This window comes from Tetrao urogallus (assembly GCF_951394365.1).
Source record: "Tetrao urogallus genome assembly, chromosome: 9".
NCBI classification, from domain to species: Eukaryota; Metazoa; Chordata; class Aves; order Galliformes; family Phasianidae; genus Tetrao; species Tetrao urogallus.
Genome location: NC_136822.1, coordinates 8,691,681 through 8,810,507, shown reverse-complemented (window position 1 = coordinate 8,810,507; position 118,827 = coordinate 8,691,681). Strand labels below are relative to the sequence as shown.

Genomic DNA, 118,827 nt, shown 5'->3' with positions numbered 1-118,827 from the left:
TTCCGTAGCGCCCCGGAGGGGAGCGCAGGTGGCAGCGGGGCAGGAGCGCGGGCGGAGGGTGAAGCGCGAAGGGGAGCGGCGGCACCGCGGGACTCAGCGCCGCGCCCGGGCGCTGCCACCGGCTGCTGCTGCTGCCCTGCGGGAGCGTTCGCCCTCCGACGGCGCTGCCGCCTCCCTCCGTGAGGAAATGCTGTTGATGGGGCGGCTAACGAGAGAAAGCGCCTTCCGCTGCATAGACGTGAGCTGGTGAGAAGTGCTTTTTCCCGGGCTTTCTCGCACAGTAATGAAAGGTTTTCTCGATTGAAATGTGATTTGTAGAGTGGTGGCAAGATGGAAACTATTATATTTTTTATTTCGACAAAAATGCTGCGTGTACGATGTGGCATCTTACCTGAGTGTTGTTCAGAGATAGCGAACCAGAGAAGAGCTGGCAAGGCCACAGCCATCATACTTAGTTGTAGTGTTCTTGAATACTGTACAGGGCATCCTGCATCAGAGGCCTCAAAAAGCACTACAAGTGATACATAAAGGCCTCACTATAAAACAATAGGTACATAAAGTCGATTAGGACTACTGGTGTGATAGAAATCCAGAGTCTTCAAGGAGCACAAAGCAGCCGCTGAGTTCTGTAGAACAGCTGCTTGTGTGGACATGAGGACAGCAGAACCAGATCTCCATTCAGAGAAGGTACTGTCGGCCTCTATGAAGTCTGCCATGAAAGCCGATTATTGGAGCTGCTTCTCCCAAGAGTTTGAGACTAGCAGCAGAAATGTGTTTCTGGGAGTACAGAGCAGAATGTCAGAGACCTTGTGCATCACAGCAGATGCAGTCACCTTCATTCTCAAATCCCAAGCATCAGTAAGAGCAAGTTGGCAGGGATAGAGAAACTGGGGGGAAAAATAAAATGTTTTGCAAGCCAGATAGGTGGTAACCACACTGAGAAAATCATATCTCAGGGAAGGAATTAGTAAATTTTCCTATTTCATGTGTGAGATTACTATACCTGTCAACTGTGCTGTGCTTTTCATGCAGGAATACTGTATGAAAATAGGTAAAAAAAGAAAGGAAAAAAAAAAAAGTCATAAGTATAACAATGTGGCCTGGAGTTGTTCATAAGCCAAAGGCACCTCCACTTTACAAATACCTGAATATATCACTTTACATTTAACCTGGTATTAGTCAGAGAAGTAGCATAGAGTTGTCTGGGACAGAAAGGTCAGGGGGAAGCAAATGAGAGGACAGTGGAAGAGAGCTGTCAGTACTCAGGAATAGCACAAGTTCATGCACAGGATGAGGAGTGTAAGTCTCATTAAAGAGGAGAGGGAGGCTCTTGAATACGAGGCAAAAAAATATTGGAAGGAACAGAAGTAGAAGAAAACAGAAAAAACAATATGAAAAGAAATACATAAATATATGCAGAGGATCTAGTGAATGAAATTTCGCTATAATACAAAGCTATTGAGTCAGTTTTTAAATGGTGAAAATCCAAGTGGAAACTTCCGAAAAATAAGTCCACTTTCAAGCAAAAATGGGAAAATGCTCACAAGGGAGCTGAGGTGATATCTCATCAGAGTCCATAACTATAAAATTGTCTTCCTTCTCGGTTGTTTTCTGGAGACTAAAAATCACAGTTACATTACAGTGCAAGCTTTCTCTACCTTCCCCTTCCCCAGGTTTTTGAGAATTACGTGAGTTGGGTTTTGCTGACACTTGCATATCACTTTGGTGTTCCAGGTAGAAAACTGGAGCACAGAAAGAGAGTAGGACTTTAGCAGATGAATGGAGAGCTGCTCAGTACATGTAGAGTGTAATCTGCAGCATGGACTGGTTGCCTTAGGCTGTTCATTCATTAGCGCATGGTTGTTTACAAAGTCTCTTCTTCATACTATGGGATGTGGGTATACTGTGCATACACATAGGAGTCAATATTATCCACAGATCAGTTCTAGTTAGAAAGCTGTTACACTGAATTATAGAAAGTAAGAAAGTAATGTTTCAGTATCTGCACACTCACTACTTTTACAAAGAACATACACTATTGAGCAGCTAAAAGAGAGCAGCCTCTTGGCCGCAGGTTCAAATCCTTGCTCCCTTCTCAGTAACTGATTGCCTTTCCTTACTCAGGAGACTTCTCCAAAGCAAGTGAATCCCTGTCTGCTTAGGCAGTGTTCAATAACCTCAAAAATAACCTCCCCAGATTTAGAAGACAGCTCTGAAAAAAGACTGAAAATCGGTAGCACCATAGGAAAAGCCCAGCCTGTCACATATAGATGCCTACACAAATGCCTACTCCAGCCCAATTTGCAGAAGATACTGCTAAATCTGGTCATGAAAGTGCAGACACAATATATATATACTTTTGAAGTTCATTAGGCCCTTACTGTGGAAACGTGTCACATCTTATTTCTAAAGTTTTTAGAAGAATCAGTGAGTATGACTGTTTTTTATAAAATAATTATGCAAGATGCTTTTTGTTCATTACTGTGGAAGAAGACTTATTTTTTTTTTCTGGAATGAAATCTTGTACCCTTCTCTTGTTGATCTGTGTATAGATCTCTCAAAATAAATGGATAGCTGATAAAAAGGTTGCTTGTAAAGGGGCAGTATAATGTAGTGACAATATAGAGCTGTGCATTATGGTGTATTTAAATAGGTAACACATTTTGGTTTTCCAGTAATTTTTCATGTAAAATTGGACCTCAGATATATATATCTATATATCTGAAACAGGTTCAGAGGAGAAAACAACAACAGGATGGAGTGGTATCTATAGACCATCTGCACACAGAAGAAAACAGAAGAGCTGCTGGTTGGTTTATAAAACAGAAAAAAAGTGCTGCATGTCCATCAATCAATGTAAATGGCGTTAACAAAGGATTCATTTGAACGAATTAAGTGGCTTATCAGAACTGCCTGGTAAGTTTTACAGATCACTAAAATCTTTAACTAGAGTCGCTAAGATACATTCTTAGCTGTCAGTTGAACAGTAATCACCAATTAAATGATCTGTAGACTGTCATAAATTCAATAAGCATATCAAGTAATTTACTATATTAGATTTTCATCTGTCTGTAAATTGAGACCATTTAAATTTCAGGTTCTACGCTGTTTAAACAGTAGAAAACAGGAAATCTAATTCTAAATCTGTTTTAAGAGGAAAGATGTTCCTATAACCAAGTAATTAACTTATTTGTAGAAGTGAAAGTAATGTCAAACTCATACCTGAATGCCTGCCCCAGAATCATTTCACATCGTTTACTCATCCCCATATGTAAATACTCAGTCCCATGCATCCAAAAGGATAAAATTACATAGGATGTGTTGACCATTTCTTGATGATGCAGATCCTTTAAAAATACACTTTTACTAAATAATCACCCCAACCATGTGTATATACTTCCTATTTTTAGAGGTAACGTTTTTGTGAAGGTTGGATATTTCAAGTTTAGTTGTAAACTAGCTTTCCTCTTCTCTTAAATCAGGTGGCTGCTGATTGTTTTTTCAGCACAAGAAATTGATGGGGTAAGTGACAATTTGTACTTTAAACAGTTGGCAAGTAAGCTGGTATAGTTAACAGAATACTATGTACACCAAAATGACCTACAGCTCTGTGGGAAAATGGTGATGTTTCTTTCAGTATTTCTGCAATTCTCACCTTTCGATTTCTCAGCTTAACCATTTTATGATTTTCTCCTTTTATTCTCCTACATTCTAACTTTGGCATCTTTAAATGCTTTTTAAAAGCTGTAATGTGCTGATTCTGTATCCTTTCGCATCAAGTCACTTTAGTGGCCTATGTTGTCAGAATAATAGAATAGTTTGGGTTGGAATGGATCTTAAAGACCATCCAGTTCCAACCCCATGCCATTCACTGCGTTCCCACAGCCCCATCCAACCTGGCCTTGAATGCCTCCAGGAATGGGGCATCCACAGCTTTTCTGAGCAGATGGTTCCAGTACCTTACCACTCTCTGAGTAAACAATTTCTGCCTGAGATCTTGCCTAAATTTTCCCTCTTCTTAAGAGCTGCTCTCCCCTCTTGCTTATGAGCGCTCTTCAAGTATTGGAAGCCTACAACAAGGTTTCCCCAGAGCCTTCTCGTCTCCAAGCTAAACAAACTCACCTCCCTCAGCATCTTCCTAAGAGAGGTGCTCCAGACCTGTGATAATCTTCACAGCCCTGTAGCATGTATCGTGCTTATTCTATATGTTACAACTGACCTCTGTCCATCTGTACTTTCCATCTCTTTGAAGTAAAAACTTTACATATAATACAGTGTTAATATCTACCATATTATCCTCTCAGTACTGTTCCCCGTATTTACCTCATCTTTGTAACACCCTCAGTGGAACTTTTTTGAGTCCCTCCTCTTTGTTTCCTGCAAATAAATATTAAAAACTTTTCTTGTGTTGTTTTTTTTTTTTTCTAGTCACCCTATTTTGGTTTAAATGTTAAGATAGAATTATTTTTTAAAAAATAGAACAAAGGGAAGCAGCTTATATGTTATTAGAAACTTGCATTCTGTTGACATTCCAGTGGAGTCAAGTTGTTAACAACTAGGTTAAAGACTAGCATGAAGGAGATTGGTAATTTTATGGGAAGTTGTTTGTGAAAGAGAAACAGCCTGTGAGAGAAGCTCTCATACTGACTTGTTCTGAGGCTTGGGAGTACCAGATATTCTAAAAATATTGTAGAAAGAAAGGAACAGAATTTTTCCTTGTTATCTAATATTTATCAGTGTTTTCTCCTTGAAAAATAGAAGTATAAACCTATTGTGTTCTGTTGATCATTAAAACGAGTAACAAAATGCTTTTGACCTTGATAAAAGAGAAATCCAAACTAAGCAAATATTTTTCACATTATCACTGTTTACTTGCTTACCTAAGCTGTTTTTAAATCTTGTAAGTCCTTGCCATCCTATTCAAAGCCACGCTCACCACTTATATACTTAATTTTGTTGAATAATGTGACTTAATAAACATTCTAACCACTTGAGTAAGTTTGTAAGTGCATGTGGTATGTATAATTGGCATATATTTAATATTATACATTGGGAAATGTAAAAGAATGATAAAAATCTTCAGTTATGACCATAAATCTAATGACATTAAATTTTGTGTTACTTTAATTTCTCCTAAAATACTCTTTTTTCTTCATTTCAATTTGATGAAAAGGAATTCTCTTCCTTTGGTGCCAAGAAGACAACAACAGAAGGTTTTGATACGAGAACTAAGTAAACTAATGATATATAATGCATAATAATACTGTGTACATAGTACTTTTTTTCATTTCATAGGCAAAGATTAAATAAAGTTGTTTCATGGATTGCATTCAGCCTGTTTTGCCTTCTATTGTGTAATTTTAGTTGAATAGTCTCCTATTGGGATAGTTTATAAATTTACAATTGTTACAAATCAAAATTATGACAGTTGAAATATTTCTAATGCAGCCTATTTGTATTTAGCTTCAATATTTAATACTGCTCAACATAGATGGTAGGTAATATCTTTCACCTTGTACAGCAGTAGCATTAAACTTTTGCTTGTTGTTTCTACTTTGCCAGCACGTTTGTGCTGAGAGGTGCAAGAACTTCAGGAGGATTTTATATGTAATACTGACTTATGTATTCTTTTAATCAAACATTGGGTAATGTTCCTATGATACTTACAGACAAATGTAAATTGTGGATTACCTCTGAAGATGGTGAGGCATCACCATTTGTCAGTCTTTTGAGAAGAAAAATTTCAAAGACCTGCTGCTTCTTTCATGTCACTAACATGAAGTGTTAGAAATGATGAGATGTGGATCACGTGCTTCTGGTATTAACATCCCTCTGAGACTTTCACCTTGCCCAGTGACTTCTGAATATAAAAGAAGCTTGTTGTATAAGAAAACTTTTTAGGCTCTAGTAGTGTTTTGCATTGCCAGACCTTACCTCAAACATCAATTGTGTAACTGCTGTGTGTTCATCATTGTCTTTCAGCCAGACATCTAGCCACATCCTGGATGCAGGAGTGCATGTCTTGAGTCCTGTGGTCCCAGAGTTACCCTCTGCCAGAACAGAGGATGTATGAAAGTCTAACAGAGGCCCGACTATACCTGTACATCTATTTTTCATTCCAAATGAAGCCAAAGAATTCAGGATGCAGCACAGACCAATGCTTTGTCCCTAATTATAGCATGTGTGGGAATTATACTTGCTTAAGTGAAGCAGTAGGTTCACCAGCTTAAGTGTGGGCATCATTCCTCTAAAATAACAAATCTTCTGCAAAATCAAAAGCATCCTTGCTTTTCTGCATTAAGTTGAAGGGCTACAATTTATTCTGATGTTTACTGTCAAGATTCTTCTACAGAAGGAAATTGTCCAGTGGGTATAACAGCAGCAGCCAAATTTGTTGTCTTAAAATTGTCTAATTGGACAATATGTGTACAAACCAAAAGCTTTATCACTTTTTAAATAAGTATAAATAGTAGATTCTTATTTTTAGTAACATTTTAACAGAGAATCCACAAATTTTGTTCTGTTTTTTAGAGCTGCGCAGGCTTACTTAAACAGCAATTTCTTCCTAGTATTTTACCCTTTTAGAAAAACCCAGGCATTAAAAAAAAATGTTTAAAATAAAGTGCTATGTCATATAATAAAATGATTACTGTCAGTTGTATGTTAATAAATTCATTACCTTTTAATTTTCAGGGAGGATATGCATACATTGACCCATGTGGGGGACAGGATTGTTCAGTTTGTCGGTGCTTTCCAGAAAAAGGATCAAGAGTAAGTGATAAATAGAACTAATGAGAACTGCTGTTGCAAATACTGTTCATTTTGTGCATGTTGCTATTCTGCAATCATTATGGCTGGTGATCATAAACAAGTCTGAATACAGTAAACTAGCATAATTTTATCACTGGTATGAAATACAACTGTCATTGGAAGAAGAATCTGAACAGCTTTGATTGCAACCAAGCTTGTAATAGTTTTGTTGCCTTTTTATTTTGGTAAGGATTCTTTGAGATGCACCTGGTAGATAGACAAAGGCCATTCTTTAGATGTGTTAAGTTTAGAAATCTGTGCTTGTTTTCTCCTAAGAACTTGGTTAAAAGAAAATTCCTCTGCCATTTGCTGCTTTTATGGGAAATTGTTTCTTATTTTGGTTAGGTGATTCTGAAAAAAGCTTGCAGGGTTTTTATTTTACTAACTTAATGCACTGTGTATAAAAAAAAATCTGAATTGTCTTTGCTTTATAAATAATCAGCATATAAATAAATAAAAATGAAGTCTAGATATTTTCGTATTGTACACTAAAATTAGTAACTTGTACATCCTCTCTTTTGATACTTAGTAGATGATTTCCAATTTTTAAAGGTCATCTCTTACAAGTGTGTGAATATTGTTATTTGTTAACTGAAATGTGGTCCAGTGATAACTAGTTTATCTTAGTTATTTTTTCTTAAAATATATAGCTAGTAAAAATAATTAAAATGTTAAACAAGGAAAAGAGTTATTTAGATACATTCTCTGATTAGTGAACAACTGAAAAATTGACAGTGAATGAAATAATTTTCTTTCAAAGCACAAGTTAAAGTTTTGATCTTAAAAAACTTGAATAATGGAGCTGTGTGCCCTGTTTGTGTACAGCCTGAGAGGCCACAAAAGTAAGGCACACCTTTCCCTTTCCCTTACTGTGCTTCTGCAGTCAGCTGCACGGTTTGCTGTGTCATGATTGCTGCCCTGGTGTCCTTGGATCCTATCCTAATCCTCCAGGATTATGTCTATACAAGAGTACCCCATACTGTAGAATTTTCATAATAGGGGCCTAGGATGTGTCTATCTCTGTAACACTGTTAACAAAGGGACATCCCAGGGAGAGTATTTTGACTAGCAGCATTGCAGTGTCTCACAGTGCTACTGAATAGACTGATTTAGATACCAAAAACCTGATCTGAAGTATCACTTAAAAGCAATTAAACTTTGATACTAGGGGAAAAGGAAAAGATGATGAAATTTCCCCCAATTCTAATTCTCTCAGTAGCTTAGAGGTTCTGAATTACGTACCTGAATTACATTGACTATGATCGGTCAATACCACAGTCACTAGGGTTTTGTGTTTCTCCATAGGTAAAAAGAACCATGACTCATGTATTTGCAGTTAGTTTTCTAAATGCTTACAAGGTCTAGATCAAAGTGCCTAACAGAAGTGCAATGGAAATATAAACAGTATGAAATTAATTCAACATCATTATTCAAATTTAAATCAGAATTGTACCATTCTCTAAAACAGCTCTGAAATACACGCACTGACAAGTACAGTCCCTCCAATGTAACGTGAATTTATATGCCATACAGTGGTTTCTAGTCATAGGTAAGTAAGAAGTCGAAGTATGGCTGATAAAGCCATTATATGAAAAATAACTTAAATAAACATCACTTCAAGATAGATTGTTGCAAATGTTTTCTAATGCACAGTGATTAACTTTTTTATATAGGATTACTTACTCTTTTTCTCCTACAATCCTGTTGATTTCTAAACTCTGCTGTGTTCTGTCTTTACACTTTGACACACAAACTTTGCTTTTCTAGCCTTTGTAGATGTTAGTCATTACAAAATTAAAAAACTTATTTATCTTCTTGTTAGCTTCCTAGAATGCAAAACATCATGCTTTATCTTCTTCTCAGTCTGAGTTCTGCTCTCAGTCTGGTTGATCGAGCATTTGAGTCTAACCTCAGTCTTGGCCTTAAATTGCAAGAAGTGAATGATCATTGAAAGCCTTTGGCATTGTATAGTATGCAACTCTAAAATTTCAGAAATGTTCTGTTTATTAAATAATCTGTCTATAAAGAAGTAGAGGTAAAATCAACAGTGTGCATTTGGTTTCTTAGTGCTGTATTTTTTTTTCTTTTTTTATTTATTTAGAACAGGCTAGATGTCAAAAATAAGGGTGAGCTAGCCTCCTCAGCAAACATTTGCTGAAAATACAAAAATATTAAAGGAAATTCATGGATTTGCTGGGCAAAAGGCAATGGAACAATAATCCCATCCAGACCAGCTGGAAAGCCAACTTCACAGCAACTTCCAAATTTAACAGATCTTCATTCAGCTGTGCTAAAGGAACTGCAATATGGGGGGCTTTTGCAAACACTGAAAGAGAATGGCAGCATCTAAGTGAGCTACATATACAGTATGTGTACTGAACTACATTGGCATGTGTAGCACCTACACCACCTTCAGTTCAGTTTTGTTGCTTTTGTTATTTAATTCTTTTGCATCAAGGAGTCAGATGTACGAGATTCTTTTCATGACGTTATGTTAAACATTGCAGTCTAAGAATCGTATGGGAGCAAGGGCAAATTGTCTCATTATTGTAACATATGTAATTATCACATATATTAGGATCACACAAGGTCAGACCTATTATGATTAATCATCTTATCCAAACTCTTTCAAGAAAAAAAAAATCCTTCTTTAGACTAGCTGGAACATGAATACTCATTTGTTATTCTTTGTTTTTGTTGTTGGATGACTACTTCCAGGTAGAGGTAGAGTTTCAAGGGCCAGGGTTCATTAACCAGGTTTACAAGCCAGGCTTATAATTTAGTATACAAGGTTTTATCCCTCTAAAAAGTGTGCTGTTGTAGAAACTATGAAGTCAAGTGCGTTATTTATAATACCTCTGGCTGAAGCCATCAAAAAGATGATGACAGCACCATCATGCAGATTTTTTGCTAGACAGACATCATAGAGCCAACTTAGAAGTGATAGACTGATGTCTGAATAGGAGTCTAAACAGCTTCTTTCATGCATTGCTAGCGGTCATTCTCTATGTCCTTCTCCACATACTGATGAAAAGAGTATTTTTAAAGAAGCTAGAATATCTTTGTTCATAAAAAGCTGTTGTCTAGTTTCATGTTTAAGGTGTGCCCATCTGTTAAGGGTTTCACTTTGTCAGCAAACTGTGGAAAAAAAATATCGTGGCAAGTTTCATTTGGGGGATTATTGTTGACACTATGAAGGGTATTTGATGACATTGCCATTATGCAGATTTTAGAATGTTACTTTTCTTTTTAGCCTTGCAGTGAAAGCATTATCCATTGGAAGTTCAGCTACTAAAATGAACAAATACATTGTTTCCATGTTTGGAGTAGACTGATAGTCCATCAAGAGATTTCTACTAAAACTGAAGTAGAATATGTGTTTTAGAGCTGATATAAATCAGCTTTGTTTGTTTATAATCACCAGTGAAAAGTGACACATTTACATTTTGTGAACATAAAACCATTTAAATTTATGACCTAACAGTAGCTCTCAGCTCTCTCCTAACATAGCTAACAATTAGGACAATAAGAGAACAGACCCCTAAAATTAAACTCCTGAATGTATTTAGGTGTCTGAAATGAGGAATGGCTATCAGGATTGTGTTATTCTCTGAAGCTTCCAAAGGAAAGTAGGAGCTAAAATGTTGCCCTATGGTCTTTGGCACCGTACACAATAAGCTTTCTTTCTATTCATTTTTTTTATGCAAAAGTATGATTAGTTAAATGTTTAAAAAAAAAAAAAAAAAAGTGCAGCCAAATGTGAACACAATAGGAACTGAGACATTGCTATTATGCCTATTTAAAAAGCTTCTAAATGTCAAAATAGAAACTCTTCTATGTTGTAAGAGAACAAGATAATTGAGGTTTCAGCTAGAGAAACGGACCATAGGAATAAGAGAAACAAACTGCCATGACTATACATGAGCAAAAAGAAATCTTTAAGGAAGCAGCAGACATCAATGTATTTTATTTGTGGCAAATGGCAACTTCATTGGTATTTTTAAAATTTTTTTTTTTTTAATTCCATAAAATTCTTGATTTTCATTTGCTCCTGATACGTCCAAGTGAAACTCTTCCTTCATTTGCCCCACTTTAGCATGGGAAGTTCGGTCCTTCATAATTCTTGCAGTATTGAATCAGAGGCCTAAAAAATGCTGGCTACTCTAAAAAAAATTTGATACTTAAAAAAAAAAAATTTTTGCAGTTAGCACTGACCAATTGTAAACCTGTCCTGTGCCAACCCGAGTTTGATCCCATTCAATTCCTTTGGCTTTGTTTATAGAGTTAAGTAGATTTAGAAAGCAAGCATTTATTCATGACCCAACCTGATCAAGCTTCCATGAGGTCATGTGAAATGCCTGGAGCCAAGAGAATAACAAATATAATTCAGCAAGACCAACGTTTGTTCTTCTGTAGATGAAGCAAGAGGCCTATATTCATAGTAGTTTAAGAGACAACTTAGTAGGCAGGTATCTAAGAAGGTCTGACATTTTCTTCTATATGATGTATAGGAAATGAGTACTTCTGAGGGATACTAAATCAATTTGTTGCCAAAGTCAAAAAGTCAGCTCATGAGTATTTCAGGACTGTGGGATACTGATGGTGAAATCTAATTCTATGGTAGGTCTGTCCGCTGATGTTGCTATTCTTGTCACATCTCCCTGATGGATCTTGTGGGTTATCATGTTTCCTTTGTAGATTCTGCGGGTTAACCAAGTCCAATTTACAGCAGCATAAACATATGTAAGATTTGCTAACTGGGAAACAGGAAATTCTGAGTTTTTTGTGCCTAAGAGGTGTTTTTTAAACTACATTTTTTTACATAGTGGTGTGATGTATACGTAGCAAATTAATGGCAGTCTGTCATTCACATGGAGAGTCTAGCAATTATATTTGAACTTTCAAGCTGCACACAGATAAAGCAAATATATAAAATCCATTGATTTGATCTCAAAATATATGTGCTTAGTTGAATCCATAATCAGAGATACAGCAAGCATGCTAGCATTTGAGGAAACCCAGATCTGTCCCACTTTTTTGCCTAATACTTGTTGATTGTTTTTTCTCAGTATATTAGCTGCAATATAGTTTTAAAATAGAAGATTCCTGAGATAGTAGAGAATGGACTCTACTCACCAGAATGCGGAACAGAAAAGGATCACTTTGTTCTCCTCACAGTGAGGGCTGTTTGTGACTGTTCTTTGTACAAAAAATACATCCACAGCATCTGTAAAATAGCATTATTCATATTAGGTATGTTTCTATTTTTTTTCCAAAAATTTTAAACTTCATAAATTATCTTTTCTTTTGTTCTTGAGGACTTTCTTTCCTCATTTGTTTTGGTTCTCCTGACCCACCATACTATAAATAGTGTTTTTTATCAGTTTCAGATTGTTGACCTTTTCCTCACTGATGAAGAAAATTTGAGGTATTACAAAACTCTACAAAATTTTTTTTTCATAGATTTGAATCAACCAAATATTGCCAATCAGTGAACCACTTATAAAAAAAAAAATGAATCATAGAATGGCTTGGGTTGAAAGGGACCCTAAAACTCATTTATTTCCAACCTCAGTTTCCAAGGCCAGAGATACCTTTCAGTATATCAGCATGTTCAGTGCTCCATCCAACTTGATCTTGAACATCAGAGCAAAAGTTAATTTTATTTTATTAGATAATTTGATGTTAATGATTTGTAGTCTAAAATACTCTATTTGTAACTCTCTGTTTTCAACTGTTAACAATCTTAGTATTTCAGCACCAAATTTTCTCATTTAGTATTTCTTTTATGCGATAGTGACACCCGCTGGCTTATTGGATGCCTCTTCTTTTTATGGTTGTTCAGAGTTTAAAAAAAAAAAAAAAGATAAAGTACATGGTGATTTTTTTTTTCAGCTTTTCACTGTGATCTGTTGTGTTTCAACAAAAAATCACTGTGAAGATTATCACGGTCACAGGGGTTGGAATGGAGCACTGCAGTTAATCTAGTCCAACTCCCCTGCTAAAGCAGGTTCCCTAGAGTAGGTTGCACACAAAATCACAGGACTGTAGAAGTTGGAAGGGACCTCTGGAAATCCATCCCCAAGTACTACATTCCCATAGCATACTGGATAATCACAAAATATTATAAAAGAGCACAGAATATCTTAAAAGATTGCAGCATGAGCAAGATGCTGATTCAAGTCAATCACTACAAGTTACTACCGAATTTAATTGGCTCAAAATATGACTATAAAAAAAAGCTACATAATACTTAAAAGTCACTGTCCCACCTGTTGTTTCTGAACAAACTCACAATTAATTACATTCCATATATTTTTCAGTCAAACAAAGATTTTTCTTGAAATATTGTCTTATCTTGATCATGTTAGCAGTTAGAAAGTGGAATTGGAAGTCTTAACTTACAGTAGAAATGGTTTTGGCCCCTGTGCTACACAATTAGTCTGAGGGAGTGGAAACCTCCCAGAATACTCCTAAACTCCTACAAGGCCTGAAAGCTATGGCTTGAGTTCCAAAAAGGGAGAAAGCATGGGTGGAGCTTAAGAGTAGTTGCAGATGCTTCCACCTCACCAAGCAAATTACAAAAGAAAACATCTGTCTGCAAATGGCTGTGTGCACTCCTCCACTCTAGACTATTCTGTTTTCCTCCCTTTCTCCATCCTATCCCTGATGAAACGATAAGGACTGGTTACATGCCAGAGTCAAGTGAAGAATGAAAAGAGTACTACATTATGTGTCTACAGTCTGATTCTGTGCAGTTGCTGAGAATTTTTGGTTTTGTGTATGTGAGCAGAAAGTAAATGCATTTCACGAATCCCCAATACTTCCACACTGCATATCACATAGGTACTGTTCTAATTAAAGCTAATAACTGGTGGTCTTTTGACTTCATTGATAATGAGAAATGAGGCATAGAATTTACTCTGATAACATGAACAAGTTGTTTGTTTGTGTCCTTTGTGTATTCCAATTAAGACTACTCTAAACTGTCAAATTTTCAAGCAATTAATGCTCAGGGCGCTCTGAAAGTCAGGTGTTCTTCAATGTCTCAGGCAAGCAAAAGCAGTCATTCCAAAGAATCTTGACCATTGTCTTTCCTAAATTATAATAAGTGCTTTGCTGCACAATTCTGAATTATTTGCAGTCTTAGTTGCAGGAAACATACTTGATCCAAGAAAAATGGTCTTGTTTTGTCAGAAGTCAGTTTCTTACTGCAGATCAAGCTCAGGATATGCTAAAATGACAGACCATAGTTTTGACATGGGTGGTTCTTTACCTAGACAATTAGCAAGGCCGTGAAAACCTAAATGAATTTATTGACATCAGATGGCAGAGGAGGCATAATATTCAGTCCATTTTAACTGAGCTAATTTGTCATTTCTACATGAACATGACATGACTACCTTCATCCTCTTTATTTGTACAGCTGTCCTGAGACTGCAGTGCTGTGGTAGTCACATTGGATGGGCACAAATAATAGATGGGATAATAGATGTTATGACATGGTATCAGTTTGGTCTTAACAAAGCTCCCAGTCATTATCAGTCTTTGAGCTGAAAGAAAGAGAGACAATCCACCAGCTTCACATGGCATTCTAAAGTTGTATCAGCTGTCAAACCTATTGTGAATTCTGGATTCAGTGACTCTGTTTTATGACTTCACTACCTCCTGCTGAAGACACAAACCGTAGAGTCAATTAAATGAACAGAGTAGCAACTAAAGACATTTTTATCAGCACGAAGGGCCGCATGTCTATAATTTGAAAAAAATTTCTCTGTCAACTATTGGATGCAGAGTGTACACATTAATTAAAATATTAAAGTCACTGCAGAAATTTGTCAAGAAGATGCTTTGTTAACATCAAGGCATTTGAGCATTACTGAGAAATATCTTGCCTTCCCCCCCCGCTGGTGAAAGTTATATTTTGCATGGCAACTGCTAGTTCCATGTACTAAGAAAATAGTACTGCTTCCAGGAGTGGGTAGTTCAAATATTTGCATTTTATTATTTTATTAGCCTAATTTGTTTCACTTTTCTAATATTCAAAATGAATCTTTAATCAAAATGGTTGTTCAGTCTTTTTAAAATCAAGCTATTAGAGTCTGTAGTAGCTTCTTTAAAAGTACATCAATTAATAAAATCATTTTTTCAACAGAGGAGGTACAAAGCTCTGCCAGTAGATAAGCTGCAATTGTTCATACCAGCAAATACTCAAATAACACCCGGAATTCTAACTATCCATTCATTGTTAAAAAGGATGCAGAATCAGCACATTTTCCTACTAGTAGCCATGAATTTCTGTAGTATTTTACACTTTAAATTATACTATCAAGAAAACTATAAGTGTTGCTGAAGACAGAATGCTGATTTTGCCCTGGAAATTTTGCTAGTGACTTCACTGGAAGCAACATTAAGGTTTAAGTGAGGGTGCCAGTACAGGCCAATGGAAAATGAATTGTGCAAGGATTCTTTTCCAAGTAGTCCTCTGCTCTTCTAATAGGACCTTCAGCTTTAAAGAAAAGAAAAAGAAAAAAAAAAAAAAGATTTAAGGCTCTGCTTGCAATTTTTGAGAAAATATTCTGTTTAGACAGATTCAGTCTGTTGAAATATTTACACTCGGTAGAATGGAATTTAGTTCTATCTTTTCAACGTAATTTGATACTTGGAGCTAATTAATATGTCTACAGTAATTTTTGATTTCTGTTCATTTTCTTGAATCCATTCATAGAAAGTAATGTATGGCCTGTCATTTCTGTGAATGGACATTGTACTGAAATATCCTTTACTGCCCTCCTGTGGTGTTTTAAGACACACTTTCTCTGACAGGCACATGGCTCCATATTGCTCTCTTTTTTAATAATGTGGTGTAATGTGGGCTTTGTAGGGTCAAGTGTAGATATCTCATATTTAAAACCTATGATTTAATCATTATTTAGCAGCACAGTGCAAAAACTGCTACCAAACCCAAACAGAACCACACTGATGCTATAGATTGAAAAATCCACTTGTTCTTTGTCACAGTGTTCTTACTTGACAATAAGGGTGACCTTGGAAAACTTTGTAGAAATACACAGCGACAAATTGTATTGTGTTGTAGGTGCAGATGCAGAATTTAGAGTGATATATAGATAAATGACATTCTAAAGCCTCCTAAATCCATTCAACACAATCTATTCAAATTGATACTTTGTGTGTTTGATAACTGCTAACGTTTTTTTCTGTATGAAACCTCGCACCTTTTTCATTAAAAGGTGCTAAAATCTGAGACGATGACAGAAGATACGTGACCTAGGAAAACTTAAGATGATAAGAATGTAATACAACTAGAAGAAAAAAGAAACTCTCTTGATTTGTTCTAACGTCTACAATGGCCTTTTCTCTGAAATGAGCCACCCCTGATGGCAGAAATATGGAGCCTTATTCTTACAAGTGTTACTTACATTGATAGAGCCAGGACTTGGAATTTATTCCAGTCAGTTTGACAGTGGTGCTGGAGACCTGCTGAAGATAAAAAGAAATTACGGCCTTAATCAAGTTGTTAAAGTTGTGTTTAATAGCATCTAATGCATGGAATAGATCTGCTGCCTGTACAGCAAGCTGTTTTGAATAATAAATATATATACATTTTAAGACTTGTTTTATCTGTACAACCATCTCTAATACACTATCTATTTCAAGGTTTACGGTAGTATTCACTCACTTCTTTGGACTCTTTTCAGGGTCAACCTGGTGAGCTGGGAGCTCAAGGACCAATTGGATCCTTGGGATCTACAGGACCAGCTGGTCTGCCAGGGGAAAAAGGACAGAGAGGTGAGAATGGGCAGCCTGGGCCAGCTGGAGAAAAAGGTGATAAGGTAGGAAACACCACAGACAGCTCTATTGGGTGTGTACATTATATAATGTAAAGTATTAGCCAATGAAACAGAACCTGCTTTCATGATGAGAAAGCATTTGCCAAACTATCCTCTTGCTCACCCAGAAATCAATTACAGCTTTCTTTAGAAAACGTGTTTCAGTGTTTGTTGTTGGTTTTTTTTTTCCCCTTTGGGTTGCAAAATTAGAATAATCAGGGAATAAAAAACGACAACAGAGACCAGTCTCTGATTAGTTTATACCATGTAATCCTCCTTAAACTCGGAGAAGGCTGTGGGAGGAATATGGAGTTGGAGGGAGTATTATGGTGCTTTTAAAAATCCTGTACACTTAACAGAATTTTATTACCACTTCAAGAATAAAACTTGCAGTTCAAGTTTATATCTTACGTAGCTGTACAATCCCCATAAATAGCTCTTGCTACTTCATATTAATTTTAATTATCTAATTTCACTAATCTCAGTGGATAACTGAAATTTTAAAGCGAAATATAAGTCCTATAAGTAGAAACCTCTCCTTCTATTATCAAAACAGGGTCAGGGTTGTAAAAATTATGCATAGAATAATATGTTGTTATAGGCAATTTCTTTATACTTCTGTAGTCACTGGAGAATCAGTGAAATTAGGAATTTGACATTTGTCCTTTTACTATGCGTAGCTATTGACCTTAGTTTCTTACTAAACCCCTTAACTTTTGTCAGATATTTATTTCTGATAAAACTGTGGCTTTAATTCATTTTTCAAACAAGAGTATGCTTGTTTGTCAATGTATAGTATCATGTATTCTTATTTTTCATTCTTTTTAAGGGTTAATGACCTCATCAGCTTTGGTTTTTTTTTTTATGTTATCTGTTTTTAGGGCCCAACTGGAGTCCCAGGATTTCCTGGTTTAGATGGTGTTCCTGTACGTATTGAATGAATATTGCTTTATAAAAAATGCAGTTTCTTTAAAGTCAAAACAAGTCTTCTAATAGAATAAAACACTTAATATGTTGTTTTTATACCTGTAGCTATTGTGCCAACTACGTAATTATTTGTGTTGCAAATATATAAATTAGCTAATTTCAACTGTGTTTATAATTTATAAAAAAAACTCCACAAAATCCCTGGAAAATAACCACATCATTTTTATGGGGAGGTGGGGCAGTGAAGGTAGAGACAAGCCTTAGTTCCTGCAGCGTGTGTCAGTGCTAGGATTAAAAATTTGTTTATTGTCTTAGTCTCTACAGCAGACTATAGTTTGATGCATTCTTCATATCTCTGAAAGTTGTCTCAAATCATGTATTGTTTTTTTGTTCAATTTTTTAAATTATTTTTGCCTGTAGTTCTTTTGCAGGAAGACAAAAAAAATAAGCAACCATTGAATTTTACATGAATAAGGACTGAAGAAGTCAGTCCTAAGTGTAGAAGCATGTGATTATATATTTTTGTGAATCTGGTTTTTAGTGAGGAAATCAGCGTGGTAAAAAAAAAACAAAACAGAGTATCTCTTAGATGCAGAATAGTGAAAAAAATCTTTATGTGTTTATTATAACTATTTTTTTTTTTTTTGCTGTTATTGGTTTCATATGGATCAATTAAAGTTAAAATGTTGAATTTTGAAAGCAAAAACAGAACCAGAAACGGAGTGGGGATCTTAGCATCTGTTGTCCACAATTGACAGTGAAACTTCTTCCAGAATGTCTATATAATGCAAAATTTTGCACAAGGAACAAAATGCTCCTGAGAAACAGATAACGAAAAAGCGTATCCTCAAATTGCGGTGAAGAGCAATTGAAGTTAATTAAAGTTAGATTAAATTGAAGTTAAATTGTCAAGAACATTTTTGGCAAGTGGACAGGATGCTTTCCTGATGATTTTTCAGAATAAAAAAAAATTACTTCTTCATCTAGTATCTAATTTGAAGTAGAACTACACTTTATCTGTACATTGGTTAATTTTTGTTATTTGGAAAATTACTTTCTCAATTCTGGAATGTACAATCTTTCTCTGTGATTACTGTGTGCTTGAGTCAAGTTGTGTTCTCCCATTTTATCTTATCATCTAAAGCAGCCTTGCAGTTTCTAATTGATCTTTCCGTATGTCCTTCAGAAACAGTAAAGAGAAAACAGCTTTTCATTACAGCCATGAGAAATATTATAGCTAGAGAGCCAATCTGCTTTTCCTGAGAAAATAGCCCATTAGTTACTGACTCAAATGAGAGCTCAGTCTGACCCTCTACCCAGTGCTGTCCCCAGTATATTTACTATGTATCAAAGAAAAACATAAAAAATATAGGGTTGCAATGCTTCACTTCAGAAATAAATGTTGATCACAATGGAAGATATTTCTATTGCAGGGACGTAAAGCTTGGAATGTTGTGATATGGTCTCTACTTCAGCTTTGTGATATTTGTTTCTGAACTGTTTCATTAATTTAAAAACTAATTTTCTATGTAATTTTCAATGGTGTATCTCTAATAAATGTTAAACTGCCTTTCAGGGATTACCAGGAAGTGAAGGACCCAGGGGCAAACACGGTGTAGATGGCTGCAATGGCTCAAGAGGAGATCCAGGATTTCCAGGCGAAAATGGATATATTGGACCAAGAGGTCCTTACGTATGTTAAAGGCATTGCTATTGCCTAGTAATAATATATATCTACATTTTCCCTTCAAGCTGACAGCCTTTTAAATGAAAGGATTTTCAGACTACTGCACTAGCTTAACTTTTCACAGTGAAGTTCCAAGCACCTTCTGTTTTTGCTGAGGTTAACGTGATTGAAGAACACTTTGCAGAGTACGATTGAGGTTGAATGTGAGGTTCGTTTGGCCTTTTAAGTATATGTGTATAGCTGGAGAGTTAAATTCTGCTTTGTTTCACCAGTGCACAATGACACCAAATCTAAGACCAGATTACAAAAGTAACTTGAAATCAACATACCATTTATCATTACTTGAAACTTCTTAAAAGCCTGACTAGTAGGAACATACCTGAGATTAATTAGTAATAACTGGAATTTTCAACAAGTTTCATCAATTCCTGTAACATATGAAGATTTTTAGTGAAGTATCACAACGAATATATTAGTAAGTCTCTTCCAAAACAATGGCATTACAGTTTCATACGCCACTTTTTGAATAGATTCTAATGATTGCTCTATGTATACTTAAACTTGCCTTACTGTTTATCTATAACACAGAGATACCTACAGCTAAAATATTTTAAATTATCATTTTGATATTGTTGTTTACTTTTCCTGTTAAAATTGAAAGCATTTTTAAAAGTATTTAAATAATTAGCTTAGCAGTGCTTCTAGTGAAAATAAAACTCAAATTAGCATCAGTAAGGGACATGCATTACTATAGCTTCAAAGAAATTATGTTGAACTGTTCTTTTCCCCAGTCTTTGACTTCTTGTGGAAACAATTCTTAGTTGTTGATGATTTGTAATAACTCATTAGTTGATCTAGGACCTTCCCTGGAATTTTCTAAATAAAAAATTAAACAACTACAATTTACATGAAAAGACAATTGCGTCTAATAGAAGCTAAATGAGATGCTGATGATTCAATCATAAGCAATCAGTGGAGAGTGATTACTATCAAAGTGACACTACCAAAATACAGCAAATAGAAAAAGCACACAACTCAAGTCTTGGACGTGTAATAAATGCTGTCATAAAACCAGTTAAAATACTTACTAATATATTACACCTCTTGTGGTATAGATCATTAGGTCATACCTCTCATGGCAACATATTACCCTCTAAATGGTAAAATGGCTTAGTCTCAAGTTGTTAAATTTATCTTTGTTTTCTTACATTTTATGGCTTTCAAAGTGGAGTTCTACCTTTAATGCTTAGCCAAATAATGTAAAATAAAAATGAGACATGGGACAAATTGCAGCATATGCCCTCCCAATTCCAGGAGCATGCTCTTTGTCAGGTCTAGTATTTGCAACCTACAAATAAAGGGAGGCACAATAGGCATGTAGCCTTGGATATTGACACAAAAATCCAGTGCAAATTAATTTTGCTACTCAGAAAAACAAGACATAGTAAACATATTTGCTTGTGTGCAAGAATGCTGCTACAACCTCTATATGGGTTGCCTGTTTTTAAATCAATTTGTTGCACCAAGTACTGACTTGACTATATATTACAGCTAACGTTTTAAAGTTTCTTCTTATTTGTAATATTTTCCTGCATAATTTTTAATGAGTGTGTGCATATTCCTCCTCTTTACTTCATTTGCTTCAGTAATGAATTAGAAATTAGTTTCTATTTGAAAGCCTTTACTTTAGTCATGTAATTGACTCTAATAAATATCTCTTATTACACAAATTCACATGTAAAATAACAACATACAAATATAACTTTTTGTATGCTTAATGTGTTTCCTAGCAGCTGTTGTCTGATTTGTAAACTGTATCAAGTTTACTGTAGGTATATCCAGCTGCAGGCAGCTGTAGCTCTTACTGCATCATACCAGGAATAACTACTTTCTCAGTTCCATTCTGACTTCAGGATTTGAACAGCTGGTGTATTTATCAAGAAACCAGTGAAGTTTTAAAGTGGTTAAATTCTAAAATTCCCCAGTTTGTTGAAATCAATAGTTGTTGCAGGTTTCAGTTAAGTTATACCCTGTATGTTAGGATTTCAAATATTTCTGAAATATCTTAATATGCTTGTTCTTCACATATATATGTATGCTTTTAGACATCAGTTCAACAATTTAAAATTTACTAAAGTAGTTAACTTTTCCTCCTAAGTCAGACTGAGGTTTTGAGGGCCCTATGATAGGTAAAGTTATATAAAGGACTCCACAGAAAGAAGCACAGGAATTTAATTTTTTAAAATAAGCAGGGCCTGTAGGCATCAGATTTATTAATAGTGGTAGACTGTGAAATATTTTTACTGATAGGTTGAAATCTATATCATAGTTCATACTTTCAGCTTTTTAATTGTATGCAGAATTGTACTAGGTTCTTCTACATCATAGTGTGAACTTCTGGAGAAGATGGAGCATGTAATATTTAAAGCTGCTAACTCATGGAAAGAAAAGGTAGGCATACTGATGTAGTTGATACTGCAGGCAAGATTTGTGAAGATGGTAGAATATTGAAATTCTGAAGAGCTAAGGAGCATCTCAGAGCAGGACTCAGAACCTGTGAGGAGCTGTTTTGCTCAACTGTAAAGAAGGCATCTTCACATGTAAGGGTCTTATTAGACAAAAGAACTACAACATGCTAATGCAGTTATGCTGATCCTAGTGGATTACCTAGCAATATATGGGCACTAGTAGTACAACCTAAGAAATTATTATTCAGTCTGTGTAGAAGCACAGGATATCAATAAGTGGATCATAATGTTTTAATATACTTTTTTTTCTTCATAGGGAAACCCAGGGCAAAAAGGAGAAAAAGGAAATTCAGTGTATGTTTCGTATTTTGGAAAAGGACCCCCAGTAAGTGTCTGATTGGGAAAAAATAATATTTGTAGGAAGAATGCATAGCTAATTCAACTGTTCTCGTATGTCCTCACTGTTTAATAAAACTTGGTGCGTTAAAAAATTAGAAAATTCCAACAACTATTTAAAATCAAAGCTTTTGATGTATCCTTGGCTAAATTTCTGTCTTTACAGGGAGACAGAGGTGATCCTGGCCCCCCTGGTATGCCCGTAAGTACAGCCAATGGATTCTATACTTGCCTTTTGTCTAGGAGATCATTCTAATTTTCCTTCTTCATAAAATAAGGTAATATGGTTTCTCCCTGCCTGCCTCACTAGCAAAATTCCAGGATAAATGCCAACAAAAATAAAGTCTCCATTATCTGCCTCCATAACCAGTTCTTTGCTGCAGAAAGGCACAGAAAGAGACTGCAAACCCACCTGCATTGTGGTTTGCATGCAGGCAGTGACTCTGCATCAAGCAGTTGTTGCTCCTTATGTGTTCAGAAACGCAGAATATTTATCCTGTGAAATTCAGGATTCCTCAGTAAATATGTAGAGATTTGACAGCTTCTTCAACAGTTTCTCCCAAGACTATATAACACACAACCACGTTTTTTTGCTGAAAAAGCCTTTAAGAAGAAGAAGAGAGTTTAATTTCACCACTGGGCTCTTACAGACTTGTATGACTTTAGTTCATACTGTTGGTCAAAAAGGTGTTAGCTGATGAGATTCTTCAAGTCCCCATACTGTAGTACAGTTACTAACAAAGTATTCTCTCAATTCATTCATAAAATATAACTGCATCGAACAATATCAGTACACAATTATTCAGAAACCGAGCTGCTGTAATGGCTGTGAGGTTTCTGGTATGGTAAATAAGCTATAAGAGAGGCATACGTAAGTGAAATGCCAGTAAACTGAGTTCAAGCAGTGCAGGCATTCAGATAAACTAGCGTTGTGGGGGAAAAAAAAATTGTAATCTCTTCATATCTTCACAAACAGGTCATTTGTTGTCTTTTTTCAGGGACCTAGAGGATCGACAGGTACAACAGGCCCACCTGGATACCCAGGCCAACCAGGCATGCCTGTAAGATTATCACAGTTTCTCAGTCTTTCATTTTCAGGATACGCACACCAATTTTAGAAATTGCTTTAATGTGAATCAAAGCCTACACGTAATTATTGAGGCATACAGTAAATAGATATTTTTGCCTTAGTTAGAATTAGAGCATATGTTGCTTCCTCCTATGCCTGTGAAAACAAGTCATACTGGCAGTCCATGGTCACAAGGGAACGCTGTTAGTGCTTTCACCTTATTCCCCTTCCCTGAAGCCACTTTGTGAAACAGGCAGATGTAGATCCAGACTTCAGTCCTGCTGAAAGCAGTGAGCATGCTAAGTAAATTGCACTTTTGATGGGTAGAAATCAAGGAAATTCTGCATCTAGGTGATTTTGGCAAGTGAAAGTAATTCTCAAAGTTCTGTCTCTAAATCAAACATGTCACCTTAACTTGTTCTCATTCTCTTTTAAAGGGTATTCCAGGTTACCCTGGTTTGCCAGGTGAACAGGTAGGCAATGGCTTTTCCTGAAATATTTAGTGAAATAATAGGTTAATTTTCACAAATATTTGAAATGTCCTTTATGACTACTTGTTACTAAATTTACTTGATTTAAAGTTACTTGATTAAATTCTCATATCAACATTTTCTGATAACCTTCAAACTATATACATTCTTCTGTCAATTAGGGAAATCCAGGTATTGGAGTGGATGGACAAAAGGGGGAGCCGGTAAGGAAAAGAAATAAATATAATTCTATAGTATAAAGAACATAAGTTTATCTTAAGAAAACAAGATTCATTTTTTGAAGATTCCTCAAATGAAATCTCACATTTTTCCTGCTTTGGGTATACACCTCTGAACACAAGCATTTAGATTTTGGGTTCCATGTGTTTAGTTCAGCTTTCTATCCTGCAGTGATCCTACCTGCAGATCTACAAGAAAAAAAGCAATCCAAGCATCTGCACAGAGTCTCACTGGGTTCCATTAATCCATTTATATGTTATTTATTAATCCATTAATTTGTGGATGCATGCTCTCAGTGGTCATGTTAGGACAGGAGAATTAATGTGAGCTATTGAATCAATTAATTCTGTACAAAAGTAATTACTTCAGTGAGCTGCATACCAGAAACAAGTGTATTTTGGGACCTGAAAGGCAACAATCAACACAGTAGATAGCATTCCTCCTATACAGAGACTGCCTAAATAATCACAGCAGAACCCTCCAGTAACAGTGGCTATATCAGATCAGTTCCTTTATCTAATTTCTTGCTGCATCCAGCAACAGATGCTAAAGAAATGGTGTAAAGAAAGGATAAGCGCATAATGCTTCCCTCTCCCAGTTTCACCGTAGCATACTCAGAGTAGATAACTGGAATATTTGATTTTTCTTTTGTGAATTTATCCAGTCACTGTTTACAATCCATATAAGTTTCTAACATGCACAACTTCCCTTAGCAAATCAATAATTTCATCCACATTCACAAAGCTTTGTGTCAAAGGTTTTAGTCTAGAGCATAAGAGATTGTCATTTATTTCCCTAGCCACATTATTTTTTAATAAGTGACAAGAATAGAAGACAGTTAAAATTGTTGGCCATACTCATCAGAGAAGACTGCAGAGAAGCTTACAGGTCTCAGCACAAAATCTTGTTTATCTATAAGTATTAGTACAAGTACTTGCTCAGCAAGGACAGAAGTACGTACTGCTGTAGTGCAACAGAAAAACATTCCATATCTCACTGAAATGCTGCATGGAACAGAACATCTTTCTGTTGTTCCTCTGGTTTCCACAGGGTGATGTTGGACTTCCCGGGCCACCTGGGTCACCACTGTTAGTTGGACCTCCTGGAGCTCAGCTGTTCAAAGGAGAAAAGGTTTTAATCTGTTTTCACATTTAACTGTGCTTGAATTGGCAAGTGATATCATTTTTGCTAAGGATGAAATAAACAAGACAAATCTCTTGCTTTAGTGTTCATTAATTTTCATCATTAATTTAATTTCTTACGTGGCTTTTCAGTAGTTTTCTATTTTTCAGATCTTTGGCATTTTTTTTTTTAAGATGTCTCCAGTATAATGTTTTGAACAGTGAACTCCAATCCTTCTAGGGTGTGCTCTATTGATAGACAAAATAAGTGATTTTGTTGTCTGTTTTTAATGCAAGATCCTGTTCACTGTATTTTTTCAGTGACACACCCCTAGTAGCCAGAATTGTATATTTTAAAGTGTGAGAATTTTTGATAAAAGAGTTACAAAACTTACGTTATGGAGAACCCTATAGCGTAGTCTCTGTGTTTCTCAAGCCTAAATTGCAAATATACAGAAATGAAAACATGAATTTTAGCACTGCCAGCCCTGCAGCATCAACCCAGTCAGCTGATAGCCTTCAAGTACTGGATCTTGGGCTTTCATTATGGAAATGGCCACTATGTACAGCCATACAAGGAAGGGGGAAAGAACCACAAGAACGTATATAAACTCCACATTACTGTTGAATGTGACTAGTGGCATGTTTATGTACTCTACTACGCATCCCATTCAGATTGAGACTGTGTATAAATCCATGCTTTTGCACATGTGAATCCGTGTTTCAAACTATTCAAGCCACAGACAAAAAATAACTACTTTCACATATATTTGTAGGAACAAAGTCCCAATTAGTAAGTCTCTACAAATGAAAAGATATATCTAACTCAATCCACAGTCATTGTGCTGGTTTGACAGCGTTAACAGAAGAAAAAAATCAGCACTTAATGATTTTTCTTATTTTCATCTGCCTTGTACACTTAGGGGGAAATCCCCAGTAATTCAGACTAGGACTTTGAAATGTTAAACAACACATAAATATGTCCTGCATGGTAAATACTTTTCCTGTGTGTGTAGGGCCAAAAAGGACTACCTGGGATACCAGGATACAGAGGGCCACATGGACCTAAAGTAAGTAATGGGATTTTTTTCAGTGTTGCTTTTGTTGTTAAGCTAATCTTTCAAAGCACAAGATGATAGAAGAAATAACAGCACTCGTGCATTGGAACTTGATTACTGCCTATATCAAAAATATAACAAAAGCAAAAATATTTCAAAACCCTATGGAAAACCTTCCTGTTTTATACCTACCTATTGAATGTTGCCTGGTTGTGAAAGGTCAGTGCTGTTTCCACTTGAAGTGTTGACACAAATGACTCAGACTGTGAAGAAAACAGAAGTGCAGATTGTTTTTTCTCAAGGAGAGAAATAGAGAAAATCTGTATGTGTTCTTAATGGAGCATGTGTATGTAAGACTTTAGTTTCACATTCTGGGTATCTTCAGAAGTAGAGATGGCAGAGCCACCTGTTTGGAGAGAGGGTTCCTGTCAGTATAATGTGTCTAAACATTAGAATGTCAGTAAGAAGTTCCTCAGTGCTGAGCAGAAGCAGCCACAGGATAGATTGTGGTGTCTTGATTGCTGATAGATTTGAAGGGGAGAAATCCACAGGCAGAAAACTCCACATCTCAGGAAAAAAAACAATAGAAGATAACTGGGGACAAAGGAAAGGAGCTAGTTAATATTAATTATATTATTTATTCAGTTTTGTAGGCAGAAGAGCGGAAGCCTAAACATCACAATTCTGCATTCAAAGTCTAGCACCCTTTCAGGAAGACATTTTCCGTCATGATAGGACTACTGATACTTAGCACTGGAAAAGGAAGCAAATTCCTTTTGTATAAGACTTTGAGAGATGGAGATAATATGGTTGTTCTAGTACTAGCTGTACCTGTAGATAACTGTATGTTCATTACTCATGAGCAGGATCTAAGGAATTGCCTCACGGGGCCTTAACAGTGTCCAGAACTTAAAAAAAATAACAAACTTCTAAAAACTTGGTGAAGAGATCGTAACAGCTTTCTTGAATAACTGAAGATACATAGGCACTGCTAGTAGTGCTTGATGAAGTAAGTCCCAGTGTTTCACCCTAATAAGCAAAACAAGATCCGTAATAAATATGCACATAGAATAAAATTTATGGCAAATTTTACCAGGTTAAATAAACAGAATGTTTTGAATACTCTAGGGAGTACCTGGGAAAGGAGAAAAGGGTGAAAAAGGCATTCCTGGATTCCCTGGATTGCGGGTAAGGAAGTTCACAAGTCCACCACAGTTACCCTCAGAAAATATCTGGTGGTTTAACTATGCATTTCCAAACAAGATTTCAAGGTTTCTTTTAAACTAATTTATCATACTTTCTGTACAGAATATTTTGCAGTCCTGCTCTGGGATTCACTGTGTCACAGACTTACACACAAGCTCATTCCTTGCTTGGAAAGAAAGTAAATCTGTATGGTTACCTTTTAAATATTCAGTGCTGCATAAATTCTTAGAAGTAGCTCAATTCTAATGTACCAATTTTAATCTATTCCATACCTGACAGTGGCAGCTTTTTTGACAGCAGCTTGTTCATGACGTGCATAACAGCACATACATGGAGCAATATATCCATTACTATATTTGCTGTAATGCAACAAAAATAAATGAATATTCATCTGGTTTACTTTGAGCAGTAGTTCAAAATTCATGCCCACTTCTCATAAAATATTTGCAAAAACTTTGCAAGTGTTAGCTATTGGTAGATATGATCTGATCCCAAGTAGTAAATACGTAAGGAATATTAACTGCTTAGCAATACCATACAGGTCTAACTTAAATAAGTTTTTACTGTTTTAACTCGCATTGTTTTTATCAGGGTAGCCCTGGTTCTGACGGACCTGCAGGTTTTCCAGGAATAAAGGTAAGACAGCAAAGTAGAGCAGCTCACTTTACAGCAACATCAGTGAGGTTTGATTTTCTGTTGATTTGTGCAGATTTGCAATTTGCTCATGCTGGATAGCTCACATTGCTTAACTTCCTTTTCCTCCTGTTGCCACAAAAGTTCTATGAACTGTGTTGCCGAGTTTCTGCTACTCTCTAAAATTTGACTGAATTCAGAGCCAAAGTCATAAGTATGAAAGGAAGCCAGTGGGCATGCAGATTGTACGATAGAAAAGTTACACAGCACGGTAACTTTGGTTGCCATGGACATAAAAGGTGTTACAAAGGGAAAGAAAGACTGCTCACTCAACTCTGAAGATCTGGGCTTGCACAGAAAACTCTACAAGGGAGGGAACTGCAACCAGAGACCCTTCCTTCAGGGCAGTCAGCCCTTAAATGAGCTCTCAGAGAAGTGCAGCCAGGCTCCACCCCTTCTTGTCACACCCGTGAACTGCCTTCACCTGTATTCCCAAGGCTGACCAGGTCCTTTGTGCAGGTGCTCATTCAGTGGTTCAGGCCGTGACTCAACTGTTACCATTCAAGCAGGCAGCAAGCCAATTTCAACTGTATTAAACAGTCAGAGTTTTCTGGTACTTGTTCCAGCTCGTTCAGTGTCTCAGCTACACTGAACCCAACTGACCTCTATATAAATAACCTATAGATTTTTAAATTAAAAAAAAAAAAAAAAATTACAGAGGAGATTCTATGAAGCATGTAATCTCTTGTACAAAACCAGTGAATTTCTCTGGAAAAAGCAAACGACTGTGAAAGCTATTATAAGTTAAGAGTATTGCATAACTGTCTCATTGACTTATTTTCAATTAATTATATTAATGTGTAAACGATGGTATTTATGATCCTTTCCAGGGAGAAATGGGCGTTGCTGGTTTTCCTGGGAGACCTGGCTATCCAGGCATCAAGGTAAAAATCAAACAAACAAACAAACAACAACAACAACAAAACCTAACAAATACACACTTCCCTATATAAATTCTAATGATTCCCCAAATCTACCCACTTATTAGATGATCATCACCTTTTCAACAAACATAATTATTTATAAGATTTACTGTCTGCAAGACACTCGTAACAAAGGTAATAAATAGCAAAGAGTAAAGATTTCTGCTTGATGCATGTGAGAGTGAGAATTCCATGGACTGATTTTTATAGAACTCTAGTTTCAGCAGCAATTTAGGGTTATTTATACCCTTAACAATACCTTAAAAGTATAGCCATCTAATCCATGAATTATAGTACTATGAGGGTTATTTATGGTTAAGATCCTGAGGTAAAGGAACCTGCTATTTAGGTAGCTGTAAGATCCTGTAAAATTTGGTCCATGAACTAGTATGATAATTGGCACAAAATGAGGCTGCAAACTTTGAGTCAGGTTGATGGACTAGTTTGTGTGAGTTTTATTAAAATAATGAATGGTCTTTACAGGCAGTTTAGAATGTTCCTGGTGACTTACGTTATAGAAAGCTGGCTACAGAAACTTACAGAATAGTGTTTAATGCTTAATGGGGATATCAACCAAGAACTGACATTTTTTATCTTGGCTTAGCAACTCTTCTTCTCTTTTGCCTGTGTTAAGTGAGTTGTGCAAGACATGGGTAATATGCACCCATTGTACAAATCTTTGTTATTTTTATCATCATTACATTAATTTTTAAATCTCAAAATACTACACAAGCTTTTCAGAGGAGGAAATTTTTACGTTTTAATTTCCCTTTCCTGCTGCAAAAGAAGACTTTTTTATATTATTAGGGAAGACAAGTATACATTCCTGTTTAAAACAGCCAAAAAGTACACAGTTATGTTAGCTTGTTCAGTAAGATACAGTCAAATGGAAAAGCTCAGACAAAAGGCTGAAAGTTTAAGAAGCCAACAACTGACACCGCCAGTACTGTATAAAAATCATAGAAATCTCAATTTTAAAAAGGGGAAGTACATAGAGAGGCACAGACTGCTTGGTTTTACTCAGACAAGGATGGGCACCTAGTCTTGCAGTCTCAGTTCTCCTTGCCAATGTCCTAAAATGCCCTGAGCTCCAGCCTGAGGAATGCTACATAACAGTAGCAGTTCCCAGATTCACATTCTTATTTTCTCAGTTCCCATTTGCTGCAGACAGAAGAGCCAATTCCTAATCTACACCAAAGCAAAAAGTGTAATGCAATTTGCCACATAAAAGACTTCCCTGAAGTCCACGTCACTTGCAATTCTAAATATCAGAGCCCAGGCTAATTTAGAAATCCTCCAAGCAGAAGTGATTTTCCTTGCAGTTAGTAGACATTTATGTTTCCCTGATGCAGATGTTTTAAATTTCTTATTAAAACTTTGAGCATCTTTTATCATTAGTAATATCTGTCAAATTGAAACCTCTCAGTGCTTATCTGTCATCATAAAAGCAATTTCTAAATTCTAATATAGAATTTTAAATTTTAATATTTGCATCTTGGTTGTTAAAGCATCTCAAACGTGGTGATGATTATACTGTATTTGATTTCTCTCATATACCGTAAAGTTGAGTCAGATGTAAGAAGTTGCAAGTTCTAAAAGGCCAAATAGATAAATGTGATAGTTATATTAAGTCACTGGTATTCTGAAAGATAATTATTTTATACTTTGTTGCCCAGATAATATGAAAATGTTACATTCTTTTCGTACTTCAACATTTTTGAAATTTTTAGTTGCATGCTAGGGCACTGCATGCTTATGGCTACCAGTTAAATTTGCTGTTGGATTCTTACAGGGGGATCCTGGAGAAAAAGGGCCCCCAGGTCCTCCTGGAGCTATTGGAACTCCACTGCTTCCTGTGAAAGGTTAAAGCTAGTATTAACTACTATTTCTACTGTATAAAGTTTATGAAGACCTATTTTGCTAAGGTGTCAGAAAGTAATCTCTAGGGACAAATCCTGAACATTATCTTCTAGTTTTGTTTGTGCCTCACTGATCTTTAAACACGTTAAATATACTTGTTTCAAATTAAATGTTACTTGAAAGATCTTTATGCATACAGCCACAGATAGACCTGCTAGACTGTCCCTAGTTATTGGGCCATGGATTATTTAGGAAAGAGCTCTGAAAAATAAGCCCATGCTGGGTAATGGAGACAAACAAGAAAATCAGGCTTCACACTGTAGTTCAGAAATCCTGTGTTCAGAATTGCCACAACACACATATTTTAGACTTCAATTAAGCCTCTTAGTGCATAGCAGGGGTGAAATCCTGGTTCCTGAGTTTGGGGAAAGCTAATTCCATCAGGATTTCATCACTGAAATCTATTGAAGTCACTACACACTGCATTTCCAGGCTATTCTCATTTTGTGTCACTGTTTTATGCAATATTGCAAACATATATAAAAAAAAGGAATATTTCAGAGTTTCATAAGCCTTAATTTCCCCCTCTACTTCCTGAATATGCATTTTTTTCTTACTAATCTATTATAGACAGATGCAGAGAAATCACTCTTTATACATTTCTCAAGCTAAATTGTATGTATATGGCAGTGCAAGATGATCTATTCAAAAATCTAGATTTTCTGGACAGCAATATCAGCAACACAAGAGCATGTGTTCCGTGGTTGTACAGCACATCCAGAAGAACCAAAGTTTTTGGAAAGTACTGAAGCTGCTGTGCACACTACATAACCTGTAAATGTACTAGGTCCTATGATTCCTAGAAGCATCAAGTTTGCATTATTTGTATAAAAAGGCACAGACAAACTACAGTTGGCTGCAAAAAAGATTGATCAACATATTTTATTTCCACCTTAGCAGTGTATTATCACTCATTAATACAAACTGTAATGGTAATGTTTTAAAATACACGTTTCCAATTTGCCTGCCTAAGATCTGCATCTGTGTCTGGTGTGTATTATCAGTTAACACCAGCTGGTAACCTGGTTCCTTGAAGGAAGGAACATATGTATTATCTTTTCCTTCCTCCTCCAACTTCCTAGCCTATCTTTTCCCTACTTGCCTAGAATTAGTACTCTCAATAGAATACCTCTCAATCTTATTGCCTTCCTACCAAAACCTAAGGCTGTGATTTTAAATCTTCTCTCTTTTTCACATCTTTATTATCTAATTGGCAATAATGTGTGGAAGTTTTTACTTCCTACACAGCAGGAGACAGTGGGGAGCAGCCAAGCATGCTGCCTGGAAGTGATTTGTTTTGGCATCTCAAAGAGAACCTGTATGGTAGGAACATTTTAACAAAGAACTTCCCATAAATTGTATTCCTAGTGCAGTAAATGCTGATTATGAGCAGCAAAATAAATCACAACACAATCATGGTTCAGCAGAACCTCCCCAGTAGATAGGAGCTTCAACAAAAATCAACTGAAATTGTCTTCCGTTGGCTTCTATGCTTTTCAAGCTCATGCAGCAAAGGATTTAAGCCCATGCTTAATTCTAGTATCTCAAGTAACTTTTAATGTTAATTATGTGCATGATGTGTGAGTAGATACTGAAGTATTCTTATATTCTTCAGAGAAAATGTCATTTATCAGAATTGTTTGAAAACAGAATGCCAACATTTTGTTTTTTGTTATATTCATTATTCATTCCATTTCATTAAGCCCTTTATATCTGATTTAAGTATTCTTTATCACAAATTAATTACAAAAACATATATTATAGCAATTTTGAAAATAAACTTTTTAAAATTTGGGTAATTTCCAGTAGGAAATTTCCTGAAATGACATGCTTGCGAGCACTATCAGATACACACCAGATGCATGTTTATTTTAAATGCTACATGTATTTATTTGGGACAAGCACTTTTCTAGGTGTTCTAAAATATTAGCAAAGAGACTACTACTGAGGGACAAAGTTTTAAAGCAGTGTGTCTGTGAAATGGGCAGGAATCCATAGAAAAGTAACCAAATCCTCCCACTTTAAAATTTGTCACACATTTAAAATTGTTTCATACAGATAAAGAAGGAGAGATTGCTGTCTTACTTCTTTGTTGTTCTTGAATTGTAATTTCAGTTGCAGTTTTATTTAAACTGTCAATTGCATGTGATGTTTATTTCACATATCTTCATAATTCTCGTAGGCCCACCAGGAGATCCTGGATTTCCAGGTCCTGTGGGTGACATGGGGTCAGTTGGACCTTCTGGACCTGTGGGTCTGCTAGGAAGACCAGGAGATGATGGAACAAGTAAGAGATTTTGGGTATAAAATAAGAACTCTATACCAGTAAGAGAAAACTAAAAGAAAACTCTTTGTTCTTATTTCACACAAGTCACCAAAACAATACGGATTTTTGGGTCTACACACGGTAAAAAAAATATATATATTATCCCAATACTTAATCACACTCAAAAAAGAACCAGAATGTTCCAAATAGAGCATTAGGAATTGCTAGAAAATGAACAGAAGGCAAAGCAGAAAATGCTGCCATGTACTGTATATCCATGGTGTACTGCATCTGTAAAGATGTGCTCAAAAATCCTCATCCCAACTTCAGAAAGTTGTAAAGGAGAGTGATATAGACAACTTTGATCTAATATAAGGACCAACTGAATAAACTGTGATGTCTGGACAGGAGATAATGAGGAGAAGGAAAAAAGGCATTTGAAGGTACAAAGCAGAAGCCACTTTTTTTTCCTGGGAAAGAAAACATGAATACTTAGATTTAAGCCTTATTTATTGTACAGCACAACAGTTCTGAATTGTCTGTATCATTACTTTACAGGTCTGCCTGGCCTGCCAGGAATAAGTGGGGCACCAGGACCTCAAGGCTTTCAAGGTGATCCTGGTTCACCTGGAACAGGTGAAGCAATTCCAGGAAGACCTGGATTTCCTGGACCACCTGGACTACCAGGACAGCCAGGAAGACAAGGCTTACCTGGACTACCTAGTATGTTCAACAGCAATTTACGTTGTGAGAATATCATCCATAGATTTATTGCTTTTGTTGGTCCTACAAAAATCTGAGAGCTGCCTTTTGATAGAAATATCAAATTTTACATGTGATGTAGGAAATGTGTTTCCCATTAATTGTCAGTCTGGAAGATGTCAAGATTTTTAGCTTCCTGGGTGACTTAAATCCACAAAATAACATGTAAGTAAAGTTCCTAAAGATGTATCAGCTGAAGTTAAAAACACAATAGACTGGGGGGGAAACCCAAATTACAATCCTTTAGTAAAAAAACAAGTTGTAAAATTTTACAGTGGAATAAGAAAAAAATTGTAGCAAGGAAAAGAACACTTGCGACATCAACTCTAGTCAGACTTACTTGTGTAGTCTGATCTGTAAGCAATAACTTGTGAAGTATTTTGTAAAATCTCTAGATTTTCAAGGATAATGACATAAGGGAGAGAACACATGACCTAAACTTTGGTTTTTTTTTCAAAGGTGTAATTTGTACTGAGAGAGGGATTCCTGGAGAACCTGGAGCAAAAGGTCAGATAGGCCTTCCGGGTAGAAAAGGTGAAAAAGGAGAAAAAGGTAGGTGGACCTGGACAGCAATAATTTGATTATGAGGCCTTTGCCAAATTATCACTTCAGTCCTAAATTTGCAAACAGAAGTTTATGGCAAGTTGGATAATCAGAATCATCAAAATGTATAGTTAGATGGCTGTTGCAGCTTCTAAGTTAGAGTCACAACACTAGAGGCAATTATTCTTTACTGCAAAAATATATTGGTAAGCTTCACTCTTCTGAAGGGCGTAATGAGATATAAAATGGTCTGTGCACTACACATACATGAAAGAAAAAGGACAGTATTTTTAAAATGTATTATGCAACTGTTTCAATGTAATTTTGATACATTTATAGGAAATCAAGGCCTCTGCTCATGTAGTGCTGGTCCTCCTGGTCCCCGTGGTATACAAGGACCTCCAGGTACTCAAGGGAAGAAAGGACAAATGGGTTACCCTGGAAGACATGGAGAAAAGGGCGATTCAGGCTTTTCTGGTACAGTGGGATCACCAGGGCTCCCTGTGAGTAGTTTTCATGAGCTTCACTAAGTAAATAACATTAACTGAACACTCAAACAGGAGGCATTTTAGAGGAGTGGTGAAGGAACTGGCCTGGAAAGCAATGTAAAAGTTTTATTTACTTTTGCTATTTTCAGTCTTGGAGGAGGATACATTTTATTAGTTTTTATCTGATTTACCTTGCAGCAGTGGGAGGAGTTACATACTGAGGGACAGAACTCAATTCTGTGTAGACAGTGTCATCAGGAGGCTTAATAAAGATGGTGTGTGTTCATGTGTTATTATTTTGAGTTGTTTTTACTTTTAGTTGTTTTTGTTTGTTTGTTTGTTTTTTAATACGGATGCATCAGTTGACTGAAGATGATTTTCTGTTATTTCAAATGAAAGTGTTTCCAGCAAAATTTTATCAAGACAAAATTGCACGATGTCATCAGGCTAAGATGTATTTTATGTCAACATATGTGTGCTTTTATTCAAGCATTTCAAGTCATTTTCTTTGTTCCTTTTCTTTTTTTAGAAATTAATTGAAATGCTTAACTTGCTGTGCTTAATTTATTTCATGCAGTGGCCTGAAAAAAATATAGTCTTTCACTCCCATGAAGTATGAAAGGCAGTGCTATTTTTTTGTTGTGTTTATCCCTTCATTGTTCTGTATTACTTTCCAATCTCCTATTTTCAGTCAATGCTTAGCTGAAGTTTGTTTCCCACTTGGATCAGCCACTGTAGGCAAACCTTGTCTCTTTGTGACATGCTTCTTAGCAATTCAGCTAAAGTGGAATTAACATTTTGCCTTTCATTTTGTCCAGTCCTTAGAAAGAGAAATTATAATAATCCTCAAAATAAAGACTTCTAGTTTGTTTGAATAGGTTCCTTGCAAGATAACAATTTCAAGTTCTTCATGAAAGGAAACTGAACGAATTTTTTAGTGACAAAGCTTTTGTGTACTAGAATTATTTGGCGTCAGGATATAACATCAGTTTTTCATGTTACCAAATTTTAATTTACACATATTGTTTCAAGGTCAGATTCACACACCAAGATGATGTGCAAACCAGATTGGAGAACTGAGAGCACAAATTAGAGTAAAAATACAGAAAAGCATTTTTTTTTCCCACCTCTTAACCTATCAAGTCATAGAGTGTTAAAAGATAGCAGGTATTAAACTAGATGCAGATAAAATGTTACACTGACAACTTTCTGGGCTTTCACTTAATTAAAAAAAAAAAAAAAAAAAAAAAAAAAGAAAAGAAAAAAAAGAAAATCACTTACTGTATTCAGTTCTGGGAAGGTAACCTTATCCAGCAGTCACAACATTCTAGAGAGATTCCCTTCCTCTGTAGACTCAATGAATCATGGGACAAAGTCTGCAACAGGAAGAGTCTGTGAACTGTTTGCATTTTAATATTCTCACATTTATGTTCACAGCTGAATGAAACATGGGCTGTCAGTACTTACCTTCATAGGTGTATCTCCATGCATTTGGCAGTCAGGCTGAATGAAAAGGCCAAGCATCATTCACGTACCTCTTTATTGATATCAAAAAAGATACAACAGTTTGTTTTTTATCGGTATGTTACATTAATTGGCCTTTTTAGGGGCAGAAACAATGCAAGAACAAGAGACGTATCTGATTTCCCTTCAATTCCTTTATTACTTCTTTTCTGGAGATTAACTTACAACTTTCCTTCTTTTTTCTTTTTTTCTTTTCTTTTTTGGGATCTGGATCGTCATTGGTAAGGGGACACCTGGTCCTGGAGGACAACATGGTGAAAAAGGAGAGAAGGGTGACCAAGGAAGAGTTTCAATAAAAGGTAAATACATATTTTATCGTTAGCCTTTTTATTTCCTATACAATACTTAGGCAGTAGACCAAGACAAACACATTCATCTAATCTTCAAGTCATTAATTTGGCAAGTTATAGAGGCCTAGAGGTTGTGTTTATCCACACTGCTTTCTTGATAAAAAACTCTTTCATTTTCTTCTTACTCAACACAAAGTCAGCACAAATTTTTCACACATTTTACTTTATATTTGAGCCAAAAAACAGGTTGTTATTAATTTAAAAACTTGTTACTACTCATGCTTTTTCAATGTCTTGTGATTTCTAATCAAGGTCTTGCAGAGGCCTATATAGCAAAAACCAAGCAGAATACAATTATTGTGAAAGTAAGAAGAAATATTGTTATTTAAAGTCACCTCCTGAAGAATCACGTGTCAGTATTCCTACTGTTATTTCCATTTAAGCAGCCAGAAATTCTCAGGAAAAACATGAAAACAAGCAATATGCTAGCACAACCAAAATTATTGTAATTAAACAGATCAAAAACTCTCCCCAGTTACGGTATGATCTGCAATACCAGAAAAGACAGAAAAACAAATTACTGTAATCTGATGATAAAGCTTAGTCACAAATGCTACAGTAATTACTCAGAAAAGACGACATCCATCTTATTGTTTGAGGTTAGTTTAGCTAAGGATGGTCTCTCTCTATTTACAGACATTGGAGCAGGGCAAAACATTTGCTGTTTACTTCTAAAGAATATCTTGATGTAGCAAAATTAATTCTTGGGTTAGAATGGTTTTATTGTCTTTTATTCAAAAATTGCATTTTCATAAATGTCAGTAAAAGAGAAATCTAGGGCAAAAAGTAAGAAAAAAGGAATGAAGACCTTTCAGAAACATTGGTACAATTATTCTGCATTGTATAGCATTACTATATCCTGAATTGACTGAAATCAAGGATAAAACTGATTTCAAATAGTACAGTGTTTTCGGTCTGTACATAATACACACAGAAGCATGTTCTAGTGATGCCTGTAAACACATCTTTTAAAGAAACAAATTTGTTTCATGTGGTATCCAACTACCTGCTGCCTTCCTAAGCCCAAATTACCACACTCGGGAAATCTGAATTCAAGAAGTTAAAAGTATCACACAGAGCTGGATAGAATGAATGGTTACCCAGTATTTACCTAAGCAGATAATAAAATGGAAAACACACTGTATATACTGTACTTCCTTTTCAAATTTATTTTAAGGAATAAAAGGTGAAAGAGGTCCTACTGGGGTTCCAGGATTTCCAGGCCAAAAAGGTAACGATGGCAGAGATGGGGATTTAGGATTGCCTGGGGAAAAAGGAGCTGAGGTACGTTTTACTTTCTCAGGATTTTTTTCTACGCAGGTTAACATTTTGTCTTAAGAAAGGACTCTCTCTTAATGAATCTTACTCCAAATTCATAGCAGATTAATCATTTTTATCATTTTCTGTTAGCCTAGATTAAAAATAATAGTATCATTGAAGAAATTTCTTTTCTAAGTACTATTGCTTATTTTGTTGCTTCTGGATATATCTAATGCATATACTGGATCAATATCATGGGATTAGGAAAAATAAGTCTACCTTCTGTTCCTGTTGTTTTTCATTATTTAAACTAATAATGTCGTTTCTTGACTAGAACAGTGTTTCCTGCAGATAATTTTCTACTGTGGCTTTTGATAATCAAAGAGAGGAAAGGAGTTAGGCCATGCTATTTCTTGTCAACAGCTGTTTTCTTTCAGGGTGATTCTGGAGTACCAGTACCAGGTGATAAAGGATTTCCTGGAGTTCCAGGACTCCCCGGAGCAAAAGGACCAATGGGATTGCCTGGTTTGGGGTTTCCTGGCCCTCCAGGAGTCAGAGGTACCCCTGGAGACTTTGGTGATGATGGTAACATTGGGCTGCCTGGTCCAAAGGGTCAGAAAGGTAACTTTAAATAATTTACATTAAGAACTAAAAACTAAATACATGTTTGGTACCATCCATTACAATTTCAGATGCAGATCAGAAACATACATAGTGTTAGTCATTTACAGCTAAATGTTTTGGTAAGCTCAGTGGTCACATACTGTCAGCACTTAAGAGCCAAGTACTGGTAAGAATATGAATCTAAAGGGGCCTGCAGTGTGCTACTTGTACACCACCAGAGGAATTACTTTCTGGAGTGGAGAATACTCCTATTTATAAGGATTTACAGGGCCGTGGTTCTCACTAAAGGAACAGAAAAGACAACTCATACTTGAGACACAGTCTTTCTGTTTGTGTATTCCCTACCAAAGAAATCTTCACTGATATCAATATGTATAAATCAAAAATGTACACAGAGTTGAGATGAAAATATAATTTCTTTCTTACAGTAGAGGCTACTGTAAAGAAAACTTTCCGACACTACAAAAGTGAAAAACAAAAATCTGTCTACAGAATACAACTGTATTGTAATGATTAGAATCGTTAACAATATTCTCTACAAAATAATTGGCAGAGAAATGCATTCTTCATTGTACCTTAATAATATGGCAGTAATGATGTACGTAAAAAAAAACTCTCTCTTTACCTTTGCTCACTTCGTTTGTACCTCAGAAATGTTTTTGTAGATGTCCAGACTACATTTATTTTAAAATCAAATAGGCCATTTTCTTTCTCCTTTTTGCTTCAGGTGACACTGTGTGTATTACATCACCCTACCCTGGAAACCCAGGTTCCCCTGGTTTTAAAGGTGTTCAAGGTATGTTTACAGATGGAGAAATTTTATTTTAAGTTGAAAGTGAGTTTTTAATTAAAAAAGGAGTTTGTAATTAAAAAAAAAAAAGAAGCTATCCTACGAAGATACACTAAGGACTCTAGTTTTTCAGCAGATACATATCTCAAAATGTAAAACTGCAAATGTACAGGTATATAGTTATCTATTACAACCAAGGGCTGGAAAGCTCCAGTTTCCATGATCAAAAGGTATCCAGATTGTTTTCATAGGAGTGACTAAATGAAGGTACCATGAAACTGTCCTGCTGCACTTAAAAGATGTGAGACAGACTTAAATAAACAAAGGCTAGATGCAATAGGACCTGGAATATCCACATCTGGATAACAGGATAAAAATGTATACCAGGCAAAAATATGCTTCAAGACTGTAATTTCTAAGATAACATAGTTCAGAACACTTGAAGCCTAAAATCTGAATACTTACTACTTTCCTTGTTCAACTTAAATTCAAATAACTCATCCAGGAATTGGCCAAACGTTGCTTTTGACAACTCTAAAGCATTTGAGACACCACAGAACATCATGATCAGAACTAACAGGGATACTGGATTTTCAAGCTGTCACTTCAGCATGGTATTATGCAACTCCCTGACACGAGTACTGTGAATGGTAACGAATTGCATGTATGGAATGATACAAAACAACAAAGATTAGCGTATTGAGTTCAACTGTTCCGTTCCAGAAGAAGTGTATAGCACACAAGAATTTGCATTGACAATTGTAGCTCAATAGGTTAATGTCCTGTAGTATTAAAATATTTTAGATTTTTTTTCCACACGTTACTCGGGTGATTTGAAGTCTGCTGTTAATGTTATAGGGTACAAACCCATTTGGAAAAACAGAAGCCATAGATTTGTTTGTGATTTGGTTGGCAACTCTTGCTTGAAAAATTTGAGTCATCTTGTTTTCCAAGTACATATTTAGCATGAGATAGAGACAAAATACTGTTCTCTTAAATTACAAATTTTAGAGCTCTATTGGATTTTTACACCTTTTCTTCCTGTTTCCAGGGCCAAAGGGCTTAAAAGGACTCCCTGGTCTTCCTGGACAAAATGGCTTTGATGGGCCAAAAGGCCAGCAAGGCAGGCCAGGAGCAGGAATTCCTGGACCAGAAGGTGAATTTACTTTTCTCAGTTAAGGACACCTGTTGGTCAAGCTGTAATACATACAGACAGGGTAAAGTAGCTACTGTGTAAAACAGAAATATATTTCAACTAAAGCTAATAGAAGAGGAATATTTACCAATGTTCACCCTTTCCTCCAGCAAGTACTGCAGCAACCTAATATTCAATGTACAGGGAGGAAATGATTTTGGCATATATAGATTTTCATAGAAAACTGAGACTAACTGGTGCCCTTTCAGCAAAGGAATTGATCTTGATAAGAATGACAGTACACAAAATAGATGCTGCCCTGGAGAAAAGCATTGTCCCTTCCCACAGGAATACTTACTTCCACCATCTCTCACGTATTATTAGCAGTAAATGAGAAATCTGAAAATTACTATAATAATATATAAGTAATAATATTACTTTTCCTTGCAAAGTGATAATGTAATTCTGGTTAAATATGATTTATAATATTCCAGAGTGTTAGAAGAAAAAAATATACTACTTATGTCCTATCTGAATTTAAAAATCATACCAACAGGCTTCCGAGGCACAGCTGGTGATCCTGGTGAAGAAGGTGAAAGAGGACCTACCATTGATGGTAAAAATGGTGCTCCAGGTCCACCTGGCATAGATGGCCAGAAGGGTGTTCCAGGTGATACTACATATGGCCCTCCAGGAATCCCAGGCAACAGGGGACTGCCAGGACCACCTGGTGCACAAGGAGCAAGGGGTGACCCAGGCATTCCTGGGCTTCAAGGTATGAAACAGTTTTTCTGAAGCATTTCCATGTATTCAAATATAAAAGTCTATGCAAGATCAGCACTGATAACCTTATTCTTAGCTGCATCCATAATGGTGACCATGAAGGGTACACCATATTTTTACTTTTTCACAGGTAAGGTTGATCAGCCACTGAGAAAATCTGAATTGCAGGGGAAGGAAAGTGTCTTTTCCCCAGTTTGCACAGTAACACTGCAGCTTCCAGTTGTTATTACTGTCGCTTGCTGGCTATGGGCCATCCATGCTTAGAGTTTCCTGCTGTGCTCCACAGACACAAACATAGACCCTGCCTCAGTTTGCTTTCTTAAATCAGAAAAGATGGGCTAAAGATGCGAGAACACTCAAGGAGAGAGAGAGAGAGAAAGATGAACAACTTTGCCCAAAATAATCCTCAGTATCCAGTTTTGCTTGCTGCTGCAAGTGTCTCCACAGTGCCACAGCCTTCCTACTTTATAGCAGATGTTCCTCTTTGCTTTTATAGGTCCCCCTTTTTGCCTGACCCTCAGTAACACATTTTTTCCATGCAGGGAACACCAGTAGAACCATGTTGCTGCTGCATGCCAGTAAGCTATCCTCATTCTACTCTACACATCAGACAGATAGCTTTTGCAACATAAAGACCCTACTCACCTGTAGGTGAGAGCTGAATTTGTGTTTTTCTTAAAGGAAGAAGCGCTCTGCAGCAGCCGATTCTAAATTGCAGATAAACATCCATTTACACAAACTGTGCAAAAGCTGTAGGATAAGTAAGAGATTCCAGTAGCAACATAGTATTTCAAAATTAAAGTAGAAATTATTATGGATAACAAGTAATGGAATTGAAAGACTTTACAGTGGTTTTTGTTGGTTTCTTTTTGTTTCCAGGGCACCCTGGGACCCCAGGATTTCCAGGTGCTAAAGGTTTTAGGGGCCCAGAAGGTGATACAGGAGCACCAGGCTGTCCAGGCACCCCTGGTCCACCATGTGACACAAGATTACCAGGGCCACCTGGACTCAGAGGTGCCATAGGCCTGCCAGGTTCTCAAGGTATTTGACATTCATCAGGTTGCCTCACTTTTGTAAGCTTTGCACATCTTTTCTAGTGGATTTAACCACATGATTTTTGTCACTAGCATGACAAATACTTCCGTGACAGCTGCTCATTAGTGGCTGTGTACATTATTTTGTACATTTCCTGTAATTCAAGGAGTGTATAATGTTCATCTCAGATTTTTCACAACTTTGCTTTCTTTCTCATAAATACTTTTTACTGTATTAAATACCTTAACTGGCCAAATATTAATGTGTTCACTGCCAAATAATAAACAGAAAAGTTAATGGTCTTTTATTCTCTTCTGTCCTGATTAGCTTAGCTGAGCTCCTGGCATTGCTGAGATAAAATTATCTTCTTCACTCTTAAGCTGAAGTGCTAGCTAAGGTGAGCTAGTAAACGTGTGTCAAAAGTACTTAGGGATCTTGGCATTCTCAAAATACTCAAAATTCTCAAAAAGTTGAGATTTATTGCAGGGAGCTTCTAGCTCTATGTCTCTTACTTAAGAAGTATAAGAAAACAAAACATTCCAGGTGAAAATTCAGGCAGAGGCAGGACTCCAGCATGGTGGTGAAGTTTCCAAGTCATTTTGCCATGTTTGATGATTTCAAATTTATACTCCAGTTATACTTTTAAAATACAATTGCTGAATTCTTTCCCCGCATTTATGCTTATGAAGTAAATATTTTCTTTACAGGCTTACCAGGCTACAAAGGTCAGAAGGGAGACAGGGGTCTAGCTGGGCCACCTGGAATCAAAGGTCTCAAGGGCTCTCCTGGCTCACAGGGCCCCCCAGGTCCTCCAGGGTCCCGAGGACTTCCAGGACTTCCAGGCAATAACGGACAGCCTGGCTTCCCAGGTCAAACAGGTATGTTAAACATCCTGCACATCACTTCATCCATAACATTTCTTGTTTTAGAAGCTATCTCAACTGCTTTCAAAGATATGAGACACTTTGCATCCTCTTTCCTTTCCAGCTTCTAGAACAAGACCCTGCAGCAAGGTAGAGGCAGTAATAATAGCATCTTTTGTTCTTTCTATTAAAATAAAAACAAAGGAGTAGAAAGATACACTTTGATGCATTGTGGCACCTTGTTTGTTAAACAACACTGACATATTTTGGTGTATAATTTGCTGTTTTTTATAGTTTGTTGCTAAATATATCATAATGAGAACAATGTTTTTATTGCATGCAGACTATCTCCTTTACTGATGCAGTCTGGGACTGTATTCTGTATCTAGAACACATTCTCATAAGTGAGTGAATAAATAGTTTCACACATGTCTAATCCTTCTGAAAATGTGAGAAATTGTGCCAAAAAAAACAAAAAAACCCTGAAAACTACTTTGGTATGAAAATAACAAATTTACATTCATTTTAGAGCAAAATGTTGTTTACCATTCACAGAAAAATACTCAGTCTAGAATTCTAAGTGCACTAAAGCAAGACTAACCTAGTTAGACAAGTGCAGATTACAAGGTAAAATTAGATTTAAAATAAGGCTAGATGTCACAGAATATTAAAAGAAAAGGAAAAAATACATAAGTAGTCCAACTAGCAGTATCAGGTATCTTGAAGGTTAGCTTCTCTAGTAGTAAGCATACTAAGTATGCTAAGTAAGGAGATGGTGGCTGGGGAGGGGAATATGTTTGTTCCAAGGCAATCTAGAATTCCTGACAAGTTTAATCTTGGCACAATTATTGTCTCTCTAGCTTTGCTGATTTCCTAAGGAATCCTTGTAAACCTCCTGCCTTTTGCTTTATAATTTTCCTTAGAATGTGATGGCAACGATATAGCAGACTGAGTATGTAAATAAAGCGTTTAATATTACCAGGAAGCAAAGGGATTCAAGGACCCCAAGGATTCCCTGGACTCCCAGGAACACAAGGCCCAATGGGAATCCCTGGTGTAAAAGGGGAAGAAGGAAGTATGGGTCCACCTGGGCCTAGTGGAGAATGTGGGGATATGGGAGTGAAAGGTTTGTACAAATCTGCTTCACCCTATAATTTTGTTAGTACTATGACTAGTATTTGTTAAGACCATGTTTGGTATAGATTTATATTTTCTGTTTTTGTAAGTGTTTTTTTAACTTGTTCTCAGAGACACTAAATCCACTTTTTTCCCTTATGTATGCATGAAAACTGACTGGATAAAAATTAATGTCAAAGATCCATTTACAGCAGTAAATCAAATGATACATAAAGATAATTCACATAAACAAGCCTTGAATTTTCTCCTGTACATATGTGAAACTTTAGATTTTTCAAATTTTGTCATATTATTTGCATATTAATACAGGAGAAAGAACAGCAGTCTCTAAAGTGTACTTGGTCACAGACAATACATTGTAAAGCAGACATATATTTGCCATCTTCCTTATTTCAGACAAGTAGGGAATAATTCTGATTTATCATGAGCTGTATTACTACTGATTTAACTAAAAAACAAGCAAAAGAACATTAGCTGTGTTAGCAGTGAGTCTTCTCAAATAACTGGAGTCTGCATTAGTATTCAAAGGCTTTCATCAGTAGAGAAGACTTTGCTAAAATTAATCTTTAGGTCCTGTAACACAAAAGGATTTACTTACATTACGTATGTTTGGTTCAAAGGTGAAAGAGGGCTTCCAGGAGATGGTGGCAGCATTAACATTCGCCTTGAGAAAGGACAAAAGGGGGAGCCAGGGTTTCCTGGTGAAAATGGATTTAGAGGTGAAAGAGGTAAGTCCATAAAATAAAGCTGTGCACACAAGCATACATTGTACAATATATAAATGACTGATGTTTTTCATAGGTTTGGATTTATAGTTGCAGCAGTATCTAGCTACCTTACTGTTTTTATAGATTCTGACCCTAGCAGGCTAGTTTCTTTGAGCACTTACTAAGGCAATATACAAAGTGTGAAAGCATAGCCATATTCAAAATATGGTTTGACTATATTTGTCATTGTTATCCTACAATTAACTTCAGGTGAAAAAGGAAATACAGGTTTCAGAGGTGCCCCAGGATTTCCAGGGAACAGTGGTGCCCCAGGACTTCCAGGTGACCATGGTGACATCGGACTGATGGGATTTCCGGGATCACGTGGTTTCCCAGGACCAAAGGGCTCTAAAGGAATTACGGGTTTCAAAGGACTACCAGGGGACCAGGTAAATTGAAGTGACAGTGACTGGTCCTGTGACAGTGAAGTGACAGTCCTGGACTTTAAGTGTATCTCTCCCAGCTCCAAGAAATACGACAGTGGATACTCATATTGTACTTGTCCTTGTACCAAAAAACAAGTTCATATCTTTGCTTGTCTTGCCCTTTATTATGTTTCTTTGAAGAGAGAATCTGTTTTGCTGATTGTTTAAAAGGAAAAAGAAAGAAATCATTATATTTTGATTGTTACATCACAACAGATTTCTGGTTAATGTTTGTAGTGAATTGGGGGTAAATTACAATAATACTTGGTACACCATTGTAGAACCTTTTAAATTAAATTACTCAAACAACCTGTGGGGAATTTAAGATGTTAAAGCAAAGCCAAGCATTAACATTAACAATTTCAAAATTGTTAGTAATTCTAATATAGAGTTTTTTGGAAGTGTTAATAGTCAGTGTTAGACATGTAATGAAGACAGCATGCTTTTCTGTTAAGATACAGTTTTGTTGTTCATGTTGATTCCCAATCTGTTTACCAGAGTAAAAGAACTAAATGTTCTTACAGATCATTCTTATTACATGTATCATACATCAAACCATCAAACATTTTTTTTTGTTGTTTGCTCTTAAAAAAAAATAAAATTCAGGGTGATGTTGGCTTACCAGGAATGCCTGGAAACCCAGGACTGACAGGCCCCAAAGGACCTAAAGGTAATGAGCTGATATAAATATGCTTTTGAAAAAAAAACGTTTTGTTATGATATATATGCTTTGATATATGGAAAGGAGTTACTAGACACAGGAATAGAAGACAGAAATGAACATAATTCAAACATAAATATAATTAGAGAGAAGTCTGACATGCCTGAAAGGCAAAACTTGCATTTCAACACGTTACTTCTTTAACAGCTTGTTCATTGTAAGATAGTTCATTAATTCAGAAGATAAATCTATGTGAAGTTTCACAGAGTTTCAAAAGTCCATTAAAAAAAAACAAATAAAAACATACATCCATCTTTAATACTAGTCAAATCAAATAAGACAAATTGCATTTATGTTATTAGACAAATATGTAGTTTTTTAAAATAGTACAGAGGGATTCACAATTACTTTTATATCATTCATTTCTCCCCTCCCTCCCCCCAAAAAAGAACAATCTGTACACATATTACAGAATTGCTAGGATAGCACTGTGCTAAATGGGAATTTCACCACAGAAGAAGTTGTGCTAGCTTGCAGAGCCCACAAAATGGCGTTTACTGAATAAATGGACTCATGCTGCATTGATTATGCAAATCTGCACAAGCATATGTAAGGAGCTCTTTGTTTTTAATAAAGTATTATAGGGAAATATCTTTCATATTCAGTATATGCTGTCAGTATTGGAAAAGTTCTCTTTTTTTTTTTCCCTTTCCCATAGTGGGAAATTCACATGAACATTGGCAGCAATTACCAAATACAAATGAGTTTGTACTTCAAGATAGGCTGAGCTGTCAGATAATTTCCATTTGCCAAAGCATTTTTCATTGTGTTCTCTCATTCCCTTTTATAGTTATAACTAATAATCATAACTAATAATAACATATACATAATATATGAGTAAATGATCTGATTTTACAAAACTGTTCAGCTTTGTTTTCATGGATGAAAATGATATTTGTACTACATGAAAGTCACTGTACCTTAACAGGAAAGAGAGGTGACCCAACTCTTCTGCTTGGTCCACAAGGTCAAAAAGGGTCTCCTGGAGATCCAGGATTACCAGGTAACTTCTTTCTAATTAACAAAAAAAGAAAGTTGAACATGATAAACTTTCTATAAGCTTTGTTAGTGGAGAGAGAGCCCTTCTTTCAACAAACTGAGCTTTTCCACAGTTATAAGCCCAAGGAATGGAGAAGCACAATGTGTAACACAGCTATCACAAACATGAGAGGTATAATCTGGTATGGCCTAGTACAACACTGGTAAATATCCTGAAACCTTCCTGAATACTTGTCTGCTTCTCACTCACCAATTCTACTCTTTCAGATATCAGAGAGAGTTGCATAACTTATTGCTGCTAAATAGATGCAAGGATCTTATACAATAGGAGAAAATGCTTTTCTGTTCCAGGAAAATCTTACCAAACGTTTACATCTTTTTAACATACCACAAGATGAAGAATTGGGTAACTTGATACATGAGACTTCAAGATTTTATTATTATTTTATTTTGTTTTTTAAGGATTCTGTGGATTCCCAGGTGAGAAAGGTTCACCAGGTATCCAAGGGCAACCTGGAAGACCAGGATCCAAGGGCGAGCCTGGATACCCAGGAATACCTGGATTTCCAGGTAAAGCCAATGTTTAAAAAAAAAACTGGCATGATGTAAGAACTCAAAAGAGGTAGGGATCAAGAAAGCACAGCTGAAGAGGCAGCTCTGTGGAGGAAGCTGTAGGTGGTATGAAAGTTTGTATTGAAGGCTCTTTCAGTATGTCTGGACAGTGCCAGTAGAGTTTGCTCAGAGCCTGAGAGCAAGATCCATACATATTATATATCAATATTATATAATGATATATAATAATAATGTATTGTATATATATATATATATAAAAACAATATATATATATTGTTTTTTTTACAGGAGCTACAGGTCCTCCAGGATTGCCAGGAGAACCGGGAGAAAAAGGGCAACATGGAATTTTGGGATCTCCAGGGCTTCAAGGATTAACTGGATCACAAGGTAGAAAAGGTAAATAGCATACAGAACAGTTCTTTTGGTTAAAGGACAGCATCATATATTGCTACTCTTTTAGCACCGAAAATGGAAAAGGTCTAACACAAGCATGTTTTGGTTCTGTATTTCCCCAAACAACTAAAAAAATTAAGCCAGCTTTTGGGGACCTTTAAAAAAAAAATAACAGATGTAGCCTCACAAAATTGGACTGAAAATTAAAATGAATAAGTAAGAAAGTAGAAACAGATTCTGGCTCTACTGATAAAACCGATAGTGGGAGTTGAGGAAAGAAAAAGGAGTTTGCAGTAGTTCAGGTGTTCCACTTTTGCTTCAGTTGTGTTCTACCTTTTCACCATGGAGTGCCACTGTTACTCTAACAAAAACAGCAAACTGCTGGGGGCAGTTTTGTCCACATCAAATTGTAATCATAAGATAATTTGGTTTTCTTTTAATTTACTAAAAACTGTTTGTTGTTGATTTTTTTTTTTTTGTGGATTTTACATAGAAAAGGTTTCCCCAAATTCTATATATACTGAGGATAGTAAATATTAATATTGAAATTATAAATAACAGTAATACATTATAAAGAAAGATAATCAACTTTGCACATTCTCTGCACTCTGTAATAGTTTAGTTCATAACCAGAGCAAGAGGAACATAAGTGATGCTTATACAGATATGCAAAAATAACATGAGACTGATAAATGGCTAAACAGAGTCATTACAAATTTAGACTAAGATAATATTGAGAAGGTTTCCTTCAAAATACTGGAAAATTAAGTGAAAAATGGACATTTCTGATTGTTTGCAGAAGCAAGCAGAGCTGATCTAAACTGTTGTGTTGTGTTGTTTCTTGCTGGTGTTTAATCTGCAAAGGAGCATTTAATTGCTGCAAACCATATTTTCCATAAGGCAAAAATCTGCAATCACGGGGATATCTAAATTGAGAGAAAAAAGCTGTACCACTGGAAACTTCTTAGCAATGGATGGACTCTTCTGCCCATAAGAGCTCAGATGCTTTTCTGTTGTACAGAAGTTACCCAAGTCCTGCAAAGGAAACATAAATAAACACATGCTGCAGAGGGAAAAGTTTGGTTCCGAATAGAAATTAATTAGACACCAAGTTGCCTGCCTTAGAATCCCATACGTTGCCATTAAAGTCAAAAACAGCTTTGAAATTATACTCAGTAATGAAAACTGAATAAAATAGGTATTCCAATTCAACTAGAAAACATAGATCATATGCTATTTTTATTAATATGGTAGTATTAGAAGTGAAATGGTTAATTGGCTGTTCACTGTTAAGGACACAGCCTTGTTAGTATAATTGTCTCTCATTTATATTAATTGTCTTGTGCCTGAAGAGCTTTTAGATTAAAACATTTAGTTAAAGGGCTTCTACCAAAGCATAACAACATTTTCGTTATTACAGCCATAGTTTTACAGGTTAAGGGTTCAGTATGGCAAGCCTTGTGTGAGCAATCCTTTACAAAGCAAGCAATATGAAGAACACGAGCAGATTTACTTGTGCAAGTAAAAGTTGATTTGGGCTGTAAAGTGCAGAAGTGGTGGTTCATGCATAGGTCAGCCAATTCAGCTGCACCTAGAAGTGTGCAACGATAGCAATCCAAAAAGCTAGAAATACAAGTGCTGATATTATAATGGATTGTTGGCAAAGGTGTCAGAAATTCCCTGGAAAGCAAGTAAGCCAAGCCATCAATCCTGACTGAATAAAGCTAAAGATCAAAAATTTTTAAATGGTGGCCTGGGTTCCAAAAGGCGTTAGTAGTTCATAATTGTTTTAAAACACTGCTATTAAATTCCCCAGATTGGCATACAGTTCTCACATAAATTTGAAAAATGGGAACATCCTCAAGATAAAAGCAAGCCACAGAAGACAGGACTGAAAGTTAAAATTTCATGAAAAGTTAAAGAGCAGATTAAGGGCACAGAAGGTGCTACAGGTGGGATTAGTAGTATCCCATACTAATAAATGGATTGCATTACCCACATCCTGCAGGTTTTTAAACTTTCTGGACTTAAATTTTTCCAGACTGGTGTTTGCTGCTGGCTGTTTGCTTGTTGTTTTTCCCCCCCTCCTTTGTTAAAGTGTAACAAAAGTAATTCAACGTTCTGAGAACAAAGCTATGGATTATTATTTATGGTGTGTTTAAGAACATGGTGACCTATTTGAACTAAGGATGTTCACTTTTGGCAGGTGAACTATTTGATGAAGGGCATTCCTGATGCTGTTCTTGTGGTGAATTGTCCCTGAAACATTTGACTGTCTTAGAAATTTAAAACTATTTCCATTTGTATGTCTACAGTACAGCAATAAATTCTATGATTCGTGCTCTGGATAGACAGCAGATGTGTGTGCTGTGGGACATGCTGGGATCAGACATAGGAACTGAAACAGAACCTCCATCCTCTAAGCCAGGAAGTGGCTAAACAGGGAAAAGCAGACAGAAAAAGATAATTCAGAGTTGCAGAAAAAAAAATACCACTGAAACTAAATTGAGAGTCCTAACTTGTAGGGAGGTGAATCAGTAGAAGTAGAAAACTAACAGGAATTCTAACAGTATTGTCCAATTGCTTGAAGACCGACATCCACTCTAGGCTGTCCTGTTCTGGAGGGGGAAGCGTCCCAATTCTGTTCTTGCCTGAAGTCTTTGAAACCCATTGTCTAATTGGTTCCTATCACCAGGTGGTGCATCCTTACATTCACAGACCTAAATATTGCACTCTCATTTCTCAGGTGAATGTCCAGCTGATAGGGTCCCCCTACTTTCTCCCCCACCTCCTTAGCTTTAAACAAAAAGCAAAGTGTAATAAGAAAACATCAAAGATCGCAGTATACAGCAATTTTAAGTTAGAAGCTTTGAGGATACAATTGATTTCACTCTGCATTTTCTAATTTGTGATAGCTCCGGGTTTCAATAGTAGTACAGTTTCAAATTCTGGTTTTACCTGGAAAAGAGCATTATGACATCATTCATTTATTTCTCAAGAAACGATACTAAAGTGATCAGGATGAGAAAGGACTTTTAATCAGACTTTTTTACTCAGTTCTACAATAAAACAGGCAAATAACTTGACTGGCTTTTATCGGTGTTTGCACAAAATCAAATTTCAACTTTTGGACAGTTTATGAGTGCCTGTTTTCAATGAACCATGAATTGACTCAGATTAAGAGAAGTGCACCTACAGATACTTATGGTTTGAAGTTGAGACAGCAAGGCATTGTAAGACAAGTCTGCAGCTTGTATTTGATAAGTGTACATCTTCATATTTGAGACTTCATATATGCAACTTAGGAAACTATAAAATGCTGATAACATGGAGATTTTTTTTACCTTCCACTGCAAGAAATTAACAATCTCAAATTTGGTCAATAATGAAGTTAAAAGATTAAGATGCTATTTGTATTCTTTACTTACTGTGTTTTTATCAATTTTCAAAAAAAAGCTGTGATTGTAGTGAAAAAAATATTTTCAGCTAGCACAAATTCTCAGCTTATGATCTGCTCATCTAGTTAACACTGATAGCAACAAAGATGCTGAATGCTATCACATATCAACACGAACCTTAATTACAGATGTCTAAATTCTATTGTTTTCAAAGACTTTGTGCTGTTTGCAGAACTTTTGCAGTAGCATGATACAAAGCAGCATGATTTCCTGTGTGAAATCTGCAGGACCAGAATGAAATAAGACAGGTAAAATTTTTGCTTTTTCATGCAGCTAGGTTAAATTGCACTTATACTTGCAAAGATGTAAAGAAATTCCAGTTTCCATGAGTTTCATGCTGCTAGCTGCAGTATAGAAATAGGATGAAAGTGTATGTTTTCTGATTGCTTTGATATGAAACTATTAAGGGTGCTTATTTTCAGGCTTTTCACTCTTTCCTTTCCCTGATGACTGCACTGAGGTGCAGTGTGATCCCTTCAGTTGCCAATAGGAATCAAAATCAGGAAATGCTCTGCTTTGGTCCAGAACACGTCAGCAAAAAAATATATAACTTTTAATTGCTGTGGTACCCCTTCATTCCTGTCATACCATTTTAGGTCTTCCTGGACTGCCTGGACTGGATGGCTTGCATGGACTAAAAGGTCAAAAAGGTTCCGCAGGAGCTCCAGGTAAAGAATGGAAATCGCCACATAGAACAGAAAATACTCTCTTACTGCTTTATACTGAGAGAAAACTAAAATTTAGGACTCTGTAACCCATTTATACTTCAAATTATAGGTAACGATGATGCTATGTAAAATAAATCCTGAAGAAGAGCAATAAAGCAAATATTACTTCTTTTGAAATAGATGAATAAGGACTAGATTCAACAAAATTCCAGCTTGGCCAAGAGAAAACCAGCAAAACAGTGCTAGGCAATCCTTGCAAAGAGGAACATCTGCAGCTGGTGTTTCTGTTCTGCACATCTATACTTGTAGTCACTGTAGGCCTTATGTACGTAACTCTTTTCCTATAAAGGTCAAAGTGAAACAGGGCGCCCAGGATACTCAGGAGAACCTGGACCAAAAGGAGAGAGAGGTGAACCTGGATGGTCTGGTATTTCCATTCCAGGCACCCCTGGAGAAAGGGGATTCCCAGGATTCCCAGGTAAGAAAAGATTTTCTCCTCAGTGGCGCTTTGCAGAGTTGAAGTGAAGCTCATGCAAGCTCTTCCCCTGGTTAGTACAAACACAAATACATGCAAGGAGATTGTCTCACTAAAATAATTCTTATTAAGAGCATTTATATTACTGGAGAGGAAAGAATGAGAACAGAAGATGATTGACTTGGACAGACTCAGGAAACTGCTAGGTGGAGCTGCCTCTCGGGGAAAAAAAGTACCTAAAGAAAGAGTGCAGTACAGCTGGTAGTCAGAGAAATACAGCAAATCTATTCCAATGTAAATGCAAGATGGAACTGTATCACAAGTCTGCTATGAGCATTCAAGAGCTTGGTGATGTAGGAATTGCATGGAAATAAGAAAAAATTGTGCAAAAGACACATTCAGAACCCAGCTGGACACAGTCCTGTGAAAGCTGCTTTAGCCAACCCTGCTTTGAGGAAGGAGTTGGACTAGAAAATCTCCACAGCCCCATTCCAGCTTCCATGATGAAAAACATTAGTTCTGTTCTTGGCACGGTATAAAAAAAAAAATCTAAATGATATGAATTCTCATAAAGTGAATGCAGTCAGTTTTCTTAATTCAATCTGTTTGTGAACAGAATGGTTGAAAAAAAGACAAGTTTCATTCTAAGATATTACATTGCTTGACATGAAATTGACAAGGCCTCCCGTAGCATAACTCCCACAGCGTAACCGCTTTGATAATTTAAGAACTCACTCAAGTAAATGGAAGGCTGGAGTCAAAACACAAGACAGAAGAAACCAAATTATTATTTAGAAAAGATAACACAGCAGAGTGCAACACATGCAGATCACCTGCTAGTTTACAGAAGCGTTATGCAGGGAATGGTAACAAATAACTTTTCCTGCCTGTCATATATAAGGGCTCTTAATTTGCAAAAATTCAGATTACAAATGAAAAAACAGATTTATATCCAGAAAGTTTATCTTGTTCACTAAAATTTTTAGAAAGTGGCTGAACTCATTTTTTGTAGGTACAGTCTGGACTACTTACCCTGCTCCTAGGCAGAGTGATTTTGTAGTCCTCTATTGTCTTACATTTCTATCATTTCTTTCACTATTAGCACTCAAGAGCAGAAGCTGATTTGTGGCAGTATGCCCACATATAACGTGTGCTCTTTAGTTAAGTAGATTAAATAGAAAGCATTAAAAGTTCAAGAAGATAAAATATTTTCTGACGCAAAATGTCTTCCCACTCACATATATTCAATACACAAGTAAGAGCATACACAACTGCTATGTCCATGACATCACATATCATCAGTCCTTTAGTTAGAAACTTGTCTCTGTAATCCTACGAGAAACCCTTGCTGCTGTGTGATTGCTTTAATGTGACCCGTAGGTAGAAGAGGACCTGTTGGACCCATTGGACCTAGGGGACCATCTCCCAGTAGCGCTCCTCCTGGTCTTCCAGGTGATCAAGGACCACCGGGTTTAGATGGCATCAGAGGTACTTAAAGCCAAAAACTTCATATTTATTCATGTATAAAGCCTCTTAGTCTGTTAGGAGTCACTGATTTGTTGCCTGTGGATAAAGATATAAAAGCACATGAGGAACAAAGAAATTAATGCTTCAGTGAACAAACAGGAGCGAACGCTGCACAGATCTCCAGAGCAAGAATACAGATCTCCGCGTTCAGTTTTCTGGTGTGTTTTTGTAACTCTATAGAAGTTCTATTGCTACAGCTTATCTTGATTTCCACAGAAGCAAACCAGTAAGATTACTCGCATCTCTTTCTAGGAAAAAGCATAGAAGTCATTGTTGATAGGCCTGCCATACGTTGTGAAAAACTTTCCAGCCTAAATCCAGTCTTGCAAAAGCTAAAACTGGCAACTCGTTTGTAAGGATTTATACAGACCTCACTTCTTCCTATAGACCACGGTCCTCAAGCAGTGCTTTTTTCAGTTCTTCTGACCCATTCTTTACCTAGTACAAAGCCTTACTTCCTGCTCTAAAGTAGGAGAAGGGCTGGATAAGTGACACTATAATAAAGAAAAAAGAAACAATGTCTCAATACAGGTATCAACTTTCCACCTTTCGTTGGAACAGAATCCAGTTTGGGGAGCTATTTGCATTATGTTTTCTTTACAGTGCCTTGGAGAAAGACCAACGCTAATATTTCCAAAAACACAAAAGGATTGTCCTATGTTCCAGTGGAAAAAAAAATAAATGTAGATAAAAATGGAACATAACTATTTTTATAACGTTCATGCTTTGTGTATTTAAGAATTTATTTTTACATTTTACGGAAGGTCAGCCTGGGAATCCTGGTCCTCCTGGAGAGACTATCTTTGTGCGAGGAGATCCAGGTGATGTTGGTATTGAAGGGGCACCAGGCATTCCTGGGCACCGAGGGCTACAAGGAGCCAGAGGTCTTCCAGGAAATCAAGGAAGAGAAGGTCCAAAGGGTATGGATCTGAGATGTTTTTAACTAGCAGGTGTATTTATAGCCAGCTCTGCGCAACTGAGCCTTATACGAGGCCTTGGGATTGCCACTGGAGAGTCTGCTGTAGCCAAGGGTACACTGGAAGTTTCTTAGCTCTGCCCTTTTACATACAGATAAGATAGAGCTGCAGAAAAAGATTCATATGGACTATTCATATGGACTATTTCCAGCAACTTTCTGAAAGACTCCCCTACCAACCTGTAACTCTGAACTAAAACCTGAGTCTCCAAGATAAAGCAAGCCTTGTCTCTGTCTACAGGGGTCTAGAGAAACCTAGCTGCAAATGTGTCTGAACTAGGTGTCTCACAGCTTTCCCACAGCAGTAGTTTAGGGCTTTCAACAGAATCCTTACAGGATTGAAAGCAGGTTCTAAATATTCTGCTTCCTCCACACAAATAAGCCCTACTTACCTTCCAATCTCTGCTAGAACAAAAGTCAAACTTTAGTTCACTATAAGACTAGGGAGATAAAGGGTGCATTACTTTTTCAGGACAACAGAGTTGAGCTGTCTCAAGCATTTTTTATTTCTCAAACAGCCAGATATCTTATTTATGTGTTCACCCTGGAATGCAACTACACATCTGCACGACTGTTTTCTTTCCAGGTCCAATGGGAATCCATGGCTCGCGGGGTCCACCTGGTGCTGTAGGACAACCAGGAGATCAAGGCTTTCAAGGAAAACCTGGTCCTAGAGGTCCCACAGGTACTTACAGTCTTGTTCCTCATTGGCACTCAATAGTAACTGTGATCTTTGTATTCATAAATTAGAAATCCTTACTAATTTTTACTTGTATATAAACAATTCAAACAAACTAAAAAAAAAAAATCTAAATTATTTCTCATTTGAGCTATGTAAAAGACTTCTCTATTTGTCACCTCATATAAATGATGTCAGTTCTCATTCCATTCTTTACTCTATTTGCATGTTTGAAATTTGATTCCACTTGCACTGCAATGGCTGAAATCTGCATTCCATTTTTCACATCCTTCAGGATTCATAGGTAAGTTGATGACTATTGGTTATTGTTCATAAGGATTTCCTTCTGTATAGGTGTATTATACACTTATAAGAAAGTATTTTTTGGCTTGGCTGCTAGGAATAGTAGATAGTGCCACAACAACATAGTGCTAATAGATTTTTCACATAAACAGCTTGTGCTTCCAAGCTTGTGCATATTATTATGATTATTATTATCATAATAATAGTACACTGAGAAAAAGCCTTGTGCCATGATGTCAGTTAGACATGCAAAATACCTTTGCTTCAAATTATTTAACACTTTTTTAGTTGTACTTTCTTTTTGTTTTGGAGGGGTATGTCACATTAGATACTTTCTAGCCAAAACCTTGAGTCCTAGACTGAATTAGTATAGACAGAAACTGAGCTCTTAATCTATCTAAACCAACACAACTCTGATTTTGTTCCAAAATACCAGGAGCTATAGCCAATAGCTTCTGGTAACTTTCAATACATAAATGTGTCAATTCTTTATTTCTACAATACATGGAGATTGTGGGCTAGAAGAGTTAGCTCTCTTCCTTTTGTCTGCTTGTTGAGGGTTTTACAGTCACAGAATAAGCACAGTACTGTAAACGTTTACATCTGCTAAGGTGTTTGAGCTGAAGTTAAGCAGACTTGATACTTCAACTCAGATCAGTTTGGGCCATATTAAGACAGAAACTGCACACCAAATATCTGAAACGTATCAGTTAGCATACACCTGCTAACACATTTGCCATGGTATGCTGTTAAATGCTGTTCTTTAAAGACTAAAATTAAAAGCAGTGAGCATAGCTCAATGTTTTAAAATATTAAAGTATGCACTTGAATAGCAAAAACAACTAACAGGTATGTTGACTTTTCACATGGGAGCTATTACTCATTTTTTGTAGTTGTCATTGTAATGTAATTTAATCTACTTTCATATTGCATGCAACAGGTGATCCTGGTGAACCAGGAAAAACAGATGACTCATGTCCTGCAATCCCAGGGCCTCCTGGGGAAGCGGGACATAGAGGAGATGATGGTTCAGTAGGATTGCCAGGGCCGATAGGTCACCCTGGACCCCAAGGTAAGATTTGTTTTAAAATCTTAGATGTCTATTTTCAGCTATTTAGACAAGGAATTGGAAAGGGTCACTGCACCTCCTCTACTTTTACCCTTAAAACAATGGTCTGCAGCAAAAGGCAGTGTGTTGGTTAATGCTGAAGATGATAGACCAGTACAGCTAAACCAGGCTACTTGAGTCTGCCTACGCTACATTCCTCTTCTCCTGGGCCACAGAAAGCAAAACATCATGAGCTGCTAAGAAAAATAAATTCTTCAGATGGTTATTTTTCCTTTTACCAACGAATAAAAAGCAGTGCCTAGAACCCCCACTACCGTTTAATATTAACTGGTGGTTTGGCCCAGACAGTTTATATTCAGATGTAAAACACATCTTTAAATTTTAGAGAAACATAGATTCATAAACCTTGCTATGCTAACCAAAGTCCTAAAAAGATGTACCAATGATTCCAACAGTTACCATCCTCACAGAAAAAACTAGAGCAAATCTGTATGGTGTCTTCAGTATAGGTAGCATCTAAATGTAATATCCTCAATTTAGGTAGTAGAATCCCTCCTACCGTTTGAGACATTTTTACTTGGGCAAGTTTGTTGTGGTAACTGCACTGAACATACTATGTCTCCAATAGGGGAAAAAAAAATTCTATCATGTGCTCCCAGTAGATTCCCTGCAGGGGTCATTGCTCTTTTGAAAGTGAGCACAAGGCAGTTTTCAGTGAACTATGTCATTTTATACCGCTTAACTGATTTGCCAACCAAGAGGTGTTTCTAAGTTGAATTGCTGTTTTCATTCTATATACCCTTACAACAGTTTCTGTAAAATCAGACAATGCAATGATATGTATTTACACTGGTTTGTACAAAAACCACTTAGTAATGCTTTTTCTTTCATTAACACAGCAGAATTCCAAACTGTACCTGCTGAGAAAGCTACATAGATCAGAAACAGGTTTTACTGGCAGAATCAGGGTATATTACTAAAACTTCTGTGCACTTGAACCTTGGCAAAACAGCCATGCAACAGAAATTGTAAAGCTGTTCAATTGTTTTGAATTTGTGGAATCCCAATGAAAAGGTAACATGGGGAATGGTTAAATGCTGTAAAGCAGCTTCAAAAACCAGTTTGCAGGTTAAATGTTATAGTTTGCAAGGAATAAAGCGTGCACCGTTAATTATAACCAACACGTGCTAGAAAACAGTTGTTTTTCACACAAATTGGAGAAACACTGCCAAGTGCAACAACATCTGACAAGTTCAGATTGCATTTAAAGTAGTCAGAGGAGTATTGTTATCTGTACCCTACATAGGAGATATTTATTGCTGTTTGACCATGCTTTATTATCTGCTAATGCGTACAAATGTTTTTGTGTGTGAGAAATATAAAAAAGCCTTTGCTCTTCCCCACTGGAGGTAATCCAGTTCAACTGTCTCTCTCTTTTCTGTTAACACTTGAATACATGCATTGCTTCACAGGAAGTTCAGCATGTTTAAAGGCTTTGTTGAATCAAGCCCTAAAAGACGAAGGCCTGCCATAATGAGTTATAACACGTTACATAGTAGAAATACTAATGGCAATTCTGCAAGAGGCTTGTCATTGTAATGTTTGTCACTGGTTTTATTTCAACTGTAAATCATACAAATTCCATAGAGAGAATATAAAACCTTATCAGCAGTTACCGTTATTAAACTCTCACCTCTGAGCTACCACTGCAGTCACCAGGAGAATAAGTTGTAAAGAGAATTCCCAGCAGAAAGCATTTCTGCACCTCTGTTTCTTAGGTGTTGTTCCTTTGTGGCATCATTTCTGCTGACCTTTTGCATACTGTGTATGTTTGGACAGTGTACTAACATTAAAAGGAGTTATATTAAGGGAGAGTACATACTTCACATTTATCTAGGAAGGAAAGGTGAAGAAGGGTCATGTGGCCTGCCAGGTCAAGATGGCTTACCAGGAGCACCTGGACCACCAGGTGACCAAGGGCATGTGGGAGAGCAAGGATACACTGGACCACAAGGTAAAAATGGTTTCTTTTTCTTGTCCATTTACTGCTATGGAATGGGATAAGCAGATGCTGCAACTTCATTTTGAAAGCAACTTTGCTGACGTTCTTTGATAGTGGTGGCTCCAATTCAGAAAACTCCTAAAGACTCCGCAGGAGTTGCAGCTCAAGAAGTGTTGGATTTCCTGTCTGTGCCACTGCTGCAGCTACCCATTCACATTACTTTTTGGGGGGAGATATGCAGGATGCACAGAGTGGGTTCTCCTTGCACCCCTAGTTCACACATGGACACATCCACCTCCAATCCAACAAACTATGACACTTCTTTCTGCCTCAGTCCAAGCGCTGACAGTGACATTTCTGGTTATCACCATAACACAAGAAATTCTCTTGAAAGAATATTCGTCTTGGCAATCAATGATCAGTCAGGCAATCAACCACACATACTTAAATGCCATTTATCAATAGGTATGCAACTCTGAGTCAGGGCTACAAGTGCAATTGTCCGAGTAATTGAAATTGTATTTCTGCTGTGACAACTGTTAATAAATTACCAGCTTAACATGTGAGGAAAATGCATAGACTGTTGCTGCAGGGATTTAAATTCAGTCCAGACAAAGTAATCCACAACTAAGTCTGGAAGATCATTGACCACCTCAGATCATTTCTTCCTGGGCAAATATCCACGCAGCACAGGACAGAGACACAGTAGAAAAGCCATCTATGAAACATTCTGTACAATTTAGTTCTTTTCTCTCTGATAACAAAGGTTAACATGAGTCTACTGGTGTCTCTATTGCCCATGACAACCTCAAAGTTAGCATTAGATTCAGCCAGAAACCCCTTGTTGAACACTAAAATACAGTAAAAGAGAAACATTCCCACTAGCTACATGTTCCTGCAAGCAAATTCACTTTACCTTTTCTTCTATGTACAAAAAGGTCCACCTGGCCAGACTGGTATCCCAGGACCACCAGGGCCCCATATTAGATCTTCAAGTGGATTCTTGCTCGTCCTTCATAGTCAGTCAGACAGAGAACCACTTTGTCCACAGGGGATGCCAAAATTATGGACTGGCTATAGTCTGCTGTACCTGGAAGGACAAGAGAAAGCTCATAATCAAGATCTTGGTATGTATTGTAGTATATGATAATTTCCCTGTGGATAAGGTCTAGGATGGTGTGATCTACACAGTGAAAGACAACTCAAATAGAGTACAGTAAAAAAATTACTTATTTTCTGCAATACAGAACCATTCTAAAATGAGTGGTGGTTTGCTTCCCCCATCCTGGCTAGCCATCTGGGGCTGTCTTTGGGCTCACTGGAGACATTCTCTTAGATCAGGGGCACCTTGGGAAAAATAGCTGCTTAGGTTAGATGGTTGCAGTTGGACAGCATAAATAAACTTTACAAATAAAATTATGCATCATATACAGCAGAATTTTGTGCTCAAGTCTAACTTTTTATCTATTTGCTTTCAAAAAAACCCAAATGTCTCCCAAGGATAGTTAATTCTGGAATTTTGAGACATTTCTTCTACGTAAACAATTTAGACTAGAGTTAAAACGTAAAAAAACTGATTGGCTGTAGTTCACGTAGAAGTAATTTTCTAAATTGTTGTAATCTTGTTCTGCAAGAGCCAAAGAATCTGCTAGGAGAAAAGATCATCCTTACTGGCTGAACAAAAAATATTTAAGAGTTAAAAGAACTTTTTTTTTTTTTTTTAATAACTACAACAGTGTCACTTTGAAATGTTTTCACTATTAGGTGTTTGGCATTCCCCAGGATAACCACAGTTGGGAACAAAATGTCTTATAAAAACACTGGGAATATGATCCAAGTAAAATAAAGTCCTTGTTCCCTGTGACCAGTGGGTTCTTTTCTCAGGCATTTTTCATACTCAGGGTATTCCAGATCACGTATTATTACTAATATGGAATGCTATCAGTGGTAAACAAAATTGGCTTCTCTATAGAAACATCACTTCTGTAAAGAAATAATAAAAAGACATTAGGATTTTTGGGCATGAGAGAAATAACGCCTCATACAAAGATCAGAGCACAAGAGAACTGCAGTGTTAACTACACAGGTCATCACAAAACTATTCTTAACTGAATTCTAGGAGAATTTCAATTTGAGAGTCTGTGAAAATTTTTCAGAATGAAGTTAAACAACTGCTGAGTTTTCAGCTTAATGCGCTGGTAGCAAAGGTCTGTCATACTTCACAAAAAAAATTCTATTTATCAGAATTGGCTTCTTTTTTCCTACTGCTTCTAATGAGTTCTGATCTCCTCTTAAGCCAGCTGCCTCCTGCCCAATTTATTTTTCAGTGTTGGCACAGCTACAAAATTTGTTGTACCTGTTTCCCATGGTAAGAAACTGCTTCACATTTAAATGCTAGACTGCAGCACTATTCAGTGCTACTGAAGAAATGAAGGTACGGATTGGTTAAAAATAGTTTCAATATAACTAACTTTTTGTAGGAAGCCCGGGAGGTTTAAAATACTTGAGTGACATAACCTCTGTCAAGACCTGCAGTTTTGCTGCAATGCAGGCCAGAAGATTATTATCAACATACCTAAAAAAGAAGGGACAAAATTTTCAAGTCTTCATCTTTTTTGTTGTTGTTGTTTTCCATTCTTATTGTTTTCAGGTCTGGCAGGATCTTGTCTTCCTGTGTTTAATACCATGCCCTTTGCTTACTGTAACATCAACCAAGTTTGTTACTATGCCAGCCGAAATGATAAGTCCTACTGGTTGTCAAGTGCCGCTCCCTTACCAATGACACCACTCTCTGAAGAAGAAATACAACCGTACATAAGCAGATGTGCTGTATGTGAGGCTCCAGCTCAAGCAGTAGCAGTTCACAGCCAAGATCAGTCGATTCCTCCGTGTCCAATGAACTGGAGAAGTCTTTGGATAGGATATTCTTTTCTGATGGTAAGTTTCTGGGCACATGATTTCTTTCATACAGCTTTTGTGTTCTACAGACTGAAACATTTCAGCTCTAAAGGAAAAGCAAGCTAACAGATGTCTAGCAAATAGTACCAAGAAAATTCAGAAAAAAACTTCACAAAATGAAGTTTTGACAGTTTCAAAACCTGTCTGTAAGTACATATATATTATGCTAAAGTCATAGCTTTGAGCTGTACGTTTCTTAAAACTGCCAAGATTTTTGCATGCTTGTCCCATAAACAATGGAATTTTCATGTACAAAGACACGTCAGGACAGTGCAGCAATAGGACAAGGAATAAAGGCTTTAAACTAAAAAAAGGTAGATTTAGATTAGATACTAAGAAGAAGAAACTCCTTACTCAGAGGGTGGTGAGGCACCAGAACAATCAGCCCCGAGGAGCCGGGGATGCACCATCCCAGGAAACGTTCAAAGGCCAGGCTGGATGGGGCTTTGAGCCACCTGGAATGGTGGAACATATCCGTGCCCATAGCAGGGGGCGGAGTTAAATCTTTAAGGTCTCGTTCAATTCCAAACATTCTATGATTCTGTGGATTAGAAGTGCAGGTCTTTTCACTGCTGTCCTTTAGTCGCATTAGATTGAAGAACATCATTTAGAATCCACTTGGATTACTCTTTTCTTCAGCTTGTTAAGTACTACAAAAATAAGCCCTAGACTGTTGAGATTAGAGATTTCATCCAACAGCTGAAGGTGACTGCAACCTGAGATCACGAAAAAAAGTTGAAAGCAGTTAAATAAAAAGAAAAATTAACATCATTTACATGTTTTTCCACACACAGTTAACAAGTTTTTTCACTGTTCCTTCCAGCACACTGGATCTGGTGATCAAGGAGGTGGGCAGTCCCTTATGTCACCAGGAAGCTGCTTAGAAGACTTCAGATCAGCACCATTCATTGAATGCCAGGGTCAGCGGGGAACTTGTCAGTTTTTTGCTAATGAATACAGCTTCTGGCTAACAACAGTGATGCCTGACTTGCAGTTTGCATCAGCTCCCTTGTCAGGAACTCTTAAAGAAGGACAAGAGCAGAGGAAAAAAATCAGTAGATGTCAGGTATGCCTGAAGCATGATTAACAAGTGAAACAAATTAATAGCTAGAGTGAGACAAAAAACATGCTAAAGACAAACAGTATTTAATATGTAAATATATTTTAAAGTGTGTAACTCTATTTGCTTGAATGGATACATAAAATGGAAAGATGCATCTATTCAATTTCAGCGACCCATGTGCACATATCTACAGGTGGTAAAACCCAGTGTGAACTACTGGAGTCTGCTACCATAATGTACAGGTAACAAGCTGAACTTGCAGGGTTGAAGTCAGTCTGGAATGCCAAGAATACAGTACATGATTATACAAGACAGTGGATTTCCTGTTAAAAGTGGCATTTAGAACAAAATATGGCATATTATAAAGAACCCCCTCTTAAAAAGTATACAAGTGCAGATATGCAAAGAGTCAAATGTCTTAAAGTCCTACAGCTGAATTTCCCAAGCTAAAAGAAATTTTCCCATGCTGTTTCTGAGGGAAGGGGAAAATGCAATTGTTAAAACCACATGATTACACATAATAAAAGCAACGAAGATCAAAGTCTTACTGCTGCTGTACCTAACAAAACTGTGAAAGAACTTAATTGAGATTTCATAAGTAACAATAAGTTGCAAATCCATTTGACAACAGATTATGTAAGAAAATAAAATTAGATGAGATAATGAAGCCTTAAAAAGCTATATTTATATTAGTGATGAATTTCATGAGAAGAGGTAAGTAAAATTATTAAGCTTTAATCCAAGTAGCAGGAGACAACAAAGCAGTTTTTAATGCTAATTGAAAAGAAATTGCAGCATGCTGATGAACCTAAGTGAGGAATATAAGAAGCACTTGTAAAATGTTACTAACTATTGTCGGGGGGGGGAGGAGGCTTTTTTAAAATTATTACTATTTTTAGAAATACACCACAGGAAAATTCATCACCTTTCAGAGTATTCTAGAATGACTCTCTAGATACACTTTTTATTACTGAAAGCGTTGATTATGAAAAATTTTATAAGCTTAGCACTAGTCACTTTCTGGGAAAAAAAAAAAAAGCACCTATTCCTTTTTCATTCAGCTATAAAACCAGAAAAATGCATATTTAAATTTTGATGAAACTACTGAAAAGTCATTGATGGCACATGGAGAATTCATCTTGTCCAGAAGGACCACAAATGCTCCTTTTACCACTTTCTAGGGAAGAATAAAACGTTTTTCCAGCGCTTTTAATTTCAGTGTGTTCACTAAGAACATAAGCAGAAGGATTTTCAGACTGAGATGCAAATCCAAAAGACCCAATAATTAAAGGAAAATTCCCTCCAAAGCCATCGCAAGCATCTGATCAGCCAGCTTACAGTGTGGATGCACAAAGTCAAAAAGCAGGAAAAACACAGTCCAGCCTCAGCCAGAGGAAAATAAAGCAGTCAGAGTAACTCCATTCAAGTGTGAAAACATCAGATTGCAACTGCTTTCTGCCGAGACCACCAAGCTATACTGATCTGCTGTGCTGACATGGTTGGCTCCTACCCTCTCACCCAGGAAACAAAGCCTACCTGGGACACATCCCTGTAGCCACTTGCCATGGGACGCATTTCCCTTTGGGATCCTATCTTCTCACTAGCACAGAACCCTCAGTTCACTGCTCAGTGACCGTAGCTGCATGTTCTTCCCTTCAAATATGGCATATCACTTTTTTTTTTTCCTCTGAGAAGGGACTGATTTTTCAAATTTAATCTTTTCCTGCTTCAGATGGCATCCCACAAGCACAATGCCAGCTTTCTGGTTGAGAAGAAGTAGGGTTGTGACCCTCCAAGGTGTTGAGGATCCTCAGCATTTGATGCAGTGAGAAGAAAGCAGCACGTAAAGGGGAGCACCGTGTCTCAGCCGCCTACCCTTTGAGGTGCGCAGCCTGCATTTCCAAGGCCTAATCTAAAACCACACTGTTAGTTTCAGCTTACATTCAGTAACAGCTGAATACCCTATTTGTTTTTCTCAAGTGAGGTCCCCATTGCCTTCTTGGACTTTGAGGACTCCACATGTAGGTTTCACAAGACAACATTCACCGCCTTCTTTGTCACACACGTGCAGCCTCTTTTTAGGTTAGAGGCTCTCTGGAAGGGGCAGGCATTTTGTTATGAGTACTTGCAGTGTAGCTTACAGTAACATACCATGGGACATCAGGAAAAATTTCTCTTCTCCAGCCCAAACAGCCCCAGTTCCCCCCACCCACTCCCTCCTGCGTCATTTTCTAGTTTCTTCACCGGCTTCGTTGCTCTTCTCTAAGTGTGTTCCAGCAGCTCAGTAACTTTCTTGTGCTGAGAAGCCAAACTGAACACAGCACTTCGGGTGCAGTCTCACCACCAGTGCATACAAGAGAACAATCCCATCCCTGCTCCTGCTGACACTCTATCTGACGCTGTTGGCCTCCTTGCCCACCTGGGCACACTGCGGGCTCCTGTTCAGCTGGCTGTGACCAGCACCCCTGGCTCCTATTCTGCTGGTGACTTTCCAGCCTCTCCTCACCAGGCCTGTACTGCTGCATGAGGCCATTATGGCCCAAGGACAGCACCCAGCATCTAAAGTAGCCATTTCAAAGCACTCTACTGCTTTGGTCATGTTCAATTTTAAATGATCTAAAACAATTGTGTTCTACGATTTTGAAACAAAGTTTTTGCACCCGTGTCAGCTACGTTTTACTGTTTCCTATAAAAGCATTGGAGATGTACATTTAATCTACCACTGATAGCTTTGGATGTCTGATAGCTACGTAGGCTTCTGTCTTGCATTTAGCTGACGGAGGCATTTGTCAAATACCAGATTTAATTCAAAATGAAGTTGCAGATGAAGTGCTTAATATTATTAAGCAAATAAGACATACTAAATTACAAAGCAGGTGTACTCTAATTCTGCAATCATTTGTCCAGAGAGTGTACACAAAAAATAATTAGGTAAATTATTCATATGGGATCTAATTATGAAATTAAATGTAAAAAAGTATAGCTGAAATAATTTTTAAGTGTTAAAACAGTTTTAAGGCAATACTCCCATGCTAGTCTTACAGCCCAAGTATCACTGCATTCAAGAACTTTGAATCTAGTGTATGCCCCACAAAGAAGCAACAATTTTCCTACACAGTAGGAAGATATTAATAGCAACACCAAAATATTCTGCTGGCTGGGCTTCCTGGTTGTTGGCATTACAGCCATTCAGGATTCCATTTGGATGGAAGCCCCAGTCCTTGGGGAATATAAATGTCCTATTGCATTCAGTGGTTCAACTATGGATGTATGGAAGTGCCAACGAGGTTACCTGTATGGAACTTGTTCCTAGGGACATGACTGATGTGAGCCTGAGCAAGCAGTGACAGCACAGCTGTTCTTCCTGCAAAACTCCCTGAGCACTTACTGGCACAGGCCAGCAACAGCAGATAGAGCTTCATCAGCTACCAGTGAGGGAATGGAGCAACAGCAGGGCAATCCCAGATCAGAAAACTACTTAGAGTCTTATTCCCAGAACCACATTATTATATGCAACAAATTCAGGCAAAAGCCTTCCAGGAATTTTTCCAGGGTAAACTCTTAACCAAAACAACTCTTTCTTCCTTTGGCTGGATTGTAAGCGCCAGTGAAACAACAAGTATTAAAACAGTCCAAAAAATCTGGTAGTCTACACTTCTTTCTTATTTTGAAAACAGCATTAAAGTACACAAGTACTTAAATAATTGAGGGGAAAACAGAGGTTGATCTGATTGTATCACTTTTTCTTCCAATGTACAGCTGAACATAGTCAGTTTACTATGACAGTGCAAGCAATCTAGCACAGTACATGAGACCATATCATTAACCCTCATCAATTCTGCAGGTATTGCCAGTGCTCTAATTCAGGAAACAAACCACGTCCATCTGGGCAGTTTTCTTTCTGGAGTTCCAGACAGGCTGCTGTAAAGGAGGTCACTTTACAGACTGAAGCCTGGTCTTGTAAGATCTTGCACAAGCAATCCCAAAATAACTTTTAATTGAATTCAGTCTGCCATACTTTAAAGAAAGGCTGCAAATGTGGACTTCTGTTTAATGCTTTACATGCCCTCTGGAATCAGCTGCCTGGCAAGAAAGAAAAAAAAATCATTCAAAATCATAGGGAAGATGGGTCAATTAGAAATAATGGGGAACAGTTGCTTGCAAGAAAAAGGATTACTCAAAAAACAGTTGTGAAGAAGAGTCAGGAAAGGATCAGCCTTGCCTCTGAAATGATAAAAACTGTTACACAATTGCTTTGGTAAAAACTTCAGCAGGTAAGGGAATTACTTCCCCAGAACGAGCATCTATTTCATGGCTGGATACTATTTCAAAAACCAGCATTTTAAAAAAGTAAACGATTGAAGTTCTGCCCACCACAACCAGCTGGAAAACAAGCAAAGTAGAGGAATCCTGTCCACAGCATTCAAACAGATACTGCTCTGTGCTTGTGCCTTTCTATCCACTTCATCTAGAGGGTCCAAAAGGTATTGGAAGTTCAATTAGAGGTGAAATTCTGTAAGTGTTAAATGAAAAAACAGCTCCACATCATTCTGGAATTTATATAAACACGTGGTTCCCCAGATAATGTGGACAGCCTTCAGCATCTAAAAACACCTCCGAGCAAATCTCACCTTTTCAACCAGCACAGTGCTTGGCTGCTTCTCAATAGGTAACAAGTACGTTAAATGCTTTGCTTTCCACAGTTACAAGCGAAGCAAAAAGATGATGCAAAAGGAAAATTAATACTGATTTCTAAAGAAACATGCACACTGACACAAATCAACTCCTCTGGTTAGGGATGCCGAGCAGAGAACCATCACCGTGCTCTACCACCTCACAGTTTACAGAAAGATTTAGAATAAAGTATTCGAGCCCCAAAATTACACCGTGTTCAGCTTGGTAAATGAAAACTTTGCTACAAAAAAAAAAAAATAAATAATAAAAAAAAAAAAATCAAGATTTTTTTACAGAATTTAGTCTTCCATGCAGTTACAACAAATATCACTGCTTCAGATACTCAAGCCATTTTTCCACAACAGCCACTCTGACCTCAGCTCTTCTTGAAAACTCCAGGCAGAATGGCAGTGGGAAGCCTGACCTCTGCACACCGTGCATTTCAAAGACTGCCAACACTGCTGAATTACAATTTGCTCCAATGCAAATGAACAAAATCTTATCAAACCAGATGAGTTGCACTGTTAACAGGATAGCTGAACTTAGCTAATTAAGAACGCAGTCCACTTGTTAATCAGACAAAGGAACATAATAGCATTTGCAGATGCTGGATGTATACACTGGAACTGGTTTTCAGGAATCAGCAAAAAAGGTCATCCCACACTCATTAAAATTGTACAGATTTAGGAACCATTCCTTAGATCACTACGTACAGAGGGAAAAGACAGATTGCTGGTCTTCCCATCAACACAGCCATTCTCAAATGATCCCTGTAACGAACACTTTGGTGATGGACTTAAACACCCCCCAATAATGCAAGAGCAAGTAAGCAGTAAATGTTAAACTCAGATATTTGTCTAACCGGCTCCATAAAGACTACAGAAGGTGACAGCAGAATGTTGGCTTATTGCAAAGGTCCACTAGTCAGAAAGCCTTTGCTCACATTCATTTTGCTGCACATTACCCAATTTCTTCTTGTAAACGAACAAAAGACACCAACTTAACTCTGCTCTCATACAGCAGAAGATTGTTAGCACGTGTATGTCAATCTTGTGTCTTACTAACCCACTGCTTCAATCTTCAGGTGACACAGGTGAATATAAGTAAAAACACCCACACCAGATGAAATGTTACTGAAAGTCCCCATTCTCCAATTTTCTCATCTGTGAGCTAGCTTACATAAGATACAAGATTTATACCCTTTAGGAAGAGTAAGTTTCTTTTACAAACAGTTCTACAGCTGAAAGCTGAAAATCATTAACATTTACTTACCTGATTTAAGGTGACAACAATGGAAGGGAAGCAGGCAGATTTTGACCTAATTTGCAGCCTGTATTGAGAACAGTATCAGCAGTGACACTCTAGAACCATCTCTCCTGCTGTGGTGATGTACCATTTTGACAGCAGATTTTAGGGCACCTCCCCCCTGAGGAGAAGCTGTGCTGCTTGGAGAAAACGAGTCACACATGAATATATGCTTTGCCTTTGCTGAAAGACAAAACAGAAGTGGGGGGGAAAAAAAAAACTTTAAAAGTTAAACACTGCTTTTTAACCGCATCTTAATTTGGGACTGCAATGTACCCATATTTATAAGCAGTAAGATGCTAGGTCACTGAATCAGTAGGTTTCAAGAACAGGCCTGTTAACAAGCCTGCTGCTTGGGATTGATTGATGGTGTAGGATTTCTTACATGGTAACTGATCACTGAGGTCGGACAAAGCATAAAGCATTCTCAAGAAAACACAGCATCTGAAACAAAGGAGACAAACTTTAGGTGCCAGAAGTGTTGGTGCTTCGTGGTGTTTGTTGCTGCCATGTGCTTGCAGGGTTTTTGTTGTTTTCTTTTTAAATCAGAACTGCTTTTTTTTTTTTTTTTCTTTAAATCCTAATTTTATGTAGCAATTGTCAGCCACTGAACAGAAAATACTCAATGTGGAATTTCCCATTCACATACACTGTCCTGAATTTCAGCCCTTGAAGAGACAGCAGTACACAGGAATGTCAAGAATTCACCTGTGACTTTCATCTACCAGCCTCAGTGGATGTAAGTCCCTACTGAAGAATCACTCTGAAAATTTCCAAAATGCTGTTAATAAGGGAACTTCCCAGTAATCCAATCCCCAAACTTCCACTAAGTTCAGAAGAAGCAGGAATAGTCCTAACACAATTAATCTGCCCCCTCAGTATCACCATTCTTCATTTCTAACACTATTATGGCAGCTCTATTTGAAATATATGCTTTAATTACTATAATGAGAAACAGACACTATGAAATATAAACAAACTTTATTTCAATTTTTTTACACAAGAAATGAAAACAGCTGAACAGCTATTAGTACTGAGAGGTTTTCTTAAGAATTTAATGGCAAACATTCAACAAAATGTAAGCATGAGGAACTTCCTGTGTTACTCACGTGGTTGTAATCACATTCTTCATCTTGGTTTCTGCTTTACTTCCTCTAACTAACTAGTGAAGTGCAGTGCTTTTAATTAAAATGATAGACAGTAAATTGCACAAGCATTTGACCAGTGTGTTACATTTTGTCTGAGGAAACAATCCTCCTACTTCCTCCTTTTCACATCATTATTACACAGTGAGCAAAATGTGCAAACTATGCATCTTTTTGATATTTAATTGAATACCAGAAAGTTAGCCTGCTGTAAGGTACGCCTATCTGCTTTTTTATTCTGCAGCTACTGAATATACTGAAAAACAACCAAGGCACATCAGGAAAAAAAGGCAAAGAACACAATAATTCACCATTACTTATCCTTTGTTTTAGAATCTGACCGAAAACACTGTGCATAACATCAACAGCGTTTTTATATCACCTAAACAATTACATCCAAAGTCAAACTGCATTCGTGCCTTTGGGCTCTCAGACCCTTGAACCTCATATCCAGTATAACAGTGTGCAGCTGCTGGGCACGCAACCGGGACTAGGTAGGAAGGTGAAAGAGAATGGCACATTAGTGGGAGAACAGCTTATGTGTTTTGCAGCAAATATAAACTTCCCCAGCTTACATTAATAGCAGGAGATATATTCTATTTAAACCACATCTTTTTTTTCCCTTTTACACTCAGTCTGTAACTTCATAGAGAGAGACTTCATATAGCACATGATGGTGATCATATCTCTGAAAAGAAATCATAAAATTGCTCATCCTAGCACCAGGTTAAGTGAGTGCTAAAGAGTTTCAAACAATTCTGTGCCGAAAGACAAAACCCATTTTTGTTCAATCACACCTCTCCAGGTCTGAAAATAGTTACAGGAGTATCTTTCAGATGATTTTTTTTTCCCATAAACAAGAAAAATAAGTCTAGGCAATGAATGGTTTTTCAGAATGATACTCAAAAAAAGCATTATGTTAGTTAACATCTCTGAACAGACAGATAAGCTGCCAGCAGGGCAGAGAATAGATGGCCTGTGCACAGGGACAGCCGAGCTCCCAGCTCTGCTGTCAGCCACTCCAGAATTAAGTCCAGGAATGCTTTCTAGAAAATGAAGAATTCCAAGTTCACTATGTTAAGGCAAGACCTCCACCAGCCTGCAAACTATTACCACTGCTCCCTGGACCTCAAACGCGATACATATAGAGTTGAACAGCTGAATTTCTACAGCTCTATAAACAGCTTATGCACAATATAATTCAATGTAATTTCCAAAGCCTCTTAAACAGGAAGACAGGTATTTCTAAGAAGTACAAGTTAACAACTAAATCTATTCCTTGTATGGCTTATGCATCTTCCTTTCCATGAAAAGTCTAAGCCTAGACTCGTGTGATCCAGCTGTTGTCCTCATGGCAGTCTTTTCAAGTGACAATTCACATCCCATCCCAGAAGAGTTGTTCATCTCAAATCAAAAATATGTAATTGCATAGTTATAAATAATTGCATAGTTTTAAAGTTACACTTTAAAAGGGTTTATTGTTTTCTGTGTTTTTTTTCCTCTGTGATGGATGAAGAAAACCTGTTGTCTGAGAATACCAGCAGCCAAAGAGCCAGGCTACACAGAACTTCAGGGAAAAAAAGCTTGGTAAAAAACAGTTCTCTTTCATCTTTAAGATGCATCAAAATGAAATGACAAAGATCACATTTTGATTCCCAACTCATTTTTATCCAATTTTTGAGTCTAAGCTCACAAAATCTTCTGCAGTTTTGCAAATAGTAGTTAAAAAAGAAAATGAAGAAACCCAAATAAATAAATTTGCAAATATTTTGTGAATGCTGAATCTCACTTTACAGTTTACATCAACGCCTACCCCCGTCATTGTCTCCAAAACCTACGAAGCCTTTGCCTTCGCATTTCCTCTTCTGAATGCTGCTCAGGGGGGAACCAAAAGCCGTAGGGTCGCCGCTCATTATTGTATGTTGCTCCACCAAAACCTAGAAGACAATGAAAAACAATTGTCATTTTGTTCTGTAATTTGAAAAAAAATGCACACATACCCTGCAATCCAAAACATCACAACACAAAGGAAACAAGGCATTGAATGTTTCCAATTCCAATGGTTTCAGGACTATCCACTTCCAACAAGTGCTCTTAAAACTCTGAAATGGAAAACAGCAAGAACATTCCCACACCCCGAAGTCTAGAGTGTATCAACTTGGGAGCACGCATTTTTCACAATCTCCACTTCATACAGTAAACTCCAGATTGTTAAAATATTTAGACATCATCACTAGCTACTTCTGGCAAAACAAGCTTCTGTATTTGCTTATATAATAGCAGTACAACATGCTGACCCATAACAGATGCACAAACAGGTCCATATTCAGTTGGCAGCAAGCAGTTTTGGAAATAAACTAAACTAAACTTGGCACGTCAGCTAGAGAGAATTGCAAGTTAAAGCGAACAGAAATCTCACCAAGACTGAAGGAAGGTTCTCTGCTCCAGCACTGCAAGAAAAAACAATGCACGCAATAGAAAACAAAGCAAAGCAACTGCTCCAAATTCACATTAAGTTACAGAGCAAAGAGAAGGATTAAAAGGTTGTGGTTGCACACAACCTCAACCAATGGGCCTTGGGAAACAAAAATGAGAAACCATTCTCTGAGCAAATGCAGAGTGTTCAGGTTAAAGAAATTAGCCTTAAAGATAATGCAACAGTCTTTGTGATACCTGGTATTTCTTAAACCTCCACCTCAGGATCTCATATCAGAACAAGCAAACAATGAAAACCAAAGGCAAGTATGCTATCATGCTCATTTTCAAAATAGATATTTAATTGCAGGTTGGAGTGAGCAGGCGAGACCTGTTTACACCGGGTATTAACAGAAAGTCCAATTTATGAAGGGGTTCTTCCAATTTCTGCTTCATTTAGAAGAGCATTTCAATTTGTAGAGCACTTGCCTAATGCAGTATTTTGTGAAAATACAGAACGCAGTCAGAATTTCTTTTGCGCTTGCCAAGTAGGGAAGCTGTGGGAAAATGCAGAGATAACTGCAGCTGCCCAAACACGGCTGTGCAGCAACAACAGCATCAACGTTTAGAAAACAAGATGCATTGTGTGAGAGTATTTTTTAAATTCATTAATACACAGAAAATTAATGTGTATTTTAGTATTTTATCTTCAGTTTGTCCCTCTGTTTTAACTACCAGAGACAAATCCGAAAATAAATTTAAGCTGTTTCTTTGTGTCTGGAAAGGGTACTTCATTGTTTGACAAATGTTACATGAACTCCCTGGAACTTACCATCCTTACCCCATGTAGATGCATTATTCTCTAGAGCAAAACAGCACGCCAGCTAGGGAATTCATCAAATTTCAGAGAGGAACTAATGTTACCTCATTTTGAATGCATTTCAATAGCTTATCTTAATACTGTGACAATTGTGAATATACATGCATGGCAGCAAGTGCAGATGGGCATTAGAAAAATAATGATCAGAGTACTATATAAACCTGATGTGCATTGGAAACCCTACAGCTCAGCACAGGTCCCATCTCTGGTTAGTTTTGTTTTACACTTTAAATCCAAGAGTAAACTCACCGCCTTCAACAAATCAGTTAACTTGATTTGCAGCATGAGCAGAATGGGTTCCGTTAATTAAAAAGATTCAGCAAACTTAACATTCATTCACTACTTTTATTTCACCTCATTTTACTTTCTTATACATAGAATGTGTGTTTGGAAACAAAAACACACAGTTGTTTAACTATATCCTATGAGCACAAATGGAGAGACGTGAGCTTGAAACTTTCCATCACCCCGTGAACATTCTTCCTGAAGTGAAAAAACCCAAAAACTCCAAATTGGAAAGCATGAAGCAAAGTGGTCAGCAGACATCAGACCCTTCCACAATAGTACCAAGGGGAAAAAAGGCCCCAAACCACCCAACAGATCTTTTAACACCAACATTTGTGAACGCCTCATATTGTGAAACATACTGGAATACTATTTTATCTGTGAGCAAACCGTTAAACACTGCATTTGTTACAACGCTCTCAGCAGTGATGTTTATGTCAGTGCATGAATGTTTCATAAGATCAATCGTTGCAATTCTCAGTTCTTTTTTTAATTGCTATGTTACACCTGGGGTAAATAAACAGAAAATAATCAGTAAGTTAAGACTGATCAGTCTTAAGATATGAATGCCTTCCTTCTGACATATGAAGAGCAATACAGTCATGACTGTAAATCCTGCAAATTGCTGCACCGTACAGCATCAAAACAGCACTGTTTTGGTTTTTCTTTTTAATCATCATTAAAACATTTCAACTTAAAAAAATACTTTCCATCATGCCACTGTCCATGAAATACCAAGGAGTCTCATGAAGCTGTGAATTTTTCTATGCAGCATCTGTGGTCAGGTTTTACTTCAGAAACCAGATACCATTTGCAAATTAAGACGAGTTCTGGCAGAGCGCCCCAGCATCCGCTCAATTCATTAAATACAAGGAGCTCCAATAACCACTAGAAACGGAACAAGATTTTATAACAAGGATGCAAAACGCTCCTCTATCTGCTGACACCAAAATAAGGCGAGCAACGTATTCCGAAACCTTCATGAGAAGATATTTTTGTACATCAAACAACACGCTGATGAGTGAAGTTGTTTCAGTGAGTCTTAAAATAGGAACATAAATATATAACTGCATATACCTAAATTACGCCATTACCCAAAATAGTTCTGCCGCCTTTTTTAATTACAACAGAAATATTAATGAAGTAACAGCCTTACCTAACCAAAATATTTATAGTTGTTCAGAAATGGTAATTAGGCCACAACCGCACGAGAGAACGCAATCTTTTCAACACATCAGCAAAAAACTTCCAGACTAATGGGCTTTAAGACTGCGTTTACAGTATTCCAAAAAACAGCAGTAACAGCAGAGAGACAAAACAAAGGATACAGCACAGAAATTAGAGCACTAAACCCCCAATACCATACTTCAAAATTAATTTTACTGTGAATAAGAACTGTCTTCTGTGTATAAGGAGAATATTCTTACTGTGAGAATTTTCTTTGTTGCTGAAGTTCACAGTTACAGGAGCAGCAATAGAATAGAATGACTGTAATTGCAAATAGTCTAACTAAATCTGTATTGCTCTCAGAGATAGGGTTTGGGTGGTCCTTCATGGAGCTGCTGTTGGACTTGAGGATTCTTGTAGGTCCCTTCTGAATCAGGGTACTCTAGGATTCTGACACCTTAATATACACTTCCACAAGGCTTAAGGATCACTATATCTGCCTTATCTTTGCTTTCCTGTGACTGAGATTTGTGCAAGAAAGGAAGAACTTGTTGAGGAACTGCAAGGTTTATAGAAAGCATGATTACTGCAGGCGAATTATTTTCCCTGAACACGTGCCAATGGACGCTACAGTACTGGACGAGGAACAGCCACATCACCATTTCTAGTTATTCAGAAGAACATTTATCTGTTGAATGATAGTGAATGTGAACCTCCAACCACACACGCTGCAAACACAAAGCAACCAGATCACTCCACAAAGGAGCACACGGATTTCCCACAAACTCTGGAGCTGTTGATCAAGATGTGCAGCAGCTGCCTCTGGCAGCAAAGCCAAACCCAGCGGCCAGCTGGCAGTGCCAGGAGGCCATTTGGTTCGTGTTCACCTACACATTGATCTCTAAACAAGATCAGATCTAAGGACAATTTGAAACATGACATACTGTCAGTGTAATAATAAAAAGCCATAAAATGTCTGAAGTGTTCATTTTTCTCCTCTGCATTAAGTGTGGTATAAGGAAGAAAAATAAGACAATCACCACGCAGAGTTTTCATTCTACCTTTCGTACCTATCACAGAAATACTGCCTCAAACACTCAGTTCCTCCTGCTCTCTGAGGTAATGGCCTCAGTTTTAGGTAAGGCAATAGGATTTTCAAGAACTTCCAAAAGCGTCAGGAAGATTGAATATCAAAGACAAAGTTGTTTTGTATGCTGCTGCACATTGACAACGGCAGGGAATGTTTGTGCTATTACTATATGTGTATAATTATAGATACTTGGTTTTTTTTTTTTTAAATGCAAGGAACAGACTCTCAATAGAAAAAAATATGGAAGAGATGCAAACCAGTCTTAGGACTGTAAGGACACTGCCAGGATTTTGGCCAACAAGACAAAAGGAGATTTATACTTTCCACAAAACTACTAGAAAATACTTATTTATGTAGTCAGACATCAGGAAGAGATTGAGAGCATTTTTGAGACAGTCCCAAGAAACAAAGTGCAAGCTACACTCATTTGTAGAATTAATCCAGAGACAATAAATAATAAAATAGTAATTTAATGGGGAATTCCAAGATTAGGATTATCCATAGATCTTAGTTTGGAGAAGCTTTTAGTGGTAAACTAGGTTTGTTCATGTTCTCAAGAAATTTAATATTTAAATTCATGTTTGGAAAAAAACACTGTTTTTCTTCTAGTGCATTTCTGCACGCCTAACAAAGACACAACAAAGAATCTCTAAACAATATCCATCTCCCAGAGCCAAGACCAAGAATCCCAGACAGATGGATGGAAGCACCAATGACGACCGAAGCCACTCTGCAGCAACTCCCTCTTTCTCCAGAGTGGAAGAAAGCACTTTTATGTAGCCCCACACAGCTTCTTCTAATTACATCCACAGCTGTTCAGCAGAAGAGCCCGTTCTCCAGCAAGGTGACCTTGCCAAACCCACTGTGGAAGGAACATTTCTTCCTCTATGAGAACGTTACTAAGGGAAAAAAAGTCCAGAGACCACTGAAGTCAATAAAAAAGCTCCCATTTGTATCACTGAGTCTTGGATCAAAACGCCAAGAACAGACCATCTCCATACGTAGATCCAGCTTTTGTAACAGAAGTAGCATGAATGTAAGGAAACATTTCTATCCACAAAGGTTTAACTATTTATTTATTAAAATGTTTTCTTGCTGTTTTCCTTGTCAGTTGAATCTCGCGTGAAAGAAAGGGTCCAAAAGAAAGCTGTACTGGTGGTACCTTCAAAAACTTCTCATATACTTAAGAAGCTACAGAAAAAAAGCAGTATTCTGTGTATTTTTTAAGGTGCAGATCTACATCGATACTTTGTGTCAGCAGTAATGTCTGTATTTTAAGTGCAAAGATAACAGTTACTGAGACCTCTATATGATCAACTCCTTGGTAGCAGAACCTGGGAACTGCCCTGTCACTGTCAACTTGTTGCCTAAAGACCAAAGGAACTCAGCCACACCAGGCAGCCTTTCCAAAAATAACCAGCTACACTACCAAGGTTTGATGGAAGGAACAAAGGATGAGCTGCACCACGAGTGTCGTCATCCCCAGATGTCAAATGCTGCAATTAGTAACCTTAACACAGCACTGCATCCAGCCTAATTAGAGAGAAGCGAGCAAAACCCGTTTCCTGGAAACCTGCCCCAGCAGAGCACTGGTGGTCAGGAACACAGACCACAGGTGCAGTTTCAGGAAGCTGTAGAGATCTGTGTTAGAAGCAGCGTTACTCAGGAGAACTTTCTGCCCAGAACACATTGCTGGGCACATAAGATCAAATAACACCTAAAGAAAAAAAAAGCTGGACTTAAAGAATCAAGACACCAATCTTAGCACAGGTATTTTGAAATGTATTTCAGTCTGGTATCATGAACTGCACATATGAGCATAGAATTCATTTTAAGACATTTCTACAGAAAGCCATCCGTCAAATACAATGACTAGCAATCCTACAGCAGCAAATGGGGAAGATAGCTCTGAAGAAAGATGGAATTATACATTTGTTTCATAATTCTTGCCATCTTCAATGGATTTAGCACATTCCATAGGGTACTATTAAAACGCCCCATCTCAATACAAGGAAACAGAAACAGGAACTCTAAAATGAAATTCAGAGAACTGGAAAGCCTACATACTTCATAATCACACAGCAGATGAACCTAAGGTTAGCCTATGCTAGGCCACAAACTCCTCCTTAATTTAAATCAGAATAAAAGAAACGCACAGCTAGAAATGTGCTTTGTAACATAGAGGACTATCTACATACACACGCTTTAACCACAGAATGCAAAGACCATCACCTACATGTTTAAAAACTTCAGAGGAAAATTCCTTTGTGCAGAGACACGAGTTTGCAAGGGATTCTTAACATTCTTGAGACTGAAAACCACAAACTTGGAAGTTCAGCTCACAAAAACAACCCAGCGCCCACCACCACAAGAATGCAAACCCACATCCCACACCAATCAAGATATTCTTGCAAGCAGAATACGAAGGAAACAACAGAGAAGAGATAGGGCATACTGGGGTTACATTAAAGACAGCTGTTAATATGAGGATTAAACCAGAACGGAAAGCCATGTATTCTACCTCCACAGTAAAACCATACAGCTCAGTTATAGGGCAAGCAGAAATGCAGTACCTTCATGCTGGGCTTAGATAACTCATGCATGGTGGAATTATATTAAAAATTACTGGGACTGAACTTGATGCACACCTCCATACAAATAAGTTTGCAGTTGTGGACAGTAAGTGATAGCAGGACATTCTGGACGATGCCACAGATGGCTTTACTAGCTTGGCAGGATACTAACACAGCCATTTGATAGAACACCTCTACATTCCAAATCTAATGATACATTCTGTGGCCTAAAAACCCTTGTAAATGCATTTGTCCAACAACAACAACAAAAAAATTACCACTGTCCTTTGTTCAGCCAAGCTACAGAGCAACTATGATGGTTTAAATGTCACAGATGATGAATCAGAGAAGAGTACCCTGAACTTTGGTTCTGGGACCTGTGTTTACATCCATTTACGTGTCTGCTTCACATGATTTCATGTAATTTTTAGTCACGTTAGGCACCTGTTTCACCATCCATATAATTGCAGGCTACAGCAAACGCCACGCAAGCGTCTTCTGTTGAAAAGACAGCACTCACTGAAGCTGATTACTTTTCACACTGACAAGGAAGAGTATTCTATTTGCTCATTAGCACAAAAAAAACTCATCTCACCCTTTCTGCCACTCTAGTGCAGGTATGATCAATTACATACCCTGTATTACTTTATTTTGGAAATATGACCTGTGTCTGTAGGTAAGATAACTTGTTTTACTTGTAAGTAACTTGTTTTATGAAATATTTAAAATTGAGCTCTCAAATATTTTCCAAACTGAAACAGCAAGTAGGGAAAAGCGATGCAAAGCTGAAACACTGCTCAAAACCACTGGAAACAACATCTGTAGGAACGTCACTGCAAACACCACACAATATGATACATTTTCCCACTTATCTGCGTGCTCCAAAAGCTCTAACCAGCACTGAAAACAAACATGACCACAGACATCAGAAGTGCTGCTCTCTCAAACTGTAGTTAAGCCTGTGACTTGTCACACCAGCTTTCCAGCAGTGAGGCATGCTTAGCTAGAGATGCTATTTTAATTCTCTCTCAGGTTTCATAGCACATCCTCCAAATAAGAATACATTTCCTCTTATCTTCGTCCAAATGCTGCATGGAACTCCAAAACATGAACAGAAATAACACTCACCTACAGGAACAGAAGTAAAGGCTACAGAAGAAAGGCGCAGGTGTTCCACACTGATGTATGAAAGACTGAGATGCAAACTGTCCAATAATTTATATTATCCATTTTGTCCTTATTATAAACTGATTTCATTCTGTGGAAATATCATCACTTTCTTTTACTGTAATATCAGCTCCTATGTGCAAATCATCCCTTCCACAGTGAGCTCAGAATTTGACATTTTCAGATACTTGAGACTTTGATAAAAACTTACAGCCTTTCCTTCTACAGTGTGACTCAAGGCTTCGAAATGAGAGTCAAATGTTTTAAGGCAGCATCCAAACCACCCTTCACCCCAAGTCACAACACAACCATTATGTGCCTATGCTCAAACAACTCAGCAGCCACAGGCACTCAGCTGTTACAGACCAAAGGACCCGTGAGAGCAGGACTCTGTACACTGACTGCTTGGAAAAATAAGCAAAAAAAAAGATCTGGTGTATTTCCTTGATAGTTTAAAAAAACCAAACGACCACAAACATGTCTCATTCTTGCAGCACAACACATCGCATAACACCCATCTTGAAAGTTTCTACAAGATCTTTCTCAATTAGTTAAAAAAATGTTGTAAATCATCATCTGAAACATCAGGAAAAAGTGTCCCTTCCAAAAAAGCTTATTTTAGGCATATTCCTTCCCAAAAACTTATATTTATGTAGGGGAAAATACTGATATTATTTGGTGTTTTATTTTTAAAATTCCTAAGACAACATAATGATATCAAACATATCAACTTGTGCTGACAGAACAGATGAACCAGATGCTATTTTATTCATTTCCTTGAAAGCTAAACCCTTCACCAAGTACCAAGATTTTCAGTGCAGTGTGATTTTAAGGGAACTGTTCAGATTACTGTAATTTCTAACCGTATCACAGGGACAATTTTGCTGCAGAAATCAGAGTGGGTTTTCCTGTTCTTTCAAGTTGCTGGTTTCACAGTACTTCAGGGCAGTTAGGAGCAAATTCCATGAGAGAACAAAGGTGAGCACACAAAAGCAAAGACAACTAGAAAAAAAAATACTTTTATTACTACTTTTCCTCAAAGACTGAACTTCTGCCTCCAAGCTGACTTCCCACAACTGATGCAACAAAACAAAAAGCCATCTTTACTTACAAATAGAAGTTAATCAAATTTTCAAGCAGAAAAAGCCTTTTCAGACCACAACATTACCTTGTCTGCTGCCTTGTTGAAAACACTGCAGATAACACAGCGATGTTCTTCATAACAAATAGGATCACAGCAGTTGTGAGTTAGTGATGATGATTTGTGAAGCTATTCATTTCCCTATTTTGCCTGAAATTTCTAATAGCCATAAAGAAGTTTTTTTATGAGCACAACTGACGTAAATTTTACACATGATGCTCCAATAACATACTGCTAGCCTACCAGGCATATTTCCTTCACGCCTGTTTTCACAAGCTGAGAAGTATATCCCAAGATGTTTTTTCTTTCCCTCTTGACTTCATTTGTATTATAAAAAAACAAAATGTATCTCAATATATTTTATATTAATTCAACTGATAAATCGCAACTAAAACAAACAGCACTTTTATTCCTGAATTACTTCTCCGTCGTCTTTCAGCTAGCTCTCATCTAAACTTTCTTCAGGGTGAAAGAGAACAACACAAGAAATTGCTACGCTACTCCTCCAATACATATATAAAACAAAATCAGCAGGAAGTTTAAACATCAGCAACATCATTGTTCCTCTGTTATACTGCTTCATATTACAATTGAGAATGAGAGGTGGTTTGTTTGTCTTTGGCACAGCAACTTTGTTTACTTGAGGTTTGTCATAAAAGCATTTCTCTTCCTGTAGTAGCAGCAATTAGCAGTAAGCAATTACACATGCAGTTACGTGAGAATGACACTGCATCCTCATGCTGTGGTCTCTGAAAATTCTACCTGGAAACATTTGGTCACTTCTGAAGGGATGTCCAAATCCTGAACATAAGTAATGAACAACACAGCCTTCCTATTCCTCCCACCTCAACACAAACCGTGATCTGAAAGATGACACATAATGAAATTCTTACCTCTTTCATTCAGACTGTTTAGCACTGCCCTTTCAAGCTGTTCTTCTTCAGTGAGCCCACCTGTATAGTCATGATAATTCCTTGGTGTTCTGTATTGATCATCTGGATATCTGTAATACTCTGTAAAGTGAAAACAAAGAAAATAATCGGCTGTTACACAGTGGGAGAGGGTGAAAGCAGATGTTATCTTTACATTGTCTTTCTTCCACAAATCAGTTTAATTTGGAAAAGAAAAAATATGATTTGGAGTCAGGAGAACCGGGGTGAGAAAAACAGTAACAGTGAAGATACAGCAAGGATCTCCACCTTTGCATTTGTTACAAATGTCATAGCACTGCCATGATTTCATGTTTCAAATAAATGGAAATAGCTTTCATCAGCTCCCCCCCAGCACGTAACTGCCAGTACCAGGCCTTCAACCACCCAACAGCAACAAGACAACCACGTGGGTTTCAGGCTTTTCCATGTGCACCTCGCCTCACCCCACAAACAACGCGCCATCTTAAGCACAAGTCATGTTTGAACCTAGAACACGACTAAATAATTCTGCATTTCTGTACAATACTGTACAATGTACAACACTGTGCTATGCCTGCTCTAAAGAAAGCCAACACAGCCTGCAGATCTCATCTGCAACCACTGCATTTTCCTGTACCAGACATTTCCGTGAACAAAGTCAGTCAAAAACAACTGTGGAAAACCACCATCCATCCAAACACGTGCAATTTAAAAGAGAAGAAAACAACCTGGCTGGAGAATGGAGTGAGACTTGATTTAGCAGAACCTGCCTGAACACAGAAAACCCAACCTGAGAAAAACTCATGAGCAAAGTCCCAGTTTGTTTTCTAAATGTTGTATTTTCAGAATATAAAACTTTGGATAATTTCAGTTCTCCCTCTTCCAGACAACCAGACATTAGATTTGGAAGAACCAAAGTACAGAAACACAAACAGTTTTACCCACGTGATTAGAGAAAGTACATGAGATTTTCAAAATGAAAGAAATAATGGAAATATTTCTGCATGAAACAAGTACAGCATGCCACCTCTTTTTATCTTCAGATCATTAGCATCAGTATTAACAGTCACGTATTACCTCGCTAGTTACAGATTCCATGTGGAATTTCTGTAAGGAAGACTAACAAGCACAGACTATAAACTGAGATGTAATTGATTTCATACACGTGTGCACATGGTTTTATATGAGCATACACACAATATAGGTGCACACAAAAATGCAATCCTGGCCTTTTGAGAACAGACAACAGCTGACATTGGGATGAATTTTCATAAAAGCACAGCAAAGATTTGGTGTTGTCCTGCAATCTGAACTTCTGCCATTTCTCAATTATCTGCTATTCCTCCACTTAGAAAATGATGAACGTGTATTTTTAAATCCCTATAAATTAGTCATTTTTAACAAGCTTGAAAAGCCTCTCAGTCACTGTGGCGTTATTTAAGAGACAATTCTGCAGAAAAACATAAAACCAACTGCAGAATATCTCTCAGCTGACACACACACATTTTGGATGCAATCTTTATGCATCCCCTTATTCCCCTCTATATTATGTTAATCTGAATGTCTTCTCAGCTACAAATTTATTTTCTAGAGGCTTCAAAACTGCCTGCATGAAGAGTATAAAAATCCTGGTTTTATCTGATAAAAGAAAGATGCTGCCTTTTAAGTTGACCGTAAAATATGGTAAATGTGATACTGTACATTGTCCTCGAGTTGTAAGTGCTGACAAAGCTGTAATCTTCTGTTTTACGATGAGAAACAATTCAGTAACATTGACATGTTCAAGGTGTTCCTATTAATCCCAATAAGTATCCTAATATTTTATTCATGAACTGTCTTTGGAGTAAACCTAATTCAGTCACCAATTACTGGGGTAAAATTACAGCTGAAATATTTTTTTTTTTTTCCTTCTAAAGCTGTTTCTTTGTAGCGTTTCATAAATCCATTCTGATTATCTATTTTTTATTTTTATTAATAAAGTCAGGCAGCAATAACTCAGCAATACCAAAAAATAAGAAGTTCAGGTAAGGTTGTGCTGTATGTTCATAGTGAACCTGCAACACTACAGAGTTTTCCTAATTTACAAATGGTCAAATGTATTACTATATCATACAACAAGCATATTGTGAATTCTTCCTTGAAAACTCATGCAAGTAGGATGAAAGATAACTATGAAGAATATACATAAGGAAAAAAATGTATATGTATCAGAAATATGTATATTTTACAATTACAATTCAGTTTACAGAAAAGAATTTACTAAAAGAAAAATTGTTATGTCTAAAGCCAAGCTTGGAAGACAGGATAATTCATGTTAACCTCACTCCTTTAGCTCCTTCCATGACCACCAACTCAAAGCAGCACCACCTCTGTTGCTCTGGGAACTGCTCAAGCCATACAACAAGCAGCAGACTTCCTTTTTGCCAGTGCCCTACAACTTCTTCCCAGGTGCTATGTAGTCCCCTGTATCATTCTACACTACATGAAGTGCTGTTGCTGGTTAGGAAGAGCTGGAAAAGAAGTACAGGACAGTTCAGGATCTGCTCCACAAAGGTTGTCTTTAACACCCACCCCCATCCTGAACACCCGGTGTCTGTACAATGGCTGCAACAGATTAGAGAATTTAAATATCAAGTGCAAGTTCTTATCTTCATTAGCAAATTAAATTGCCTTTTCCAATATAAACCATTTGATTTTCCACACATGCTGCTATGCTGGTGTACAGAAGGAAGGTTTGGTTGTTGTTAACACAGAACACAGTAATGCAGATGAACAGAAACTATACCTAGGTGAACATCTGAGCTGGCCTGAGAATACAGCTGGAAGCAGGCAGCTCATGCACCATACATCTCCTATTTTAAGGAGTATGTATGTAATTGTATGTAGGAGTACTGTATGTAATTCAACACTTCATTTTATTGAGCAATTCATTTTATTTTTATTGGTCTTTAGGTCAAACATTATATCTTTAATTTGAGAACTGGATTAATAAAAATCCTGGGTAAATACACTTCTAAGTTACAACCGCCCTTGCCGTTCTTTGTAAGGAAAATACACTGGGATATTTGGTTAGGAATTACAAATCTAATACTTTTGAAATACTCAAGGGCAAAATTTTCCATTTGGTCAGCTCTTCTGCATGTTTTCTATTACAAGCAAAAATTACACTCATATTTGTAAAACCAAAATAAGCTTTTAGGTAAGTGGATGAGAATGTTTACCTGAATAACCCGAATAGTAGTTCCTTGGCCTATCAGGGTCTGTGAATGAAGAAAGGCCACCTAGAAAGAAAGAATAACACATATACAATTAGAATAACGTCTTAAGTTACCCTATCAGGAAACAGACAAGTACTGTGACAACCAAGCCTAGCACATGGTTGCAACAGGTCTCAGACTTCTAAGTAAAACCCTGAAGTTTAAAGGCATGCTCGCATAACAGCACAACTGCATTTAAAAATAGATGTTAGTATAAAAACACACTGAAAGCTACCACCTCTTAAAACTGTTTCTACAGTACAAAAACCTGTGTCAATTCAGCGTCACAAAGCTCAAGGAATCTTGTAACACTTTCTCAAGCATCCCTCAGCTTTTTCTAAATTCAAAAATTCCCACATGAACCAATACAAGCAACAGAAACCCAACACAGAAATATTCTGTGTTCTGGCATATTTCTATTGCTTCACACTCCATTTAGAATGACATTTTGGTTGACATCTTACATGGAACATTTTACCTCAAATACATAGCTTTAAAAGAATGGTAAAAATGTATTACTTGCAGCAAAAACATTACACCTGAAAGACACCTTTAATATGGATAAGAACAAGTAAAACAAGGTGAGCTTTTCTTCTGCTCTTCTTCACTCTATTTTTAGTTCCCTAGAAATCCGCTGGAACTGCACAAACATCTGCAATTGTATGCAAGATGCACTAATTTTTCAGAGCACCAAAGTCTCATGCAGATTTTACAAACCAAAGCAGGCCTTACAAACCTGCACACGCTTTCATGATCTTTTTCAGAGGACCCATTGTGTACATCAGTCCAACAAGAATCCCTGCCAGATGACCAGCAAAAGAAGTCCTATGAGAAAAAAAAAAAATCTTATGAGCAATAGAGACAGACTTCTTGGGTAGGAAACCTGAAGTGCAAATATCGTAATCCACAAAGTCCTTATGTAACCAAGCATAGAAAAGTGACAAGGGTAATGCAAACGCTTATTAATTTCTGCTCTGACTTGGTCAATCTGTTTTCTAATATTACTGGTAATTATTCTATTAAACCCAGATGTGCAGCTTACAGAATTCCAACTTACAGAACTTCTTACCAAAATTAATTTCCTCATTTTGTGATTTCTAAAAAAACATTGTACATGATCCAACTGAACTGAGCAACATATCAATTCAAACTGAAGTGCAGCGTTTTCTTTCTTTCCTCATAAAATCCTAACACTGTTGTGTGTACACTCACAAGTATGCAACATATCTTGAAGAAGCCGGAAGCTAACAGGAGAGATCACTTCAATTGCTTGCGTAAAGCACAGAACACTGATCCCCTACAAGCATTTAAAGTGAAGTCTTCCCAAGACAGAAAACTCATTTTAATCTGTAGAACTTAGATCCACAGAATTACACTAAAATGTCCTACTAGGAGCTACCAAAACTTAATACAGTTTCAAATGTAAGCATAAGTAGAGCACTTTATCCCAGTACTATCTATTCAATCCTACTATGAAATGGAAGCCCCATCCCTAGAGACATCCAAGGCCAGGTCACACCAGGCTCAGAGCACCTGATGGAGCTGTAGGTGTCCCCATTCATTGCAGGGGGGTGCACTAGATGGCCTCTAAGGGTCCCTCCCAACTGATATTCTACAAACCCTAAATGCAGACCTGTTCCAACATATTTGTACCACAGTGCATTCATAATTAAAAGAACAGTAAGTAAAAAACTGAAATCCATATTATTTTCTAAACATACCTATTTACTTTAAAAATATGTTCATTGCCCATTTGTACATAGAATGAAAAGACTGAAGTCTTCAACACAGAAGCATTATATATGGGGTAAATCCAGAGGTTTGCTCCAAGTATCTCCATGAATATTGTGTCTCAGCACTCAACTTAGAAGTTCAGTGAAAGAGTTTAAATAGGCTCTCCTATGAATTTGCAGAAGCTAATACACCCAATAATTAAGATTCCCTATACTCAAGTAGGTAGGAACATCAAAAGCAGAAAATGGTCACAAAGAAATACCATAAATTAACCATGTTTCACCTTTGTCAAGGAGGCAAAAGGCCTCCCCAGAAAGAGAAACAGCAGGTGGCATGTTGTAGGAACACAGCACTGTCTCACAGCATTTCTCAAAGAAGGTTTAAAACCCTGGGCAGTATGAACTACACTAAGCAGATACATAACTGGATAGAAAACCTGGCTTACTGCTTATCAATGATTTGTTACCAAACTAAGGAGGTGAACTGAATGGATTTCCACATTTTCTGTACCAAATATTACTCGCTAATAACAACAAGCTGAGAGAGGATGTAGGAGTCACAAGAGATAACGTTATAATTTAAAGCAACCTTGGCACAGTGACAGAAAAAGATAGGATAGGATACAGTAAAGACAAGGAGGGAGTTCTGAATGTACCACAGAAGTCAGTGCCTATACAAACTGGAAGGGACAGGCCAGTAGGAGAGCTTTGGGACAGAGCCCGGCACGCGCAGTGAGTCAGATGGTTAAACACAGATCCATGGGCCACTACAGGAAGACAAGTATTCTACTACAAATATGTGGAAGCACTGCCTGGAAGTAAAACAAAGTCACCTTTCGCTCTACTCAGATGGAAATTCAGTTTCTGCAGACTGAGCAAAAAGAACAAGAGGAAATAAAACGCTAACAGGAAACAAATGCAGCAGCCATAGACACAATCAAAGGGAAAAAAACCGCTTACCTCTAGAAGGCCTCAGGTAGACTGGGATCTCCAGCAAGATCTCTTTATCTCCACTACCAACCCTTCAATGAGCTCTGGGAGGAGTGGCTCCTGGCTCCTCCCATTCCAATCACTCAGGTACATCGCGTGCACCTGAGCTCCCCTGGTTAGCCCTGCCTGCCCACCAGGTGCTCAATCACTGCTTCAAGCTGCAGCTCAGCACTTCCACTACGAGTAGATTGCCTTTTTAAGAAATTTGCACAATATATTTCTTCTTTCTACAAGTTTTATCTCCTGACATTGAAATTAATGACAAAACTGTAACTGTTTTCACGAGGCAGAACTATATGCACGTGGAATTAAATGCCATTTTGGCTGAAAGGCACAAATGCAATTTATTAGAAGCACAAAAGTTGTAGGAAGGTCTTCTCCAAACACACTCCCTTCACTTGTATTATAAATTCCACTGTTCTCATATCAAATTCAGAAAATTGAGGGTACTCCTATTTTGTACTTTTTGAATAAAGAATATAAGTTTGGATATTATATATATATAGGATATATATATATATATATTGGATTGGATATATATATATTATCAGCCATAAAGCAACCTCTCCTGTCATATGATTCCAAAAGAGTATTTTCACATTGCTCCCAAGAATATGGGAATCCTGTTGACTTCAATGTCTATTTTTATAAGTTGACTTATTATGCTGTTAGACAACAACATTCTCCTGATTGCAGGAACAAGATAAACCATTGCCTTTTCTTCTGCTTGTTCAGAAAAACTAACAGATTTATCGTGTGTTACAACTTCACTTTGTATAAATACAAACTGAAATTTGAATGGAAATAGAAATGGGGCTCTTGGCTTTTTAATACACGTTTTTTTCCCTCTAAATGTCAACAAGCTTTATCAATATTAACTAATGTTCTCTTTGATACAAAGAAATTCAAATGAAGCCTCATTTAATTTTTGTTAGAAAATGTGGATCTCCCCAGAGATATTATTTAAACCATTCACTTCATACTAACGATGATTATGCAATATGTCTAAATGCCATTTCCTGAAGAAATGTGCCATCAAGTTGATGCGCACTTTACTCAAGAAAAATCTTCCAAACAGAATTAATTATACTTCTTCATTTGGCTGTGTAGTTTCCATGAAAATCGGTGTCATTAAAATGAAAACCATATGACAACATTTACTCATCAGCTACCCAGTTCTGACACAATGCTTACAAGCCTCTCACAATATTATCCTTTAACATGAATACTGTCCCAGTATTCTTATGCACAATCCAAGTAATCTGCTCTCTGCTGGCACATTTATCCTGACTAGTTTCCACTCTGTGGCATCACTCACCTGACAGAGCACACGAAAGAACAAGGAAGCCTGTATCACTTCACTTCTATAGTTTCCTCCTAACAGCAAACCTGAAAGACTGGTTGGAATTATCATTCATGCACAGAACAAAGCCACTTATTTAGCAAAGGTATGTCCTTAGCTCAGCCACTGCTGCAGTCTTCTGTGACAAGAACTTATTTTCATCCATCTCCTACTCTGATGCTACACTACATTCAGGTATACATTCACTCAACAAAGAAATAAGTAATAGACATACTACAAAAATCCAGACCAACTTTATTTTGAAAAAAATAACGGATATTTTCAGATAATGGGATGAACCTTATTATTTATAATAATGATTTATTTCAAAATTAACTCAAGCATGTAGTCACGTGCACATGAATTTATAGCCTCTGCTTCAAAATTTAATCTCGCTGTAGTGATTTAACCCAACAGATGGCTCAGCACCTTACAGGTGTTCACTCACTCCTCCCCTTCCCAGTGAGAAGCAGGGAAAAAAAATGAAGTAGAACTCATGAGCTGAGATAAAACTACTTACTATGGCAGAGAAAAGGAAAAGGAAAGTAGTTATGACTATATATGTACAGCTGAAAGCATACAACATGCACAAGTAGTTGCTCACCACCCCCTGGCTGATGCCCAGCTAAACCCCTGAGCAGCTGAGTGAGAGATGAACTCTCATCTCCTTCAAAACTCCTGCCTGATGCCATACAGTATGGAATATCCCTTTGGCCAGCTCAAGTTAGCTGTCTTAATTCTGTTCCCCCCCAGCTCCTTGGGCCCTTTGCTGCGAATGGCCTTGGCTTAGCAGGCAACTATAAACGTGACTGCGTGAGCTGCACATTTCTCTCCTAGAACCAAAAACAGAGTATCATACCAGACACTGAAGTAAACGATTCTATCTCAAATGAAAACTAAGACACTTGCTTAGAAAGAAAGGCACACAATCTACCAGTGCTAATGAAACCACCTGAATGCAAATTAGATCAAATTAACTCATTGAATAAGTAAAAGTCAACTTGTTTTACACACATGTGCAGGACAACAGCACTTCATCTTTGACTGGAAACTGGAAATTTGTAACTAACTATGTAATACAGAGGAAAGTAAAAGATGATTAACAAAACAAGATGTTAGAGCATGGTTTTCACCACACAATGTCATCCCTGTCAAATTTCTTGTGCTTTTTTGGGTGCGTGTGTGGTTTTGTTTGTTTCTCCTCCATGCCCTCTTGCTCCTGAGGAACATTAGTAAAATCAGTAAAACGATCAGTAAAATCGATCAATAACCAGCAATGACTCAGTGATATCATTAAGCATTAAACACATCCACAATTAAAAAAGCAGACTAGATAAGAGAACAGGCACATAAGAAAAGATCTCTCGTGGGGAAAAATAATAGAACAGAGCAGAATATTTGTAGTCATGCCAGAGGCTGCACCAGAATTAAAACAGAGAGGTGAAAGTGGAAGAAAAAAATTAAAATTTCAAAGAAAATTTGCCAAAATATATTCCAGTATTTTCAAGTATACAAAGGTTTTGTTCGTTTCCTTTTAATGAAGAGCTCAGCAATTCTGTTATGTTGACCTCTTCTGACTGTGATTTGCTTCGAAGCTGTGTTCCTGCAGATCCTTGACCCCATGAGAAAGGAAGCAACTATTATTCATAGCTGATCCATTGTATGCTACGATTTTGTTTTCAGTTGTCAGCTATGAACGTGTATTACAGAGATCTGCATCTCTGTCACAGAATGTAGATTCACTCCTGTGCTGCTGTTCTCCAGCTGGGCTACTTCTCAGTTTGCAAGGTCATCTCTCTTTTTTTTTTTTTTTTTTTTTTTTTTTAATATTAACAACTCTAACGAGCACCTTAACTTGCCAAAAATAAGTCTATTAAATTGGCTCAGTCCAACATTTATTTAGTTAGTTACAAACAGAAACGTAGAACAGAACTAAAGGTTAGAACTAATTTATTACATTTTTAACTAAGAAATTTATATTTTCTGAATTACAATAGCTGTCACAGATCTGAAAGGAAAAAACAGTTTTCATCAGGCTCTGTATTACTTCTCAATAGTTCATTGGTTATGGATGACCCTGTGATATATCATTCCACTAAAGGCTGCACAAACATACCTTGTGTCTGATGGGACAGAACCCTGCACCACTTACTGACCTCTTATTATTCAGAACAAGATGTCGCACCCCGGTCTACAAAAGAACACCATCTAATCAGGCACCTCAAAAACTGTAACATGCCTTGAGCATGCAGAAGAGGATGTAGCAGTACTGCCCTAAGAGCCAATTATTGTGGTTCATTTCAAGGCAGTTGCCAGTTACTAATTAAACATATTATGTTCTGAGACATTAATTTCTGTAGCCTGTTCCTTGCTTTCTGTGGCCTCTGTTAATATTTAAGTGCTGTGAAATTGTCTTAGGTATCAGAATTGAACATAATTAGGGGTTGCTTAGACAAGGCAGCAGCCTAAGCTTCTATGCAAATTACAGAGACATTTTTAACATTATTTCTATACCTCATATTTACTTTCTACCTCCAGAACACGTCTGCAGTAACACAACTGGGAAAAAAAATAAAAAACCCAACTGCATCCAACCACTAACCTCATGAATTCTTCTTCCACCAATTAGATATGTGATATGCTCATGGTTTCACTTCAGATCATTTCCACTGTTTTTTCCACTATTCTTCAACAGTAAAAAATGTTATTTAATGTATCAAGAAAAAACTAACTAATGCTAAAACAACATTTTGTTTATCAGAAGAACAAAATGAATATACCAAAACTTTTGAGTTTTAATACCATGGAAGTGATCTCTTAGCTGACAATTCAAATTGCGTTTGAATTGAAAAACAGCTCCGCTGTTCTTTTGTCTTTTAACTTGGGATTCCTTGTTTTAGTCAGTCAAGCAACAAATGATAAAGAAAGCAGTAAACTCTGCTTAAAATAAGTAATATCTGAATTTTCATTCTGGTCTAGGAAATGTTCTACCTGCCACATCATAGCATCTAATGATTAGTATGTCAGTCTTGTTCCTCTCTTTAATCTTTCTAAAAAGCAGCAAATTGTTCATGAATCGCAATTAGGCAGTTAGTAAATTTTGTGAGTTTCTTTCACACACATTTTCTAATACCATTGACACTTATAAAATATTATGTAAGAGAACAGATGATTTGCAACTACAACTCCAGAAATTAACTGCAGACGAAGGAAAAATTGCACTGGCATAGATGAGCACAAAGGAAAACTAAGGGAGACAGTCAGCAAGACCGCAGGACAGTGAACTATGAATTTTATCCAGATAACTCTAGATTACAAAAAAAAAAAAAAAAAAAAAAAAAAAAAAAAAAAGCGAGAGAAAAAGAGAAAAAGCAAATGAAATAGTGGATGTCAGTTTAATGGTAAACTAGAGCAGTGACTAGAAGAAATTGACAGAAGGTACCAGAAGAAAAATAAAAAGCAGAGCAGCAGAGCGCTCTCCCACGTTCAGCCATTTTGCACAAAATGAATACCCCTTCCCAGTGCCCACCAACTTCCTATCTTCATTCCAGAACTTTGCCATACTTTTGAGACACGATACTCCAGTTCTTCATTTTGAAAGTGGTGTTTAGCACCGAACTGTAGCCCCAGCGCACAGTTTGGGCACTACCTCACGCTCCTCACACCTCATAGGCATTTCAAACTACTTCAGGTAACCCAAATCTCATCTACCAACTCTGAAGTACTACATGCACTTACCCTGGGGAAATGAAATGAATTGCCACCAGCTCCACCCAACAAGCATACTTGCTGGATATCTGCAATCCAAGGACGCTGCTAACTCTTCCTGGGTTGTAATGGTTGTTAAGAACTTTCAAAGCAAACAAGACTCCTGCAAACAAGAATAAATAACATCAGGAGAGAAGCACTTGTGTCCAGATAGTAAAGAAATTAATTATTGTTATGACTTAGCTGCTGAAATGACAGCTATTAAAACTGGAATATCACATCATGCAGTTTCACAGCATCACAAAGCAATATTCTTGCATGTCAGAACAACAATTGGTTTTGGTTTTGTTGCTTTTTGGGGATACTTTTCAGTCACTTAAGGACTGAAATTACATATTTGTGTAATGTAGCCAATTCAAAGCTTCGTTTTAAATACAACTATTTATTGTAGCTGTTCAAGTAAACAAAATACAACAATTCAAAAGGGGAGCTCTAGTTGTAATAATGGACAAACTTAATGAACTCAAAATGTACAGTAAGCTGAGAAAAGCCATGACTGAAAACAAGACAAATGCATGTGTGAAGGTCAGCAATATGCTCAAAAATTGTGAATTAATGGAAAAATCATCTTACATATACTCCAGAATCACCTGTTTCTGCAAAAAAAAAAAAAAAAAAGATAAACTGCCTTTAATCACAATAATTTATTTCTAATTGATTGCAACTGTTTTATCATGCAAATAAAAAGCCAATATGGCAGAATGAATTTGCATTATTTATCAGAACATTCAAGAAAGACTATGAAATTCTCAGGAGAAAATGCAATCACTTGAAAAAAAAAATGGGAAAAGTGACATAAGTAAGTATGGAAAAGACAGTCAAGTTGGACAGGAACAAAGATATACTAAATTAAAAAACATGACAAAGGTTTCCCCTCTTCTAACACCATGGAGAACACAGGACAGCAAAACTTCCTTCTCTATCCAGCGGGTTTCTTTCACATACATTCTCTAATATGAGGTAGGTACTCTTATTTTAGGATAATACACACAAATGTTCCTTCGAACAGCCCATGCTTACATTTATTGCTGCTGACAGACCTTATTCAGAAACCATACATTTGCTTGAGAGCAGAAATATTTGATAGCAGCACATAATTGAGGAGTTTTCTCTATCCAATCCTCCCTTGGCTCACCAGAATATTCTACGTACAGCTTCAATTTTTATCATTATTTTTGAGGTCCAACTGCCTATTGGAAGGGCCTAGGCCTGCTCTACTGTCAGGTTCCTGCTATGGGAAAACGGGCCTGGTCCATTTCATCCAGTTGCAAAATAAGGAAATAAATCCAGGCATCCTAAAACTCTTAAGAGATGAGAAATGAATGGGCCATAAATATGCATACAATCTGGCTCTTAAAGAAACAGTTATTGCCAGGAAAATACTCATTTCTTCCTTAACATCTGCTCCACATATATGACACTTGCTCTGACTGAAATTACATATGCTGAAGGTCACGTTGAGAATGCTGAAGGTTTAGGAAGATCAACTACAGACAGTAAGTCTGTCAGAGCTACTTTAATCTACTGCCTGGACAGAGCATGTGCACACAGGCTGCTGCTCACAAGAACTGGACACACAAGGAGCACATGCTTTAAATTTCAGAAATGATCACTTCAGTGACATAATGTACATAGATGCATCTGGATGTCCACCTGTCCATTTACTTCATTCAACAAACATTATATATTATCCATAGTTAGTTATTTTTGCATTTAAATTGGACCAACTCACCCGAGAAGCCTACAGCACAACTCATTTCATACGAAGGATCATTCAGAATCTTCACAAGCACGAGTTCCAGCAGCACATAAACAATTCCAGTCAGCACTGAGAATACTGCAATTATGTACGCAAACCACACACTTCCAAGTCTCCTTTCCAACATTATTCCCTTCCAAAGCATGGAAATCATGTTATAATATAAATGCCAGTCATCAACATGGTGGACAGGTGAAAGCAGTAAACGCTGCCAGTTCTGTCTGTAGAAAGCTTCCCTCACACTGATGCACGCCTCATGCAGCGGCCTCACGGGATTCAGGAAGAAAAAAACATTCAGCACGAGCACTGCGAGGGTAACAGAAGGAATGTTCTGAAGTCCAACCTGAGAAATCTGGTAAAGCAGCAAAAGCAGTCCAGCATTGACTCTTCCCTGCCTTCGTTGCATTATTGCTTCTTACTCAAAGAAATGTGAAGTTCACTCTACTTCTACTCTTGTTCAAATCCAACGCCATACACGTTCTGGAAACACTGAAAGAAAAAAACAACTGCATTACAATACATGTACTATTGTGCTTTCAGACTAAGTGCTCTTTTAAATAAATAAGAAAAAAAAAAAACAAACAGCAAATTCTTCAAGTTGAGCAATTGAAATGAGAAGAAAATTTTAATCTGGTCTAAGAAAAAAGAAAAATAGACATCTTCTCACTAATATCCTGATTCACTTACAGTCATTAAACTTCCAGGCAGAAAGCCCTTGAAAAACCGCAAAAGAAACCTGGACAGGAACTTGGTTCTCAGGCCTCTCATCTTTGCTACACGTATTCCTTTCAGGATTTTTTCCCTAACTTCTCCTCATACTCAGTGTAAATTGAGAATGGAAATTCCAAGTTACTGTTTCAACAAGTAAGACACACACCTAAGGGCTTCTACACAAAAGCTTTGAAAACGGCTCTTGCTTTTGTAGATTAAAATTAAAATTCTAGTTTCAAAGCTTGCAGTGGGGAAAATACTATAGGAGGAAAGCATGCATAAGAACAATACAAAAAAAAAAGCCAACAAAACTGCATCAAAATATTCATCTCTTCTCTGTTCTATTTACAACAGATAAATGTAGGGAGGAAAAAAAAAAAAAAAGAGAGAAATAGAGTAGTAGATCTAGCTAGAAACAAGGTTACAATGGTTACAAGGTTACTAGCTAGAAACAAGGTTACAAGCACCCCAAACTTCTGCTAGTCCATAAAGGCGAAGGCACCTGCACAGGGATAATGCAGCACAAAGTGACACAGAGATGGCAGAGTGGATACCTTCGTCATCAAGATGCTCAAGATGCAAAGTTTAATGTTCCACGCTATACCTATCGGGATTCTAGACCCTGCATTTCTACAGACAGCTGCTCTCTGCAAGCAGTTTTCATTAGGTATTCAGAGTATCATTAATAAATTGATGGGACTGCACCAAAGTAAGCAAACACAAGAAAAAGTCAAGGAAATCACCTCTGAACTGTGTGATCCTGCACGAGCAAAAGGAACTACAAAACCTGCAGAGGGCTGAGCAGAAGAAAAGCCCACCTACAGCCCAGCCTCTCCTTAAACATCAGCAGAAGCAGCAGAAATCACTATGGCAGTTCACACTTGACAATAAGTGGCGTTGAACAATTGAGCAAATCAAATTTACGATGCTGTAATCTCTGGATTTCTTGTTAAATTGCATTTATGCTCAGCACGGCACTTGAGGAAGAACCTGCTTACATTCTCAAAGCAACACAACAGAACAGAACACAAATAAACTCATCTGCTACAAAGAAAGGAAATTCACTACATTCTTCCCATGGTCTAAGCTTGGTCTGAGGCAGAATGCAGCAGCAGCAGAAACCCGCTGTTCCAGGCCCCTGAGTACAGAACTCAGCTGTGCTGGGACCTTTAAGAAACAAATCCTAATCCTCCTAATTTAACTACACAGCTGAGCTAAGACCTCTTACAAAATGGTTGCTGTAAATGATAATCAAGTGTCAGCCTTTGTCTGGTTTTTTTTTTTTTTTTTTTTTTTTTTTTTTTTTAAATGTCAAAATTATATTTCAAAGAAGTAACTGAAACTTCTGATTATCTAAGTAATGTCATCTTTCAAAACATATCAGGTCACAATGTTGGTATCCCCATCTCCAAATATTCTTACGTTCACGAGCCCAAAGCTCTGACTTTTCTTTTTTGCCACTGACACAGCTACATTTTTCCCCACCACAAAACAGCTGACAAAAACTATTAGAATTTAAAAGCCAACCCAATTTAAACACAGGCTACATGGAAAGCCCAACTTCTTGCCACACCACATTGTTCAGATTGCCAAATAGTACATAGTCTCGCTTTTTAAAGCTTTCGCTCTCTTCTGACAGTCTTTATTTTCCAGTTTTCATACTTTTAATATAACTTTTAACATACCAAGGAAAAACAACCGGCAGGCAGCACATGTCTGCACCATAACCATGTGAGAGTGGGAAGGCTTTACACCACAACTGCAGTAATGCTAGGTACTGTAAATCCTTCCTATTATTGGGAGCAACCAGGAATGGGTGCCAAAAACACATCACACATTTGATTATAATGGATAAATACATAAAGAAAGAAAACAAATTAGTTATTTAATTAGTTAATGTAACTCACTTGAAATATAGAGAGCTTTCAGCTGTTTGAACATTCTTTCTCAGCCTCTACTCTGCTTACTAGAAGCCCAACAAGGCTTAAAACAATGAAGCATTTATTCTTTTTCTTTTTTTTTTTTTTCTTTTTTCCTTTTTTTAAACTATGCCACCCACTTCTAAATGTACAAATTTCCAGCAGGGACCTGAAGAGGACATTTGTGTTGCTCCTCGGCTGCCACGTGTCTGCATTTTTGTCACCTACTCAAGAAAAAAGGTCTGAACTAAACGTTCTCAGAATCCGTTGGTTCAGTACTATTCAAGTGCAAAGCACATAAGCTTTCATTTTTTGCTGTGACAAACTCCCTGGCTGGCTTGACAGCCATAAAATATTATGAGTTCAGATTACTGAAAAGTTGTGCCAATAAGTAAATATTTTAGTAAATTGTAATTCAAATGAAACATTACTGTCTTTTCCTACTACAGCTGTAGTCTGAAGTCGAAGATTCTCCTTAAATCCTCATTCCCCTCTAAACTTCTAGAAGTTCACTCTAAAATTGTGATTCATGTTGATGTGAAACAAAACCCAGCCCATCACCCTGCTCCTCAACAACCGCACTGTGAGGTAAGCCCAGACATTACAAACACACAAGAGAAATGCATCTCGTTTCCACTGAAGGTAAGCACAGCTGTCATCTACCTGCATGGCACATTCCCACCAGGAAGGTCTGTCAGCAACCTTCTCTCTAGCACTGTTTAGTTCTCCTCATGCCTCCCAAAAACCATTTGTACTGGGGGACCTTAGCACTACACAATGCTCTGCTGACAGAAGAAACCCCAGGGTTAGCGATTCACTTTGGATTGGGAGTGTGATTTTGAAGTGAAACTCTCCATCACTCCCACTGATGCCACCGCGGTTCTCTGGAGTGGCTACAAAGAGTTTTCTTCTCCTTTCAGATGAAACTAAAGTAGGAGAAGGAGAAGCGCTCCAGAAGAAAAACCTGAGCATTTGGCCCACAGATCCAGACTGAAGCTAGGTCAAATTAAAAACACAAAACCAAAGCCACACCACTAGAAACACGTAAAGGATGAAAAGGGCAAACATCAAATCCTATGCATAAACTGTTTCAGACTGCAAATAAAGCCCAGCAGACCCACACTATTCATCTATGAAGATTGAAACTCAGTACAAAGCCTTATATCCAAGCAAAGAACAGAACAGAAACTGTGGTTTTAAGGCAAAAGGAGTTCTACAAAGGAAGCATCAGCAGAATGCACTTACTATTGGCCTCAAACTTCGAAGGGGACCAAGGAAGGCAGAATAAACAAAAAAAAAAAAAAAAAAAAAAAAAAAAAAAAATGCAAGAAAAAGCACAAACACCTTAAACATGGTGAACCGTCCTGCTTTTATTTAATAAGTATGCAGGGAAAAGGTCAGCTACAGCTACAACAAGCTTTGAAACATTAAAAACAACCACTGCATAAAACACTGTGTCTACCATGAACTCATTCCATCCTGATCCTTCTGTCTGCACATTTGCTTTCATAGGCAGTCACTGTGGGAATAGATACTATGCTCTTGTGCCTCAAAACCAAGGCCTGATCTATGGTGAATAGGATTTACTGGTAACGCATACATCAGTAAGATCCACTATTTCCTCCTCTGGAGACAAAGGTCAATCACTTCTTGTAGTGCAATACAAACCAGCTCCCCAGATGGAACAACCTAATATTTCTATTACGTATTGCCTTTGTCTGGGTATATTTATACGTACAGAGAAGTGCATTTACACACACGCTCTTTTCACGGGTGCAGATTATTCTAGTCAGGAAGAACACTTCAGGCTTACCATCAGAAAGAGCCGTTTTGGCTTATATAAATTCATGCAATAGAAATTCTGCTACAGTTGTAGTGTAAAGAAGACAAAAGCAGAAACCTTCACAGATTTTAATGGAAGGCTACCTTTCAGTATCTCTCCTTAGAAATTACGTTCACTAGAAATTAATGAACTCAGTGTTTTCCTTCACTGGAAAAAATCTGTTCCAAATTCACTCAGGAGCCACATGCTGCTGTTGGTTTCATCACTTAAAAATACTAAAAAGCAACACAGAGACCATTTTCTCTGTATTCCTAAATTTATATGCCATATGTGGTCAAAAAGATGAAGCATTTTTGATTGAGCAAGGAAGAAAAACAAATCAGCAGATAATCTCTGAAACATCAGCTCTTCTTAAACCTCTCTGAGAAGCCAGTCAGAACTACGTACCAGCAAAATATCCTTCTGGGGGGAAACAATGGATATATTAAGCTCCTTCCCTGTTCTGTGGAACAAAGCAACACAAGTTGTGATAAATGTTTTTACTATCTCGAAACTGGTAGTAACTACCCTTCTAACAGCTAAGATACATCTAAACATTCATAAGGTACATGAGTGAAGTGAGCTTTAGTAAATATTGATAGTTGTGTGACTGGACTGCTGAAGGGATATCAGTTATAAACATATATATATCTATAGCTCCAAATCAGAACAAAGTAGATTTCAGAATAGGCCCCAGCTTGATTCTTAATTTCACAGACGTTTAATTGCTTCCATTAAGATTGTACTGTTCGTACTTGACTGCAATTCTCACACCATCCTAAAACTGCATCCCACAGCAGGGGATCATCCTCCCGCGCTTAGCTAAGAACTCCTCGGTGTAATTAAAGTGAAACAACCAGCATTTCCTCGCCTCCTCCAGATCCGTGAAGCACAAGAGCCCTTCTGGGCTCAGCACTCCAGGCTGTAGTTACTTTTCTTAACCATCTTACTGCTTTAAGGAAAAAAAGCGGATGAAGTTCTGGCAAAAAGTAAAAAGACATTTCGTTATTCCTATCAATTCTGCCAAGATGAGCGCAGGAGCCGCATGCCGCCGATAGGCGCTATCAGGGCTGACACGGCCGCAGCACTGCTCGCGCACCACAGCAGCGCTGCCTGAACAAAACCCCATCAGGGCGGAACTCCGCGCGACACTACAGAGTAAAACGCAGAGGCCGGAACTCGCTTCGCTGCCCGCCAACAGCGGGTGAGGCAGCGCGTAGCGGCCGCCCCCGGCCGCAGGGGAACGCGCCTGGACGGAAGGGGAGCGGGGGGCACGTAACGCTGCCAACCACAGCCGGGCGCAAACGCCGAGGTTCCTCAGGGCTGGAGAAGGAGGGAGAGTGAGAGGGCGGCTGGGAAGCAGCGCCGCGCCACCCCTCCGGCGAGCGGTAGAGACCCGCAGTGCGCGGGGGGGAGGGGGCGGTGGGACTCGTCCGCTACCAGACGACGGCGCGGGCGCCCCCTCCCTCCGTCCCTTCCCGCCCCGCCCCAGCACTCACGTTCTCTGCGCAGCGGCGGCCCCGACCCCGGCGCCGCACCACGTGACGCGGTCTCCACTCCCGCCCGCCGCGTTCCCCCCAGCCGCGCATGCTCAAGAGTGGCTCCGCCCCGCGGCGGGAAAGAGCGGCCGTGCTCTGCGAGCTGCGGTTAACGGGGAGCCGGAGAGGTCTGTAATGAGTCGTGTAAGTCGAACAGTTCACCTCCTTCATCTTTTTATTCAGGCGCTAGAGATTCTGAGAAGAACACGGCGGTTGAAGCGGTGCGCCGTGCGAGTCGCTGCGTTAAGCGTCGTTCCCAGCGCTGCTGCGGGCGCCGGCTGTGCTGCTCAGCGGGAACGCGCCGAGCGAAACGGACACCGTGAAGGAGGTTGTCACAACGGCTGGCGAGCTGGTGGTGCGAGTATGAGAAGCGAATCATACACAGACCGTAGCCAAAGCTACTTGCCAACGGCCCTGCTTTGCTGTCAGTTCTGCGGCACTTCGGTTTCGTAGAACATCTTGGCAATTCACACGAGTATGTCATAGTATTTATGTGAAAGTTGTAATCTGCCCTTCCAAAAACAGCGCACAGCTTAGCAGACTGGCAGGCATGAAAGGGGCTGAATTCCTAGAAACAGGGTGGGGATGGAGTTAAAGGAGCAGGCTGTGCCAAAACAAGCAACTGCAGCATTCTGCTCTCTTCCAAGAGTGAGCAGAAGCCAAAAGAGGAGGGCACGTCCAGTGTGCTGCCATCCACACACCTTATGCTAAGCTCTTCAGTTTTGGCACATTGAGATCTGTTACCTCAATTAATGCTAATCGTCATAATTCATAGAAATCACAGGATGTGGGAGTCAGAACGATAGATTTTCTAACATACACCAGGTTTTCTATAATTGGCACCATTTTCTGTAATAGCCTACTCCAGTTTCATGCAGCCATAACTCCAGTCTGTAATTCTTAACCATGCAGTATTTACTGCCCGACTGTAGGCTCAGATCTTATTACTGGATGTATGAGACTTGAGGTCATAGCTGGGACCTGGAAGCCCTGCATTCTTAACATCCTGTGTTAACCTGTTCAATCGTATGTTTTCTATCTTAGGTTTTTTATAAAGCCCAAATAATAGGAGGCACAGGAACAATTGTAGGCTAAGTGAATGATGCATTCAGGTGCTGCGATTCATGGGCCATGTGTGTGTGTTCTTGTGCTTGATAGCTGAGTGCAGGATTTGATACTGCATTAAGCATTTTTTTTTCCTTTCCACATTTTCAAAAAATTCACTAAAAAAGCCCACATGAAATATTACTTTTTACAACATAAATAGCTGTACATATACATATATATGTATACTTAAGAAATAAAAGCCATGCTTCTCTCTTTCTCTGATCTCATGCTATTTACCTCATGGATTTCTTCCACCTTTTTATCTGAAAGTTCATTTTTCTTATTAAAAAATAGAAAATACTCTTTTACACGCCACAGCTTTTGTATGGTCAGTTTTAAAACATGGTGACATTGATTTAGCCATGCTCATAGATTTCTTGTACATGAGATCACCCAGTTGTTTTAAGATGCCCTGAAAGATGTTTTTGAGGAAGAGGAGCAATTTAGGTGCCAGCTCTTCTGCCGAGCTAAAAAGTACAACACATGCAACAATTTCACTGTCTATTTAAGCAGCTATTAACAGTATAAGTTCTGTTTCCTATATACGCCTGAGCTGATTAAGAAGTTAATTCAATACTTGGAAAGAAAATGAAAAATAAAAACAGCATTTTCATGTCCCGTGACGCATTCAGTTAAGGCTGCTTACACCTTGCTGCTAGCTATATAATCCATGTAAATATTTATATTACACCTATTATCACTGTAAACATACAGCTTAGTCATATGTTGACCAATAATAAAAAAGTGACATTGAAATCTCTCTTGCTTAATGGCACAAGGTTTAAACAGGTTTTGGAGGCAGTAAAACAGGCCTCATTTTTCTAAGATACATGCAGAGGCTTTTTACCATGAAATAACTGGGAAGGAACAGCTTGCTATGGAATGCATAAATACTGATTAAATCCATATCTGATTTTTTTTTTTTTAAATGCTGGAAATTTGATAGCATAATTAAAACACTGTTAATGTTAATTATGAGAAAGCTAGGCCAGACTAGCTCAGAAATGTTAGAAAAATACATAAGAGTAGTTACAGGAAAAGAATTATGGCTTTCCTGGACAGTCAGTATGTGGTGGCATTGGAGCAATTGGACAGGTCAGTACTATAGAAAAGGCACAATAACAGAAGGTGCTATAAAGGAAGGAAAGAAGATTGCTCACCCATATCTAGGTTTGCAAGGGAAAGCTCCACCAAGGACAGATTTCCAGAAAGATTCCTCCCTAGGGGCAGTCAGCCCTTAAATGAGGTCTAAGAGAGTGCAGCCAGGCTCCACCCCTTCTGGTCACACAGCTGAACTGCCTTCACCTGTGCGCCACGGGCTGACTGGGTGCTTTGCCCAGGTGCTCAATCAGTGGTGTGACTCAATAGTTACCATACACATATTTACAGATGGAGAAATAGTAATCCGAAGTTTGACACGTGAGGATATGATGCATCTGTCTGAAAACTAATATAACATCAATGATTTCAGGATTGATTTAAATACAAAATTAGTTTGTATACAGCTGTTTTACCTCTGCTACCATTCTAATTCTGAAAATAACATAATGCTTTGGAAATTGTGGAAGCAAGCCATTCAAAAAGATAGATATGGAAATATGTGATAAAACGTTTTTTGTATGAATTTGGGGCTTAATTTCTTTGAGTCTTTGATGTGAAATTAACTTTGTATTTGTTGCACAGCCCACTTATGCTAACTTTTCCTTAGCTGGTCATGTACTTTATCCAAGTTCAGTTGTCACCATCACTAACAGAACCTTCATAATAAGGCTGTAGATTCTTTGCTTCCAGCTTGTAGCGTTAAAATGAATCATCCTGCAAGTTCTTGTTCATGTATTTTTCCAGAAGGAAAAGAAGAAATATCCGTTGAAAAGTAAAGTAGTCTATTAGTCTGAACATGGGCTGGAAAAAATGGAGTAACATCAAAAATGTTTCATAATGCTTACAGCCAAAGGGGCTTTTGATCATCTAGTCACCTCCTGTTTAACCTGATAGTTCTATGCTGCACTGAGGAACCAGTTACACCAAAGCATTTTCATTCTCAAAGTCCTAACTTGTTGTATGTCACCTATGGAGAATGGAATAAACCAAAAGACAATACTAAGGAAATAAACGCGTGAAATATGCCGGGAGGACAGTACCAGATGCTCTCTCTACTCAATTAAACAGCCTTTTAAAAAAAGGTATCAAAATCCAAGAGAATATAACTCAAGGTCACTGGTGAAAACAAACTGTAACAGTAAGATAGAAAACTGCTATCCCTTAAAACTGATTTAAAATCATGCAGTGAGTGTTCAGTAACTGTTGAGTCATGGCCTGAACCACTGATTGAGCACTTGGGGAAAGGACTCGGACAACCCTGGGAGCACAGGTGAAGGCAGTTCAGCTGTGTGACCAGAAGGGGTGGAGCCTGGCTGCACCTCTCTTAGACCTCATTTAAGGGCTGACTGCCCCTGGTGAAGGGTCTCTTTTTGGAGATCCTTTCTGGTGAGGTTTTCCTTTGCAAATACAGAATCTTCTGAGATGGGTAAGCGATCTTTTTCTTTTCATTCTTAGTATCTGTCTGTTGTGCTACTCCTTCTGTTGTCTTACCTTTGTTGTAATACCTTTCTCATTGTATTAGCTGCCCACTTGCTGCAAATGGACAAGCAGACGCTTCTCTTTGTTTTGCTTGACCAGGAGAATCTTAATAATCATTAGCCTAGTAATCATTAACAAAGCAGCCTGAACATTATTGACTGTAGTGATACTATATGCAGAAAGTATTCTATTGAGTAGTTCTTTTTGCAGGTGCAACGTAACTTACATCTCATTGTTTATAGTTGCTAAAATTGCAAAATGAAGTTATATTCTGCTTCTGGTAGAGAGTCTTCATTAATACTGTAGCTATAAGAACTTGTGATTTTTTTCTTATTTCTGTAAAGTATTCAAGTACTGTAGGGTGTTTTTCTTTTTTTTCAGAAAATACAGGTTCTGATCCTTTTTTTATTTCTTATGAATTTTTTAACAGCTTTGTTGTAAGGCTGTATCAGTAATCTGGTGACGTTCTTGTGTGTTCTCCCAGCCTGTACTGTGCAAGGACAACTGGAGTAGTGTTTCTGCAGGGTAAGGGAACATCATTTTTCAGTACTCTCAAGTTCCTGACTCTGAAAGTTGAGCTAATCGGGAAGCAATACTGAAGGGCTTCATCTGGCACTCCCTGTAAAGAAGGATTTGTCTAAGATAGTGAAGGAATTTCTCCAGAAGTTACAATAAGCCTCTTTTTAGAAGTCTTTTCCTGTTCTGTGTTCTCATGGATATATGTGGAGAACTTGTGTTTTTTGTGCTTTATCTCTTTCAACTAATGTCACTTCTACAGCACGTACACTCACCGTACCAATCCACATCATGTGCCCCCTGCAGAGAGGTTCAGGAAGCATTGGGAAGAAGAGCTGCTGCCTTTTGGTCTCCAAAAGGTGACCTGAAGTTTTACCTTGTGACTCAGTCTGTCTTATTTCTGAATTTTGTATAGTGAAAAAAAACCTGTATTTCCCTTGGAAGCTTTGAATTCCTTGAGCATTATATTCACAATTGAATTGGGAATTGCTTATTTGCTTGTTTTGGTTTGCTTTTAACTTTCTAGAATTGTCTTTAAGTCATGGGGAGTGCACCCATAAGTCTCAATTGCCCTTACCAGCCCCACCTGGGTCCCCACACCCACTGCCTAGGATCCCCATTTAAGATCAGTCCCAGAGAGGCACTTCCTTTTCCTTTAGTTCAGTTTTTAAAGCACTCAGCAGGAACTATAAAGCTGCAGTACAAAGGAGAAAGGTATTTGAAGTGAAGATCAAATGGGTTTTATGGCCATTTAAGTCTCTTTAATATAGGCAATATTGTAAGGATTATAATCAAATACTATAAAACTATTGAATATTGCCAAACCAGAGAGTTGCATTGTTCCTGTAGGTTGTAGCTATCAGATTGCAGTCAAGGGAATTTTCAGCCATGCCTGGCAAAAAAGAATTTTCTGGCAAGTGTAATATATTTTATCTGACCAGCTGGAAGATAAGTAAAAGAACTTTCTGGCAGAGGAGGCCTTCAACTCTAAAATAGAAACAGCGGACTTCAAAGTTAAATACAAATTGAGGGATGTTTTTCTTGATTAACTTTGGAGCATCAAGAAAGTTGTGCTCAGCAGCAGAGTGGCAGCACCCTTTCTCATCTGTGTGCATAGGAAATAGGTGTTGTTTGAAGCTAACCTAAATACAAACAAGTTTCACCTCCTTTCTGTCATACTGCTGTTGTAGCCATCATGTTCTAAGTACAGAGACAGAAGTGTGTAGTGCTGCTTGTTGGCAGACCCAGCAAATACAGGTAGAAGTTTTCTACACCTAGAGCAGCAGTAGGAGCTACTTCAGTGTTGTACCTGTGCCTGCCTGTCATGGTGTGCAGCTGAGGCTGAGAAATGGTCTGCTGTGATGCAGTCACTGTACAAGCAGCCTCAACACTCAGGCTGCTGTCCTCTGTAGCTTACTTTCTGCTTTATTAGAAGTTATTGCCTGTCACTCATCTGCTGATGTTTCTAGTCTTTAAACACAATCACAAGGCTTGTGGCCTGGCTGGAGCTGTCTTCAGGGGCTGGCTGGAGGTGGCAGAGCTCACATCATCCTGCTTAGAGCAGGCAATGCAGCTCTGAGTGCAAATAGGCAGTGCAGCCCAGAGCTGTGTTATTTACCTGTTCCACAGACAATCCTGAAAGCAGGAAAAGGCCATCTCTGGAACAAAGCAGAGGCTGCAGTGAAGAGCATGTCATTGGTATGGAATGGGCTCCAGCAAGGGAGTACAGGTAGTGCTTGGCCTTCTGTGTGGGTGCTGATGTGAACTTGTTCAGGTTTCTGGGGATCTTCCTGCTTTCTAGGTAGAAGGGCAGGTTTTTCAGGTGTTCCAGGGAGACAAACCCTCCTACTTCCTGGAGACTCTAAGGGTTTTCTTGGAGATTTCCCTTGGGAACCTCTTTCTCTCCAACCAAAATACATGTGGGCATTTGCAGCTTTTCATTTCAGCAGCTGTGTAATATGTATTTTTCTGCTACTTGTCACATTTACTTTGGTTCTTCATTGCTTTTTAATTTTTGTTTCTGTTTAGTGAACTTGAGAAAAATATTTTTAATTATTTGTTTTCTTTACTAGCTCTCAATCTGTAAAATAATGGTCTCTGGCAGCTTTTGGCATTGTGAAGTACCAAGATCAGTTGTGATGAGGTGACTCAGCATTCTGCACAGCTGCTTGTGAATATTTCAGCCAGGCCTCTGCTTGATTAATGAGCATTGGCTTCTTCTTGAGATAATTCTTGCTGGAGTTTGCCCAAGGGCTACAGAGTGGGCACTCGAGGGAATTTAGTGGAAGGAATCTGTATTTGAAATGACTTCTCTTAGATCTGTTTACTTAATGATTGCTTGCTTGAAGGTGATGCCCATAATAAGGGGGAAAAGTCAGTCAAAAGTGTAAAAAAAAAAAAAAAAAAAAAAAACACCCACAAACTTTTGTTAGAATTTTTCACTGTTCATGTGTTAAAGACAGTCCTCTCTGCAGGACACCTGGGCTGTGTCCCTGAAGTAGGTTGGAGCACAAAGGATGTGAGTTTGCATGCACATGGTACCTTCCAGTGGAGGCACTTCTGATGCTGGGAACTTGGCAGCAAGTGTTATTCCCCTTCCTGCTCCTGTCAGCATTGCTCTCCTCAGAGATGGCTGATGTACCCATGTTTATATCAGTCATCAGCCATATAGGAACATGGATTTAATTTCATTTTCTGAAGAAATGAATGTGTGGCAATTCTACCTACATATTAGCCTCTCATGTTAATTTTTGAATCGATGAACCCATTTCAGTTGCATCTGCCAGAACTGTGCACTGCTTATGGGCAGAACAACTGCTCCCTGCAGCTACCTGTGGCTCCCGCATGTAGTGGTCATGATACCCACTGCATCAGCAGCTTTGTGAGTAAGGACATGGCTTTACAGGCCTGTGCCACGTGGTGTTTCTCTTCCAGGTAGCTGGTCAGGAAGATGTTAGGGAGACTTGAGACTGTTAAGTTGGAAATAGGAAGCAGGGAGGGAGAGGAGTAGCCAAGTGGTGTTGAGAATATGCTGGTGGAGCAAGCGTTCTGGTTTAAACTGGATATTTAGAATAGGAAATTGGGGTAAATCTGTCTGCTACTCATAACTTCTACTATTTTATAAGTTGAACATGTGTTCTTATGCAGTGTTAGGTTGGGGGAAGCGAAATAGCAAAAAAAAAAAAAACCTTCCATGTACATAATCTATGCTGTACTTGAGTGTATCTATTAGTGTGTGAAAGAAAAGTTTCTCTGAAGTAATCATAACTTCAGAATATATGAAAGAGTACACTGAAATGAAGTACCAGAAGACAAAACACAATGTCTGTTTTTAGAGTATCTGTCAATCTGTAGCCATAGTAAACAGGTAATCAGAACCTTCTTAATTTGTGCAAGTTGCTGCATTTAAGGGCTGAATTAACTAAAGCATATCTCTATGAAATAACCTTCATTACACAAATCAGTTTGCTGATGGATTACTGAATTTGCAGCCAAAATAGTACCCCACAATGGGTGTGAAGTTTCCTGATCATCTAATAAATTGATAACTTTGAAGCCTAGTTGTGACAATTTAAATGTCATCACTATTAAACAAGTTGCCAAAATGCAAACAACTATCCTAAGTCATTAAAATGTAATTATAAAGGACAGCTGGGTCTGCTATCAATCTGGGCTGTTGGGACTCATAATGGGGAAAAAATATGAAAGTTCCACACAAAGCAAAATGAGACTGCTGTATGTGCCAGTGAGAACCTGCATGGGAAGCAAATGCAACGTACTTTGTGCAGACAGTTGCTGGTGCTATGAGAAGGCTTACAGATATGGACATTATGGATATGAATGTAGGAGAGAATGGCTGCATGACATCCAGCAAATGTCTGTACCTTCTCTATGCCTTATATGGAAAGTCCTTTTGCTTTGGGTAGTTTTTTCTAATGAGATGAATAGACTGGATAGCAAAGGTAATCTAGCAGAAGTGACTATGAAGGACTACGTTCTCTCTTTTGTAGAGAGCCAGCACAGGTGTTAAACCCTGTTTTGAGAACCAGGTAGGCTTTAAATTATAGTATGCCTATTTTGGTTGAAAAATACTAATAGAGAGAAAAAAAAAACTGTCAGGCTTTGCAGGACTGTACTAGGTCTGTTTGACAGCTGCTTTTCTTTTTTACAGACAGAAAAAAAGGAAATAAAAATGAGCAAGAATTGTTTGGAGGAATAAGTAAAGATGACTGAAAATAAGCCCTGAGAGTCAAGCTGGAGCATCATGGGTTTCCCTGGGAGGAGAGGGTGCTGGGGCAGGGACCTGGGCACCCTGGGGACTGTAAGGTGCTCAGCCTGAAGAACTGGGAAGCCCACTTTCCTCTACTGGCTGCAGCTGTGCCAGCCCTCAGATGCCTGCCCTTTTCTGCCTCAGCTGTTTTTCATTATTTGTTGTTGGAGATTACTCCCTTTCACCTGCTGGGTGCACAACTATGATGGAGAAGATCAGTAATTTCACCTGCATGTGCCAGTAGTGTTCATAAAACAATTGTACAGAACTAGAAGGTCTGAGCCTTCCTCCAGTGAGGTGTGGAAATAATGTCTTCCTTAGTGGGCCTAATTGAAACTGGAAAAGCAGTTATGAATGGCCTCCAAACAAAACTTCCAGATTCCAAGATGTAAAGCCTCACTGAAATGTCTGTAATGCAAACAGCAACTTCAGTCCCTGCTTAAGACTTGCAGCTCCTGCTGTAGATGGTAAGCTCTAAATTCATACTAGTTTCAGCTGCTTCCCAATAGCTTTGTCTGTTATAGAGTGATGTGGTATTTAGTTGTTTGTAGATTATGATATGTACACTGTAAGTGGAGGTAGAATTGTTATACTGCTTCATTGAACTAGGAACATCAAATGGGTTCACAGTCTCCTGGTACTGTTTATACATTTTATGGGGCTGCCAGCTTCCATAACTAAGCCCTGTTTTCCCTGTATGTGCAAGAAAGGTAGGAGTTGATAACTGGTAATCTAAAAGAAACACTTCATTTTGTGTATCTTAATGCATAAGATACTTTTTGAGGCTTTTGTGAACTGAAATATAGACAAAATGCCTATCTATGAATGTCAATATATTACTTGGAATACTTTATTTTTTTTCTGTAAATCAGCCTATAGTGTATAGTTCACATGAAATAACAGTTGAGTATTCTGCAGTTCTATTCCATGGTGTATTCTAACTGGTCAGTATTCCTGCAATACACAGGTATCAAATTCTCCATGCATCTTTTTCTAATATGGAGTAAATCCTAGTGATCCCTTCCATTGTGTTTTTGGAAATGATGCAGTGTGGTATATGAGTGTAATTATCCACCTTTTACTTTTCCGAATTGTAACATTTTGTTTGTTTTTGAGGAGAATCAGTTGGTATGGAGCTTAGAGAACCATTTAAGATTAGGAACGGTTTCTAATGAACATTTTCTGATGCAAATGGAAAGCCACGTTGAGAGTTTTCTTTCCTTTTATATGCAGGCAGCTGTAGGTCACAACAAACTTGGTTTGTTTTTGGGCTGTCCTACTCAAGGGCGTGAAGCTTCAGCCTATCAAAAAAAAGATGAGATGATAACCTGCCAAATGTAGGGGAATGAATAAATGGAAGAACGAGAAAAGTCAGTAAAGGAGGAAATCTCATGCAGTGTGAATGATTTCCTACATAGCGTAAGCAAAATTTTCTGCTGTTTGTTTCACACTGCTACACTAAGGAAGAATGAATTTTAGTCACCAGTGCTGTTATGAAAAGCATGCAAATTCTACAGATCACACTGGCTAATGGATAGATTGGTTATTTTGAAAAAGGAGAAGTAAGCTTTCCTGTAATTTCCATCCAAGTCCTCCCTATGTGAGATGACAACTCACTGCTGTTTTAGGAAATTGCTAGTTTTCTGTGAACACTGAGAAGGTCTTGAAATTAACTTAGTAAAGGTGAGGCTATGTGATACTTCTTGCTGCATTGTGAGAATCAGCAGAATGACATTGTAAAATATCCATAGTGATAGTCAAAGTCTGCAGGGAGTAAGGTCAAAGAAAGGTTAGCAGCTGACATCAAATCAGAAGCCAGGTGTGCTGACCCTTAATCATAGGCTTTGTGGACTGCAATTCAGCATAACATTATTGAATTCACCTTTAGATTAAGCTGGCCTGCTCTGACATACACAAACCCATATGCAAGTTAATGGCTGTGGCATCCACTTAATTATGCAAGCTTTGATAACAGATCAGTGAGGTGACCTCTGCAACCACTATTTTCAAGGTCCTTAACTATTTGCATTTTCAACAAACAACGTGGCATTCCCTATTTAGGTCACGTTAGACCATTAGTTCTGTGTATACAAATTACAACCTGGGAATAGTAATCTGCGCAGAAGATTTTTTTGTGATTACATTAGAGTTGTTGAAATCAGCACTTGCATGCTGAAAGTCATCTGTTCAGGTACTGATAGCAGATCTTTGGCTTTGAAGGAAATGCTCTTAAAGACAGTCCCTAATAGTCAGTGAACTATAATTAAGCACATATGCAAACCCTAGCTTCCTTGTTGCTTGTATGGTTCTGCAGTCTTTGATCATGAGATTGCTCTGTAGAGGTTATTTGCCTTAATGCTGACATGGAAGAGGGTTCACATGGTATGAATGAAATTTCTTCTAGTTTAACAAGCGTTTTTGGATTATTGTAAACTTAACAATGACATATTGATGTGGTGTTATCTTTATTCCGTGGATGTGCTTTCCACTTGCTCACTTATGCAGTGCTTACTCAACAAACTGTGTGGTAATCAGTAGTATTAAGGTCACCAGCAACAGAGCTGCCTGTTATACTATGCACTAAAGGCACTTAGTGAATACTGCACCAATACAAAATCAAACTTTTTGCTGATTCCACTGAAATTACTCCCCTTCAATGCAGCTACAGGATGGGATTCAGCCAGGGGCTGGTCAGGAGTCCTATGCCCTCTGCAGTATTTACTGTATGTAGCTTGACTTGGTACTCAATAAGGAAAATGTGCTAAAGGGTTGGCATATTTCTGAGATTGTAAAACGTGCTCTCTTCTCAGTGAGGTTACTTCAGTGGGAATTTTGTATTCCTAAGTGAAGGACCTTGACAGTGTCCTTAAGGACCTGGAAATCTGCATAAAATGTTATAAACAAAGCATAGTGCCCCAGAACTCAGTGCTCTGTTCTCTCCCCAAGACAAGGTGGTTTGGGTGGATGGGCTGTATCTTTGGGCCAGTGCTTTTCGATGTCTTATTTTTTTTTTTCTTTTTAGGGTATTTCCCATGTTCATCAACTCCTATTTTACTGTCTTGCATTCTGCTAATTAACTGTTGCTGTGGGATGTACATGTGAAGTCTTGGCTGTATAAAGCTGCTTCCATAGAGTCAACTGTAGTCCTCCGCTACTCTTCTAGAGAAATGTGCTTCTAACAGAGAACTTCACAAGTCTTAAGGCTTCAGTCTTTACGTTTATCATGTATGCATATTGTCTTTCGGATGCCTGATGTGCGTTAGTCAGAGCTATGAATGAAGTGCAGGACTCCCAAAGTGTGGAGCAGACATCCCTGCTGTTTGCTGTGTTGTTGGCATGAGTTGTGTTGTGTAGATCTCCAATAGGCTGGCAGAATTAGACATTACAATCCAGTTCATCAGCTGCACCCATCAGAGTGTGTCTATAGAGCAAATTCTGAACTGCTGATACCAGTAGCAGTCACCAGGCTTGGCTGGAAGAAAGTATGATTAATATCTTGTATTTTTAGAGGTCTCAGTAAGGTAGTGCAAATAATTCCTACCAAAGCCAGTCTGTGGCTGATCGGTGAAGCTGTGTTTTGCTGTAGCACATATACACAGGAGCCTGGTGCCCAGAAGGCTAAAAGCTGTTTAGCAAGTTGGACCTATGTTTTTACACCAAGTTTGCTATAGCACTGAAGTAACAAAAGAAGCTACTGTAGATCCCATTTAATTAAAGTCAAAAGACACTTGAAGTTAGTTAAGTATGAAATTGTTTCATAATGAGAATGAATTCCTTTAGGATATTGATTTTTTTTTTTTAATTTTTCCATCAAATGGGCAGGTTTGGACTGGAGGTTATGAACAAAAGCTGGATGCTTCCGCTGGAATTCTATGTATAGGAATAATTACTGAAGGCAACATTTTAACTTATCTTCTAGTTCCAGACTTGACAACCATTTGAGATGATTAGGGTGAAACAGACCTCTCAATTAACTTTTTTTCAGGTTGTTCTGCAGACTCAGGAAGACATTATTTATACTCTGCTCATGTGTTTCAGTAGATCTTTGTCATTGTGTGGCCAGAAACATCTGTTTGAAACAACAGAAGCTGAGATTGAATTAATTCTATCCTATAGAATAGTGATTAATGGCAACAAACTCTATGGCTATAGAATTGTGCAATAACTGGAGCCTTGCTGATAGCATGGATAAATTGAGGGTTTCATTATATTGAGATGTCAGTCTCAAATCTGTAATCGCTGCTAAATAATTCTTAAAGGATTAAAAAGCCCAAGAGGTATCCTGTCCTTGTGTAAATTCCCAATTCCTTTGCTATCTTCTGGGTGCTATTTTTAGAAGTGGTGAAATAAAGAGACAAATCAGCCAGGCAACTCTATTCACTCATAGTCTAATCCTGTGAAAGAGGGAACAAGCAAGGCAGCTGCGTACATCAGAAAATCCTTAGTAGTATGTTCAGGTCTTTATTTTGGGTAAAAATATTCAAACTGGAAAATTGTGATCCTTAAAGACTTCAGTATGAGAAAGCAGGAAAAGGACAGGCACATGGAGAAGGGGTGTCTGCAGGCAGCCTCTATGAATGCTGTCAGTAACTACCAGGAAATGACAGGGTGCAAAAGGTACTGAATTAAGTCAAATATTTTACTTCACACTATTTGCACTAGCTTTGTGTGTATAAGAGAAGGCAATATATACAGAAGTTATGTGAAAAGCTAGAGGAATACAAATGCTGCAAAATTATAGGGATACTGGGTGAGAAAATAAGTAAAACTGCTCTACAGATACCTTGAGGTAAGGGACCTCCAATAGAGCAGTAAAGGTAAAATTCCTGCAGGGTGTGACCTCAGGTCTGTCATCTGCAACTCAATCCTTGTTTTAGAGCTTTGCCTCTGGCTTTCTTCTGATACAAGATGCGAAGTCAAGAGTGTGTTCATGGTGCTCCAGTGTATCTCCTCATAGTGCTGTAGTCTCACCAAGGGAAAGCCTGGAAATCAGTCAAATGCAGACAACCTATTTCATGGGTCCCCAGCTGTTTCCATAATTGGCTTGTTTTCCCAGATTTCACAATTGTGTTCTGCTGGTACCTTTAGTCTGTCCAGCTCCATCAACGGCAGAGTTTTGTTGCCTACCTACACCCAGAGGCAAAGAATGCAAGAACTGCCTACTTTGAGACCTTCCTCTCCTTAGCTGGTCGTGTGTCTTGGGTGACGAACAGTGGCTTGCTGTCCTTTCTGTGTGAATGCAAACATGTAAATCTGATTAAAGAAACTTTGAGAAGAGGGTGCTGTGAGATTGGCTATGTTTGGATGGTATGGAAAGGCATTATGAACTCTGTCTGCTGGCCATTAACAATTTTCAGTAGTGCTCTGTACGGGAAAAAAAAATCTAGTGCATGTGATAGCATAATAGGAGGGGAGGATGTATTTATGTAAATGAACTCAAACATTCCCAAGAATTAATAAATTAAGTGGTTGGAAAAGCTAGCAGAGGATAATAGGCATGGAGACCTTCTGCTTGTCAGCAGAGATGGTTAATTGGTTGGACTTACTGTAGCACTGTGCATGCCAAAGAGAAGCAAAATCCTTTTGAGTGCTAGAAAATCACCTAATAGCAATAACTGCAGAGCAATATGTTGTACTCATGTATTTGTTATATGTATTAAATGCTGTTATTAATACTTGTATGTGGGGCTTTGTGAATGCATAGTGAAATAAATTACAAAAGTCCAGGTACTCAATAGCGTTTTGCAGGCCCTCTGTAACAAAAAAAAAAAAAGTATCAGAATTCAACCTGAATTTCTTAGAAGATCTGTATCTGTATTTTGGTTTCCAAATTAAAAAAAAAAAAAGTAGGGCTTGCTAGCTCACTTATTAGATTTAAATTTCTAGGGGTAATTAGTGGAAGAGATGGAAATCCTGCTCTGTATTTATAAGCTATGTCAATCTGAATACAGTACTAAGGCAACAAATAGCTTTCTCTAATTTAAATGCACAGAGGAGACCAGTATGTATTTAATACCATTTAATTTAGATAACCTTGCTTATTTTTTGATAAATCTGATGTTGGCAATGATAGCACTCTATTGGAACTTTTATTTATGCTTATAATTTTGGGATTTAAGCTGCAGGTACTAGGTTGATTACAGACTGTAGCTAAAAAACGGGAAAGAATGCAAGAACCTGAGAACTCCCATATAGGAGTTTATTTCTTTAATTCAGCTAATACATCTTTTCCAGATAAACATTTGTACATAAATTACTATTTCCTTTTCTTTCTCTATATGCTACATTTTTCCTTTCTGCTGGAATATTTTCAGTGTAAACAAATTGAGTTTACTTTGGTCTTGGAGTGACTGGTGTCTTGGATCTTCTCAGTTTACTAATGAAACACTTTGAACTGATATACAAGCCTGTTTTTATGTAAAATGGGCTTAATAATTGTTTTATAGCTAGATCAAGACTTGAATGATAGCCTGCTCCGTATTTTTCTTTCTGGCAATCAGGAAGAAGAATGTATTTCCCTGTTGTTAAGCTCCCAGGAATCTCAAAAGGCACTTTTTGCAAAACATGAGTAGTGGTGAGGAAGAAAAAATTTGAGTTTGTTATGCAAACAGAACTCAAAACTATCACCTGGATTTTGTCTACAAGTCTTAAATTTCATTTTGTCTGGAATTAGTCAATTTTGAGTTCTGGAACTAGTAAGAACATTATTTTAACATGAAAATGGAGGTTAAGTTCTTCTAGTGCTTTCCTTTGCATGACAATGTGTGTACATGCAGGTATACTTGCTCATTTGTGGACATACATGAAGAGAAGTATTTTTTCAGTGCTTGATACAGCCCTCTGTTCTCACTCCAACCAGTCCAAAGTAAAGCACAGTAACCACCATGCTTATGTGTGGTTATGATGTAGTTTTATATTTGAAGTTTAAAAAAGCTTGAAAAACTGCAGCTAATGTACTTCAATCAGCTGCAGGTGCACCTTTGCACCTCTGGATGATGACTCTGCCTAAGCATTTCCCATGCAACTTCTTGCTCACTGACATAAGGCTATGGGGGTACTGGTTAGAAAGGTTGTGCAGAAATCAGGTAGGAGGAGGTAACAGATGAGGACTGATAACTGCATCTAGTTGAGATGACTCCATGGGAAGTTTGGTTCAGTCTAGAGAGACCACTTGCTGTGGAAAGCAGCATGATTATAATATTTTTCACATGCACGAAGGCTTTTTGCATGAGAGGTGTAATGTAGAACAGTGTATTTTTAGTGAAGTTACTATATTAGTGCTGCTTGCACTATACAGGAGCTCATGGATATTTCCTGGGCCTTATCCCAGAAACTGCTCAGATAGTATGGTTTAGGAAAGGTATAGGATTCTCAGTAAGTCATTCGCTTTGTACTTTGAATCATTCCCTGTCCAGTAGATCTTTTAAGAAGTCCTTACTATAGTATCTTAAAGGAGTATTTGGCAGGTTCATAGATGTCCCTGTTTAAATAATATGGAATGAATATCACTGTTTATAAATGTGTGTTTCCTAAAATGTAGAGAACAATAAAGTGCAGTGTTTAAAAATGGATGAGGATATCCTCACATCTACTGCTTCATCACCTGCCGTGCTCTCACTCTAGAGGCTACTGAGCCTGGACTTGACACAGCCTCTTATGTTATGCCATGTTACATCCTGAAGATTGCTGAAATGCATCCTGCAGAGTTCGTGCTTTGTAAGCTCAACATTTCTTCTCTGGTGTAACCTTCTGAAAGTTGGGCTCCAGTGACCATCTTTCGTAACATAAAATCAGTAAGTAATACATGCAAAACAAATGATGTTTTGTCCAACGAAAGCTCCTGTATCATGTGTGATCTGAAAAGATATAACATTTAGTCTAGTACTGTAATTAATTTCAAAATCGCACTCATTGATGGGATGGGCTTATTTTGACTTGGAAGTAGAGGCTAGATTGTGCTTCCCAACTAGGAGAAAATCCCGAAGCACTGGGATAATAAGAATTTTAGAATTACAATACACTTAGATTAGTAATCTCTATTGTGTGTATCATGCATATGAATTTTCATTAAATTGTCTGTTGTTCTTGCAGTATTTTGTCTTACTATAGGTTAGGTTGTGGGTTCAAACATGGAAGATACAGAGTTCAGATCAGCCAGAACACTTGTGAAGTTTATTGTAGAAGCATAAGCATGTGCTGAATAATACCAGGGCTGATGTGGGCTTGGTGTTACTGACAGTGGCCAACAGCTCTGTAGCTGCATGTGCAAGTACTGCCCGTAAGCAACAATGCTTAACTAAAAAAAACCTCACAGCTTCTGCAGATCTGGTGCAGTTTTGCAGCCGGTTGTGTACCTTTGTATTGTGTTGACAGACTTTTCTCCAGGTACCAATCTGCTGATATTTTTTTTTTTTCCCAAGTCACGGCATCCTTTGGTGGTGATTTCCTGAGTTCATTGACCTTATCTGGAGAAGTAGCTTCATATTTGTTTTGAGGCTTATTGTTTTGTGTCTTTCATGTTGTGTCTTGAAACAATCAATCTTTCACCTTCTCCTTGCCAGGAATGATATTTGCAGATATGTCGCATCACTTCCAAAGCGTTCTTTTTCCAGCCTGAAAAATCTTAGGCTGTTAAGTTAGCTTGACTTGCCTTTTATCACATATTCTCATCTCTTCCAATTCTTTAATAGTGTTTTCAAACCTAGAAAGTAGAATTTCTCATAGTATGCTACGGCCAAGTGTACAACAGATTTATTCATTTACAACATTTTGTCTTTTACCTGTTAATTTCTAATATATTTGTTCTTGGTGGTTTTTTGACCTCTATAAGAGTGCTGAACTGTTTTCACAGGGATACCTCAAAATTCTAAGATCAGCTACACTTGAACAAGTAGTTAGCTCAATTTGTCACTGAATACACTAGGTCAGAGTTGCTTTTTCCTCTCTGTTTACATTTTATAAAAAAGCGAGCAGAGCACAGTGTAATGCTTTGAACCCACAGTAATTCTTTGGAAGACCAGGAACTTAGGAAGTATTTTCCATTTAAAATCATTATGCTGCAATTAAGTTTTCCTATTGCATGAGTGAAAACTTAAGGAAGCCTTAATCATAAGCAGAGCAACTCCAGGTCTGGCAGTGGCACAGGCTGCCCAGGGAGGTGGTAGAATCACTGTCCCTGGAGGTGTTCAAGGTACATGTGCTAAGGAACATGGTTTAGTGGGCAGTGTTGGGGGTAGGTGGATGGTTAGATTAGACAATCTTAGAGGTCTTTCCCAAGCTAACAGCTTCTATGATTCTGTGCCATCTT

The 118,827-nt window shown here is 37.7% G+C and overlaps 2 protein-coding genes across 2 annotated transcripts; one reads left to right on the top strand and one right to left on the bottom strand.

Annotated features, from left to right (window-relative positions):
• Positions 1 to 2,860: 2,860 nt before the first annotated feature.
• Positions 2,861 to 63,479, top strand: COL4A4 (collagen type IV alpha 4 chain; the record flags this gene model as incomplete). Its single annotated transcript, XM_079539992.1, has 46 exons — positions 2,861 to 2,916; positions 3,483 to 3,522; positions 6,694 to 6,771; positions 16,530 to 16,664; positions 17,543 to 17,587; positions 19,165 to 19,281; positions 22,060 to 22,128; positions 22,306 to 22,341; positions 23,138 to 23,200; positions 23,646 to 23,681; positions 23,861 to 23,902; positions 24,969 to 25,049; positions 26,056 to 26,109; positions 27,226 to 27,285; positions 27,895 to 27,939; positions 28,827 to 28,880; positions 30,712 to 30,781; positions 33,022 to 33,126; positions 33,664 to 33,828; positions 34,327 to 34,419; positions 34,750 to 34,913; positions 36,649 to 36,721; positions 37,950 to 38,056; positions 38,470 to 38,653; positions 39,384 to 39,452; positions 40,498 to 40,602; positions 41,138 to 41,356; positions 42,244 to 42,405; positions 43,107 to 43,277; positions 44,245 to 44,388; positions 45,020 to 45,127; positions 45,377 to 45,555; positions 46,198 to 46,261; positions 47,241 to 47,315; positions 47,774 to 47,881; positions 48,173 to 48,280; positions 52,332 to 52,403; positions 52,753 to 52,881; positions 54,259 to 54,366; positions 55,170 to 55,325; positions 55,968 to 56,075; positions 57,304 to 57,435; positions 59,330 to 59,446; positions 60,373 to 60,561; positions 62,085 to 62,371; positions 63,216 to 63,479. 46 exons carry the CDS (start codon positions 2,861 to 2,863, stop codon positions 63,477 to 63,479), a joined length of 5,046 nt encoding a protein of 1,681 aa, XP_079396118.1.
• Positions 63,480 to 72,397: 8,918 nt separating this feature from the next.
• On the bottom strand, positions 72,398 to 95,463 carry RHBDD1 (rhomboid domain containing 1; the record flags this gene model as incomplete). Its single annotated transcript, XM_079539666.1, has 6 exons — positions 72,398 to 72,516; positions 82,191 to 82,310; positions 85,430 to 85,489; positions 86,202 to 86,290; positions 93,269 to 93,401; positions 95,031 to 95,463. 6 exons carry the CDS (start codon positions 95,461 to 95,463, stop codon positions 72,398 to 72,400), a joined length of 954 nt encoding a protein of 317 aa, XP_079395792.1.
• Between the last annotated feature and the right edge of the window lie 23,364 nt (positions 95,464 to 118,827).